Here is a 115,683-nt window from a genome sequence, read left to right on the forward strand (position 1 = left end):
AGGCGGGGGGGAGGATAGAGGCGGGGGGGGGGAGGATAGAGGGGGGGGAGGATAGAGGCGGGGGGGGGGCGGGTAGAGGCGGGGGGGGGGGAAGATAGAGGCGGGGGGGGGTGGATAGAGGTGGTGGGAGTATAGAGGCGGGGGAGGTTAGGGGGGGAGGATAGAGGCGGTGGACCTGTCCTGACGAGGTGGACAGGGAAGCCAGGGCAGGCTGTAGCCTGGCTGGGGCGGGGGCCTGAGAGACGTGAGGATGCCCTCAGCAGGGCCGGCACGGGAGAGTCAATTCACAGCAGAGCATGTCTGATCCTCCCTATCCCGCCCTACGAGGTGCCAGCGGAGCCTGAGCCCTCTCTCCTCGGCACCTGCCTCCCAGGGTAAGCGCTTGCCCAGGGCTTGGGCTTGCTGCCTGGCTGAGAGAGGTGGCGCCTTCCTGCCGGAAAGGCACCGAGTGGCAGGGAAAGGAGCCTGGGAGCGGAGGAGACCTTGCGGTGAGACCAGGCAGAGCGGGGCGGGAGGGCGTCTCCCAGTGGCAGAGGCTATGGGCAGGGGTCTCGCGGAGGTGGCACTGGCAGTGAAGGCCAGCAGGCAGGATGTCCCTCTCTGTGGCATCCCGTCTCTCCGCAGAGCCGGCAGGCCCCCTGCTCCTGGGCTCCTTGGGTGGGGAGGGAGCCAGGACAGCAGGCTCCTTGCTTGGTTTGGGTGGACAGGTTTCTCACTGCAGAGGGCAAAGGTGGCCAGCCCTGGGTGTGCCCCGGAGAGTGTGGCGGGGCTGGGGCCTGGGCCTGGGCCTGAGAGTGCAGGCAGGTGAGTGGGAGGCCTGCACCCCTCCACCCAGGCCCCGGGCAGGCCACGGACCCTGATGGCCAAAGAGAAGCTAAGAACACCTGCCCTGGCTAATGCCCAGACTTCAGAGCTTGATGAGATCAAAGGGCATCAGGTGTGTGAGGGCTTGGCAATGCCAGGTGTACGTGGGAGGCGTTGTTCCTATTGTCAGCAAGAGCACCGAGGACCCATTTAAATCCCCTCGCTCACACAGGGATTGTCCTACCGACAGGGCCCCACCTCTGGCCCCTGGCATCTCACTGACAGCCTCCTGAGAAGTTCCCTCCCCTGCCCCAGCCTCTTGCAACACCTTCCGTCCCCTGAACCAGTGTTTCCCAAAGTGTGGTACGCTACGCCCAGGGGCACGGGAAGAGTTTGGTGGGGGTGCGCGATGCACCGGAGTTTGGTGGGGATATGCACTGCACCGTGCTCAGCTGCGCCTATTTCTACGTTCTCATGAGCAGGAGGGGTACTCAGCGTTACGAAAATTATAGGAGGGGTACACATATGTCAAAAGTTTGGGAAACACTGTGGGGGCCTGAACCAACCAAATGTCCAGGTTTGCCTAGAAATGAGGGGTTTCTGGAGGCAGGACTTCCAATGCTAAAACGGGGTCAGTTCCAGGCAAACGGGGACAATAGGTCGCCCTCCTGCTTGCCCCACCCCCAGGCTGCTTCCTCTTCCCTGTGGTGAGGATGGTGCCCCGGGCATTTCAGCATTCTCTCTCTCCCTTCCTCCTTCCCTCTTTCTCCCTCTCTCTCCCTCCCTCTCTCTCCCTCTCTCTCCCTGGTTGACCTCTCCTGCCTTGAGTCCAGGGCACAGCACCCAGATGGGACACACCACCCCTGACCACTCCCTCTTGTGGGCCCGGCCAGCTCTCTACTCCTCAAAACTTGCCAGATCTTTTCCCTACGGATCCCTAGCGGATGGGGCTCCACCCACACCCCACTCCCATGAGAGGCCCCTGGCATGAGTGTCCAGGTGGAAGACAGCCTGCGTATCCCACACAACCCTCTCTCCGGCCCAGAGACGGAGCACCCTGGGCCCACACAGGCCAGCCGGTCTGCTCCACGCTTTCCGGGCCGCAGGCCTGAGCCCCTCCCTTCTCCGCTGTGCTCACCCCCAGCTGTGCTAATGCTCCCAGGCCTCCTGCTCACGCCCCCTGGACCCCCACTGCTCTGCCTGGCCCAGACCCCTCCCTCCCAGCTCTGGACACAGCTGCCTACTGTGTGCTTCCCCTGGCTGGGGGGACAAGGAAGCGAGCAGCTCTGAGAAAAACACTCTGAGTTACTTTGCAGCCACCAGGGAGAAGAGAGTCCCCTCCAGGGGAGACCCCAGGGGTTCGGCTCCCACTGCCAGGCCTAAAGCTGGGGAGCTCCAGAGGCCCCGCCCGGTGTGCCCTGGAGAGCAGAATGGAGGGGCGGGTCCCCAGACCAGCTTTCCTGCTGCTTCCGGACGGACGGACGCCTCTAAGGGCTCTGGCCCTGCCCTGCTCTGGCAGGTGTGTTCTTGGGGGAGGCGGGCCCAGACTTTGTCTCTGGCACCTGGAGCCCCCCCAGGACTGGTCCTTTTGGCCCCATGTCATGCACTCTCTCACCCAGAGCCAGGCCTGGCCGGGCCTGCAAGGCCTGCATACACACTAGTCCAGCGGTCGCCAACCTTTCGGACCTCACGGGCCAGCAGTGGTCTGCGGACCACCGGTTGGTGCCGGGAACCTGGAACCAGGAACCAGGAACAGGGAACCAAAACCTAGCATTGTCATTGGAGATAAAATGTAAAAAGAGCTATGCGACCTTGATGGCTCTGAATGGTCAGAGGCATTAACTCTTTGTATAGTTGAGATAGTGGTGCTTGAGGCAACTTTAATCTGTTAATCATATGTAAATGTAAGTTGATTTTCTGCTGTTGGAACTTCCTCCTTAAGAGATATCTTTGTTTCAGAATCTCAATAAAAGGAATGGTAAAAGGCCAAAGAGCGGTTAGTCTTCCCACTAGAGGTAGACTTCCCGCCTGGCCCCCATTTTCCCAAATTAACTCTTTTCCAGTCTCTCTCTTCATTTTAGTGTGCGGCCTTCTCCAGAAACCGGACCCTGAGTGGGCCCTGAACCACGCGGGTCGTGTTAAGGGATCCCACAGGTTGGCGACCCCTGCTCCAGTCAGCAGGACTTAGCGCAGCAGCTTCTTCAGCCAGGAAAGGGGGGAGTGGAGGAAGTGGGTTTGTGGGAAAGGAACACTGTGCTTTAAGCCACCTTCGTATCTCTCCTTATTCAGAGGGCTGCTCCCTAGTAACTGGGCTCTCGTGCAATCTGGCTTTGCTCATCCCCTTCCTCAATACTCACCCGCCCGCCCAGAGCTGTCTAGTGGCACCGGTGACCTCGAGGGGTCAGCCCCGGTCAAAGAGGATGGCTCCCAGGCACCGGGACATGAGCCCGGAGCTGGACCCGTAGGATCCGGAGGCAGGTGAGGTACAGGAACTGCTTCCAGGAGCTCCGATGCCGGCTGGAGATGGATGACAGCCAGAGCCTGGGCTTCAGAGGGAACGAGGCCGGGGGAGGGGAGCAGGCAGAGAAGACTCCTGGGGGGAGGGGGGGTGGGAGCCAGGCCTGGTGGGGTTTTCTGAGCAGGGAACAGCGTGAAGGGGGCACAGAAAGTTTGCTGAGATCGTGCCTCGGATCTCCTCCCCAGGCCACAAAGTTCTCCGTACACCACGCGCCCACAGTGTGTGCAGTCCTGCCTCCTTTTTTTTTTTTTTTTAAACATACTTTATTGATTTTTGTACAGAGAGGAAGGGAGAGAGATAGAGAGCTAGAAACATCGATGAGAGAGAGTCATCGACCAGCTGCCTCTTGCACACCCCTTACTGGGGATATACCCGCAACCAAGGTACATGCCCTTGACCGGAATCGAACCCGGGTCCCTTCAGTCCCCAAGCCGACGCTCTATCCATTGAGCCGAACCGGTTTTGGCCCACCTCCTTTGGGAGGCCTCCAGGAAAGCATCCAGAGGCGCCTCTCAAGGCTACCTGAGGCCAGAAGAAAACTATGGGGAGCTTCACCTCGTATAGACACATACGGAGGTTACTGTGCTTCTTCATTTCATCTGCCAATGGCTGGAAGTAGTTACACCTCATTGGAGAGATGAGGACCAGAGCCACGCAGCCAGTAAGGGGTGAAGTTAATCTGGAATCTACAAATTGCATTGCCTCGTTTAGGACGAGGTTGAGGACGGGCAAGGAGCGCTTGTATTTAACGATCACCCATCCTGGAAGCAGTGACCAGGGTCTGAGTCGTGCCGGCTCTCTGCCAGCTCTGAGCTCCCGTCTCAGCGAGTCATCCGGAGGGTCTCTCTTCCCCTGCAAGCTTTCCTCCTCTTTCCTGCCTCAACAAGAGTCTCCAGGCTTGCAGCACCTGCCCTCAGGGCTGGCTCTGGGTCTGTGGACCATAGACCCATCATACCTTCCAAAGGGAAGAGATGTGACCCAGACCTGAGAAGTAAAATATTGGGGCATCTGGTGGGGTTAAGATGGGGGGGGGGGGGGCGCGGAAGAGCGCTGGGCAAGGGAGGCAGGTGCCCCGCTGGTTTCTAGTAGTTGCATCCGGGCCTCACACTGGCTGTGCGGCCTAGGCAAATGGGGCTACCTTTCTGAGCTTCCTCATCTTCATTCTGGTGGAGTTGGGAGGTGGGGGTTACGAGACTTAAGGTTGGGGAGCTGGGGAGCAGGAGGCATGAAGGGGAAGGCCACGCCTCCCTAGCCCGGGCTTTTGTAACTCTGCTGCCCCCTAGTGGTGGCAGGGAGTAACAGGATCAGGGCCTCCTGGAACATCACGCTGTCACCTCCCTGCCTCCCCGACAGGGAAGGGGGATTCGCTCTTAGGGGCTCTACCTCAGGGCGGCCTGCGGGCTGGGTGGAAGGCGGGCACAGCCTGCCTGTGTATACGATACCCGCAGCTGCGCCCAGGACGGCGCGGGATATTCACTCATACATTCATTCTGCAAGTGGTGGTGGGGTCTGTCGTTTGCGAGGGCGCTGTGCCAGGCCCGTGGCACCCCGTTTCCGCTCCCAGAGAGCCTCTGTCCAGTGGGGGAGCACGCAGGCTCTGGAGGAAACAGGGGCGCGGGGGGCCGCTCTGAGGCGTAACGGTGTAACACGTGGGCAGCTCAGGACCGGAAGCTGGGGGGCTCTCACTGCTGGTGTGTCCTGGGCACGTGGGCCTCCAGCTGATGGGCTTTGGCCACCAGGTCAGTGGAGTCCCTCCTGGCAGGGTCACCCTCCCCTCGGGGCGGCTGGATTTCTCCCTGGGCCTCCTGTCCCCTGGCCGGGAACGGGACTCGGGGGGACAGCAGGTCTTGCCTCACCCCCTTGCAGCCTTTTCTATCCATACCCCTCCTCCTCCTCCACTGGTCTGGGAGTCTGGGTTCCAAACAGGGTAGAGAGCATAGGACCCCTCCCAGGCTGATGCTCTCTCTGCAGGCCTCCGGCTCCAACAACGGGGTGGGCAGTGGATGGGAAGCCTGCCTGCCATGCTCCAGGGCCTACACTGCCTCCCCCGCCCCCGCCCCGCCTTCAGAGGCTCTGCGGGAACTCAGCGGCTGTGGGGGGCAGCGCGTGGCGAAGGTGGGGATGGGGTGAGTATGCCTGGGAGAGGCCCAGGGCAAGGGGCCTGGGTGCATCCGTTGCTGGGAAAGCAGATGAGTCTGACTCCATGGGAACATGGGGCGGGAAAGGAAGAGAGAGCAGGGCCATCATTTCCAAGGGAACTCTGGGTCTGTGGAGATGGGTGAGGGTTAGGGCGCTGCGTGAGGGCCTGGCCAGGGAAGAGGCTAGCCGTGGAGGGGAGGGCCCCAGGAGGAGCAGAGGTGGGCCTCTGGCTGGGCTGGGGAGGACAGAGGGCAGCGGAGCTTTCTGCTCTGGAACCAGAAGGGCGCGAGCTATGGCGTGGGGTGAGGGAAACGGAGGCAGGGGGTGCCGGCACGCCGCTGCCCCTGCAGAGGGAGGGACAGCCTTAGCTGCACAGGGAGCCCACTGCCCCGGGCAGAGGGAGGGACAGCCTTAGCTGCACAGGGAGCCCACTGCCCCGGGCAGAGGGAGGGACAGCCTTAGCTGCACAGGGAGCCCACTGCCCCGGGCAGAGGGAGGGACAGCCTTAGCTGCACAGGGAGCCCACTGCCCCGGGCAGAGGGAGGGACAGCCTTAGCTGCACAGGGAGCGCACTGCCCCAGGCAGAGGGAGGGACAGCCTTAGCTGCACAGGGAGCCCACTGCCCCGGGCAGAGGGAGGGACAGCCTTAGCTGCACAGGGAGCGCGGAGCCAGAAACTTTCCCGAGAACGGCTGCCTCCTTTCTCCGGTCAGAGAGGCCAAGAGGGCCAGCCCTCGGGAGCCAGGGCCCCGCGATAGGAGCCTGAGGAGGGAGGTGGGGTGGCCGGCTGGGAGCTGTGGTAGCAAGGGCCCTCCACCCCGTTCCACAGAAAAAGTGCAGGAAAGATGGCGCTCAGCCTGGAGGAACGAGTGACTAATGGAGTTATTTTAGGTATGGGTAGTATTTGGGGGCAGAGACGAGGGCAGGTGAGCTTCTCGGTCGCTTCAGCTTATGTTCTCGGGCTGGGGCGGAGAGCGAGGGAGGCTCCTGGAGGCGCGGGGGCCCTCAGACCAGGTGGTAAGGGGCTGTGTCCCATGTCCCGTGGGCCTCTCTCCACCACCGGGAGGGCTCAGGGCCGCCCACCGGTCTGCAGGCGGGCCCGGTGGGGCCGTGCTGTGCCCAGGGCCGTGGGGAAAGCGGGGGGACCTGGGGCCGGTCCCTGTGTCGGCTCCACCTGCCAGGGAGACGTCCTGCCAGTCGGCCTGGGGGCAGGGGCAGGGGCAGGGCAGGGAGAGGCGCTGGGCAGGGCGGCTGGCTGCCGGCGGCTGGCCCGCGCCCTCGGAGAGTGGGTGGGTGGGGGCAGCGGCCAGGGCGTTCCTGGCCGGGAGCCCAGCTGAGTCTTTTGTAATCACAACATGATCTCGTGTGCTGGGCGGCGAAGCCGGCAGGGAGAGGCTGGCGGAGGCCTGGCCCCGGTGGCTCCCGCGGCCCTCCTGCTCCGGCTCCCCCGGGGCTGCTCTGGAATCCTCTCCGTGCCTGCGGCTGCCATGCACTCGGCTGTGAGTGGCACCTCGCCCCTGACGGAGGGCTCCTTGGGGCTGGGAGAGGGCTGAGACCGCAGGAGGCCGTGCTCCGGTGGCAGCTGGGGCAGCTGGGGCAGCTGGGCCCGGGGGCAGAAGGGCTGGGCCCCGGGCAGCAGCTCTTTCCCACAGGCCGGGCGCAGGCCTGGGGTCCGGGGCCTGGGACTTCAGGGCGAATCAGGGCCCTCTCTTTTCACCGTGGCTCTCAGCCTGGGAGCCAAACAGCTCGCTCCTCGGCCTCCCGGATCCCCTGGCAGCTTCCCAGTCACGGCAGGTTCCGCTGCCAGAGCCATTTATAACTCCCATTCCAGGCTGTGCTCGGCGGTGGCGCTCCCTGGAGAGCGGGGGGGGAGGGGCGGCCCACGGCTGGGAGCCTGGGGCCTGGGCAGGAGGCCTTGACCTGAGCCCCAGAATGCAGAGCGAAGGGCAGACAGGCCTCGTGGGGTGGGGGCCTGGGCCTGGGCCCCCTCTGTGCCGCTCCCCTTGTGCCCCTAGCTCGGGGCCTTGGGTGTGTGCCCCGGGGGGTGAGAAGCTGGCTGGTGGGAAGGTTGGGGCACCGGTGAGTGTGGGGCCCCCTGCCCTCCGCAGGGGCCTCCCGGGGCTGAGACCCCGATGCACAGGCAGGAAGAGAAGGACGCAGAGCTGGACCGGAGGATAGTTGCTCTGCGAAAGAAGAACCAGGCCCTGCTGCGCAGGTACCAGGTGCGTGGGCGGTGCGGGGGCCGGGGGCCCAGCGGGGTTGGCACGCCCTGTCTGACCCGCAGCCCCTGTGTGGGGTCTCTCCCTGAAGGCTCCGGTTGGGGGCGGGTAAGGGTGGGTGTGGTCCACCTCAGAGGCTCCGTAGGGTCTTGGGGACTCGGTGACGGGGTGCCTCTGCCTCCTGGTGTCCCGCCGGCGTCTGATCTCTGAGCTTCGGGGCCCGTGCTGACCCGGGTCCTCCCACAGGAGATCCAGGAGGACCGCCGGCAGGCGGAGCAGGGGGGCATGGCTCTGACCACGCCGGAGCTGCTGCCAGCCGACAGCCTCACCGTCACCATCAGCCAGGTTCCCGGGGTACGCCCCGCCCCAGCAGGGCAGGGTGGCCAGGAGGTGGAGGGCCAGCCCACATCGGAGGCGGACACCCAGTCCTGCCCCTCTGCTTCTCCCACATCCAGTCCCGGGCTGCTCTCCAGCTCCCAGCCCCATGCAGCCCAGGCCACTGCTGTCCCAGCCCCGAGGGCCACAGCTGAAAGGCCAACAAGTAGAAGCCTCCTCATCCCCTGTCCAGCCCCACAGCCCTGTCCACAGGCCTCAAAGCACTCCTAAACCCCAAGCCCCAGGGGCCAGGAAGCTGGGACTGGAGGCCAGGGACAGGGGCTGAGGGACAGAGCCCCATTGTCCGGCCGCTCTGGGCTTCCCGGCTCAGGGATGACCAGTCACTGTGGCATCTTGGGCCCCGGCATGTGAGCTCCTGTGGAGTCAGCTCCTGTGTGGGCATTCCGGGGAGGGCCAGGGGGGGAGCCCGGCCTGGGGAACCCCCGGAGGACCCAGCCCCAGCACTGCCCACAGGGCCGAGGGCAGAGCTCCTTGTTCTGCAGGGGAAGCGGGGGTCAGCCGGCACTGGGCGAGGAGCACCCTTGGGCCTGGAGCAGCCAACGAGTCGCTGGAGGATGAGGAGGTGGGGGACCTCGCTGACTCTTTCTGCCTGGGGGAGCGGGTGGAGCTGGCCGTGACCATGGAGAACAAAGCCGAGGTGAGCAGGGTGAGGGGGGCAGCCCGGTGGGCGGCCAGCCTGTCCTCCCCCCGCTCTGCCACACCGCCCGCCCTCCCCTCCCCCAGGCCAAGCGGATCGTGAGTGAGAAGCCCAGAGCACGGGACCAGGGGGCAGACGGGCCGCCCGGAGAGGGCCTGGGCCCGGGCCGGGGCTCCTTCGCGCACACGGCTGCCGGCGTGGATTCTGCACGGAGGGTATGTCCTCAGGAGGGGGTGGGGACGGGCATGTGGTGGTGCCCCTCTGCCAGGGGTCAGGAAGCTGCGTCACGTGTCCCCCTCTGAGGGGACATGGCCCGGCAGCTCCAGCGAGAGTTCCCACCCTTCCTCCCTCTCTCGGGCCGGTCCCTGTGCGGGGTGGACTTGCCGTGACAGCCAGGGTAAGCCAGACCTGTGATCCAGCCCTCACCCTACCCGGACCTCTGGGGGCCCGTGGGTGGGGCCAGGAGGGAGCCAGGGACTGGCCTCGGGTGAGGTTCGACCTCTAGGTGGCAGCAGCAGCTAGTCCTGGCTCTGGCTCCCAGCCGCTGGGTGCCCTCCCTCGGGGCCTGTGGGCAGGTGCTACGATCACACACACACACACACACACACACACACACACGCACGCACGCACCCGTTTCACAGATGAGGAAATGGGACACAGAGAGGTTAAGCAGCTGCCCCAAAGACGCAGCTGGCCGGCGGGTGGAAGCCATGCCTACCGCCAGCAGCACACTGGAGATGGAGCACATCCAATGCTCAGATGGGGACGGGGAACCCGGAGCGAGGAAGGAAGGGGTCAGGAGACGCTGGGTGTCCATTCCAAACTGAGGGCCGCCTGCTGCTTCTGCCCGGAGTGCTGAGTGCCTGTCCCCGGCAGGGCGCCCGGGAGCCCCGGAATGCAGGCCTGGGACGCCCGGCTCCCCGCAGGCCCGCGCGGGGGCCCCCGGACGGGGGCTGGGACTACGCGCAGTGGAAGCAGGAGCGGGAGGAGATCGACCTGGCCCGCCTCGCCCGGCACAGGGATGCACAGGGTGACTGGCGCCGCCCATGGGACCTGGACAAGGCCAAGCCCACGTGGGTGGCGGGCAGGGGGCCTGTGGGGCTGGGGCCAGGCTGGCTGTGGGTGCTGCTTGGGGAGCTGGTAGGGCCTCCCCAGGGGGGTGAGGGTCTGCCTGGGCCTTCCGGGCAGGGCTCTGTGCAGGCACTGGGCCCCCCATCTTCCTGCTGCCCTCAGGTCTGGGGCTCGGGTGGGGAGGTGGGGCAGGGGTGGGTCTTGCTGCAGCCTCTGTCCCCCCCGCACCAGCAGCCTGACGGCCTCTCTGTCTCCACAGCAAGCCTCGGGAGGAGGGCCCCAGCGGGACGGGCAGCACCAGGGGTGAGCTACACCCCACCTCACTGCCTGCCCCCTCTTCCCCTCTGTTCCCTGCTCCTTGGTTTGCCGCTTATTTCTAGAGCTGTCAGGAAGCATGGAGGAGCATCTTCCTTCCTCCCCCTTGCTATCGGAGGAGGTCACCATGACCCTGCTCCCCTCCAAGCCACAGCTCCTGCCCCGGGCTCCGGCCCGGAGGTCTGGGGAGAGCTGAGGGCTGTTGGCTCCTCGTGGGCGAGAGCCCGCGTTCCCTGCCCTTGGCCGGGCCTGGAACAGAGCTCTGCGGGGCCCGGGGCCCCTGTCTGACACCCGGGGAGGCTGGTGCAGGGGCGGCTGGGTTGCCATCGGGGCAGGAGTGGCCAAGTGAGCAAGGGGCCCTGCCCTCCGGGCTGCCAGACCAGGGCTCTGTGTGGGAGCCAGAAAACCACAGCCGAGCCGAGAGAATGAGCACCAGCTCCTGGTCCTGGGAGGACTGGTGTTTGGATCCTCTGTCACCCTCCCTTCGCCCATTTCCTTGGCCTCACTTAGGTCCCTGGAGCCACCGGAAGCCACAGCCCCCACCCCGGTCCCCTGACGGCAAAGGTGAGGGAGGGGAGAGGGAGGAGCAGGGTCCCCGGAGCTGGGGAGGGAGCCGTCTGCTCAGGCCTCTTCTCGCCCTGATCTGTGGGCCGTTTCTTGCAGGTGGTGCCGCCCGGGGCGGGCCATCTGGCAGGCCCTTGGTGGCCCTGGCCCTGCACAGCAAAGCCCGAGGGACGGAGAGGCTGACCGGCAGGGCCCGCAGGTAACGGACACACACACACACACACACACACACACACACACACACACAGACACACACAGAGACACACAGACACACACACACACACACACACACACACAGACACACACACAGACACACACACAGACACACAGACACAGACACACAGACACACAGATACACACACACACACACACAGAGACACACACACAGACACACACACACAGAGACACACACACACAGACACACACAGAGACACACACACACACACACAGACACACACACACAGACACACACACACAGAGACACACACACACACACACAGAGACACACAGACACACACACACACACACACAGACACACACACACAGAGACACACACACACACACATACACACACAGAGACACACACACACACACACACAGACACACACACACACACACACACACACACACACACACACACACACAGACACACAGACACAGACACACAGACACACAGAGACACACACACACACACACACACACAGAGACACACACACAGACACACACACACAGAGACACACACACACAGACACACACAGAGACACACAGACACACACACACACACAGACACACACACACAGAGACACACACACACACACACAGACACACACAGAGACACACACACACACACACAGACACACACACAGAGACACACACACACACACACACACACAGACACACACACACACACACACACACACACACAGACACAGACACACAGACACACAGAGACACACACACACACACACAGAGACACACACACAGACACACACACACACAGACACACACACACAGACACACACACACAGACACACACACAGACACACACAGACACATACACACAGACACAGACACACAGACACACAGACACACAGAGACACACAGAGACACACAGAGACACAGACACACACAGACACACACAGAGACACACACACAGACACACACACACAGACACACACACACAGACACACACACAGACACACAGACACACAGAGACACACACACATACACACATACATACACACACACAGACACATACACACACACACATACACACACACAGAGACACAGACACACACACACACACACACACACACGGGGGCGGGGGGGCAAAGTCAAGGGCAGCGTCTGAGCGCCCTGATGTCCTGGCTCCCTTCTGCCCTGGGAACTGAGGACCCACGCTGGTCCGGGCGGCAGTCCTGGTGGACTGCTGCCGGCGGCCGGCGGCCGGTTAATGAGGCGCAGGGGGAGGCCATGGGCCGAGGCGGCAGCCAGCGAGAGCCTGGCACCCGGGGAGCCGGTGGAAATTACAGCAGCCACCTTCCCCCGGAAGCCAGTGCCTTTCCCAGGCAGCGCGGGCGGGGCGGCCCGGAGTCTCCACGAACTCAGGGTGCTTCAGGCTGGGCCATGCTTATCGGGGGGCGCGCACACACACACACACACACACACACACACACACACGACGACACGGGGACAGGACCTGAGATGGGGCTAAGGAGGGCAGTGTTCAGAGGAAACTGAATGCGGGGAGCAAGGCGGGTTGGAAGGGAAGCATCCCGGAGCCTCTTCCTGGCTCGGAGGCTCCTGAGGCCCCGGAGCCGCTGACTCCAGCGCTGAGGACGCGAGGTGGGGTGGGTAAGGGGAGGGCCTGCCATGTGCGGTGTTTCTCCAGGTGGGAGACCAAGGAAGACCAGGAGGCGGTGGAGAGCCAGGAGGTGGGTACCTGGGCAGAGGGTGGGGCGGGCCAGGGACAGGAGCCCCGGTGTGCCAGCCAGCAGTGCCAATCCCTCGTTTCAGGGAGGTGAAAGCACCAGCCGGACTCTGAAGGAGGAGGAACAGGCACAGACCCAGGGCAGCACGGAGCAGGGCAGTGCCCGGAGCCCCCAGGCAGCCAGCCCCGCGCCGGCATCCCCCGAGGGGACCAAGGCGGAGCCAGAAGCTTCGGCAGCCAGTCCGGCCCCCGGCTCTCCACGGAATGCGGACCTGGCCCCCCTTGACCTCTCCCTCAGAGGCCCCGGGCCTGGGAAGGGCACGTGTCTGAGGCGGGGGCCCCGGGAGAGCCCTGTGTCCCCGGGGGAGGGCTCTGAGCGGCCTGTGTGTTCGGATGACCCCCAGGCTGAGCGGGAAGTCCAGGCTTGCTCTGAGCCACAAAGAGGAGCAGGGCCCCTTGAGCCCAGGAGAGACAGGCCTGGCAGGGCTGGGGCCCCGCGAAGCAGGCCCCCCCGAGGAGCAGGCCAACGAGCGAGGGGCACAGGAGGCGTGGGGAGTGGAAGAGGGGGCCCCGGCCCTGCGGGGAGATGCTGAGCAAAGCCCCGGGGAGCAGGGGCACCGGACTGGGAAGAGAAGGAACGGTCACAGTCAAGAGCTTCTCTGTGACGGGTGTCTGGTTGCTGTGGCTGGTGGCCGTGTGGCTCAGCGGTTTGGCAAACTCCCTGGCCCAGTGACGTGTGGGAGCCAGGAGCTGTCCTTCCTGCACCTCCTGTGCACATCCCTGGGCATGTGTGTTTCCCACACCCGGTCTCTGAGGCTGGTCAGCCCTGCCTTGGGTCTACTGCTGCCTGGGCCTCCAGCTTGCCCTGCCCTGCCCTGCCCTTCCCTGCCCCCCAGAGAGCAAGGCTGAGAAGCACTTAGCACCTGGCTTGTGTGGCCTCCCTCTCCAGCTGCCAGCTGCCAGCTCCTCGGTGCAGGCACCTCGGCAGCTGGCATGACCAGCCCAGGCCTGGGCCCTTTCCCTCGCCTCTGCCTTGCACCCAGACTCACAGGGCGGCCAATCCAGCGGCCAGAAGCCTTCGGCCTTTCTAGAAAAGCAGGCTGACGTCCAGAGAAAGGGAGGCCGCAGCTGGCAGAGGCTGAGCTGGGGCTGGGAGAGCAGAGCTCAGGTCTCCCCCGGGAAGACTTCCTCCCTGAAATGGAATGAGAGTGGGGAGGAGGGGACGGTGCAGCGGGAGACCTCACCATCAGGGACCACCCCCACACCAGTTCAGATGCAGAGTGCACCCTGCAGGGGGGGCCAGGGACCAGCCCTGCAGCCTGAGGCCATTGCCTGCCATCTCCTCCTTCCTCTCCCACCACCTCTCTGCACCAGTCAGGCAAAAGCAAGGACGCAGACAGGATCTCAGAGATCTCAGAGAAACAGCAACTCTCCCTAAGTACGACATCAGGGCTTGTTTTCCTACTGAAGTCTCCATTTCTGCCCCTCCTCTGAGGCCCACGTCTGGTGAATTATCCAGACTCCGCACAAGCTGTGGCTTCCTCTCAATTCAACAAACATTTCCTGAGCACACACTACCAGCAACGCAGCCTGTGGGCGACAGTGACTTTGCCAGCGAGGGGGAGGGAGGAAACCTAGTCATCCGGCTGAGCCAGGGCAGAGCCAGGCTGCACAGCGGGAGCCCGACAGGGGACAGGGCCTGGGATGGTGGGAGGAACCCTCCCTTTCTCAATGCGTGTACCCTTTGCCCCCCAGCCTTTGCCTGGATCTCCCCGAGGGCCCCCCTCTGCTCCCCTCCTCTCTGCTCCTGCCATGGCTGTTCCTCTCTGCTGGCCTCACCAGCTTCCCTAGGCTCTCTGCGGTCACCCAGATTGTCCCCGGGATGTCCATTGTCAAAGGGAGGCCTTGACCATGAGGTCGCGGCCTGGGCTTCCTCAGGGGCTCTCACTGCACCCTCCCCACCCATTCAGGAAGCGAGAGGAGGGGCTCATGCTGACAGCAGTGCTTCTCCCTCACTGAGGTGCAGAGCAATGCAGATGCTAATTCAGCAGGCGGGGGGCAGGCCGGGGACTTTCATGTCTGATGCATCGCCAGCTGGGGCCTATGCCGCTGATTCCTGGATCACACTTCAGCAGTCAGGGTTTGGACCAGCATCTGGGGGGCTGGGGGCAAAGACAGACTAGACTCCCACTGCCTGCTGCTGCCTGTGGAAGGCCGAGGAAGCGCTGCCCCTGTGCGGGGAGCTGCCTGGCTGCAGAGCTGCCCGTGTGGGAAGCTGAGGCAGCTGGGGAGAGGTGGAGAGGCCAGTGAGGGCTGCCAGCTTCGCGGGGTGAGAGTGGAAAAGCTGGGTGGGAAAGGGCTGAGGTGAAGGGGCTGGAAGAGGCTGGTGTGGGTTGGCCAAAGGGATTTTGAAAAGGCTTGGGAACATGCCTATGCGTATGGGAGGAAGACCCCAGGAAATGAATAGGCCAGAGTGAAGGAGTCCCAGCTCAGGCTTTCCTCTTGCCTCCCAGGCACACAGATAGGGCTTTGGAGCTTTGCCCTGGCCCTGGAACCCATGACTCCCAGAGGCTGGAGCTGGGGTAGGCAGAGCCCTTCAATGCAGGTGTCTCCAACAATAACTGTGACCAAGACTTTGAATTCTAAGGTTCACAAACTTCTCCCAACTCCAGTGCAGCCATCTGTACAGGAGTGTCTTCATTAGAGGGCGTGTTGACTGTGGGATGGGGATGTAGCATTTGGGCAGAGCGCTGGTTCAGTCCTCACAACAGGACATAAGCAAGAGAGAAAGAGGGGCAGGGGGCTACGGACAGATAGGGCTTCTCTCCCTGAGGGCCACGCCCGAAAGGATGTTAGCAGAAAGGGAGTCACGAGGGGCTGGATAGAAGACCGGCACAGGACAGTCTCCCTGGAGGAAGATTGTAGAGCAAGGCAAATATCACTGTAGTTTAATAACAAAGGGGAGCCCTGCCCTGCCCTGGCCAGTGTGGCTCAGTGAGCCACCGGCCCATGCACCAGAGGTTCGTGGGTTCGATTCCAGGTCAAGGGCACATACCTTGGTTTTTTTCCAGGCCCATTGTGTGGGAGGCAAGCAATCGATGTGTCTCTCTCACAGGAATATTTCTCTCTCTCTCCCCCCTCCCTCTCTTCCACTCTAAAAATCAATGGAAAAAACACCCTGGGGTGAGGAGTAACACCACCAAACAGAAGGGAGCCAGCCCTTCTTCAGGATAAAGGGAGCCAGCAGCTCTGAGGGCCGCCCTCCTGCCCTCAGAACCAGATGTGGAGCAGGAGGGGAACGTGGGTAGACACCCCTCCACAAAACTCGGGGTCCTGGAAGGCTGGCTTTCTCTCTTCCTGGACCCGTAAGGCCTGGTCCGGCGCCCTCCTCTTAGAATCCCTTCTCTGCTCCAACCAACAGGCAGGATTGCCCTTAAAAGTGGAGGTTCTTCGTGAGACACGGCTTTCAGGAGCCCCCGAGCCGGAGGAACTGAGAAAGGAGGGCGCGGAGGGTAACAGGAAGCCAGCAGGGAGATGACAGCTTTACCGAAGGCCTCCAAACAGGGGGCGCGGAAGAGGCAGTGCTGGGCCCATGTCCCTTCGCAGAGAGGAACAGCAGACCGAATTGTAAGGGAGGTTTGCGTTCTGTTTTGTTTTAATCAGGTTTCTTATTGGTGTTTAGAGAGGAAGGTTGAGGGCGAGAGAGAAACAATGACGTAACATCGATCAGCTGTCCCCTGCCCTTCCCCACCTGGGATGGAGCCTGCAACCTGGGCATGTGCCCTGACCAGGAACTGAACCGGCGCCCTTCCAGGGCATGGGACAAAGCCCAACCAACTGAGCCACACCGGCCCTTTTTTGATGATGGGACACACATGAGCTTTGGGATCCGACAGACTGAATCTGAATCCTGTTTGCCACCTGCCAGCTGGATGACCGTGGTCAATTTAGCTTCTAAAAGCCTGTGTTCTGATCTGCAACAGGGGGCTAGTAATATCTAGCTGAAAGGCTGTTCAAATAAAGATAAGAGTATGAAAAACATGCCTGGCACACAGTAGGCACTCTATTAACAGTAGCCTGGCTCCACAAGGCACTTGGTGAATACTGTTGAATAAATGAAGTAGTTATTTGGTGTGACCTGTCTACTTTGTTTCCCATCTTTTCTTTTACTTTCTCTTCTGGTCTCATCTTCACGGGGTCAGGACGCCTCAGGGAGACAAGGGGTGGTTCATAAAGCTGAGCAGCTCTCGCCCCGGGAAGTCCAGTTGAGTCACGGCCTCAGGAAGTGACCTTCTCTCACAGGGAGGGTCTTTGCCCCCACCCCCCAGTGCGCTTCTGCCGGCCTCTGCACACTGGCTCCCACAGTTCAGAGCGGTTTCTCTTTCCCTCTGTTCCCATCATCAGGAATCTCGTGAACTCCCACCAGTGTTTACTCCTTTCATATTTCCCCCGGAAACACACTCGACTTGTGGAGTTTGCTCCATGTCTCCCAGTGTTAAGTGTTGTCTCCCAAAGGAGCAGCATGACTATATGTTCTTATGGTCAAGGGGTGGGTAGTTGGGGATCCCTAGAAGCAGGGGCTCCCCAGCTCTCTTACTACCCAACAAGGCACAAGTTGGGAAGGTTTGACCACCAGTCAACTCCAATCCCAAGCCTGGCCTCGGAGACTGGAATAACAGGTAAAGATGGTACTAGCCCCCCAGAAGATCAAAGGGAACTGCCAAAAATCCCCCATACTTTCTTATTTTGGGGGTTAGTCAGAGGGGATCAAGGGCAAAGGAGAAAGTAAAGACACCAACCCCTTCACTCTGCCTCTTGAGTCATTTATCGGCACCAACAGACCCCGGCAGGCGTCTCGCTGAGCGAGGGTTATCAGGGCTTCTGAGGAAGGGCTGACACTGGCTAACCACAGCCTCACGGAGGGGGAAAAGGCAAGGCTGGGAAAGGCAATGAGAGGAGCCGGCAGGAGGCCCAGACTGTGGCTGCTTTTTCTCACTGAGGCTGCTGGCCCCCGTCACAGCCGCTCATTAAGCATCCACTTGACGCCAGGGACGTGAGATTGCGCAGACCTGGCACCAGAAGGAGCCGATGTGGCACCCACTGCTCCTTTTAAGGACTGGCTCTGGGAGCAGCAGGCTCCAGGAGGAGGTGAGGCAAACACATCGGTACCTTTGGCGGGAGGGAGAGAGGACTGTCTCCTTGGAGGAAGGGAGAGAGGGCTGCCTCCTTGTTAACATGCTCGCTCTCCGGGCGAGTTCTGTTGTAACTGTCACAAATGCTCAGCACCCTGTGCTTTTCCCCTTTACTCACCAACTCTGGGGACACAGCGTTTCCCTTCCCCCTGGCAGGGCAGCTGGCTTCAACCAAGAGAATCAAAAGTCCCCTTGATAATCATCTGTCAAAACAGAAATACCCTCAGCCCTGGCTGTATGGCTCAGTTGGTTGGGCATCATCCCGTACACCAAGAGGTGGCGGGTTTGAGTCCCAGTCACGGCATGTGCAGGAGGCAGCTGGTTGATGTTTTTCTCACATTGATGTTTCGCTCTCTCCCCCTTCCTCTCTCTGAAATCAAAATAAGTAACAGAAATACCCTCACCCGTTGCAGGTTCTGAAGGAAAGGCTGGACCAGTGGTTCTCAATTTTAGTATGCATCAGACTCACCTGGAAGGCTAGTTAAAACACAATGCTGGGCCCTAAGGGTTTGGCTCAGTGGATAGAGCATTGGCCTGGGGACTGAAAGGTCCCAGGTTCGATTCCAGTCAAGGGCATGTACCTTGGTTGCGGGCACATCCCCAGTGGGGGGTATGCAAGAGGCAGCTGATCGATGTTTCTCTCTCATCGATGTTTCTAGCTCTCTCTCTCTCTCTCTCTCTCTCTCCCTTCCTCTCTGTAAAAAAACAATAAAATATATATTAAACAAACAAACAAACAAACAAGCACAATGCTGGGCTCCATTCCTGGATTTCTCACTCAGTTGGTCTGAGATGGGGCCCAAGACATGACATTCCTAAAGTTCCCAGGGATGCTCAGGCTGATGGTCTGGGCCTGGTGGGGGGTTTCTACCTGTCCCTTTCCATTTCTTTCCATGCGTCGGTTTTTCCCAAAGGGACAGACATTCCCTTGAAAACATATTACCCCATGTGTGAACACGGTACTTTTATTCCCAAGATCTCCAAGCCTTGTCACCTCTATTGCCTCCATTTGCTCTCAAGGGCCATAACCAATGCCATCGAGTCCTCAAGTTGCCCATTCAGGAGTCCCCCCTAAGAGCATGCGGCCTCCCACCCGGGTCCCTGCGATCCTGTGAGCTGTCAGCGGACCAGACACTGGCTGCTGGGACACACCCTGCCCAGGCTGACCAGCAGGGCGCTGCGGGGACGAGTGGCCTCCAGAACACAGTTCGGGGAGACTCAACTCGTGACTCAGGATGCTACGGAGGTAGCCGAGAGGTATATTTAAAAGCAAATCCTTGGTAATCAACATAATTGCTTTTTTGGACAAGTTGGCTTTGGGATGTTTGAGGCTCACTTGTCACACTGTAGGCACTACATAAATAGTTCTTGAATTAATGGTAGTGGTTTATGGGAAGTAAGTTAGAATCTTACTGCTGTTTACCTGATAAGCTATTAGCCAAAACAGATAACTGAAGTTAAGAAAACAGGGCGATGACTACGGTAGACTCTTGCTGGCATGACTGTCAAGTCCTTGAGGGTGCGAACGGTATGGTAGCTGTCCGGTCGTGTAGAGTAGCACAGGGACCTGTGCTCCTCACCGACCAGGTGGCTCCCAAGCATCATGGGAGCATAGCTGTTTCTGTACTTAGGATGGAGAGCTGGGCTGTGCGATTAAAAAAAAGGTTTTGTTTTTGTATTCTTAAAATCAGATACTGGAGGGAACAAAGAGCAGAACGAGGAACATAGGTTTTCTGGCAGGAGAAACCCACAGGCTACGTCATCAGGTAAAACTGCTAATGGAGTAGGTGTTTTTATAGCTTAACATCCGGCATAAAGGGTCAGAACCAGGAGACAATGAGCGGGTCACACATTCCGTGTTGCCTCCATTCAGCACCTCATGGAATACAGCTGTGGCTCCTGGAGCCGGAAAGAACAGGCAGGCCCAGCCCACAGCCCACAAAGGCAGAAAACACGGCTGGCATGGCCAGCGCAGCTGTGATTGGGGGTGTGTGTGTGTGTGTGTGTATTCTCTTCCGTCATCAGTCCATTCCCCTGAAGCAGATTATGGGCTGTGGGTGTGGGTCCACAGTGAAATAGGACCTTGACACCACAATGACACGGGAACAAGGCTGTCCAACACAGTGATTGACCAGGTGAGCAACAAACTCAGCGCACCTACGACCAGGCCAGGGCCAGCTTAGCCTGTGTCTCAGCCCAGAGACCAAAACACAACACACACACACACACACACACACACACACACACAGCCCCTGTAACCCTTTTGTTAATGCAATTGCCATCCCAGAAATACCTCTTTTCTCTGCAAACAGGAAGGGAAGGACAATGATTCCCCCCTTTTAAGAAGCTGTGGTAGCCATACAGCTTAGGAGCTGACCTTTCAGTTCCCCGAAGAAGCATGTAGAAACAAGTAGATGCTCTCCCTCAGCATTTCAAAACAGGATATAAATACTCAACCGAAGAACACAGTATCTTAGCATTCCCCAGTGAAAACTGAAAGACAAGGTAGGCAGAAAATGGCCTCATACTGTGCAGAAACCTAGAGCTTAGGAAGAAAAACATTTCTTCTGCTTAAAACTTCGGAGAAACACTTTTCGTACCTCAGCATTCCCTGGGGGAGAGAAATGATACTCACTCCAACTCAGTGTAACTGGCTTAGCAAACTCCTGGCCCCTCACCCTCCAAAATTTCTTTCAAAAGCGGGTTATCTATCTCTTCCCACTCAGGCTGTCAGGGAATACGTGCACAGCAGTAACGTCAATACAAGCAAACACGGAGAAATTATCCTCGTGGTGCAGGTACAAAGCAGTTAGTTGAAGGAAAGGAACAGCCTCTGCACAAATCCCTCCTTTCTGATTCAACAGCTGTAGGACAATTTTGCAGATAATGTCTCACCCTCGAAAAGAGACCACTATTGAGACCACTGCCCCCACCAGCTGGGTTTGGTTCTGGTGGAATGGTGCCCATCCCGTCAGCTGGCAGGCCCCTGCCACACAGCCTGCTGCAGGGCCCACCGTGAGAAGCCGGTGCAGCAGCAAAAGCCACACGTCACCATCCACGGAGAGGGAGCCTGCCCAGAGCCACAAAACGCTCCCGCCCCCTTCGGCTCTGGCTCTGCCTTCCCGAGCCCCCTCACAGAAAGCCATTGTGTAGGCTGAAGAGGGGAATAAAAGGAGGGCGGACTTTCCCGGCTCCCCTGCAGACTACAAGGTGATGTAAAAGAACAGCAGCCACCCCCCAGCCGCTCTGCAGAAGTGCAGGCCCCAGGGGGCCCCACCAACACTGGCTTTTGGCTGTGTACTGGGCAGCGCCGTCCAATAATGAGCCGAGCTCAATTGCTTGCCATGTATTTTGCGGCATAACTAATCCCTTAGTTTTGTGCTTTTCACCCGCATGCCTCTTATTGTTTGCATTAGGGGGTGGAAAAGCCTCACCTTTGGAGCAATCTAAAGTTCTCTCAGCAGTTGACTCTCTCCCCTTCTCCATTTAGACAAAGCCCTGACCAGCGCTGCAGCCTCCTGGAGCAGTGTGTCTTTCCTGGTGTTAGCATTTCCTGAACTATCTAGGGGCCAACGGTTTGTTTAAAGCTGCGAAGAGTGGTGTTATCATGCGGATTATCCTCACCTCAGCTCTCAGCCAGCTCAATATTTGCAATAATTCTTAATATGCATGGTGGCTGATCCCTTAGCTTCTTCAGCGAGGCATCTGTTCAGAATCCTATAAAAGCAGAACCCCCCCCCCCCCGCCCCCCAACCTTTTAAAGTTAGATATCACTGTCCTGCCAACCCCATCACTGCTTCCCGACTAAGATGGATCTCGCCACCCTTGACTAATCAGTTCAGTCAAGCTATCCGGCAGAGAACATTAGGGCAATTGTTTTTGCCTCCGACAGCTATTTACCAGCGCCCATCCACCTCCTCTCAGACCATTTCCTCTTCCAACTTCTACTCCTTCCCCAAGAAATCCGAAAACAGAAACAACTTACACAGGCTTACGTAGTTCTTAGAATGTATTTTTGTTCACCTGAAAAATAAAACTTTTAAAAAATATACAAGACTTTTTTTGAGTACAGGTTTATCTTAAATGGCTGCATTATAAATAATGTCTCTGGTCATGTTCACAGCGAGGGCTGGAACTAATGTCCGGTTCCAGTGAAGGCTTTAGAGTCAGGAGGCCAGCAGCTGGGCCCGTGAGTGGTCTCTAGACTCTGATCCGTCCCAGGGTGGATCCGACAGCCCAGAACACAGGGGTCGGGATGGGGACAGGGAGGCTGGACACCCAGATGTTCTCCTGCAAGTTCAAAGAATTCTTGGGATAAGAGATCCATTTATAAATTATTAAAATAGAGGGCTAAAAATCCACACAATAAATATAAAGTACAGGCTATTATTGAAGTTATAAAGTGGCATTTTATGTTTCTCCCCCATAGGGCCCCACCAGAAATTTAAAAGGCCTCAGAGGCTTTCTAATGACTGAAGTCAAGTCAGCTGCTCAGAAATCTCTTCCAGCAAGACACCGAGGGGTGCTGCCAGCCCGCCCCAGGCTGACAGCTCAGCTGCAGTTTTCTTGCCCACAACAGGACATGGCTTAAAGCAAGGCTGCGCGTCCTTGGATCAGCGCTAACTAGAGTGCAGGCCAGAAAACTGGAGAGACAAACTGTTTCAGGGCTCAGGTGGCTATATTTGTCCTTTTTATAAAAAGGTGCCTCATTTCCCAAAAAAGGAAACATTAAGGGTTTTGGTATCTTGTCATACCCACACTCAATTGCCTAAAAGCAAGTGGCAGAAGGAGATGGAATCCTAATTGAGGATGCATAATTCTCGCTGCCCCAGAGCTCTGGCCCAGTGTCATTCCCCTTGATGTTTCTCATCTCAGAAAAAGCACAGGAGTCTATCAGGAGGGGTCATGACCTTGCCACCGCTCGTCTATTACCTGGCTACCAAAGCACAATCCCGAGCTGTAAATTCATCTTTTAAACCAGAGGACGTGTTCAAAGCTCTGATTTCACAACAAAGTTCATCCTAATTGCTGGGCTAACTTGTCACTACGAGCTCAGGACAGAGGGAAGGCTGGGATGACTACTGGACCAAGACAAGATTTTAAGGAGGTGGTGGTGGTGGTGGTGGTGAGGGGAATAAAACAAACACTCGTGAGTTACTCTACATACAAAAGCTTGCTCTTCCTAAAAAACTGTGAGAAGGCCAAAGACTGAGGCACGCAGGCATCGCTCTCTCCCTTTTCCCTGGCCCATCGCCAGATACTTAGGGTGCTGCCGGAAACCTCCCGGGTGGGGACACTAGGGTGGGAAGAGATCCGCACACTCCCCACCCTCCCTAAACGGCTTCTACTTCTCCTAAGGGTTCCCACTGTCCTTTCAGCAAGTCGAAGAGTGATTATACTCTTTGTGTGGCATAAACCTATTTCTGAAGTAAAGAGGGAAAGAGTGGGTGATGGAAAAAAAAAACAGTTTGTGCCCTGTGGCCGAGCTGCACTCCGGGGCCCAGCAAATAGCCCTTTTGCCTGACCCCATCAGCCACGCAGGGTGTGGGAGGACATATATCACACTATGCAATTACAACTCCTGGTGCATTTGTCCACAGCTATATACAGGGATCTATAAATTAAATGCATTCGTGGCCACTGCAACTAGGTTGACGTACCTGAGCTCCCCTGCTTTTTTGGTGCCCTCCCTCCTTCCGACAGCTTCAGCTGATTCAAGAGCCCGTGCGGCTCCCTCTTTCCCCTGAGTCTTGGGGGGGAGGGGGGAAAGCCCGGGTCACCCCTGCACGAAGGACACACCCCTGCCAGCGGCGCACAAGGGTTCGGTGCTGGGATCCCCCCGCTCCCCGCCTCCCTTTATGGCTCATAGACCCGGCGCCACCGCCGCCGCACAGTCCTGGGAAGACCGAACCCCCGAGTCCCAGACCGGCCGAGGTCCCTCCGCTGAAGACCGGGCTGCCGGCCGTCCGCCCCGCGGGTCGGCGCTGCTCGTCGGGGAAGGGGGCGTTCGCTGCGCGGGGGTCCGTCCCGCGGGCTCTCCGTCCGTCCGGCTGCCCAGTCCGGCGTCCCGGCTCCCCGCCGCCCAGGGGCGAGCGCGCGCCTCACCGGCTCCCGGGCGCCGCCGCTTCCTCCTCGTCCTCCTCGGGGCCTCGCGCCCGCGGCGGCGGCGGCCGGGCCAGGGGGCCGTCGGCCGGGGGCGCGGGCGGCGGGGCCCGGGCCGCCTGCAGCGGGGGCGCGGCGCGCGGCGCCTCGCGGCGGGACGGGCCGGTGGCGTTGGGCCCCGCGGCCGCCCCCGAGGTCCCGGACTGGCCGGTGGCGTTGGCGCCGCCGGGGGGCGGGCCGGCGGCTGCCCCCGAGGAGCCGGCGCCCACCGGCTGCCAGATGAGGCTGTAGTAGACGGCCAGCACGATGGCCGCCAGCGACACGGACAGCACGTAGGCGAACACGGTGGCGAGCCGGACCCACTTCTTGTTGGTCTTGGCCGCCATCTTCGCCTTCTTGTCCCCGGTGTAGGTGGCCGGCTTGCCCCGCTCGGACGGGGCCGCGTCGCGCTCCTTCATGGGGGAGCCCCGGCCTCGGGCGCGGCGCTCCACGGCCCCGGCGGGCGGGGGCCTGGCGGCCTGGAGGACGAGGGGGGCGGGGGCGCCCCGGTTCGCGGCCGCTCCGCCGCGCTCCTCACGCCGCCCGCCCGCAGCCTGCCAGCCGCGTCGCTGCCGCTGCCGCCGCCGCCGCCTGGGCCGGGGCCTGGGCCAGTCCCCGCCGCCAGCGCCGCCGCCGCCGCCGGCCCGTCAGCTGCTTCCCCGCCGCCGCCACAGCCACTGCCGCCGCAGCCGCCCGGCTCCGCGTCCCCATCCGCCGCCGCCGCCGTCTGCCTGGCCGCCGGCCGCTCGGTCTCCAGTGGCCGCGCCGACCGCGCTGCTCCAGCCCGGCTCCCCCGCCTGACGCGCCGGGCCCGGGGCGGGAGCGCCGCGGGGGGCTGCCCTTAAAGGGGCGACGCCGGGTCCGGAAGCGCCGCGGGAGGCGGGCTGCTGTCGGCGCCGCGAGCCAGCCGGGCGCCCGGGGGCGAGAGGGTTAAAGGAGGCTGGTCTTAAAGGGGCCGCAGACCCGCGCCCGCCGCCCGCGAGGGGGGGCTCCGGTGCTGCTTTAAAGGGGGACCTGCGTCCCGTAGGGAGGAGAGCGGACAGGAAAGGGGCGGGGAGGGGGGGCGGAGTGCGGAGCTGGCGACTCTCCTCCCGGCCGACGGTCCCGAGGAGGAACGGCAGCACCAGCGTGGGCCCCAGGCCTCGGTGCGCCCCGGAGTGGGGGGGGGGGGGGGGGCTGACAGCACGTGCGTGCTCCCGGCGCGCGCCCTGATCCACGTGGCAGTCCAGGCCCCTTTGCACCCGGCGGCTCCAGCCCCCGCCCCGCAGGCAGGCGAGGACCGGCCCCGCGCGCCCAGCTCCCGGCAGGTCGCGCCCCTCCCCCCCACCCCACCCCAGGCCTCACTCCCTTTCCCCTTCCCGTCCCGCCCGGGCTTCGGGGCTTCGCTGAAATCCGTCCGACTCCTTGTCCTCTTAGGGCCCCGGTCAGGGTGCCCAGAGCTCCCGGGCCAGTACCACGTGCTAGGCTCGCTCTCCAGGCTCGCCTCCCATCTTAGTGCCAAAGTTTGCAACAGGTGTCCTCCCGCTGTCGGGAGCTTCCGACCCCAGGCCGAGGGGCTGCATCGAGCCCGTGGCGCGGCTGCAAGAGCTTTTCCCATCTCGCATCCTCTCCCGGCCGCAGAGCATGGGCGTTTGTTCCCTCGCTCCCATCCCCACCCCATTCTCTTGTGAAGTTTGTCCTCTGGTCGATTCTGAGGATCCCTCTCCCAGCTCGGACTCTTCAGCAGACGCCTTTCCCTGAGTCTTCCCCCTCCTCTGCCCTCCCCGCTCCTGCCTTCTCTTCTTCCTATTCTCTCTTTATAAGACTTTCCAGAATTTCTAGGTCCCTCCTCCTTGAATTCTACTTCCTATGTTCCCAGAACCAGGTGTATGGACCACCTGGGTGTGGGAGACTGTACCCGTGTGGGGAGAGGACCGTGGTCCTGATGGGCTTCTGTGGGTGAACAGCTTCCTCCCAACTCCTGCCCCTGCAGATGCGAGCCTGACTTCGCTTCTGACTCTGGGGCAGGACCCTCTCTCCTTTCCCATTTCCCTCATCCTCCACGGGAGACCTATGGTTTCCAGACACAGGCCCTATGATGGGGAATCCCCTTCGCAACGCTGCTGTCCTGCCCGTGCTAGGATAGGCCTAGTGAGAGAAGTCAGAGAATCAAGGCAGGGTGGGGACCGAAAGGGCCCAAAAGACCATCTTTTGTAAATGCCCCATGGACCCTAGGACCTCCTGCACCAGGTCCTGTGGAGCTCTCTTCAGCTCCCGTAGACATTCTCTGTGACGGTGGACCCTGCCTGCTCCCCGAGGCAGCGTCTTAGCCGCTGAACAGTCCTGACCAATTACACACAGAAGTCAGGCGGCTACCGGAACAGAGTGTGCTGATGGCCGAGGGAGCCAAAGGCCTATAACCCCACCCCTCACTCCCATTCCTGAGGCCCAGCTGTGAGCCTGCCACTAACAGTGGCCAACTGGATGCTATTTCCAGAACAGCCTGCCTTTTCACTTTCTGAGGAATTTCAAGAACGTTGGCCGTTCGGAGTGTGTGTTGTCTTCTGCTGGGCCGATGGGGGAAAGACAACCACTCCTTCCCATCCTGCTCCCAGGTCAGCCACAGGGGGCTGCTGAGTTAAAATCCCTGAATTGCCTCTGAATGTTGTCCTCTCCTCTCCCCTGCTCTCTGGCTTTCCTGGCAGGACTGATCATACCAACCATACAAGGTAAATTATTCGGAAAGATTCCAGGTAAAGCCTCCTCCTGGAATTCACCCGGTATTTCTTCTGTTGCAAATTAAAACTTCTTTCTTCTTGCTTAGTTCTCAGTGGAGTGGAAAACAGCATGCAATTCTTTTCTATACTAAAGAATAAGCGTACTTGAGAAGCACTTATTCAAATCCTCTCAGCCTATTTTTCTCTAAACTAAACAGTGCCAGATTCTTTAACCTATCAATAAGCCCTATTTATTATCTGGATTTACATAGTGTCTTTTACCCCAGAACTCAAATAGCTTTCAGATATAATTGAGCCTGATCTCCCTGGTGCTTGAGCCATTAAGAAACCATTAGTGTATTCTTGCTGCAGGCAACTAAATGGCCCCCTAGTGGCCTGAAGGTGAATATGCTTCCTTAAGTGCCTCTCCCCCACTAAGGGAGGAGAGGGAGCGAAATCAGCATCAAGGCAGGGTGGGGACAGAAATGGCTCAGAAGGTCATTTAAAAAATATATATATATATTATTGATTTTTTTTACAGAGAGGAAAGGAGAGGGATAGTTAGAAACATCGATGAGAGAGAACCATCGATCAGCTGCCTCTTGCACGCCCCCCACTGAGGATGTGCCCGCAACCAAGGTACATGCCTTTGACCGGAATCGAACCCGGGACCTTTCAGTCCGCAGGCAGACGCTCTATCCACTGAGCCAAACCAGTTTCGGCCAGAAGGTTATTTTTTTGTAAATACTCCAATGGTCTCTAGAATGCCATCCTTATGGAGCATCAACTAAAAGACCCTCCATGATCGTGTATCACTGGTCAGCCTTGGAAAGCTCTGACCAGTGATAACAGCAGCACCATCCACGCCCTAATGTGCTCTAGGTACTTACTGTTCCTTGTCTCACAACAACCTATCAGGTGGGTACTCTGGAGGGGTTGGAGACCCATCTTGACTTGAATGGGCATACATTCTTGCTAAAGGTCTCAACCAGCACTACTCTCCAAGGGCTGAAAGAGTGTTTGGTTCTCACATAATGTTGCATCAGATCGAGAGTCCCACTTTCTAGCAAAAGAGTGGTCATATAATTGTCCGGGCACATCACATACTTTGCTGCCCACTGGTGAATAGAGCTGATAGAGCAAAAGAACCGCCTTTCAAAGGTGCAGCTGAAGCACCACTTGAGTACAATGTGCTCGGCATGAAGTATGCACTCCACCCAATAACTATCATCTGGGCTATGGCTCAATAGCTGACATACAGAGGTCTAGGAGGAGGAATGACCTCCCTCACCATCACTCCCAGTGACCCTTGGGGAAGGGGTGGGTTTTGTGGTTCCTGTTCCTGCAGTTCCAGGCTCTGTGGTTTAGAGAATCTGAGTCCCAGAGGCGGGGGACAGAACAAGGATCCCATAAATGTTCAGTGTGGCTGTTTTTCATCCTTCAGACCCCTTGTGCCAAGAGACCAGCAGGCAAAGAAAGGAGTCACTTCCTGGCAGGGATAGGTGACCCTGGTCCTTTAGAAAACACAGGGCTGCTGCTGCACAGCAGGGTTAGGAAAGACTATGTTTGGCACGCAGGTGATGCTCCTGAGTGTCTCTTGATACTCCCTGGCCCAACGTTTATAGTAAGCAGACAAATTCAGAAGCCTGGGTTGAGAAGGGGCTGGTGATTGGGCACCCAAATCCCTCAGGAACGCACCAGCAGAGGTGCAAACTGAAGTAAAGAGACTCTAAACTGGGTAACGGGGCAGGGAGAATGCTGAATATCAGTGACACCAAGCCGGGCTGCAGTAGCGGGGAGTCAGGATGGAGCAGATGAATGCATTGGTCAGTGATGCAGTCACAGCAAAGGACACCCCTACAGGGGTCTCTGGAGTTGGGATGACGCTTCAGACCTGGCCCACCTGAGGCAAGAGGGCTGGACCTTGGCGTCCCCACATTGGCCAGGCGGATGGTCCCCGCTCAGGAAGCTGGGCCAGGCAGCTCCCTTTGGAAGTGCTCAGGGCGCGATTGAGCTGTAAGCCCCCCGGGCCGGCCGCCAGCACTCCTGGCAATTTGGGGTTAAGTTTCTTGGTCACAGATACAGGACCTGGGTGATGTCCACAGCAACTGCAGCAGTGGCCCCTGGACATGGCTTAGCTTCGTATGGGAAGTTGACTTTGTGTGGAAACAGCCCCTCCAGAATTCCAGTGACTGTTTTCTCCGGGAATCTTACTGGACGGTGAGTAGGAGGAACTATTGCCCCTCCTCCAGGCGCTCTTCCTAGGGATAATCTGCACCCAGAGGCCCCTCGGAGGCGTCCCTTGTGTGACTGCATCACTGATCAATGTATTACTCTGCTCAGTCCTGACTCCTTCACTTCCTCAATGCCGTGTTGTTTCTGAGAGTGCCTCCCAATGAACTTTCTGCAAGAAAACCCTTTCCTCATAATGCTTCCTGAGATACCTGAGCTAAGACAGTCACCTACGTCACCTAAGATTCTAACCTTGGGGACCCAGGAGAACAAGTCTCATCCATCTGGAGGTGGACCTCCTGGCCACCTGAGTCTTCTGAGCCATGGTCCCTCCGCCAGTCCTCACGGAGTGTTGTGTGCATCCTATGTCCTGGCTGTCCTCCTCCAAATGCCCCCCTGCTGTTCGTTCCCCCACGATAAAGCAACCCAACGGAAGTCCCTGAGTACACGAGACAGGACAGGAACAAGAATGTGACTGCATCTTCCTTGGCTCTAGAGCTCTGACTGCACATTGGAACCAAGGTGAAACGTGGGAAATACAGATTCCTCACCTTCTTCCCCCTCTCCCATCCCAGGTCCCGATTCAGAGGGCCTGGGCACAGCAAGGACACACTGTGTTACCAGAGCTTCCCAGGTGATGCTGGTTGACAGCAAGATGGAGAGTCCCTGGGCTCGGTGTTCGACTTCAATTCAGCAGCCTCAGAGTCTGTCCGCTTTTCTGGCAGCCTTTTCCTTTGACTCATACGGAGCTGGCTGTCAGCAAAAACCCTCAGTTTTATTCACACTTGCTTCTGCTAAGCCACCACTTCCCCCACTGTCCTTGCACAGCCGGTGCCTTGGAGCCAAGCCCAGATCTCTCAGTGAAGCCATGTTCATCTCACCTTGACTCCAGCAGGTTAGGGGGGTGTTGTGATCCTGCGTGTGTCTCCCAACACATGCCCTGTTCTCACTGACGGCCTGTTATCCACAGCGTCTGAGGGGCTTGTTCCCGGTGGCTTTGCCCAGGTCCTGATAAAAAGATGGACGAGAGCAGGAATAAGGACAGAAACAGGCAGTCTTCCCAAGGGCCTTCCTTATGTGCAAGGCACCAGCCCGCCTGGAGAAGGACATCGTCTCACTTTCATCACACTTAGGACGATGGGTTCATTTCGCAGACGGAGAGGCAGAGGCAGGGAAGATGCGGACCGTGTCTGAGAGTACCTGCTGCGGGAGGGGCCGGTCCTCTCCTGCCATCTGCAGCTCCTATCTCTAGGTTTGGCACCTCCCAGAGGGAAGGTGGGAGATAAACGCGACAAGGATGACCCTTCTGATGGGAAAAAGAAAGATTTTTAGAGCTGGAAGGAATCTTAGGAACGATCAAAAGCTAACAGATTAGAGAGCTCAGGTAACTTGCCTAGGTCACACAGCAAAAATCTTTCCTCCGTTGGAGATTAAAATCTGGGTTTCTTGAGAATACTCCAGTATTCACTCAGCGCATCTCCAAGAAAGTTTGGTCCAAATGGCACTTCAAAGGAAACACACATGGGACCGGATCTTTTCCACCTCTCAGTCCCAGATGTTCCCTTCTGTGATTCTATAAGGGCTTGGTTTGGGAGGACAGGCAACATCTCCCTCCAGGACTTCTACAGAAATCTCTCGATTGTCTGTCCTCCCCTACATGAGGAATCAGAACCTCAGCACCTGCCATCCAGCCTTGTTCCTCCATTCCTACTCAACTCTCAGCCTGTGGAGGGTGGCTGGATTTGGAGCCACAGTTGGACATACAGACTGATGGACAGCTCCTGCTCTTGACTCTGCCTCATCAGCTGTGGGGGCTGTGGTGGTGGGAGGCTGGCACTCAGCTTCTTGAGTTCTGGCCATCTGGGGGACAGCCTGCTTCAGGTCTACAACCAGAAGCACCCCTAACTCGGCCTGCCCTGGGAAGGTGGGTGCAGCCCCTGACCCACACAAACTGCTGCGGGGGGGAGGGGGGAGGGAGGCACACAAAGAGCAAGTCAGTAGAAATATTTGTTATGGGAAGAATAGCATATATACTGAGGAGGACGTGATAAGAAATTGCATTGCTTCCGCCCATGGCGGCTGCTGCTACTACCACAATAAGCTCATGTGTAGGCATTGTATTAAGTACGTTATGATCATTATAGTATTTAGTCCTTACAACATCCCTTGAAACATAGTTATTTCCATTTCACAGGTCAGGATGTTGATGCACAGGAAGGTTAAGTATCATAAGGTAAACCAGCTAGTGAGTGATGGCGTTCATAGAGCAGAGAGTTTGGTTCGTGTGTCAGACTGAGAAAACAGACCCCAGAGGATGTACCAGCAGCCCTCCTCATTCCAAAACCAAGCTAGCCATTGGCCCAAGCTGCACAACAGGCCTCAGGGCTCCCGAACCCCAACTGCTTCGTCAGGGAAGCCATGGCATCAGCTAAGAAGCCCACCCAATCTGACTCTCTTGTTGGCTGGTCACCCGAAGATCTGAGTTCAACTTCCACCACTAAACTTCTCTGGTGAACAGACGGGGAGACCAAGGCACAGGGTCCCCACACAGGCCGCCAAGTGAGCCAGTGAACGCGGGTCCTGCCTCCGAGCTTGGGGCCACCACATCTCCCTGGGAGGCAGTGATGTGCTGACTGCACGTTTCCAGCGACTTGTATGGCCCGGAGCTCACACACGCCAGACGCTCCCGGCAGGTGTCTCACAGCTGACACAGACCCTCCGGCACCTTCACGGGGGATCTGTCTTCCCTTGATCCCCAGCCTTTCCCCAGGAGGCAGGAGCTTTTCACTGTGCCCAGCAGGGGGCATCGTCACCCTTCCACCTTCTGCCCTGGAAAGAGGGGTGGGGGAGGGATTGGCAGATTGCCTGGGGCCCTCTGCTCAGCTCAGGCGGGGAGCACATTTCCCAAACTGGATATTCGCGTGACCTCCTGCTTTCTCCATATCCATTCTACCGTCATTTATACGGTATTTTTCTTTGTCAATACACTTTTTTTTTTTTTAAACCTCAGTGTGTTTTTAAAAGAAAAAAAGCCCTTCGATGAAGGTTTTCCCAGCTTCCTTCACTGTGTGAGCCCCCTGCGTTCTGAGGGCTGCTCTGCAGGATGTGGGCAGGAGAATACAGGCCCCGTGGAAGCTACAGGGGGTTCTCAAGACCTTGCCCCGGGCAGTGCCATCAGTGGGTAAAGACGGGTGAGGATGTATTCTGTGGCTCCATAGTCTCACTCTTCAGAGCCAGAGAGTGGAAGGATTAGAATGAAACATCCTGAACTCCCTGTTTTCCTGTCACTCCCAGACCTGTCTCTCCCCGGCTCCCCCTCCCCCCACGCCCCAAGGGAGAGGGAAGGGTTGTCTTTCCAGGCCCAAAGTGAAGAGGGCTGATGGCTGCAGGGCAGATAGGGGGGGGGGGGGGGACAGTGCAGGGCCAGAGGTGGCTGCAGGTGACAGGTGCCCGGGCTTTGAGAAGGAACAGGGATTTCCCTTGCAAAGTCTATTCAAACAGGGAACCTGAGCCCAGGAGGGAACCAAAACTACAGGGACACCAGAGGGGCCTTGGCTAGAGGGATGGGAGAAAAGAGAAGGGGCCAACAGGATTTGGAAAGGGGGGGCGGGGGGAGGGATGAGGGCAAAGGGCAAAAAAGCTGGAGGATTCCCAAGCGGCTTCCTCAGGCTCAGCCAGGCCTTGCCTGCTCCAGGCTCCATCCCAAGGCTTAGAATTGCTCTCTGAGAGGTCATTCTAGTGCTGGGAGTCCCCTTGGCTCAGCCCCACTAACCCCCATCCCCCTGCCCTGGCCCAGACTGGCCAGCAGAGATGGTTTTAGAGCCTGAATGGGGATCCCAGTCATCAGGGGCTGGCACTAAGGCTCCTGGCAGAACCTGGGACAGCAAACCAGGCCCTGAGAGGGAAGGAAGCTCCCCTGGTTGAATTAGCAAGGGAGATAAGCAAATCAGATTAAGCAAAAGGAAGTGGGCTGGCTGAGCTGGGCCAGGACTGAGCTCCCCGGCTGGGCAGTGTAGAGGCCCTGCAGGCACCCAGAGCAAGTGACCGACGCCGAGGCCTCGGCGAGCAGCCTCCCGCCTCAAGCGTTCTCACCAGGCTCCGGGCACAGAGCAGAGGAGGGCCTGGTAGGAGAGCCTCTGAAGTCTCGTGGCCACCGGTTGCTCAACTGGCTGTGCGTGAGGCTGGCTGGTCTGTGGCGCTTCCAGGTGTCAGCCAGGCCTAGCGGCCCAAGAGGGGAGAGTCATGGGGGAGGTGTGTGATTGCCTCACTTGCACCTCATTTTCATGGGGAGGAAGCGTTGAGAAAGAGGAGCTGGGTATTCGGCAAACTTTGCTTATTCAAAAATGCTCCGTCCCAGCTGGGCCCTGCCTCACCCTCAACTCCCACTTCCAGGGGGGTCCCAGATCCTCGGGCTCTGGGAACCCCACCTCTGTGGAAGTCCCTTCCCTGGTCACCCCCTTGCTTGCTCCCCTCAGTCCTTGCCTGGACAGCTGGCCCCATAGTATTCCTCCTCTAGTCCCCCGGCCGCACCGAGGGGAGCAGGAGCACCTCTGGGACCCGGAGGCCCCAGCTCCAAGCAGACCAGGCCTCCTGACCTGCATCCTGAACGGCAGCGAGAAGGAAGCTGTGAGCAGGAAGTGCTGAGGCGCAGGGCGAGGGCGGGGGCTTCGAGGAGGGGAGCGGGCCTCCCGGGGCAGGCGCTGTGACCACAGCCCCCCACTGCAGGCAGGCAGGCAGGCAGGCAGGAGGAGGCTGGTTTAAAAGGCAGCGGGGGCCTCTGTCCGAAGCACTCAGCTCTGCGTCCAGCCACGGCCACCACCGTGGGCTGAAGGAGCACCCAGACTTCCGGACCAGCTCGGGGCGGGTGCCATGTGAGCCCAGCTCGGCTCTCCTCCGGCCCGCCCTCCTCCCGACGGCCTCGGCCTGTCCCGCTTCTGCAGAGAGGACCGCTTCGCACCATGTCTCTGCTCAACCCTGTCCTGCTGCCCCCGCAAGTGAAGGCCTATCTGAGCCACGGGGAGCGCTTCATCAAATGGGACGATGTGAGTGGGGCCGGGCGGCGGGCCGGGCTGCGAGGTGCTTTGCCAGGGTGGCGGGTAGGTTTATGTCTGTCAGGCCTCGGGCGCCCGTGTGGCTTGGCCAGGCAGCTGACACAACGGCCTGGATAAACAAACCTGGGGGTGAGGGTGTGCGCCCCAAACATATGCTCCTGGGCGGCGGGGGAAGGCTCTGTGTCTGGATGTGAGAAGCTGGTGGGCTGCCTGGGAGCACGTTTCTCGTTTCTCGGGGTCCGGGTGGGTCTTTCCGCATCGCCCCCCGGGGTGTGCTGCTCCCGGTCCCGGCTCAGTGGGAGGAAAGTGCCCCAGAGTTGAGGCAGGGCCAGAGGCAGCGGTGAACCAGGGCCTGCTCCCAGCACAGATGCCCCACTTTTGTCCATGAAGATTGTTCGCTCCTCCCCGCCCGTCCCTGCCCCTGTCCCTGTCTCTATCCTAAGGAAGCCCTGCTCTCCCCAAAGTGGCTGTTTAACCTGCACCCCAAGTCCCAGGGGCCCCGGAAGGAACGGATTCACTTCTGCTTTCACTGCCGCTCACCCGGCTCCCTGCCGCCTGCCTGTCTGCAGGGGAAGGGGGAAGACGCTGCTTTGCCCTGTAGGGTGTCTCCACACTGTCTGCTCCTCCCCCAGCCTGCTTCCAGCCTCTGGTCCTCCCAGACCCCAGGGGCCAGGGATGCTGGGGGGGGGGGTGTAGGTGAGGAGAGAGGCATGGGGGCCCTTCAGGGAGGGGTTACTGCTGGGCTGGCCCCGGGTGAGAGTCAGAGGGGCTGGTCCCCAGAAGGGAAGTGGAGGCTGGGGAAGGGGTGGGGGAGAGGGTGCTTGGGGCTGGCTGGTCCTCCTCGCAGGTGGGATGAGGGGGCTCTGCGTCTGTGAGTTAAGGTAGCCTGGGCTTGTCTTTCCAGGGCTGGGCTGGGCTGAGCCATCTGGTTGCCATGACTATGGGGAGGAGGCCATGGCAGGCGCTTTCTGCTTCCCCAGGGGTGTGTGGTCGATGTGGCATGGCGGAGGCATGTCCTGGGAGCCTGTGGAGTGAGGGAAGTGGCTCAGAGTGAAAAGTGAAGTGGCCTCTCTCAGTTCCTCTGGGGAGTGTGCGTACCCTGGCTGGGCAGAGGGTCATTGGGGGCGGGGGCGTGCTTTGTGGCCTTCTCTGCAAGCCAGCACCTGGGTGCTTGGCTGCTCCCCTTCCCTGCCCTCCCCAAGGCAGGGCACTGCGGGGCCCTCAGGCCCGATTTCCACAGCAGGAGCCGCCCCCGCCCAGCCACAGGGCACAGGCACCTATGAGCCAGGGCTCTGCTCTCAGACGTTCAGCCCAGGTGGCAGGTGACTCGGGTCTGAGGTGCCACGTTGAATAAGCACAATGTACAGGGTGTAACCAGCTCCCAACTGCACTTTGTCTTCCGAGCCCCTTATAATGCGTTTGCCGCGAGAAGCGCTCCTCGGCTGTGGAAGGACCCTCGGGCAGCCACACACAATCCATGTGCTCTCGGGGAACACAGCTCCACAGGCACTTTCCCTCACCAAGCCAGGTCTTACCTCAAAAGCAGTTATCCTGGAGAACTCCAACCTTCATGCAGAATGACGTCTTCCGCCCTCCTCCCGCTGGGATGGTTGTAGGTGGGCTGCAGGCCTCTGGCGGGGTTTCCTGCTCCTCATCCAAGTCCCCCTGGGCCAGGGTGCAGGGAGGGAGATGAGAAAGGGGTATCAAAGGGCTTCCCGGAACAGACATCATCATCATCATCATCAACTGGCTCGTGCTCTCTGAGCTTATGCTCTCGATGGTGCACATTTTTGAGGGTTCTGGGGAGACCTCTCCGCCCTGAACTGCGGTTCTCTTGCTCAGGGCCCTCCTGCTCTCTGTATTTCGGGCCACTTGGATGGCTTCTTCAGCCCCTCCGACAGTGACCGCCGTCAGCTTCCCATAGCTTTGGACTCGGCCCCTCTCTCCCTCAGGCCCACGCTGGACCCCAGCATGTGTGTACGTGTGCCCTGTCCCAACAGAGCCCGGGGTTTGGCTCATCTTCCACACCCGCCTCCCTGCCTCCAGCCACCAGGGGGTCTGCCACCAACTGCTTCCTGGGCAGGAGTCAGACCCCAGTCAGTGATGTTCCACCATAGCTGGGGCGACACAATCTCTCCAAGTGCAGTTACACCGCTCTCCGGGCTTAAAGTGAGGGGCCAGGCACCCCAATCCTCCCTTGAGGAAGGAAGGGAATGGAGCTCACAGCACAGCTCTCTCCAAAATTAGCCTCCTCACAGTGTTCTCTTTCTCCAGTCCATTAAGCACTCCAGATCTGAGAACCTTTTTTTTTTTTCCACTCTTCCCTTCGTAAATGCTGCACTTGACTTGCTTTGGTGTGCAGGAAGGACCGTGTTCTGAGGAAGCTTCCACTTTAATACCTTGTTATATATGCACACAAATCATTACACTCAAAGGCGGCCTGTGTGCTCCGGGAGCTGAACAGGCATTCGGAAGTGAGTTCGTTCATTGTTCAGTCGCTCTTCTGGCGAACCCGGGGCTCCGGGCTCATGGTCCGGTAAGGGCTTGTTTCCTGAGAGTCCGAGCCCCTGGGATTCCCCGGACGGTTCCTAGGCCTGAGGATCAGCCCCACGCAGGCTTTTCCGAAGACGTGAGGCTTCTGCTGGTCCGTATGGTGTTTCAGGCAGGGAGGGGTGGAGGTGAGGACGCACTTGGTATCAAGGGGGCCTGGCTGGCTGAATGGGAAAGCGGTTCATGGAGGGGAAGACGGAGCTTGTGGGAAGCTAGGTTTTGGCCGGACTGTGTAGGGCCTTGGATGCAGGTGTGGGAGGTGGGTTCTCAGCTCTCACTGTTGAGCGACCCTGGAGGTGGTTTGGACTCTCAGGGGAGATGTTCTACCCCTTTAACTGAGCTGTGGCCCTTACAGACAGGATGAGGTGGGGGCCCAGACCCTGTTTGGAGTCTAGAGGGAGGACCTCTCTTTGGGCTTATGGGGGAAACACTCTTTTCTCCCAAAAATACCACCTCCAATCCTCTATCCCTCCCCTCCCCTGAGGCCTATGCCCAGCCTTTAGCTCCACAGGACGAGGGAAATGCCCGCAGATTCCTGGGACAGCCGCCTCCTAGGGAGAGGGTGAGCTCGAACCCCTGGTGTGAGCCAGGGAAGCGTGGCCTGACGTCTCAGAGCAGGGCGCTGACTCTCTCTCTCCGCAGGAAACCACATTGGCCTCCCCGGTTATCCTTCGTGTGGACCCCAAGGGCTATTACTTGTACTGGACCTATCAGAGCAAGGTGAGGCAGCCCCTCCGAGCGTGGCCCTGAGCTCCCGCTATTCCACGGAGTCAGAGCAGCCTCATGGCAATGCGGGGCTGGAGGTGCATGCTGGGAGGTGCATGCTGGGAGGTTCATGCTGGGAGGTGCATGCTGGGAGTGTAGAATGACCTGGCCGGTGGCTCTGGGGGATCTCCTGTGAGCAGGGGCTACTTGCTTTGGGAGGGAGGGTGCAGTCACTCCAACCATGGCTGCCTTCAGCCTCGATGCTCAGCCTTAGGATGCAAAGAGAGAGAGAGAGAGAGAAGGGGGAAAAGCTGCTACAGAAGGCAGATTCTCTGCCTGTGGTCCCAGGTGAACATGAGGCCTCAGAGAGATCAGAGGAGGGCCTCAGCACCCGGCAGAAAGAAGGGAGGGGGGACCTGAGGAGAGTCCAGGGAGGCGGAGGAGAGACTGCGGGCTGCTAGTTCCTGAGTCACTGAGTGGCCAGGGAAGGAATGGACAGAAGGGCAGCCCCACAGTCTTAGCATCTCGAGAGGGCGGTTGGCTGGGATGTGAAGGGGTTGGGAGCTCCCTCCTCCCTCCTCTATGTCCACATCTCTTCTTCCCCCACTTGGCACCCCCCAGGAGATGGAGTTCCTGGACATCACCAGCATCCGGGACACCCGCTTTGGGAAGTTTGCCAAGATTCCCAAGGTAGGTGGGCCCAGGAGCAGCGCAGGCTCGGCAGGGCCACCAGCTCCGCGGGGCGGGGGCAGGAGCCCTGGGGAGTGGGGAGAGGTCCCGGGGCTGGGCAACCGGGCCTCCCCCTGAGCCGAGCACCGGGCGTGGCTGCTCCTGTCCCAAGGCCAGCCCTTGCCCCTCAGTCACCCAGGCCGTCTGGGAGGTGTGGCCCCACCCCCCAACTCCCTGACTGGCTTGCCTATATTTGCTTAATGCTCATAGAAGGATTGGAGGAAGGGACTGGGGGATTCCCTGAGACAGGGAGCTAAGGATCCAGATTCAAATGAAAAAAAAAAGTCAAACAGAACACTCAGGCCTCCCAGACCCCGGGGCCTGGGTTCATCTCTCTGGTGGGCTTCTCCCTCCCGGCCCAGGCCCTGCAGTCGGGATAGGAAGATGCTGAGGCCGTGGCTCCTAAGATGGGCATGGGATTCCACCCCAGCGGCTGCGGGGGAGCGACAGCAGCGCCACCGCGGGCAGGGGCCGCCCTAACCACGTCCCCTTTGCTGCAGAGCCAGAAGCTCCGGGAGGTCTTCAACCTGGACTTTCCTGACAACAACTTCCTGCTGAAGACACTCACCGTGGTGTCCGGCCCGGACATGGTGGACCTCACCTTCCACAACTTCGTCTCCTACAAGGAGAATGTGGGCAAGGTGCGCTGGCTCCCCCGCCTGGGGCGTGGCAGCCGGCACGGCCTGGGCACCTGGAGAGACAGGCCTGGGCGGGGGGTGGCGAGGACCCCTGTGCGGGCAGGGGCCTGACCGCTGTGCTCTGGGGCCCGGCAGGACTGGGCTGAGGACATCCTGGCTCTGGTGAAGCACCCGCTGACGGCCAACGCCCCCCGCACCACCTTCCTGGACAAGATGTAAGTGCCCGCCTGCCTGGCCCTGGAGTGTGGGACTGAGGGTGCCAGCCCGGGGCCTGACAGGCTGCTCTCTGCCCCCCAGCCTGGTGAAGCTCAAGATGCAGCTCAACCCTGAAGGGAAGATTCCTGTGAAGAAGTGAGTGTCCCCCCTCCTTCCCCACCCTTCCACCCAGCTCCCCACACTTTCCCTCTCCAGGCATGGCTCCTCTCTTCTCTCTCACGCCTTCCCCGGCCCCTTTAGTTTTTTCCAGATGTTTCCTGCTGACAGAAAGCGGGTGGAAGCTGCCCTCAGTGCCTGCCACCTCCCCAAAGGCAAAGTGAGTGGCTCCTCCTCCCCACCTCACTGTTCCCCTTGCCGCCTGATCTGGCTCTGACCAGCAGGCCGCTTGGCCAGGCCTGGTGGGGGTCGGAGAGGGTAAGATGGCAGCACAGTCCCTGCTAACAGCCCCAAAGCAGCTAACCCCAGAACCACTGGCTCTGATAGACAGAGACAGGACCAGGCCAGGGGGGCGAGGTGCTCCGGGTTCTCCTCCCCCTGGCGGCGGTGGGGCCAGGGGTGGGATGGAGAGGAGGTGAATGTTTCAGCTGGAGGAGCCAGAGAAGGTCAGCAGGGTCAGGAGGCGGACTGCGGGGATGTGAAAGGTGCAGGCAGGGACAGGTTCTGTGGGGGTGGGTGGGAGGAACACAGAATCAAGGGCGTAAGCTGTCAGGACACAGACTTTAGCTCAGCACAGAACAATGTTTTCCCCTTTCTTTTTAGTTAAGTAATTTCTAATTGCAAGTTGTATGCAGGTGTATTATGTAATACACCCATGAGGTATATAATGGGCAGATGCAGGGCTGAGCCAGGGTTCATGCCTGGCGGAGGGAGTGAGTCTCAGCACCCTCTCCCCGCTTGGCCATGCCTTTGCACAGGGCACCCCACGGAGTCTTTTCTCCTGCTAAGAATTTGGACCATTGTAACTAAACCAGGACCTCACTGATCACTTGTCCCCAGGAATCTCAGGGGGATTCTTCCCTCACCGTCACAGCTTTAGGGAGCTGGTGACCCCTGAGTGCAGTCAGCCCCAGGGCATGCAAGCTTGGGATGGGAGAGAGGGTGGAACTGGCTCCTGCTGAGGGACCTACCGCCAGCAGGGGGAGCTGCGGTCAGCACACACCCACTCTCTTCTCTTCCCGCCTCCTGAGCTCCTGCCTCGGCTAAGTCATGATTTGTCAGCTCTGTTTGTGTCCCAGGAGGGACCACTGACCCATCTTTGCGTGAAGCCAATGGGTCCAAGGTCCAATCTTGGGGAAATCTGTCCTAGCTCTCCCATTCCAAACAGATGTTGGCCTTCCAGTGAGATCCTGGAGGAGGGAGGACGGGTGTGTCTGGGATGGGATGCGAAGACACAGAATCCCTGGCGGGCACTAGTCTACTTTCTGTTTCTTTTTCTATAGATTTGCCCATTTTGGACATTTCGTGTAAAGGAAATCATACCATTGGTGACCTTTGATGTCAGGCTTTATTCACTTAGCATGTTTCCAAGGTTCATCCATGTTGTAGCATGTATCAATACTTCATTCCTCTCTGTGGCCGAATAACATTCCATCGTATGGATGTATCACATTTTGCTTATCGATGCATCAATTGATGAACTTTTGGATAGTTTCCACTTTTTGGCTATTATGAGCAAAGTTGCTATGAACACTTATGTGTACATGTTTGTTCAGATTTATGTTTGCAGTCCCACTAGCATTGTACGAGGGTTCCAATTTCTCCACATCCTCACCAACACCTATCTTCTTTTTTCTTTAATTTTAGTCATCCTAGTAGGAGTGAAATGATATCTCATTGTGGTTTTGATTTGCATTTCCCTGACTAATGGTATTTAGCATCTGCCCATGTGTTTATTGGTTGTTTGAATATCATCTTTGAAAAATTATCTATTCAAATCTATTGCCCATCTTTCAATTAGGTTATTTGCTTTTTTACCGCTGAGCTGTTGCTTCATGGATATCTGATTTGCAAGTACAGGGTGGGGCAAAAGTAGGTCACAGTTGTTCTTATGGAAAAGAATCAAATAATTAATAAATAAGAATATAAGACAGGGAAGGTAGGGGAGTGTGGGGGTAAGGGGGAGAGATCAACCAAAGGACTTATATGCATGCATATGAGCATAACCCATGGACACAGACAGAGAGGTGCGGGTGGGAGGGTTGAGGGCATGTGCTGGGGGGTGGGGACAGCCGGGGAGAGGTTAAGAGGAGGAAAAGGAAACTCAAGTAATACTTTAAACAACACAGAATTTAAGTTAGAAAAGAAAAAGGAAAAGTGGGGCTCAGCATGTCCTTAACGCCCCTCTGTCTGCCTGAGCCCGCCTTTGGATCAGGCCCCCAGGGCAGGGCCGGGCCTGGTGTGTGTCTCTCAGTGCGGAGAAGGGGGGGCAGAAGTGATCAGGTGGCTGTCTCCCCAGAATGACGCCATCAATCCTGAGGACTTCCCACAATCCGTCTACAAGAGTTTCCTCATGAACCTCTGCCCCCGGCCAGAAATTGACGAGATCTTTACTTCCCAGTGAGCTTCTTGGATCGGGCTGGGCAGGGGGAAGGGTGTGGCTACAAGTCCTACCTGCTCCGCTGACCAGCGGGAAGCTGTGGGGACAGAGGGCCGCCTGAGCTCCCCGCCCAGCGGATGGAGACCGTGCCCTCCTCTCTGGCCCGCAGCCACGCCAAGGCCAAGCCCTACATGACCAAGGAGCACCTGACCAAGTTCATCAACCAGAAGCAGAGGGACCCTCGCCTCAACACACTGCTGTTCCCGCCCGCGAGGCCCGACCAGGTGCAGGGCCTCATCGACAAGTACGAGCCCAGCGGCATCAACGTGCAGCGGGGTGAGGCCCGGTGCCAGCCCTCAGCCCTGGGGGCTTGTCCTGCTCTGACCCCGGGGCTGTGGCCCTGATGGTTCCCCCTGCTCCTCCCCAGGCCAGCTGTCACCCCAGGGCATGGTGTGGTTTCTCTGCGGGCCCGAGAACAGCGTGCTGGTCCAGGACAAGCTGCTGCTTCACCACGACATGACCCAGCCCCTCAACCATTACTTCATCAACTCCTCGCACAACACCTACCTGACAGGTGGGCCCTCGCCTCCTCCCTGCTGGCGTCTCCTTCGACGGGGGCCGCTCCCGCTCCCCGGATCCCCCGCTGGGCTGCCCACAGGACAGACCATGCCGGGGCGGGGCGGGGCGGGGCGGGGGAGAGCCCCGAGTGAGCCCCTGCCCCCTCGCTCCGCCTCAGCCGGCCAGTTCTCGGGCCTCTCCTCGGCGGAGATGTACCGCCAGGTGCTGCTGGCCGGCGGCCGCTGCGTGGAGCTGGACTGCTGGAAGGGGAAGCCCCCCGACGAGGAGCCCATCATCACCCACGGCTTCACCATGACCACCGACATCTACTTCAAGGTGAGCTCGGCGAGTGGGGCTGGTGGGCAGGCACTGGGGAAGGGCCCTGGTCCCCACGCTTTCTGGGTGTGTGTGTGTGTGGGGGGGAGGTATGAAGCGGGAGGAGTGGCCGGGGCCTCAGACCAGCATGGGGACTGGAGGAGATCAGAGGAGACAGGGGGCCTACAGGGGCCCTCCGGTTCTGTGTGTGTGTGTGTGTGTGTGTGTGTGTGTGAGAGAAAACGGGAGAGAGGGGAAGGGTGCTGCTGGGGGAGGGGAAGCCTGGAGCAGGGGCCTCGCTCCACAGAGTCCTCTCTCTTTCAGGAAGCAGTTGAGGCGATCGCAGAAAGTGCCTTCAAGACCTCCCCCTATCCCGTCATACTGTCGTTTGAAAACCATGTGGACTCGTGAGCGCCCAGGCCCATTCAGCTCCTTCTCTACTCTGTCCCCACCTCCCGCCTCTGCTGCCCTCCCCCAACCATCCCGGCCTCTGCCCATGCCCTCCACCCAGGCCCCTCCTGCCTGTGTCCCTCCTCCCCGGCCCCTGGTGCCTCCTGAGCTCCGGACGACCCAGACCAGGGCCCGGCAGGGGGCCAAGAGGAGGGTGGTGCTGCTGAACCCTCCCCACTTCTGCCCCCGCAGGCCCCGCCAGCAGGCCAAGATGGCCGAGTACTGCCGGGCGATGTTCGGTGACATGCTGCTCACCGAGCCCCTGGACAAGTTTCCGGCGAGTGGGCTTCTCTGTGGGACACCCGGGGCCGGGGTTGGGGCCGGGGCCGGGGCTGGGGCCGGGGCCGGGGCCGGGGAGCGGGGACATGGCGGGGGCCAGGTCAATCACGTGTCAGGCGCTGTGCTGGGCTTGGGGTGGATGGGTCTGTGTGCTAGTGGTAAAGGTGCAGTGCCAGCCCTCAGACGGCTCCCCGGCTGGCGGGGAGAAAGACGAGGGCCCTGGCCAGGACAGCAGGGGCTGCTCTGGGAGCACCCGGGCGTCCTGAACTGGCCTTGGGGACCAGGGAAGGCCTCCGGAGAAGGGGATGGCTAAGCTGAGACCTCGGAGTGAGGCTGGGTTTGTGTTGGTGGTGAGGAGTGCTGGGCAGACAGAATAGGTCTGAGGAGGGGGGAGAGTTGGGCCAGGCAGCAGGCTAGCCTGAGGGACCGTGGGGAGGGGCCCGGCTGCAGGAGGAGGCAGGGCAGGTGGAGCTGCGCTGGGCACTCGCTCGCTCTGTGTGAAGGACCTGAGGCTGCTCCCTGCAGGGGAGGAGAGGGTGCTGATACCCCCTCCTCTCCCACAGCTGAAACCAGGCAGCCCCCTGCCCAGCCCCGAGGATCTCCGTGGCAAGATCCTCATTAAGAACAAGAAGAACCAGTTTTCAGGCCCAGCGTCCCCCAGTGGGGAGGCTGAGGGCAGCTGCCCACCCAGCGCCCCTGTGGGTGGGGACGCAGGTGAGTCAGCCCGGAGGAGTGGGGGTGGCGGTGGGTGGGAGGGAGGATCTGGCAGAGGATCTGGGAGAGGGGCTGGCCCTGGAGGGAACGTGCTGGAGAGCCGGCCTGGTGTGGGGCCGCCCGCCCCCCCTTCCCCTCAGTGCTGATGGGGTTGTGTGTGGCAGTGCTGGCTGGCGAGGAAGGGGCTGAGTTGGAGGAGGAGGATGTGGGAGAGGAAGAGGAGGAGGAGTCGGGAAATCTGGATGAAGAAGAGATGAAGAAGATGCAGTCGGATGAGGTGTGTGGGGACAGCCCAGAGGCCCTTCTACCACCTCCGCTGGGGGGTCGCCCAGCGGGGCCAGTCCCCGGGCTCGGGGCTCCTCCTCTCCACCCTCCTCTCCTCCCAGGGCACGGCGGGCCTGGAGGTGACAGCGTACGAGGAGATGTCCAGCCTCGTCAACTACATCCAGCCCACCAAGTTCGTCTCCTTCGAGTTCTCCGCCCGTAAGCGCGCTCGGGGTGGCGGTGAGCTGGAGGCTCAGCGAGATTCAGGGAGCCCTCAGGAAGCGTGTCTGACACCAGGCACCGTAATGGGCGGTGGTGAGAGGCAGGGGTCCCCCCCGTCCTTGGACGCGGGCCCTGTCTATAAATATGCGTCAGAGGAGTCAGGCAAGGGCTTAAGTGCCAGTGGCTCCATTTCCCAGCACAGGCCTGGGGGCTGGCACCCAGCAGAGCGCTCTGCATGTGTCATCGGCAGGCCGGGCCTCTAGGACAGGCGGCCTCGGTGGGGCTGGCCTGGGGCTCCTGCGGCTTCCTGCAGGCTCTGTGGCCCCTAAGCCCAGAAAGCCCATCCCCAGGGCGTAAGAACTCGGGGGTGGGGGTGCTGGAAGGCAGAGCAGCCAGCCAGTGCACCCCACTCCTGGCAGCCTCTCCTTGGTGTGCACACCGTTATTTTCTTCCTCTCGCCTCCGTGCGTGTCCCCAACATCAGTGGTCGGCAAACTCATTAGTCAACAGAGCCAAATTTTTTAAACTTAAACTATATAGGGTAGGTCCATTGTTATTAACTTTTTTTAAAAAAAATAGACTTTATTGATTTTGTACAGAGAGGAAGGGAGAGAGATACAGAGTTAGAAACATCGATGAGAGAGAGTCATCAATCAGCTGCCTCTTGCACACCCCCCACTGGGGATATGCCCGCAACCAAGGTACATGCCCTTGACCGGAATCGAACCCGGGACCTTTCAGTCCCCAAGCCGACGCTCTATCCATTGAGCCAAACCGGTTCAGCCCATTGTTATTAACTTAATTAGGGTACTCCTAAGCTGGCCTTTGCTAAAAACTTGAGGGGCCGAAGAGCCGCATGTGGCCCGAGAGCCGCAGTTTGCCAACCACTGCCCAACATGATCACCTCTTTCCGTAGACACTTGTGCAAAGTGTGTACCTCTGTAACCTCGTTTCCTCACCCCTGAACCCACAGCCTGCACCCCTGCCGGTGCTCCCGTGGCATGTACCAGCCCTGGTGTGTACTTCTCACCCCCACACCCACCCTTTGTGTGTAGACCCTGCACATCACAGCCTGTTCCTGTCTGTCTGGGCTCATCCTGCCATGTTCCCCACATCCTCTGCACCCACCCAGGCACGCACCCCTCACCCTCCAGGACTGTGACACCCCCATCCCTGTACACACCCACCCCGCATGCCCTTTGCCCCCAGCACACAGTTACCCACGAAGATCTGCCCAACACCCCCTCCCTGAGCCCTCAAGCCTCGTGGGGACCAAGATGCATGTCTGTGCTGGAGGCAGCTGCACCGGAGCGGAGGGCAGGTTGGAGGGAGTACCTCAGCCCGACTCAGACCCTCCCTCTTCTTACTCCCGCCCTAGAGAAGAACCGAAGTTATGTCATCTCCTCCTTCACGGAGCTCAAGGCTTACGACTTGCTCTCCAAGGCCGCGGTGCAGTTTGTGGAGTATCCTTGAGGCCTCTGGAGCCAGGGTCCTGGTTGGGAGGAGGGACGGGGAAGGGCTGGAAGGGGGGCTGCTGGGTACTCCGGTGCAGCCTCGGGCGGCCTCCTAAACTCTGGAGCAGCTACAACAAGCGCCAGATGAGCCGCATTTACCCCAAGGGCACCCGCATGGACTCCTCCAATTACATGCCCCAGATGTTCTGGAATGCTGGCTGCCAGATGGTGGCCCTCAACTTCCAGACAATGGGTGAGGCACTCTCCGGCCCTTAAGCCCCTTCCCGCCTCCACTCCGTTCCTGGGGGGTGGTCCTTAGAACAGACCGGATGTTCAAGTATTTGCTAGGTCCCCGCCCTTTCGTGGCCTGGGGCCCTGTCTGTAAATGTGCACCAGAGGAGGCAGGCCTGGGCTATCGCAGGCCATCTCTGGGCAGCTCCGGTCAGAATGCAGGTGTGTGCATGTTCCGGGGCAGAAATGCGTGAGCTCATGCCTATGTGACTGTACATGTGCGTGTGTGTGTGCGTGTGCGTGTGCGTGTGTGTGTGTGTGGAGGGGGAGATGCTGGGAGCCGGCATGGGTGCTGAGCGGGTCTGTGGGAAACCCGCTCCACTGGCCTCCACCCCCGCTGTGGCTTTGGGCCTGATGAGTGCAGGGGGTGGCCCTTCCTGAGAGAGGAGACACCCCAAGAAATCCAGCTGACATGAAGAACGACCTCATGCCATGGTCACTCAGTCTCCCCATGCACAGGCTGGGAGAAGGCTGGGAACATGGACATAGAGGTCGGGCCTTCCTCACCAGTGCCCTGTCCCCCCAGATCTGCCCATGCAGCAGAACATGGCGCTGTTTGAGTTCAATGGGCAGAGCGGCTACATCCTCAAGCACGAGTTCATGCGTCGGCCAGACAAGCAGTTCAACCCCTTCTCGGTGGACGGCATTGATGTGGTGGTAGCCACCACCCTTTCCATTAAGGCAAGGCCGTGAGGTGGGCAGGTGGCCGGGCGGGCTGGCGTCTTGAGGAGAAAGACACAGGAGCCCCGCTCCTCCACTCCCAGCCCCCTCTCTGATATCCTGCAAACTTCAGCCCCAGCCAGCTCCTGCAGTTGCAAGTTGCCTTGGAAACTGCCTCCTCCTCAGCCCTGGAGGCTGCCTCTTGGTCCCCATGGAAACCAAAGGGGAAGGTCTGAGGCTGGGGTGGGGGAGGGGAGGAGAGTGGGCAAAGTGGGGTTGTAGGAGCCCAGGCCCTGGAAGAGAGCCCTATTCCTTCTTTGGCTGGGAGGAGAGGCGAGGAGGCCCACACCTCTCCCCGAACGCTGGAAACACCCTCGCCACCAGAGCTTAGCTGTGACCTTGAGCCACACGGCCTCTGGTCAGTGGCCAGAGCTGAGTGGCACTCTTCACAGTCCCTAAGAATGGATGGATGCTTCAGCCAGGGAAGCGAGGGGCCCAGGTGCTGGGGGATGGCCGGGCGGGGGAGCTGATGCTGGTCTCCCCCGGGCTCCCACCTCCAGGTGATCTCGGGGCAGTTCCTGTCGGAACGCAGTGTGCGCACCTACGTGGAAGTGGAGCTGTTCGGCCTTCCTGGGGACCCCAAGAGGCGCTATCGCACCAAGCTGTCCCCCACGGCCAACTCCATCAATCCCGTCTGGAATGAGGAGCCCTTTGTGTTTGAGAAGGTGGAGGGCTAGGGCAGGGCAGGGGCTGGGGGCTGGGTGGGGTAAGGGCTGTCCCTGATTCTTGGCCTCTACTTACGGGAAAGAGAAAATACATAGAGGGAGTTCCTCGATCCTCCTCCTCTCCCCACCCCTCACTTTGTGCACTCCTTAATTTTAAGAGTTCAAAGAGCAAGTTTACAGAAATACACGTGGTGCGCAGGTTGTGTGTGCATGTGTGTGTGTGTGTGTGTGTGTGTGTGTTCACATTAGGATCAGAGGCAGAAACATGAACTCCCAGACCAGGGTGCAAGGTCCCATGGGGTCGCAAGGGGGCCTTTCGCCCCCACTGGATACGCGTGACAAAGCCGTCACAGTAGTCTGCACCGGGAGCCCCAGAGCCGTGGCTGCACGTCCAGCCCCTCTCCCCTGAGTGGACTGGCCAGGACCGGAGCTGTGAGGATGTCTGTGTGCGTGGCCTAGAGTGTGCCCCCTGTTCTCACCAAACCTGGCCCCACCTGCTCTGTTCTCACACCGGCCCTGGCCTTCTGAAATTGGGAGGGGGGATTGGCCAGCCCCTCCTCCCCAGCGAGTCCTGTCCCGAACTCTCCCCAGATCTTGATGCCTGAGCTGGCCTCCCTCAGGGTGGCTGTGATGGAGGAAGGCAGCAAGTTCCTTGGACACCGCATCATCCCCATCAACGCCCTGAATTCTGGTAAGGGGGGGAGGGGACTTCTGCATGGTCCCCCCACTGGTCTGAGACCAAGGCCAGCGTCGGGAGCCTGTCCGGAGGGTGGGGCAGCTCAGGGAGGTGGCCCTGCACTGCACCTTAGCCCTCAGGCGAGGAGCAGGAAACGGACAGAGGTGGGGGGACTCCCGCCATCTAACAGAATGTCTGTCACTTTCTGAACCCACCGGGGCAATGTCCCAAGTGGCCGACATCTGCTGGGCACTTAAAATGCTGTAAGGGCTTCTATGTGCATGTACTCCTGTTAACCACAGGCGGCAGATACTGCAGACAGGAAAGGCTCAGGGATTTAAAGCAGCCTGCCCAAGGTCACACCGCCGGGACCTGGACCCTGGCCTCTCTGACTCTGAAACCGGAAGCCTGGGTGCTGGGCTGCCTGGGTGCTCTGCTCACCGCCCCTCTGTCTCGCCCGCAGGCTACCACCACCTGTGCCTGCGCAGTGAGAGCAACATGCCCCTCACCATGCCCGCACTCTTCATCCTCCTGGAGATGAAGGACTACGTGCCTGACACCTGGGCAGGTGAGGAGGCCCAGAGAGGGCTGGGAGCCAGGGCTGTCCATTTCCATTGCCCTTCCTCCCGTCAGCCTCCAGACAGAGGGGGCAGGACAGGGTGTCCTGGGGTAGGTGAGGGTTTGGGGGTGGGGGTGGGGGTGGGGGTGGGAGGGCGGGGCTTCCAGGTACTTCCCATGCCAGGCCCGTGATGCCCCTGTGCCCCCAGATCTCACTGTGGCCCTCGCCAACCCCATCAAGTTCTTCAATGCCCACGATAAGAAGTCTGTGAAGCTCAAGGAAGCCATGGGAGGTGTGCCTGAGGTCTGTGCGGCTGGGCCCGCAGCCCCTTCGCCCTCTGTGGGAAGGCGGGAGAGAGGCCTTTGGGGCCGGCCTCCTAACCTGCTCTCCCTACACAGAAGCCCTTCTTCCCTGGGAGCCCACTTGCCAGCCCGATGAACGGGGCCGCTGCCCCCACCAGCAACGGGTCCACAGGTAGGCACTGCAGGGCCCTCCCACCCACCGGCAGGGTCCTGGCTTCTCTGGCCGCATCTGCAGGCACCGCCCAGCGGGCGGCCGATCAGAGCAGAACCAAGACTTCACCGAGGGAAGGGAGCATGTGCCCGAAGCCTGGGCGCTGAGAAAGTGCACCGCGGGGGCCGCGCTGGCACCCCCAGGGGATGGGGAGGAGCAGAGCGGAGCCCGAGGACCCCAGGACACCTCGTCAGCCCGTCCTGTGGCTCCTGTAGAGGCTGGGGTGTGTGGGGAGGGGGCCTGGGGAGGGGCAGAGCAAGGCTGTGGCTCAGGCCTGCCGAGGGGCCTGCAGGCCCAGCCTGGGGGAGGTTCGGGTCTCCTGGGACAGGGGGCGCTCTGGGGCGGCGGCCGCCTCACCCGGCTCCCCGCAGAGCCGCGCACCGCCAGCCTGGAGGAGCTGCGGGAGCTGAAGGGCATCACGAAGCTGCAGCGGCGGCAGGAGAAGGAGCTGCGGGAGCTGGAGCGGCGCGGCGCGCGGCGCTGGGAGGAGGCGCTGCAGCGGGGCGGGGCGCAGCTGGCCGAGCTGGGGCCGCCGGGCGCGGGGGGCGGCGGGGCCCGCAGGCTGGGCCCGGGCAAGGGCTCCCGCAAGAAGAGGTAAGGGCAGGGGCGGCGGCGGCCTGCCCTCCGCACAAGGTGCGGGCGGCCGAGGGCTCAGGACCCGCCCCCCGCGGCCCCGCAGGACCCAGCCCGGGGAGGAGCCGGCCGGCACGGCGCCCGGAGAGGGCCCCGAGGGCGCGGACCCGCGCGTGCGGGAACTGCGGGAGCGGCTGGAGCAGGAGCTGCGGCAGCTGCGGGAGGAGCAGTGCGAATGCGTCCTGAAGCGCAAGGAGCAGCACTTGGCCGAGGTGCCCGGGCGGGGGAGGGGAGGGGATGGCGCTACAACCCACCAAACACATCCCCTCAGTTTGCTAACAGACCCCCCCCCCCCACTTCCATCCCTGCAGCAAATCGCCAAGATGATGGAGCTGGCCAGAGAGAAACAGGCCGCAGAGCTGAAGGCCCTCAAAGAGACCTCAGAGAGGTATGGCTGCCTCCCTCCCAAGCCTGACTCTCAACTCCCACAGAACATCTGGCTCAGCCCTCCCAGCATCTCCCTGACTCCTGTCTCTCTACAGTGACACCAAAGAGATGAAGAAGAAGCTGGAGGCCAAGCGGCTGGAGCGGATCCAGGCCATGATGAAGGTCACCGTGGACAAGATGGGCCAGGAGAGGTGAGCCCTGGAGGAGAGCCCCGGGCTCCAGGCCCAGCGCCGAGCAGGAGCCACTCCGGGGAAGGGGCCTCCCTAGCCAGGATCCTGACTGGCTTCCTAGCCCGTGCCTGTGGCCTGGCTCCGGAAAGTTAATCTTACGTCTGATCAGAGCGGCCTCCTTAGGCAAAACACAGATGCCAACACGGTTGGACCAGAGAGGAGAACTGAAGGGGAAATCAAGAGGGAGGTGAAACCTCGGGACAGCAGCTTCCCACCATGGTTTTCCTAGGCACACCTTAACAGGCAGTGCACGTTCCTTCAGAGGGTCCCCCGGGACTTTCAATGGATCCCTACGTCCCCCCTCTGGCTGCTTCCCGCCCCTACTGCATAGTCCTGGTTTGCTCTATGCCCTGAGGAGTCTGCCTCTCACCCAGCTCCTCCCCGGGCCTCCTGCCCTCTGTGAAACTCCCATCACCCCAACAGGTTGAAGAAAGAGATTAATAACTCCCACATCCAGGAGGTGGTACAGGTCATCAACCAGGTGTGTAACACTGTGCCCACACACACACACACACACACACACGCTCTCCCTGTGAGAGAAAATGGGGTCTTACTTTGCCCTTAGGAGATATACTGTCCAGAGTGGCCCATGCAGCGAGGGAAGGCAGGAGGCCGTGCAGGGGACGGGGACTCCTCCTCATGCCAGCCTGAGGCTCTGGTCTTTCTGTGGGGATTGGGGCTCCAGTCTAAAGGCTTCTGTCTCTGTCAGCCGCCCTGAATGGAAAGGAAATGAGCCAGCTAGCCAGGGAGGATGGCGTTGGGGTGAGTGGGTGAGCAGGAGCGAGGAGTGCTTTCTGAGGCTCCGAGGAGTCCGAAGAGAAAGGAAAGGCCTGCTGGGAATGGGCCGAAAGCTCCCCTGGGGATTAGCAGAAGTAGCAGAACTACCAGCTACCGAATCCTGGCCTTATGCCAGACACCAAACCGGGTGCGTCACGTGAGCCGTGTCATATAAACCTCATGATCCAGTGAGACGGGTACTGTTATCCTCATTTTACGCTTTAGAAAGCAGGGGACTTTACCCTGAGTGTTAGAGCGGGTTAGCTGGGGTTGCAGCTGGGTGCCAACCCGGATTGCCTGTCTGAGCTGCCCTGACGCCTGCCTCTCGCTCCCATCCAGATGACGGAGAGCCTGGAGAGGCAGCAGGAGAAGCTGGAGGAGAAGCAGGCGGCCTGCCTGGAGCAGATCCGGGAGATGGAGAAGCAGGTGACAGGAGCCGCCACCCTGGCCCCCACCAGAGCTGGCCCAGCTCCAGGGTGGAAAGGGCCCCTGCTCCCAGGAGCATCCAGTCAGAGTTCAGGAGGCAGGGACTCACCCATCCCCAGTGGGTCAGAGGCTCCGGTTCCATGAGGCAGCTCTGCAGGGCTCTTTGCTGGTTTGGCACCCCCTCTCCTGAGAGGCTCCCCGATGGGCTCCGTATGCCCACTTCCACCTCCACCTCTTGGGAGCTTTGCAAAGACTGGGCATCTCCTTGTTCCGTTGTCCACGGGAGGGAGCGTGGGCAGGAGGGCCCTCCTGAGCCGGGGGTGGTCCTTGCTGTCCCCACAGTTGCAGCAGGAGGTGCTGGCAGAGCATGAGGCCAGGATGAAGGGCCTGGAGACTGAGGTGAAGGAGTCGCTGAGGACCTGCTTCAGGACCTACTTCCCCTCCGAGGCTGAGGACAAGCCCGACAGGTCCTGCGAGGCATCCCGGGAGCTGTGCGAACAGGACTCTCCTACAGCCAACGCAGACACCCAGGAGAGCTGCCTCTGACGCCCCCATGCAGCTGGGACATGCTGCAGGACATTCCCTCTTCTGCCGGGCGGGGCTCCATCCCCCCAGGAGGAAAGGCCCCAGCAGCCCCAGTACTCTGAGGCTGGGGTTGCCTTCGACTCTGGAGCCGTCTGTCTCCTCAACAGCCGGGCTGGAGGGGGAGGCAGGGATCCCATCAGGGCAGGGGCTCATGGAGGCCTAGAGGTCCTCTCTAAGCTGACTTCCTCCTCCTCCTCCTCCTTCTCCTTGAATCAATATCATCTATTTGTTGAAGGCGAAAGAATATGGGCTGAGAGGCAGGGAAAGGGGCCCTGGCTCTCCCTGCGTTTCCTAGTGCTCACTCTGGAGTCAGTGTCCTCACCTGCAGGATTAGGCCTGGCCTCCCTCCTGCAACCTCCACGCAGCACCTGCAATTCAAGCAGGACCTGCTCCGCGTAAGGCTGGCGGCTTACCCAGGCCTCTCGTGGGCCTGCCCTGAATCGGCCTCATTGTCTGCTCCCTGACTCAGAGCCTGGCCCTGCCTCCAAGCTCCCTGAGGCCTGATGGCCCTAGGATTCCGGGCTGAGGTCCCTTCCCTGGCTTCCTGCCTGGGGGGAGGGGTGGGGATGTGGGCGGGGGAGGGGGGGGGAGGCTGACATGAAAAAGCTGCCTCAGCTGTCTGTCTCTCCGCCCCAGAGACCACTGGGGCCCTGGCTGGCAGTGAGGGGAGAAGGGGGGCCTTTTGGGCATGTTCCCATCCAGAGCCCGGCTCACCCCTTTTCCTAGGCTTAGGGGCTATTTCCTAACATGTACTCCAACCCAGGCTTCCTGACAGGGTCACGTTTGTTTTCTCTCCTAACTTTATGAGGTTTATTTATTTTTTTCCTTTTTGAGTCCTACAAAAGTACTCTGTCCCATTATTTCCCGCCTGAGCCTGGCCTCTGTTCTACTGCTGAGAATTGGGACGGGGTGGGGGTGGGGAGGTGTGTGTGTGTGGGGGGGAGTGGGGAGAAAGCCCTGAACTGAAGCAGGCTGGGAAAACCCTTGGGAGCAGAACCGGGGGAAAGTCCTCCAGAGCCCAGCAGAATGGCCCTGTCTTCAGGCTTGAAGAGAAGAATTCACTTCCCCTTCTGTCGGCCCTGCCACCCCAGCCACTGGAAAATGATATCACCCCTCTTCTCCATCCCCACCCAGGGGTGGCCCTTCCTTGTCTCCACCCTCAGGGTGAAGCAGAAGAGCCTAGCAGAGGTGCCCCCCACCCTCCTGCAAGTGGCCAACCTTCAGGCCACCTGACGGTGGTCAGCTTCTCAGGCCCCTGTGATCGTACGGCTCACCCAGCGCTTGTGGGCAGCCATTCACAGCATCCGTGGCCTGGCGCCAAAGCCAAATGGGAGGAGACACTGGTTTGGGAGCGGCAGGGTGGGGCTGGTGCTGGGAAGAGGTGGTTTTCCTATCGGAGGGCTCTAGCAGGTGCCCTTAGCTGGGAGCACCAGTGCCTTTGGGAAATGGACAGGACTCCCCCGGCCCCACCCCAGCCCCTCTGGGATCCCAGCTGTCCCTGGCCGCAGGGTGAGGCTAAGGGCCTGCTCATTGATATGCCAAGGGCAGTGCCCTGTCTTCAGTCCCCCAGCTGGGCACTCAGCTGCCCATCTGCCCTCAGCCCAGGGCAGCACCCAGACCTAGAGGAACTCATTGACTCAGGCATGGGGCAGAAGCCAGAGCCAGCACCAATGAGAGCCCACTTGGCATCACCCCCTTGTTGTGCCAATGACTGCGCAGGGGACTGAGGGGCTGTTTGCCTGCCGCTGAGCCAGGCCTGGCAGAGTCTCTGGGCCCTGGTGTGGAGCTGGGAAGCCCAGGGCTGGGGAAGGACCTGCAGTCCTGCCCCCCGGAGAGGCCTCTGCACACCACGCTGGAGGCTCCCAAGCCTAGTACCCCCCTCCCTGCCTCTGTGCTCTTAGAAAAGGGCAAGGCGCCCTGGGGAAATGCCAGGCTCTGGGCCTCGGGGATGAATCAATTTCTGGCGTCAGGGGATGTGCAGAGGAAGAGTTGCCCTCCCTTGGGCACCGGGCAGGTGAAGGGCACCTGGGTTCCATTCCTGATGTGTATCTGCGGGGCTGGGCAAGGTGCCCTGTCCACTTGCCATGCCTCAGTTTCACCCTTTGAAGGGTCCCTACCCACTGCCCAATCCCAATGCGGATGCAGTTGCCAGAGTCTCCTGTTGACTCACCAGCCCCCTGCACCCCCACAGCCCCCAAGCTCTCTAAATCTCCCAGCCGCGTGCCACCAGGCCCAACCCCGCTGAGCTGGTGCAACGTGACAGGGTGAGGGGGTTGGTGACACTTGAGGAAAGAAGCGGGCCTGGGGGGCGGGGCAGCGGCAGACAGCGACAGACTGCAGACCTGAGCCGCCTCTGCTGGGAAGTCCTTTTGCCAGCCTGGGGCCTGCACGGGGAGAGGGTGAGCAGGTGGGGGGGAGGGGAGTGTGGCGCGCCTGCCTGCCTGCCTGCCTGCCTGCCCCCTGCCTGCCTCGGCTCTAGCTCTTGTCAGCCTTCAGCTCCCTAAGCGATAGCTTCTAATTCGGGCTCTTGGTGCCTCTGTGCTCAGCAGCGAAGTCGCAGCCCCCTTTTTAAGCTTTGCTCTTTCTTTCCTGTTCAGAACATATTGAGCCCATAGGGAAGTCAGAGTAAAGGCTCCAGGCCAGAGACCTGGCACTGCACCACCCCCCCCCCTTGCCCGCCACACACACACACACACACACACACACACACACGTCAGGCCTGCTTGGCAAGGCCAGCTGGGAGAAATGGAGCCAAAGAGCGGCCAGCACGGGCTCTCTGACAGGCCAGGATGAGGCCCCGAAGGGGACCTGCCTCAGCTCCTGTTCTTCCATGGAGCTGTCCCCATCCTCCGCACTCCACAGGGACATGCATGGCACAGAGTTGTCTCAGGAGGCTCAGGGGAGAGGGGCCATGTCTCTTTAGGACCCAGTCCGTGTTCCTGCTGCTTCTCTCCTCCCTCTGGGGGGCAACACTGCCTGGGTGTAGGATGGTCTGCCACACACACATTCCAGAGGCACCCTCTCCCCTGACCCCGAAAACAGAGAAAGAATGGAAGCAAGCAATTTCCCTCCGGGGCGAGAAAGGGGAAACTGAGTCACAAAAGGAAGAAACGTGTTTCTCCTGCCATCTGAGTGAAGAGGGAGAGCATTCCCCATCCTTATGGGGGTGGGAGAGACTGCACCCGCCCTGGGTGACCGCCAGGAGGGGCTGGTCTGAGGGAGGCGCTGAGTTTTTGCATGCTGAGTGACTGTGCAGCTCTCTTCCCGACACCCTACAAGCAAGATCTTGAAGCAGGCAGGGTAGTGTCATCAACCTCATTTTGAAGGTGGGGATATGCAGGCCTGGAGCCACTCGGCTAGTAAACGCCTTCAAGCTGGGACTTAATTCTGATGTTGAACGCTGTGCCCTTTCTGGGACACCATGAGAGAAAGCTGGCAGAGCGCTGAGCAGAGGGATGGAAAATGCAGAAAGGAAAAGAGGGGCTTCACAGTGTGTGGGGGCATACATCACATTTCCCTCAGACAGAGTGATCGGCGAAGCCTGCTCGGTGTCTGGGCCCCATGTCAAGTGGGCATCCCGGGGGCGTGGGAGCTGGAGAGAGGCAAGAAGTTCAGGGTGCGGGGCCGTGCGCCCACTTGGCCACCCAACCACCGTCTTCTTCCTAGAGGAAAATCCTTTCCCCGGGCAACTCCTGCGGCAAAGCTTTTTGTCACTGCTCTGCCCACGCTAAGGACACTCTTATTCTCCCCTTCACTTCCTGTTTCTCATAGGGAGGGACCCTTCAAAACCGCCTCCATCACGGTCCCTCCTCCCTCCACGCCCTTGCTTCAGTAACGCCGTCTGGATGTCTTCTTCCTCGTTTCTCGGCAGCCAGATCCCACTCCACCCTTCCTTGAAGACCGCCTTGGAAGCGCTATCCCAAGGAGATCCAGAGCAACTCCGCCTTTTCCTCTAAGGCCCGCCTCCTTTGTCTTTGACAGATGCATTCCGCCCCCAGGCGATAACCTCCACTTTTTATGTCTCGGTCCTGTCTTCCCGCTTGAGAGGGGAGGTCTTTTCTATCCAGATCTGAACTTCTGGTTCTGTATTTCCCACAGCTGGAAACAGTTGGAAACCTGGCTCACTAAAAAGCTCAGTAAATTCTGTAGTTGGGACCTGATTCACTTCTTACTTTACAAAAATCTATTCCAATCCTACCCACCCGCCCACATCCCTTCAGCTCTGAGGCGCCCTGACTCCGCTCACCGGAGGCCTGCCCGCCCTGCTCTCCAAGGCCCCCTCCCCCAGAGCACCCACCAGAGGGAGACTGGATGCCATTGCCATAGAGACCCCCCTACTGACTTGAGCTCTCTCCTCTCCATTCATAGGGGTTAGGTAGTGGACAAGGTCAGAGCCTTGTGGTCTAGAGGTGGTTTTATGCTTAAGGGGGAGCTGGGGACTGGGGGAGCCTTGCGCGTGTCCCTTGCTCTTGGCTCTTTCGGGATGGCGCCTGTCCCGAAGCGGCGCGGAGGCGGCACCACCCGGGAGGTGCTCCCGGGGCTGCAGCGCTCCGGGCTCCTTAGCGCCCGCCCCGCCCGCTCCCCAGCCGCCGGGAGTGGCGGGCGGGCGGGCGCGCTGTAGGGGTTGGCGACGTCTGAGATTGGCGGGCACACTCTCCTCCCACCCCCGCTCCGAGCGAGCCTGTGCGGGAGGAACAATTGTGAGTGCGTGGTTGGCGACACTTGGAGTGGCAGTTCCCAGCCAGACTGAGGCCCCCCGCCCCGCGCACCGCGCAGCGACTCCCTCCCCCGTCACTCCCAGCCCGCCTCCCGCAGCCACCCCGGCTCGCTCATGGTCCGGTCCTGCTCTCATGGGGCACCATTCCCTCCCCCCAGACCGCTGCGGGCAGCTGGCGGTCTTCCCCGACGGCCCCGAGGTCCCACCCGTGTCTAGGGCGCCCAGGCCGCGGCTGGGGGCAGAGGGCGGGAGGAGTGACTGACTTTCGGATTGGTGCCTGTGGCCCACGGCGAGCGGCCCCCGCAGCCGCAGCTGCAGCCCCAGGGGAGCGCGGGGGAGGAGCCGCACCCCCACCTCGAGGCTCCCGGAGGTGCGGGTTTCAGGGGCCGCCCCCCCCGCCCAGTCCTTTTCTGCCTGGGTGGCTCAGCCCGCGTCCAGGGCAGCCATTTCCATAGAGACCTTCCCCCCCACTCCCACCCCAGGCTACAAAGACAGGTATCCAGGTGGGCGGCGGTTCCCGCGCTGCCGGGCCCCCCAAGAAAGGAGCCAGCGCCCCGGCGTGGCCCGGCCCCCGCGGGAGGGCGGAGGCGGAGGAGCGGCGCTGAGCGGGAGGAGCGGCGCCCGCCGGGGCGGGAGGCAGGCAGCGCGGAGGGCGGGCGCCGCCGTCTCAGCAGGGGCGCGGGGGCTGCCCGAGTGCGGCGAGTGGCGCGGCTCCCGGCCACGGGGGACCGAGGCTCACGGGGGACCGAGGCCCGCCGGACACGAGGAAAGCCGCGGGAGAGTCCGGAGGGGGCAGAGTCTCGGCTCCCATCACCTCGTGGCGGGCCGGGTGCGGAGCGTGGAGGAGCAGCCACCTACACCTGCGGGCGGGCGGGAAGCCCAGGAAAGAGCGGCGAGCGGCGCAGTTGCGGCCCGGCGGCGGGAGCAGCGGGAGCGGCGGGAGCACAGGAGCGGGAAGCCCGGGAGCCTCGGCCGCAGCCGCCCCCGCGAAGAGGGAGCCACGCCAGGGCCCCGCGGAGGCCGGAGGCCGGCGGGGCGCGGGGACAGGGGCGCCCCCGTGCGGAGCTGCCGGGCCGCCCCGGCGCGGCGGCGGGTGCCATGCTCAAGCCCAAGGACCTGTGCCCCCGAGCGGGCACGCGCACCTTCCTGGAGGCCATGCAGGCGGGCAAAGTGCACCTGGCCCGCTTCGTGCTGGACGCGCTGGACCGCAGCATCATCGACTGCCGCGCGGAGCAGGGCCGCACGCCGCTCATGGTGGCCGTGGGGCTGCCGGACCCCGCGCTGCGCTCGCGCTTCGTGCGGCTGCTGCTGGAGCAGGGCGCGGCCGTGAACCTGCGGGACGAGCGCGGCCGCACGGCGCTCAGCCTGGCGTGCGAGCGCGGCCACCTGGACGCCGTGCAGCTGCTGGTGCAGTTCAGCGGCGACCCCGAGGCGGCCGACTCTGCGGGCAACAGCCCGGTGATGTGGGCGGCGGCCTGCGGCCACGGGGCGGTGCTCGAGTTCCTGGTGCGCTCCTTCCGCCGCCTCGGCCTGCGCCTCGACCGCACCAACCGCGCGGGCCTCACAGCGCTGCAGCTGGCCGCCGCCCGCGGCCACGGGACCTGCGTGCAGGCCCTCACCGGCCCCTGGGGCCGCGCCGCCGCCGCCGCCGCCGCCCGGGGCTCCAGCTCCGACAGCCCGCCTGCTCGCCAGGCCCCCGCGCCGAGCCCGGAGCGGCGACGGCCGAGCCCCCGCCGCCTGCAGCGGCCTCTCCTGGCGCGCTTTGCGCGAGCGGCCGGCGGCCACGGCCACGGCGGCGAGGCCGGCTCCGGGGGCAAGAGCTCGGGCCGGCACCGCGCGCCGGGGAGCGAGCGGCCCGAGCTGGGCCGGAGCATGAGCCTGGCTCTGGGAGCGGTGACCGAGGAGGAGGCCGCTCGCCTGCGGGCGGGAGCCCTGATGGCCCGACCACACTCGCCCCAGTCCTCGGGGGCCGGGCGGTGGCGTTCGCACGACGGGCTGGAGGGAGCGCCGCCTCCGGCCTTGGCGCAAGCTCCCATCGGCCTGAGTCCCCACCCCGAGGGCGGCCCCGGCTCCGGCCGCCTGGGGTTGCGCCGGCGCTCCACGGCCCCCGACATCCCCAGCCTGGTCGGGGAGGCCCCGGGGCCCGAGGGCGGCCCGGAGGCAGAGGCCAATGCTGTGCCGCACTCGCACTCGACGCCCGGGCCCCAGCCCTGGCAGGCGGGCACGGAGGAGGCCGTGGTGTTGCATGATCAGCGGTAAAGAGCATAGAGGACGAGCCAACTTCCCTGCACCTGCCAGTCTCTGCTCCACTGGGATTTCTTGTTCTTCCAGGCCCTCTCTTCCCTGGCCATTTGCCTCCCACCTGACCCCACTGCCAAGATGAGTGGCCTTCTCTCGGAAAGGAACCCCTGCTATTTCTTTTTTGTGCTTGTTGGTAGTTTTGGTATTCCCTGCCCAAGTCTCACCCTTCCCTACAGCCTGCCTTTCTTGTCCTGGATAGGGAGGCGTAGAAGACTGGTTCCATGGGTTACAGCCTCCCAGGAAGATGGACCCCACCCCTCCCTCCACCCTAAGGCTCAGTCCCGAGTCTGTGGCTCCCGCCTGGTCTCCTTCCCATGGTCAGGTTTCCCCACACCCAGGCAGCCAGGCCGAAGACTGTACAAAGGCCTGCCCCCCCTCCCCCAGGGATGCTGACAGTAATGCCACACACGACCCACGTGTCCCATCCCCTTGAGTGTTGGAGGAGGGGAGCACTGGGTGGGCCTCAGAGACTTTCTGAACGAGGTCTGATTAGGAAAGAGTCAGGAGGTTAAGCTTTCCTGGAGAGAAACTCCGGCCCCAGGACAATGAAAGCCTATTTTGGAAGTGGCAGAGCCCAAGATGTTGGCTGCTTTTTGTCCCTTGAACCGGTTTCTGGGTAATTGCAGTTCCTCCTTCTCTTCCCCAGGCCCACCCAGAACCCAACTTCTGTGACACTGTGTGGCCATTGCCCCAGCCAGCGCCCACCCGCCCCAGCCCCAGGCTGGGCTATATTTGAGTTCCATCTTTGAGGTCCAGCCCATTTCCTCTCCCTCTCCGAGGCCTGAGATGCAAAGGACTGAAGCACTCCTCCCGCCCCCACCGCCGCCTGGCTCCCGCATCCCACACGCGGGTGCCCCTGCAGGGTAGAGCGGTTTTGCGAAGGTTTTGCTTAATTGTATTTGTTCCAATCCTCCAAGAGCTGGCGTTCTGAGCCTTTGTATAGGAAGCAGAAAGCAGCAGGTCTGATCCCGGGCTTAAGAACCTGACAATGTCTCTTTAAATAGAAGCTCCGCGAGGGGGATAATTGACTGAAGTGTTCGCCGCGCTAAACGGCGGCGCGCGGGGGTCGGCGGCCCACACGCGCCGCGGGCCCGGGCTGAAATCGCATCAAACTCCGGCGAGAGCCGGGAGGGGGCTGTGAAAAGGCCGAGCCTCTCGCTGGGCTGTTAATGGAGGGCAGGGCGGATGCTGGATGCTGCAAGTCGAGACCACGGACCCCTGCTTCTGCTCCAGCGCGTGGGACGCAGGCTCGGCCCCGCTGCTTTGCTGGGCAGATTAGTGAGTCAGCGGCGACCGCAGGGAGGAGGCCAAAAGCCCTTTCTCCACGGGCTGGACCTCGTTCCGTTCCCTTCCTCACCGCCGTGGGCGGGCCTGGCGAACCGCGTGCTCTAGGACCCTGCGGAAGCGCTAGCACTTGTATCTGCGCACCCGGCCCGTCAGGTAGAGGTGCGTGGGGGCTCTTTCTGTGAACCCCGAAGATTGAACGTGCACACACACACACCCCGCTTTTTTTTTTTTTTTTTTTTTTTTTTTTTTTACCAGCAGGGGGGTGTGTACAAGACGTCGATCTGCTCGTCTTTGCAGAACGGAAAGTTTCTCACCAGTAACTCTGAGAGAGTTAGGACCTGTGCTGAGAAGTTGGGCCTGGGGGTGAGGAGCGGGTCTTGTGGAGGAGGATGTCTGAGAACTCCCCAATCCTTCCACCTTTCCAGGCCCGTGAGGCCGCCAGCGCCCCTGCACTGGACTGATCTCTGGAGCCCCCTGGTGGCAGCGCTGCGCTCTCTTCGCTGCGCCCTCGCTCGGAGTTTGGACTTAGTTTTATTCGGGATCACCGCTGTCTACTTCTCCCTCCGTGCGCATTTACCCATGGAATCCTCAGACTCTTGTATCAAATCCTTATACTTGAAGTCATTTCACAGCAATGAAGTGAGAGACAATGCATTTGGAGTAGCAGGAACCCAGACCCGTCATGAAAGACCCCAAGATCTTCCAAGTTAAAATTCGGTGTCCTGAGCAGTCCTGCTGTCTTCTGAAAAACTGGAGCCCCCAAACCCTCCCTTACCACTGCTGAACCTTGGGACTTACTGATTATGCACTGTTGTTTTTTTCCTGACGAGCTTTGCTTTTGTTTGGGGGACATTTTGCCCTTTCCTCGCTTCTTTCCTCTCAAACATCTGCTGGGATCCCCTTAGTTCCATGGTCTGGGTGGTGGGTAAACAATACAGAAGCCCCTGAAAAGCTAGAGGGAGAGGATCTGGGGAGGGGTGGGGGTAATTGGACAGCCCACGTGCAAACTTCTTGTTTTTCTGATCCTTGCTTGCTCACTTATTCCAACTGTGTTTAATTTTCATGACATTTCTACTGGCGTAAGAATACAAGCATTTTGGCTTCAGAACGCTATGAGGCCTGCGTTGCACAATGTGTTGAGTGTGCTGTATCTTTCAAGGGTCACTTACGGGACTTTGGTTGAATGTCACCTTGCGCCCTCCTATCAGGTAAGCAACCCTGAGGGCTGCTCTTGTGGAGCTGCCCAGGGCGGGGTGGCAGAACGGGATGTTCCTGAAAAACCACAGCGGATTGTTCCAGTCTGAACTGAATGGTGTGTCTGACTGACTGGCTGTCTTGCAGGTTTACCAGGCCCAGCTCCGTGCAGAACTTAAACTTCCACTCACTGTCAGCCCCAAGGGCGTTGGGGCTGGGGTCCCCTCTTGCTCTCTCCACGTTTGAAGAGACTCTCTTAATCTTAAACATTTTGCTTTCCCAGTTCCCGTTGCTTTTGTCATTGTGAAGCATTACCCATGCCCCTGGAGTCTGGTCCTCTAAGGTCAAGCTCGGAACTGGTCTGTGTGAGGCTAACTGGTGTATGCACGTGCTTTTGGGGTGACACTGTGTGGTGGAAGCAGTATTAGAACTCAGAAGAATAAGTAATAAACTCAGTATTGTTCAGTTTCAAGAACTGGCCTCTTTCTGCCTTACCAACCATTCCTGACTGTGGGCTCCCTCCGGAGAGGTGGAAGGAAGGGTGGGTGGTACACTTGCCTCATCTCTGCTCCTCCTGGTATGGCTGCCTTTAGAATAGGGGTGTTGAACTCAATCAGAGAAGGGGCCAAAATCTAAAATCCAGCCTAAATCTCGGGCCGAATGGTTTACTGAACAGTCATAAACTGTCATTGTGATGGAAACGCAGCGGAGTGCAGTGATGACAGCGCGGTGCGGGCCACATTGCAAGGCCTGGCGGGACGGATTTGGCCCGCGGGCCTTGTGTTTGACACATGTGCTTTAGAAGGTAAGACTCCGGTGCTGCTTCCGGCTGAGCTGGTGGGACAGGGCAGCTATCTAGCTGGGAATGCTTCGGGGAGCAGGAGGTGGTCTGCGGGACTCCTTGCTTCTGGTTAGGATTCAGTGAGCCCTGAGTTAGGTGGTAGGATGCGTCCAGCTCTTAACTCTCAGGAAGTTGAGTACTGGGATCAGAGGTAGAAGTTTCAAGATAATTTCATCCACTCACCTCAATCCCAGGACTAGAGCTCGGGTTTCTTAATTTCCAGCCACTGCACTACCCACACTCCTCACTGTCTCCTCAAAACGGAGAGAGCTTTCTCACGGGGAGCAGTTCCAGGGACAGCTGGAGGACAGCAGCCTTTGGCTTTCCGGGGAGTGAGAGGCAGACGGGAAGGGAGACGCTGCTGCCTTGTGGTCACCCGCCCTGGTGGCTGCCCCAGAACCCCTGTAGGGCCAGAAGCCAGATGCTCGGCCCTGGCCCAGGCTGGGCTCCCCTCCCCTGGGCAGGAGTCTCTTTCCCCGCTCTTTCAGTCCCAAGGGTGTGTCACTTCCTGTTCCCCCTTTCTCTGCCCACACACCACCAGGGAGCTGGGATTTCTGTGGACCAGCGTGGCCACTGGAAAGCTCTCGCTGGGAGGCGGAGGGCCACACTGGACACCCACTGCCGAGGGTCCGTTCAAAGTAAGGCGACTAGACGTCCCGATTTTTAACAATTTGTCGCGCGTCCCGCAGCATTTAAAAAAAGTCCCGATTTTTGGAAAGGAGCTACGTTGTCTTTGAACTAAGGCGGGGACAGTCCCGATTTTTAACAATTTGTCCCACAATTTGTTAAAAATCGGGACTGTCCCCGCCTTAATTCAAAGACAACGTAGCTCCACACCTAGAGACAACAGGAGTCTGAGGTTTCGAACACTCAGTTTAATTTAAAACAGGCACAAGTGCAAACAATTCACAAAAGTTTCTAGGGAAGATGCTTTTGTTTTTAAAACTGACCTTTAAAAAAAGTCCATGTAATTCCCCCCCCCCCCCCCCCCCCCAAATCAGGCCACTAGGGAGCAGAGGACTCTAAAAATAGGATCTAGACTGGGTCCAGACACCTGGAGTTCTTCGCTGGGCTTCCCTGTCTCTCCATTGCCCTGAAGGTGGGGAAGGAAGGAGACAGGAGACAGGTGCCCGAGGAGGCGAGGGGGGGCAGATGGTTGGCACCAATGGGATGCCCAGTCTCTCGACATGATGGAACCCCGGGAGCTGGTTCACCTCCCCCAGACCAGGATTTTGAAAAGAAGGGTCCCTGATGTCCTGGTTATTGAGATGAAGCTAACAGGTGAAATGATGTTTCTTTCCTCATCCTTGCATACGTGGGCTCCGACCCCATCGAACAGGAGAAACTCAGAAAGCTGCCCAGCCTCCAGATGTGTCGGCCTCAATGCAAACCTCTTCACTGGTCAGGTGGGGACACGGGACTTAAGGGGAGGGAAGCCAGGCCAAGGAAGCAGGTCCCTGGGTCTCTTCAGAGCAGAACTTAGTGGGAAAGAGGATGAGGAAGCCTTACTGAAGGGGCCAGGCTGTCGGGGTGACCTTCTTACACACACACACACACACACACACACACACACACACGCACACACGCATGAGCACTTACGTCCTGTAAAGTGACACCACCTTGACCACCAACCCCATTGTTTCTCTTTCCCCCAGAAATGTCCCTCCTGCTCCCAGGGTCTGCAGGCAGGCTGTTCACAGTCGGAGCAGGCTGTGCATGGGAGTCGTATGTTGTCAGTGCAGGCGGGGCGGGAAGCAGGTGCAGGTGGGACTGTGCCTTCAGGAAGTCAGACACAGGGGAAGATGATAGATTCGGATAATAAAAACCTTCCCCGTGGCCCTCTGGAAACATCAGGGTCAGGAATGAGCGCTGAGAACAGCAGGTGTCCTGGTACAGACAGACACTCTGCCTTAAAAAAAACACGCGGCAGCCCTTTCTGCTGTGCTGGCTGTCGTGGCCAGAAGTGCTGGTCTCCGTGTTTCTTAGAAATATCCCTGTGCAAATAACAAAGGGTCATCCTGGAAAAGGGGTCTCCGTCATCCCAAAGGCAACTGGGGACTCGCTTGGGAGGGGGAGAGACGAAGGGGCAGGTCCGGCCTGGCCCTGCGGGCAGAGGGGCGGGAGGGGGGAGTTTCACATTCAATCTTTGGAGAGAATACTGAGAGAATGAGGCCCCGCAGCGAGGCCGCCGCCCGCGTCCCTGCCTGTGGGCAGGGGGGCAGGCGCGCTCGGTGGGCTCAGCAGGTGGAGGTCGGCTTGCGGTAGAGCTGGATCAGGGGCACCAGGCACTCGGGGAGCCCAGTCTGCAGCAGGAAGGGGTGGTCCAGGAGCTCCTGGGCTGTGGCTCTCTCCTGGGGGTCCCGCACCAGCATCCGTTCCAGGAAGTCCCGCAGCACTGGGGAAACCTGGGGGGACAAGGCCGTGAGATGAGGCTACAGTGTGCAGTCATTTCGGGGTGACCCATATGCTTGATCCCACCGTCATTTGAAAGTCTTAAGTTCTTTCTTTTTCTTACTTCCTGCTTCCTCCCAGGCTCAGCTTTTCTGGGATTATCAAGTAGGTAAAGAAAATCAGCATTAGTCCAGGAAAAGTGGCCAGATCACCTCCAGGGGGTGCTGCTGAGTTAATGGGATTAGGGCACCTGGAGTGCTGGGGGAGCTGGGCTCTCAATACAGACCATCCATCCCACACCCTGTTTCTTTGGGGTCTCCCGGCGACTGGGTTCCATGGATAGGGCCATGGGATTGGTATCAGTGATCCAGTTCTGGGTTTGTCTACAATCTCTGGCAAATGGCAATGTTCTCAAGGCCTCCGTTTTCTCATCTGCAAAATGGGCTAATGTCCTCGTTATGTCTGCAACATAGGACGTCAGTGAGGACAAAAGGGGTCAGGGATGAAGAAGTGTTTTTGTAAAACAGAAAAGAACAAGAAACTTTATTGCTCTAAGACTTAGAGTCTAAGTCTAAGTCTTATATTAGTTCTTTTTGAGCCAATATCTTGGGGAGAGGCTGAGTCTTGGTCTGTTACAGAAAGCTGCCTCCTCCGGGGAATTAGTCAACTAGAACTCTCCCCTATCTGCTGATCTTGTGCTCAGCAGTGGTCTCCAAGGACCAGCTGCCTCTGAGGTGTTCCCATCTGTCCTCCCATCTAGCTGTGCTGGGGCCACAGACCTTGCCATTTGGGGACAGGGCTTCAACCCTCTGGAATACTTCTCACTCTGGCCACTAGGTGGCAGAGTCATTTTGCAGCTTTGTGCAGACCTGGCCAGGGGTGGGGTGAAGTGGGGGTTGGGGGGGAGAGGGAGGACCGCCATGTAAGGCCTGCTGGTTTGGCTAGATTTGGTTGAGAAGGGTTACATACATACATACACACACACACACACACACACACACACAGTTTTTAAGGGAAAAACTAGCTCAGATGTGGTCAGAATGTGCAGTGATGGAAGACAAGCCAATTCACTGAGATAGACGGGGCGGGTGGGGGTGAGGAGGTGGTGGGGGGGAGAGACACTGCTGCCATGGTATGGCTCCCCTGACAGAAGGGGTTGAGGTGTTCCTGCTCGGCTTCTCTAGATTCTTCTCCGGAGCATCAGAGATTCCTGGACGCTTTGCTTTCCCTTCTCTTGGGCTCCTGCCAATCCCCTGCAGGTAGAAACTGGTCGGAGTGACCGTGGGAGTGTGTTTACAGATGTGGCTCCACACCGAGGCGCAGGTTTCACATGCAGGAAGAGGTAGCACTGCCAGGACCCCAGACCCTCTGGCTTCTGTGAAAGGGGAGGCTGGGCTGGAGCCCCGGCTCTGGTCCTCTGAGCCTCAGGAAGATTTGGTCTGTGGGGCCACATTTTGCACCGACTGACCTTGTGAGAATTTTTCAGCTTGGGTGGGGAGCTGTCCCGGAGCCTCTTCATAGCTTGCACCGGGGAGTCGCTGAAGTAGGGCGGCTCCCCGTCCACCATCTCAATCACCATGATGCCCAGAGACCAGATATCCACCTGCAGGAGGAGAGTGTCTGACTCCAGTGGCCGGAGTCTGGCCCCTCGGTCGCCGCAGGCTGCGGTCCGGGGAGGCCACAGCGGCTCTCAGTTCTCCTGAGCGCCTGGGCCTCCTTCCTGGCCACTGGCCCTGGGGGCAGTTACTTCCTGCATGAGTGGCCTTGACGAGGGGCACAGATGTCAGCCACGCTCTGAGGAAGGACATCACACGGGGGAGCCTGGCCCTTGGGCTGAGGACTAGCATTTTGGGGACCAGTTTGTGGCAGCGAAGCCACAGGCAAGAGCAGATGCCTCCAAGAAGGGACAGTGGGCCTGACCGGTTTGGCTCAGTGGATAGAGCATCGGCCTGCGGACTCAAGGGTCCCAGGTTGGATTCCGGTCAAGGGCATGTACCTTGGTTGCAGGCACATCCCCAGCGGGGCATGTGCAGGAGGCGGCTGATGGGTGTTTCTCTCTCATCGATGTTCCTAACCCTCTCCTTTCCTCTCTGTAAAAATCGATAAAATATATTAAAAAACAAAACAAAACAAAAACTGTTGCCTGTTTAAAAAAAAAAAAGAAGAAGAAGGAAGAAGGAAGAAGGAAGAAGAAGAAGAAGAAGAAGAAGAAGAAGAAGAAGAAGAAGAAGAAGAAGAAGAAGAAGAAGGGACAGTAGGCAGTGGGGCAGGGGGGTGACTAAGTGGGAACATGAGAAATGGCTATTTTTTTTAAAATATATTTTATTGATATTTTACAGAGAGGAAGGGAGAGAGATAGAGAGCTAGAAACGTCGATGAGAGAGAAACATCGACCAGCCGCCTCCTGCACACCCCCCACCGGGAATGTGCCCGCAACCAAGGCACATGCCTTGACCGGAATCGAACCCGGGACCCTTCAGTCCGCAGACCGACGCTCTACCACTGAGCCAAACCGGCTTCGGCAGAAACGGCTATTTTTGATGGGGGGGCCAAAGGTGTTGGAGCTGTGTCCCAGCCTCTCCCGGAGGCCTGGGGTGGAGGGCGGTTGGTTACCTCGGTGGCATACGGAGACCTGGAGATCACTTCAGGGGCCATCCAGTAGGGAGTGCCCACCAGGGACTTCCTCTTGGGGACGTCTTTGCTGATCTGAGCACAGAACCCGAAGTCTGACAGTTTCACCTGGGTGGGGGGGGCAGAGGGAGAGGGGAGGGGCGAGTGAGGAGGGGCGCTATGCTGGCAGCAGGGCAGTGGGGAGCAGGGCTGGGCCAGGGTGGGGAGGGTCTCACCCTGCCGTCGAGGGTCAGCAGGATGGAGTCGCTCTTGATGTCCCGGTGAATGACACCCTGGGCGTGCAGGTAGGCCAGGGCCTGCAGCACGGCCTCGCACACGGTGGCGATCTGCTCCTCGTTCAGCCTGGACGGGGGAGGCAGGGCCCCGTCGGGACAGAACGTCAGCTTCGGCTGGGCTGTGGGACAGACGGGCCGGGAGCCCCGGTCCCAGGCCCCGCCGCCCCTGGGCCTGGTGTGTGGGAGCCCGGGTAGGACAGAGCCCCTGGGGAAATGGGCCTGGGCCTGGGCCTGGGCTAGACCCCGCCTGCCCTCCCACTCCCTGAGCCCTTGGATCTATGAATCCAGAGACAGGTGAGCTCAGGACGATGGGATAGTTCCCCCAACTCCACTGGGTCCGAGGCTGCCTGGAACCCTCCAGGGCAATGGTGGGGGCAGCCAGCACGTGGGACCCGCCCTCCAGCCGCCCACCTGACTTGGGAGATGATGTCCGTGAGGGCGCCGCCCTGCAGGAACTCCATGAGCACCCACAGCTCCTCGCCCACCAGGTAGCTCTTGTACATCTCCACCACGTTGAGGTGCTGGTAGTCCCGCATGATCACCACCTGGGGGCGGGCGGGTGGGGGCGCCTGAGTGCAGGGAGGACCCACCGCCCTGCTTTCCCCTGCCCGGCCCGGCCCGGCCTGGCATTCGAGGCCCCTCCCCCACGCCCGCCGCCCCGCCCCCTCCTCCCACCTCATTGAAGAGCAGCTCCCGGCGCTGCTGCTTCCGCAGGTCCATCATCTTGACGGCCACCTGGCGGCCCGAGTGCTTCTCGCGGGCCAGGCAGACGATGCCGGTGGAGCCCTCGCCGATCTTCACGTAGCTGTCCAGCAGCAGCCGGGGGTCGCCCTGGTCCACCACCATCCTGAGCGCCGCCTTGAACTGCTCGTGCGTCACGATGCCCGCGCCCTCGCCGGCCAGGGCGCCCCTGGCCGCCGCGGGGTCCTGGGGCAGGTACAGGTTGCTGGTGCTGATCTGGGCGTGCCGGGTGCGGGGAGAGCCAGCCGGGGAGGACCGGCCCGGAGGAGGGCCGGCGGCCGGCGCTGTGCGGAGGGACTTCTGGGGGCTGCTGGTGTCGGAGGTGGTCAGAGGGCTGAAGGTCCCAGTGGGCTGGTCGGAGGGCAGGGACTGGGCCTTGGCCACTGGGCTTGCGGGGGAGTCTTTCTGCGGTGGCCGGAATGAGGGTTTGGGCTGTTGGGGGGGAAAAAAAGAAAGACACGGAAAGGGGTTTGGCTGTGGGAATGTTTGGAGCAAATGTCCCAGAGGCAGGGGGGCGGCTGCTGGGACCCCCAGACACGCAAACAGGAGCTCTCTGCATCCAATGGGCCTGCTCCTGGGAGGAAAAAAGGCAGAGTCCCCGGGGTGCCCTGTGCTGGGTGTTTCTGGAGAACTGACAGCCAGGCCCTGGGGAGGCTCCTGGGAGGCAGCCCCCGCTGTTGCGGGCTCCCTGGGGAATCCAGGTCAGAGGCAGCGGCTCCCACGGCTCCCCACCAAGGCCCACGCAGGCGGATGAAGCCCACAGATCCCCCGGCTGGGGACGTGGTTCCAGAGAAATGGGGATCGGGAGGGTAGGTCCAGCCAAACCCAATCCGTGGGGCAGGGGTCCCCGGAGGAGCCCCCCACTTGCTCCCACGTGTGAAACTCCTGCCTGAGGACCCCCACCAGGAGGCGGAGGCAGGCTGTCCTGCGGGGAGGAGGGGAGGTGGCTCGGGGTGGAGGCCGTGCCCACCCGAAAGCCTTCGGGCTCCTTGCCTTTCTGGATCCGAGCTCTCCCGCCGGCCCAGCAGGAGACGGCCCCTCCTGGGCTTCTCCCCAGGCAGCCGGCGTGTGCAACCTGACTAAGGATTTTGTGGGTTGTTTTTAAAAAATGTATTTGTATTGATTTCAGAGAGGAAGGGGGAGAGAGAGAGAGAAACATCAAGGAGAGAGGGTCACTGATCGGCTGCCTCCTGCACACCCTACACTAGGGGTGTCGAACTCAATCAGAGAAGGGGCCAAAATCTAAAATCCAGCCTAAATCGCGGGCCGAATGGTTTACTGAACAGTCATAAACTGTCATTGTGATGGAAACGCAGCGGAGTGCAGTGATGACAGCGCGGTGCGGGCCACATTGCAAGGCCTGGCGGGACGGATTTGGCCCGCGGGCCTTGTGTTTGACACATGTGCCCTACACTGAGGATCGAGCCCTCATCCTGGGCATGCGCCCTGACCAGGGCTTGAATTGTGACCTCCTGGTTCATAAGCTCAACCACTGAGCCACACCGGCCCAGTGAGGATTTTGTGCTTTTAACAGGGGCATGGGGCCCTAACAGGTTCGGTCCAGTGGATAGAGTGTCAGTCTGCAGACCGAAGGGTCCCGGGTTCGATTCTTTCTGGTCAAGGACATGTACCTTGGTTGCAAGCACATCCCTAGTGGGGGATGTGCAGGAGGCAGTTTCTCTCTCATCGATGTTTCTAACTCTCTATCCCTCTCCCTTATTCTCTGTAAAAAAAAAAAAAAAATTGATAAAATATATATATATTTTAAAAAGTGGGGGTGGTAGGAGGCATGGGGGAGAGGGCCCTCTGTAACCTAGGGGACCTTCAGGCGCTGCAGAAGCTTCTCAGAACGTCTCAGAACCCATCGCTTCTGGTTGTCTAGGTGCCCGGTGGATCCTGTCCTGATTCCCGGAGCTGAATTGGCTTCCAGGAAATCTCAGGTCAGTCCGCTCGGGCTCAGTTGCTTGGGCTGGGCCTCAGGCCCACCCGGCTCAGCCAGCACCTTTTCAAGCTCTGCAGCACCCGCCCCAGGCTTCTGGGCTTCCGCCCCCACCCCGGTCCTAGGCCTCGTCTGGGGCCAGGGCGTCCCTCCCTGCAGAGGCGAGAGCCCGCCCTGACGGGCCTGGGACAGGAACACGGGGCCACACGAGGTCTCCTTTTGCTCTTCAGCCAAAGTGAGTGCCCACGGACCACGCTGTCTGGGCTGAGTCCCCGAGCCCGAGGGCCACAGGCCTCCTGCAGCCACTCCGGGCACACAGGGCCTCTGCCGGCCTGGCCTCCGGCACCAGTGCTGCCGTGGGAGCTGCGGCGAGTGTCCAGAGCCAGCCCTGGCATATGCTGAGGGGCAGAGCGCTGGCTGCTGGCTTGGTAACCCGTCTGAGGTAATTTGTCTAAAGCTGCGGTTTTCACCTTGGGTGACTTTGCCCCCCAAGGGGCATCTGGCACTATCTGGAAGGATTGGTGGTTGTCCCATTGGTGGGGTGCTGCTCGCGTCTGCTGGGTAGAGACTGGGGATGCTACTAGACATCCTACTGTGCCCAGGACAGCCCCACGCCGAAGGACCGTCTGAGCCAATGGCAGCAGTGCTGCAGGCCTGGCTGGGGTTTTCCTCTGGGAACAGGTGCCCACGATGCTGAGAAGGAAGCACTCGGCTGGATCTGGCGCTGTGGCATCTCCAAGCCCAGGACAACCACCGCCTCCCTCACAGGCCTGCACACCCAGCAGTGGCCCCTGGGAGGCGCTCAGTAAGGTGGCACAGCCCTTGCCCTGCCATGGGCGCTGCTAGGAACCCGGAAACATTCATGTCTGTGCCCAGACACCCCCTCTCCAATCCCTGAAGCCCTCCCGAAGGACTCCCAAGAGTCCAGCGAGGGATCCCGTTCCCATTCTCCCTCCCAAGCGGTGAGCCCTGTGCGAGCGGCTCCCACCGTGGTTTTCTGGGGAACGTCTCCCCGGGGGCACAGCCTTCCAGACCCCTCAGCTCGCAGACACGGGCCTCGCATGGACAGGCACATCAAGCCACAACTCCTGTTTGCCCCCCAGACACCCGCCCCACAGGGATGCCAGCCCACTGACCCCGTCCCCGTGCAGGGCCGGAGGGCACAGGCCCAGCGCCTTCCCCGGGTGCCTGGGGCTGGTGCTGACTCAGACAGGCTGAGGGTCCGGGCCACTCTCCACACTCCCCAGCCACGTTCAGGCTGGACCAGACGGGCGCCATCCCTGAGCGGGAGGACCCAGGCTGGTCCTCCTGGGAGGGGAGCCGCCATCACTGAGCCACCCACGTTTCTCAGGTCTGACGTAGGAGCCTCCGGCGGCCGCCTCAGCTCTCTTCTGCCTGCCCCTCGGGGAGGAGCTGGGGAGCGGCGGCTGCCAAGACAGCGAAGCCCCGGAGCCAGGCCTCCGTGCCCGCCGTCCCCGAGCACTCCCACGCCTGGCTGCCTCACCCTCTCTGACTCAGGCTTCCGGCTGACGGAGTGGGAAGGGATGTTGCCACATGCAGGATGCCATGGGCCATGAGAGAAGCACACTGTTCTCTGCCTGCCCAGAAATGTCACCGCGGGCCCCCTGCGCCGTCTCCTTTCTTTAGGAAAAACACCCGCGTGTTAGGCTGTCACGCGGGCCCACGGCAGGCCTCCTGCTACCGCCGGACGCAGGAGGATCCAATCCTCTGGCTTTTCAAACGGCACACACACTTGAGGATAAGTCATTCCAGAAACGTTAGTGACAACACCACCACCGCTAAAGAAAGCGCGGGCGGGCCGAGCGGTCGCCGGGGAGAAGTGCAGGGGCCCCAACGGAGCCTCCGAGGGGGGGGTGGGTGAGGGAGGGAGGCGGGAAGATGGTCTGAGAAGAGGGAGGCAGGAGAGGCCTCCCCCCGGGGGCTGAAGCCCCTTCTCTGCTGCGGCCTGGGTGGGGGCTGCTGGGCCCTGGGCGCAGGGGAAGGTCTGGGCTTTTGTGGTTAAAAATACTGCTTTTCTTCTCCCCCTGCCGGCGTGGCTCAGTGGCTGAGCATCGACCTGTGAACCACAGTCCGATTCCAGGGCACATGTCCAGGTTTCTGGCTGGATCCCCAGTAGGGGGCGTGCAGGAGGCAGCCAATCGAAGATTTTCTCTCATCATTAATCTGTCTCTCTCTCTCTCCCTCCCTCCCTCTCTGAAATAAATTTAAAAAATATGTTTTTAAATGCTGCTCTTTCGGGGGGGTATCTGCCAACCACCCCCCAGGGGGCAGGCGTGAAAGCTGGGTGCACACAGCTCCTCTGAAGCCCCCAGGAAAACGCCCTGGCTCAGCCTGACTCTCACATGCTAAGCCTTTGGAGGGTGAGGACTCAGCTAATTCAGGGTAGGATCCTCAGTTGAGGCTGAGCTGGTTTCTTGATTATTTTGTTTCCCTAACTTAGGGGTGTCGAACTCAATCAGAGAAGGGGCCAAAATCTAAAATCCAGCCTAAATCGCGGGCCGAATGGTTTACTGAACAGTCATAAACTGTCATTGTGATGGAAACGCAGCGGAGTGCAGTGATGACAGCGCAGTGCGGGCCACATTGCAAGGCCTGGCGGGATGGATTTGGCCCGCGGGCCTTGTGTTTGACACATGTGCCCTAACTCAACCTCTGTAATGGGGAAGGCCAGGCAGGGCCTGTGCACCCGACATGCATTCCCCAGGGGACGCCTGCCCGCTCGACCCCCCCCCCCCCCCGCCTCGCGGAGGGTGCCCGGACGGCTGCCCACTGACCTACCTTGCTCGGTAGAGAGGGGCCTGGCCGGCTGCCGCTTGGTGGGGCGGCGGCGGGAGTGGACAGGAACATGCTCCGGAACAGCCTGTGCTTCAGGCTGCTCTCCTGAGTCTTGGGGCTGGGGCTGCCCTCCCCGCCCGGCCTGCCCACCAGGCAGGACTGCGGCCGGGCCTCCTCGGAGCCGTGCCTGACCGCTTTGGCTCCACGCCTCCCCGCGGCTGCAGGGGGCGAGGTGCTGGGCGGGGAGCTCTGCAGGCAGGCGCCCAGCTGCAGGCAGCGCTGCGTGGCGCCCTGGAACTCGGCGGGGCCCAGGGACTGCGCCTTGGTGGCCAGCCCGTTGGGCGGGACCCGCGGGCTCTGCGGTTCCGGCCAGGGCACCTGCCGGCGGCCGGCCGGGGCGCCCCCGTTGCAGCTGAGGTAGAGGTCGGCGCGCTCAGACTGGGGGCTCTGCAGGTACATGTCGGGGTCGGCGGGCCAGGGCTCCTCCCCCAGCAGCCCCAGCGACTGCGCCCGCCGCCGGTTGGTGGGGCTGTGCCCACGAAGGGTGTTGGAGCTGATGACCGACAGCTTCTGGATGTCGTTGAGCAGCCCCGAGATGTACCCGTCCGTGGGCACGGAGCTGCCCCGCACCACAGTCTGTGGGAGAGAGGAGTGCGCGGGTGAGCGGCCTGTCCACGGCAGGGAGGGCAGCCTGGCCAGCCCGGGGCCTCCCCGGGGGCCTTGGGGAGGGACATCTGAGGACCTTGCCTGTGTGTCTTCCCCCATTCCTTACATGTTCAGCCATTTACCAGGGCCTGTGGCAGGTCAGGCCTGGGCTGGTGCAGAGATACAGGGAAAAGGCCCATTCTCATGGGGCTCTCAGCCTAGCAGGGCACACAGGTGCGTAACCACAGGGTTCCAATCCAGAACCCCACATGGTGTGGCAGCTGAGCTTGGGGAGCCGAGGGGAACCATGGGGACGGGGCCACCCGGGGCCCCCTACCATTCTCCGGCTCTGCCTGTGGCCTTCTGGGAAAGGTGCAGAGCCCTCTGAGGAGGCCGGGGCCAGGCCAGGGCCCTCCTCCGCGCACACTGGCTGTGTGGCCTCTAAGTCCTGACCCCAGCCCCTCCCAGGTTCTTGGATCTACCCTTCTTGACCCACACAGCGAAATCCCCCAGCCCCACAGGGGCTGCAGGTCCAAATATTCCCGGGGCACGCTGAATACGGGACGGTTCTTTGTTGTTATCTGAAATTCCAACGTCATTGGGCAGCCTGTTCTGTTTGCTATGTTTGGCAGCCCTGCCACCCTTTGGAGGACTCCCCCGGGTTACCCAGGGAGACCCGGGCTGAGGAGCCGGGAATGAAAACAGCGGCTCATTGATAGCCGTAATGAGAAGACTCCTCCAGGTGCCTCTGTGGTTTGGCCGAGACCAGGGCATCCGTGGAGCGGGAGGGGCTGCGCGGGGCCCACCCGCCCGCCGCCCGCCGCCCGCCGCCCGCCGCCCGCCTCACCTTCATGGGCTGGAGCTGCACCCGCGTGATGCGCGACGGGTCCACCACGGGCTTGGGGCGCCGGAGCGTGTCCAGGATGTTCTGCCATTGAGGGGGGAGGCCCACAAACTTGCCTTCTTTAGGGTCGAAGGAGGTGTGGACGCGGTGCTGGAAGTTCTGTGGAGCTGAGATCTCCGGGCGTTTCTTCTTTTTCTTGCGGAACATGGTGCCTGCGTGGGAGGGGCGGGCTGAGCTCCTGCGGGGCCGCCGGAGCCTGGGCCCGGGGAGCAGGGGTGGCTGCGGGAGGGGCGGGGCACCAGGCTCTGGGCTCTCTCTCCCCCACCAGCACCTCTCCCTGTCTGGGCCCAGGGCTTCCCCTCATCCCTCACCTCCACCTCCTCAGGAAAGTGGCCAGCTCCCAGCAGAGGGTCCCACCAACAACAAAAGCACCGTATTGAAGGCAACACAGACTAAAGAAAACAGGTGTCTGGCTTCCTGTCTGCACATCCCTTGTGGAGCAGGCAGACTCCGGGGTGTGTTCTTATAAAACCCCAAGCCCGGTACCATTATCGTCCACTGTCCAAGAACTAAAAAGGGGGGAAGGGAGGAAAGCCCGTCAATCATTCTATGAAGTGAGCATGACCTTGCCTCTCCCACCAGACAAGACTGGCACAAGAAAAGGAAAATTTAAACCTACCTCACCCATGAACATAAATGCGAAAATCCTAAACAAAACCAGCAAGTGGGATCCAATAATTTGTGACAGTTTGCTTGTTTTTTGTCTTCTCACCGTCAACTAGGGTTGGTCCCAGGATGGGTCAATGACAGAAAACCTGTTCATGTGTTTATACACAGCGGTCATAAAAGCCAGCCCTCAGAGTCACAGGGACCCTCCTGTTACCGGGTGCTCCACCCTGATTCTGGAAAGCCCTGAGGGGGGCTGCCTCAGGGGAGAGCCCCTGACGGGCCCTGAAGGCTTCTGTGTCTGCAGCAGCTCACTGCGTGTTTCAAATTTTTCTTTATTGTGGTAAAATACACTCAGTGGGCTCTTAGGTTACCTGGAAAAGCCTTGAAACTTCTAGGTTTCAAGAAGCATGTCAGTTTCCTGAGTGCTTGGGTCAGTCATCTAGCCGTGGGTCTGGGGTATCTTCGGGTCCTGGGCATTCCTCTTGGCTGCTGCTCTGGACACAGCGTTTTCCTGGGCACGTGAGCAGGTGCCAGCGGAGGTCGCAGACTGGGAGGCACGTGGCGCTCACTCAGGAAGGCTGCCGGCTCCCGGCGAGCGTTCACCAGGTCTGACACAGTCTGAATCCCTGTCATACTCCTTGGATGCCAGCTACTTCTCAGGACCTTAAGGTTCAAGGGTCCACCAAGCACCCGCTACAGGCAAAGCCCCCTGTGCAGGACCCCCGAGGACCAAGGACCTCAGGGTGACACACGCCTGTCTTAGTTGAGGGTGAGCCGTAGGGAGCCACCCACTACCCTAAGTGATTTCAGCCTCAGTGGCCTTCCTCTATGAAGTGGGGTTAATAAAATATATCTCAAGGGTTTGGGAGTGTTACGTGAGCAGTTTCCCAGTGAATGGGGGCTGTTCCTGTTTCCGTGTTACTTCTGTGTATTCTTGTCCCTAAGCTCAGGGCCCTACAGGTGTGGGAATGTGAGCAGACACTGGCCTGGGAGAGATGTCAAACCCCGGCCTCAGATTCACCTGTGAGGTGGCGACTTCTGTGACCTCAGGCCCTCAGCAACTCTCCCCTATGTTGACTCTTGAAGCTTTGATAAAACCTGATCTCCTCTCCCTCAACCTTTGGCCACCGAAGGGTCTTCATCCCTCAGTCTGTCCTCACAGCATCTGACACAGACCCTCCATCCTGGGCTTATCCTGATGGTTTCACCCTATTTCCCAACTCTGTTGACTCCTCTGGAGAAGCGGGGACACATCCAAGAGTTAACGAAGAGCTGGCTAGGGCCCTGGCCGGGAGCTCAGTGGTTGGAGCATTGTCCTGATACTACAATGTTGTGGGTTCAATCCCCAGTCAGGGCACATACAAGAATCAACCAATGACGGCATAAATAAGTGGAACAACAGATCGATGTCTCTTTCTCCCTTCACCCCTTCCTCTATCTCTAGAAAGCAATAATAATAATAATAATAATTATTATTATTATTATTATAATAATTATAATAATAAAGAACAGAAAAGCTGGCTAATACTTCCTCCCCCCAATAACATCCCTCTTCCCAACTCCCTTGCCCAGCCCAAGGGCCCAGCTTTTGCAGGGGACAGGATCTTTAGCAAATCATCTAAATGACCCTAAGATCCCTGAAGCTACCACAACAACGATTCCAGAACATTCTCCACAGAGGCAGAAAGAAAGGCCTGAGAAAAGGACTCCACTGTTGAACACCCAGTCGGTAGCCACGCTGGAGAAATGGTCACAGGAAGAAAAGCACTTTCTCATTTGATGTCAGAAGTGTTATCAGGGGGAAAAACCTCAGATACCATTAAAAGTATCAAACACCAGGAATAATCTAATAAACAATGTGCAAATTTTCTACATTGAAAAGTATAAAATAATGAAAGATATTAAAGAATGTTCTTAAATTGAAAGACTCAATATTGTAAAGATGTAAATTATTCCCAATTAACCTACAGATTTTATTTCAATATCAATCAAAATCCCAGTGTATTTCTTTGGTGGAAATTGAGAAATTGATTCTAAAATGTACAGAGAAACATAAAGAACCAGGAATAGCCAAGATAATCTTTTTTAAAATGTTTTAATTGATTTTGGACTGGGGAGAGATAGATAGATAAATAGATAGATTAGCATGAGAGAGAATCATCGAGTGTTGACCTATCAACCAGGAAGATTAAACCCACAACCTGGGTATATGCCTGGTTGGGAATGGAGCCCGCCCCCTTTTGGTGTGCAGGATGACGCTCCAACCATCCGAGCCACACTGGCCAGAGGCAAGACAATCTTGAACCAAGTTGGAGGATTACGCTACTAGATATCAAGGTTTATTATAAAGCTACATTACTTAATATAGCGTGGAACTGGCACAAAGATTGATGACTGCACCAGTGGTCTAGAAGAGAGAATCCAGAAATAGACTCAGTCATACAAGGTCACTTAATTTATAACAAAGGTGACACTGCAGTATGGTGGAAACAGATGACCTTTTCCATAAATGTAGTGAAGCAATTAGCTATCCCTATGAAAATGAATTCATATCACCCCTCAAAATTTATGGGATCTAAACATGAAAGGTAAAATGACAAAGCTGGTGGGAGCGGTGGTGGGGACAGCAGAGGGGACACTCCATGTCTGGCCATCCCCTGCCCGGCACCCCTGTGAGTGACTACGTGGGGCCCCTACCAGGTTTTCTTTGTCCAAAGCAGAATTAAAAAAAAAAAAAAGTTAACAAGAGTTAATTTGAGCCAAATTGTGTATGTGCAAATGCTAGGGAGAATAACAGTTTTGCAGCTTCTCTTATGCATCTGCAAGTAAGGAGGAAACTTTAGGAGGGTCACGTGAAGGTGGCGTTGGGTTTCAGGACAGCTACGATGATGTGCTCTCAGGCTTTAAGGGAGGATCCGAAAAGGGCCATTTCAAAGAAGCACAGAAACTACGGGCAGGGCTTGCTTAAGGCAAAGATAAGCCTTTCACGAAGGGAGTTATAGGCCTGCCTGGCGTATGACTCCCACCAGGACCTGCCCAGTTAGGAATTTATAAGCAGATCACCCTGTACGGTTACTTTCCACAAAGCCCCTTTCTTCCACACCAAAGCTGAATTCTTAATGTTGAAGGTTAAGAGTTGGGCTTTTTTTCTAAAGATTTCACCTAGACCCTGGCCAGGTAGCTCAGCTGGTTAGAGTGTCATCCCAATACGCCAAGGTTGTAGGTTCCATTCCCAGGCAGGGCACATACAAGAACCAACCAATGAATGCCTAAATAAGTGGAACAACAAATCGATGTTTCTCTCTCACTCTCTTTTTCTCTCTCTCCCTTTTTCCTCTCTCTCTCTCTCTCTCTCTCTCTCTCTCTCTCTCAAATAAATAGATAAAAATAAAAATAAAAATTTCACCAAGATTAACTCGTAAATGTAGTATGTATGCAATGAATAGTTGAAAGAAATACAGCAAGATATTCATCGCTGTTGTGTTTGACTGGTGGGCTACAAGTGATTCTTCCTACCTCATCTTTCTACTCTTCTAAATTTTCCTTAAGGACGATAGACTGCTTTTCTAAAGAAAACACACACACACACACACACACACACACACACACGTTTTTTTTTTGTTTTTTTTTGTTTTTTTTTTTTAATATATTTGTATTGATTTCAGAGAGGAACGGAGAGGGAGAGAGGGATAGAAACATCAATGATGAGAGAGAATCATCGATCTGTTGCCTCCTGTATGCCCCCTGCTGGGGATCGAGGCCACAACTCAGCATGTGCTCTGACTGAGAATCGAACCATGACCTCCTGGTTCATAGGTCAACACTCAACTGCTGAGCCACACTGGCCAGGCCAAAAAATATATATATTTTAAAATATGCTTTTATTAATTTTAGATGGAGAAGGATAGAATCATCAATGATGAGAGAGAATCATTGATCAGCTGCCTCCTGCACGCCCCCTACTGGGGATCGAGCCTGCAACCCAGGCATGTGCCCTGACTGGGAATCAGGAATCAAACCAGCAAGCTTTTGGTGCACAGGACAATGCTCAACCAACTGAGCCAACTGGCCAGGGCAAAAGCAAACTGTTATTTTTTTAAAAAATATATTTTATTGATTTTTTACAGAGAGGAAGGGAGAGGGATAGAAAGTTAGAAACATCGATGAGAGAGTAACATCGATCAGCTGCCTCCTGCACACCCCCTACTGGGGGTGTGCCCGCAACCCAGGTACATGCCCTTGACCGGAATTGAACCCGGGACCCTTGAGTCCACAGGCAGACACTCTATCCATTGAGCCAAACCGGTTTCGGCAGCAAGCTGTTTTTTAAAGAAAGGAAAGGGCAACCCATGATGACTGAGCTCCAAAGAGACATTCACCCACTCAAGAACCTAATGTTGCCAAGTCATTGGATATGAAACCCTGAGCTACATTCTGCATCCTTCCAGCAGCAGAGCCCACGCCACAGGCACCCCGCTGCCCCGACAGGGGCCTCAAGTTGCCATTTCTTCTTCTTTTTTTTAATCTTTATTGTTGAAAGTATTACACATGTCCCCCTTTTTCTCCCATTGACCTCATATAGCTGCTCCCCCGCCACCCCCCCAGGCCTTCACCATCTTATTGTCTGTGTCCATGGGTTATGCATACATACATGCAGATAAGGTCTTTGGTTGATTTCTTCCCACCCAAGCCTTCCCTCTAAGATTTGCCTTTCCTCTGAGATTCGACAGTCAAGATGCCATTTCGAGTTCTCCATCTTCCACCCCAGGTTCCTACCTCAGAGCCAAGCCAAAGCCCCGGGCTGAGGGAGAGTGGCTGCTGCGTCAGCCCTGAGGGTGCAGTGTTAAACCAAACCTGGCTGTGCCGACCCTTAAAGTTGCTGCCCCAGTATCTAACCTCTTTGCATCCACACTCAGTGCATCTAGTGAGGAGCTTTCCTCAAAGATACCCCTGAAGGGGGTGACAGAGGAGGAGGGAAGGAGGAGGGAGGAAAGAGATAATTTTCCTTCAGAGAGCCAGTCCCTACCTTTCCGCCTGCGGAGCCTGAAGGAAGTGGTAAGGGCCTGAGACTCTGCAGTAGGAATGGACAGAGGCAGGGCCAGCTCAGACTCAGGGTGACCTCCCGTCTGCCTGACACCTCTCCCCATCACAGGGCAGGGGGTGCTCAGAATTCTCTCCCAGGCTGAGAGGCACTGTTGTGACAGGAATGCTTTGATCTTTGCTCTTCTGAATGTCTGCAGATAGTACTTTCAGGCTGGCTGGCCCATGACTGGACCACAGGAGGATGCCAGTGCTGGAGGGGAGAACCAGACCAAACCAGTTTGAGAAGGAGGCTGCTTCCTGGAGCCAGGGCCCGGCAGAGGAGGAGCCCGGCAGTTCCTGGAAGAGGCTTTCTGAGGAAGTGCTGCCCCACCCATAACCCCGAGGGCAGAGGTGGTGGCAGAGTTCAGGGAACTACAGGCTGGGGTCACTGAGGAGTGGGACTGTCATGTTAGAGGAGACTCGAGACAGAAAGGGAAGTTATTGTTCTTGAGCACCTACTATGTTCTAGGCCCTTCCAAGGATCAACTCGTTTACTCCTCACAACCACCCTGGTAGGTAGGGATTATTATTATTATTCACAAATCCAGATGAGGCTCAGAGAAGTAAAATAACTTGCTCACAGTCACAGGATGTGACTTGGTCGGGCCTGGGCCCTGGATATGATCCAAAGTCCCTGCTCCATCCACCATGCCCCCTCTGAGGGCCCTGGGCTGCTCTTAGCCTCCTTCCCTGAGTCTGTGAGCAGGAATGGGACTGAGCAGTCAGCAAACTAGTGGGAGTGTGTAGAAGGGGGGCGGGGACCAGGGCCAGCTTCCTCATCCAAGATTGCAAGGTTCTTTCCTGGGCTGATGGGTGAGTCAGAACCAGGGGAGCTGGGGCTGCCCTGACTTGCAGGCTGACCTTTACTTTGTTTGAAACCAGGTTTCCTTTTGCCTTGCAAAGGGTGGGCAAACTATTTCAGAAAGCTCACGCCGGTGGCCTTGCTGTGGGGCCCGGCACGTATGAAAAAGGCCACAAAGGCAGCGGGAGTGTATTCTCCCCAGCAAGGCCAGGTCCCCTCCAAGGCTCTCACTCAGCCTGAAGCTGGGCAACCCACAGGATTGGGTCGAAGAGTGGCAGGCAGAGCTTTGTGGGTGATGCTTCGGCTCCTTGGCCGTACGGGGTTTGGGTGGTGCCCTCAGAGCAGGGCACTGCGGCTTGGCTGGTCTTGAGTCCATCACAGAGTAAGCAGAGCAGCCATGGTGGGTGGGTCACCCTTTCAAACTGCTTCTCCTCTGCCATCATCTGCCAGGGCCTGGGCTGCCAGGGCCAAAGAGACAGCTACAGAGACATGAGTCTGCAGTTAAATCTCAGACGGGAGCTCAGACATTCAAATGGGCGCTGCCCTCTGAGGCAGAGCCTCGGGAGGGATCTGTTTTAAACATGCTCCAGGACTTCTGGAAATTCTCTCTGGAAAACTGGGCCCATCTTGAGCCAACACCAGCTGTCCTCCTAACCTGCCGCCTCTGCTTCCACCGGAAGTGGCGGCGTCTGACCTGGTTAGCTGCCTGGCCTTCCGGCCTGGCTTCGCGCGGGTCTCACTATCTCCACACGTCAGGTCCCTTTCCAGGCCGGGAAGGCGGCTTCCCGAGAGCAAGTCTGAAGGAGCAGGCGGCTCCTTGGAAGGAAGCGGGTGGGCGTGGCTGGGTAGGTGCTGGGATGGATGGTGGTTAACTGTCTGTCAGGAGTGAGGCCCGGGGAACAGAAGAGAGAGGCAGCTGCGCCCTAGGCCAGAGTTGGGGGCGCACCCCAGCTTCCTCTTCGGGAGGCTCATTGCTTCTAACCACTTCTGTCTGCCAGCCTGATCACCCGCTAACCAGTCCTCTGCCAGCCTGATTAATGCCTAACTGCTCCCCTGCCAGCCTGATTGCCCCTAACTGCCCTCCCTTTTAGGCCTGGGTCCCCCACAACTGCCCTTCCCTGCAGGCCCAGTTGCTCCCAACTTCCCTCCTCTGCAAGCCTGGTCATCCCTAACTGCCCTCCCTGTAGGTTTGATCACTCCCAACTGCCTTCCTGATTGCTTCTAACCACTTCTGTCTGCAGGCCTGGTCACCCCCTAACCACTCCCCTGCTAGCCTGGTTAATGCCTAACTGCTCCGGCTCAGTGTGGCCCCAGGGAATGGGGTCCTGGACTCTGGCTGGTGACCTTGGCCTACTCTCTCCTAGGTCTGAGCATTTCACGGGGAAGACTGGGGAAGCACAGTGAGAGGAGAGACTGCATCTGCTCTAGCTCCAGGGCCCATTTCTGGTGTTTTCAGTAACCACCACTCAGAGAATGCCTGGTGTGAGCACCAGCTGTGCGCTAAACAGTTTTTTAATTTTAAAAAAATATATATGTATTTTTATTGATTTCAGAGAGAAAGGGAAAGGGACAGAGAGAAACATCAATGATAAGAGAATCATCAACCAGCTGTCTCCTGTACGCCCCACACTGGGGATCAAGCCAGGCATGTGCCCTGTCCAGGAATTGAACCGTGGCCTCCTGGTTCATAGGTCGACACTCAAGCGCTGAGCCACACAGCCAGGCCGCGCGCTGTCTGTCACATACACAATCTCCTCTCCACAAGCCTGTGAGGTTAGACTGCTTATGGGCCCATTATGCAGATGAGGAAACTGATGTTCAGAGAGATTAATGATTTGCCCAAGCCAAGCAGCAAAGAAGGGGCAGAGCCACGTCTATCTGACCCAGATCCCGATGTGAACGTGGCTGCGGTCGGCTGTCACCTCCCACCACCCACCACCCACGCTGCGCAGTTCTCAGGCCCACCCAGGCGCTGCTTGGGGAAAGGAATTGTTCCAGAATCATGGCTCCCTGCCCCTGTCGTCATTCCGAGGCAGAGGGATGCCCTGAGTTCGACAGCCATCAGACAGGCACCCCTCCGGTCACCGAGTGACCACCGAGGACGTTGACCTCTGCAGTCGGGCTGCCAACCTCTTCTCACCTCCTTGGGAACTGGCGTCCCTCACAGCTTCCCGAGGAGCTGGGGCCTCGGCCCCTGGCTGAGAACAGTGTGGACTGAAGCCAGCTCTCATTAGAGCATTCTCATCAGTCAGAAGATTTTTTCTCAAATGTTATTTTCTGGGGTTTGTTTAAATATAAAATTATACTATTCATCCATTTATTCAAAAGTATTTTGAAACTGGTTGGCTCAATGGATAGAGCATCTCCTTGGGGACTGACGGGTCCCGGGTTCGATTCCGGTCAAGGGCACGTACCTTGGTTGCGGGCATATCCCCAGTGGGGGGTGTGCAAGAGGCAGCTGATCGATGACTCTCTCTCATCGATGTTTCTAACTCTGTATCTCTTTCCCTTCCTCTCTGTACAAAATCAATAAAATATATATTTTTTAAAAAAGTATTTGTTATGCATCTATTTACTCTGCCCCGGGGACCTTAGTGAACAAAACAAGATGGTTGCTCTTATGCAGTTTAGCTTGCTTTCCAGGTAGGTTTTAGACATCCTCCGGAGCTCACCGCCTGCCAGAGAGAGGGCGCTGCTCACCCAGAGACTCGTGCTGGCGTCTGTCCGGCCCAGACGGCATCCCTCGGTGGCATTCCCCACAGAAGCCTGTCCCTGAGCTCACACTGCTCAAAGGAGTCTGCTGATAGGAAGCTCCTTCCCGTTCCCGGAGCCCTGGCCTCTGTCCTCCTTCAGCTCCACCAGGGGTTCAGGACACCACGAGTGTCAGGAGAGGTGGCACCCCAGCACACTTTCCTGGCCCCCCAAAATATGCCAGGGAAAGGCCTGAACAGAATTTGATTTGCTTTTCTGCCCGGCGGTCACCTGCAGGGGGTGGGGCCCAGGCCCAGGCTTTGGCCCTCCCTGCCATTGCCTGGGGCTCCAGAAGGTCTGCCCAGGACCGCCAATGAGCCCACATGTCTGGGCTCCCTGCCCCTGTCATCATTCCCACACTGCAGGCCCCAGTGAATCCCCGGGGGAGAGATAATGGCGCTGCTGTTGAAAAGAATATGATAATAAAGCTCATTCAATCTCTTGTGTCAACACTCCAGTCGAATAAGAGGCCAAAGAGCCAGGCTGGCCAGCCGGGGAAGGTTAATATTGACTCAGGCTCCTCTCTCAGGCCCAGCTCCAGCCTGCACACGCAGAGCTGTGGTCCAGCGGCAGCAGCTCAAGCCACAGCTCTCTGACCTCTGCTCGCTGTCCTCGGAATTCTCACCCCTCCTGGGCCCACGCGCTCTGCTCTCCGGGGCGCGTGGTTATCTCCGAGGGAAGAGAGAAGAATGGCCCTCCTGGAGGGCTGCAGGCCAGGCCCCGCCTCACCAGCCCAGATTCCCAACAGCCTCCGCATGCAGAGGCCTGAATGCCACAGAGCTCTGAGTGCCTACAGGAACCTCTGGAGTCCCCTCCTCACAAAATTAGGTCCCCAATCTCTCTCTCTCTCCCTCCCTCCCTCCCTCCCTCTCTCTCTCTCTCTCTCTCTCACACACACACACACACACAGTTATATTTTTGCAGCCCTTAACTTTCTATATTTACTTAAGTTTTCCTCCTCTCTTTATATTCACAAAACCACTGTGACTTGGGCCAAACCTGCCTTACTGGGTGCATTTTAAAGATGACAGGAGCTGGGAGAGGAAGAAGGGGAGGAGAACGGGATACACACTGTACAGTCAGGCACTGAGCTGAGTGGGTGGTTTTACTAGTGCATTTAATGGTCCCGGCTCTACGAGGGAGACATTATAAACTGTTTCACACGTGAAGAAACCAAGGCTTGGAGAGAAGTAATTGTTTGGGATGGTTCCGTGTGGAGTTGGGATTCAAACTCAGATCTCTCCAGCTCCAAGCTCCAAGCTCCTCTCCTCCGTCACGCCGAGAGAAGTTAAATGACCTGTCTCAGATCACACAGCTACTCAGAGATAGGATCGAAAGCCTCACGCCAGAGGCTCCTCCGACCCCAGGCCACACCTGTGACCAGGGCCACCCAGGAACCTGTGATCACATGTGACATATATGGGTTCAAATCCAGATCCCCTTCCAGAAACAGCCCCTTCCCCAGGCCACCTCCCTACCTGCCCCACGGCCCCCGCCTTTACTGTGCTCCCGCTGCTTTGCTCTCACAGCCTCACAATGTCCTGCCACACAGTCAGACCTGCTCCTCGTTCTCCAAGCGAGGAGAGCTCAGGTGGCGCCAGCTTTTCTGATCCTAACAAGCGGAGGCGAGACATGCTCCCTTGCTAGGCTGTGCTCACATCTCGCTATGTCTCCTCACAACCAGCCCATGAGGAAAGCACGATCCTCCCCGAGGACATTCAAGTTGGGAGAGACATAAAGCAACTTGACTCAGTGATCGAAGGTTAAGTGGGGATTTGAACCCAGCCACTTCTGGTTCCAATGGGTGCTCGGCCACTGTGCCCAGCGTGAGCACTCCCAGCATCGCAGTGTATGCTGTGACTGCCACAGAAGACCTGAGCGCACACAGTCCCAACCACACTCACACACCTAGAGAAGCATGACAGAAGAGCCTAAGACAGTGGTCGGCAAACCGAGGCTCGACAGCCACAGGCGGCTCTTTGGCCCCTTGCGTGTGGCTCTTCCACAAAAAACCATGTGCGGGCGCCGATTGAAACTTCGTGGCCCATGTGCAGAAGTCGGTTTTCGGCCTGGAAGAAGTGGCGTTAGAACACTCAAGGGGCCAAAGAGCCGCATGTGGCTCTGGGCCTGTGGTTTGCCGACCACGGGCCTGAAGGGGCAGGATACAGGGAGCACCGTCCGTCCATGCCTTGGGTACATCCCGGGTTGGACACTGCACACCGGGCGCCAGAACACCTGGCGGGGTTTGAGCAGGCTGGAGATCCGGGACGCACTGCTCAGCAGGGCGCTGGGCCTGCTACTGCCCTTCCTGCTCCGGAGCCTCTTTCCCAAGCGGGAGTTCAGTGCGGGGCTTGGTGACACTGCCTTCCCCAGACAGGCATCAGACCGGGTGACAGGAGGGGCTGGGCCAGAGCTGGGCGGGGCGTTCGGAGCTGGTAGCCTGCTGCGGGCTGAGGCGATGGAAGTAACAACACGCATCCACTAAGGACTGAGAGAGGGCACCTCCGAGGGACCGCTGCGCCCTGGTTCCATTCTGGAAAGGGCATCTGCCCAAGTTGCAGGCTCAAACCCCCCCTCCCCCCCGCAGGGTGCCTGGGGGAGGCAACCGATCAATATCACTGTACCAAGAACGGGGTGGCCCAAGAAGATGTCACTGCCCCTCCACCCCACCCCTCACGCTGGCCTCCAAAAGGCTCCTGGACACCCTGCCAGGGCTGGCGGCCCTCACTCACCTCCGCGGGCTGCCTTCCTTGCTTCCTCTTCTTCCCGGCTCCTTACCGTCAGGGGGCAGAGCTCCAGGCACCAGGAGAGGGAAGACTAAGGGCCTTCCCGGCCGGTCCCGTGGGCCTGGGGGGAACAGATGAGACAGTCATTGTGACAAATGCGATACGTGTCCCCCTGTACCCACTGCGCGTGGCCGCCGTCCGGAGCGCTCACACCGCCCGCACGGCCTCCCCACCAGCCACGGGCTCAGGTGCAGGGGCGGCGGGATCTCCAGGCGCACGGGGCGGGGGGCGGTACGCACGGCGCCTGGGGTCCCCCTCCCGCCACACGGGGAGCCACAGCAGCCTCAGGGCCCCCTCGCGGCGCCGATGGGGCGGGGATCCTCAGCCCGCGGGGAGCGCGGGGCGCCCTCGGGGAGGACGTGCGGCCAGCGGAGCCCGGCCTCCCGCCCTGCGCTCCCCCGCGCCGCGGCCCGGCCTCCGGGGAGTGAGAACCGGGAAAGGGGGCCGCGCGCACCGGGAGGCCTGTCCGATCGCCCCGGCCCCGGCCCCGGCCCCGGCCCGGGAGGATCGCCATTCCCGGGGTTGGCGGGGGCACCCACCTGCGAGCAGAAAGCCTGGAGCCTCGGAGAGGCAGGAGCCGGCCCGCCCTCCGCAGGAGGGACCGGGGCGCTGGAACGCGAGGGGAGGCCGCGCTTACATGTCGGTGCAGCGCCGGCCTCACCTGGGCCGCGAGCTGGAGTTTAGGGTGTGGCTCCAGGGAGGGCTCGGCAGCGAGCAGAGCCCGGGGAAAAGCAGCCCCAGGACGTGGGGGTCCGAGGCCGTGGCCAGGAGCCTCTGTGCCCCAGGGGCGCTTCCACGCTCAACCCTTTCTAACCGTGGCTCCCGCTTCCCCAGGCCCTTGGCCTTGGACCCTGCCCCCAGCCCTGCCCCCGGTGACCTGCTGGTGGCTCGCTGTCCCTGGGGGTTCCTGGCTGCCTGGCCAAGGCCTGACCTGGCTACCCGCTGTGCCTCTCTCTGTGCAATTAGGCTCACTCATTTGCATTGCAGATGCTCCAGGCGGCCTCCTTCCAGACCCCTCGGAGAGCCCCAGCCGGAGTCCTGCCCCCTGCCACCTTGGCCTGTCAGTCTGTCTGTTCAAGGCCCTAAGACTGTCTGGGGCAGGAAAGCTGGAATTAAAGAGATGCCAATTTCCTTGTCAGACCCCGCTCGGTTCCGAGAACCCTCTGGTTTCAGGTGGGGGGCCTCTGGGGGAAAGACAGCTGTCAGGAGCCCTGCACCCAAACAGGGAGGGGCTCGGCTCACAGGAGCATCTGCCCGTGGCCATACCCAGCAGTGCCCTGGCCCAGGAGCAGGATGGCTGCCCTCTGCCCTGCGCCCTCTGGCTCGGAGGGTGGCTTCTCCCTTCTCCCGTGTATTAATGGTGTGGGGGAGGGGGAGGGACCGCCGGCCTGTCTCTTCCCCAGACAAGGAAGTGAGAAGACCCTTGCTGCCCCAGACTTGGGCCCCCAGAAAGGCCTGGGCCCGAATGAGTGTTGAGAGGATTCTGGCTTGGAAATCAGCACGTCTGCACTCAAAATGGCTCCCCAAGCAGGGGCTGGGTGGCTGTGAGTCACAGCCAGGGGACCCAGGACGCAGAGATTCTGTCATTGTGGGCACTTCACACTTCAGTTATTAATTGAGGTCTCTACTGTCATGGGTCATTTTTGTTCATTGATTCTTTAGATATATCAATGCAATTTGTGGATACAGCGTTTGCGTAGGGGCTCTGTTGCTTATGCACAGTTTACCCTAGACTCCTGCCAAACATAGCTAAGGTGGTGAGTGGGAATTCGCGGGCCCCAAACAGGCCCGCACCCTGCTGGCTGCACCGCAGCCCCGGTGCCCTCAGCCTCTGGAGATGCTGGCCTGGGAGCGGGGGCAGTGGCAGGCAGGTCTCCTCTCCTCTGTGTCTTTCCCAAGGGGATTCTTTTTCTTTCCTCAGGCCACCCCTTAGGCCCAACTCTGTTAGTCAACCTCTGACCTCCCCCTCCTCCACCCTCTCTCCACCCCCCACCAGGAAGCTGCCTGCGGAGCCAAAGACAGAGGGGCCTGTGATACAAACAGGGCTTTCCCCAAACTTAGTTACCCAGGGACACAGGACCTAAACTGCAATTTGCTGACTCACAGATGCACACAGGAATTCATTCTTTTTATACAAATACCTTATATATCAAAACAACACCTCCAAGCAGTACTTCTCAACTGTTGAACTATGATAAAGGGTGAACATTAGAATATTATCAAAAGTGAACTGGTATTTAACTTGGTTTGAATCCAGGCTTGGGTATCCCATAAAGGCTACTAGCCAAGTCCCATCCCATCCTGTAAGGAGTGAGTCTAGGTGACCCTAAGGTCCTCCTACCTTTGGGAACATCGATGGGGTTTGGGGAGAGTCAGAGACTCCCAAATAAGACTGACCATGGAGGTAGTGAATCCCTCATCACTGAAGCCCCCAGATAACTACCAGGCAGGTATGCTAGAGCAAAGGGTCCCCTATTGAACACTAGGCTAGACGAGAGGTCCTCCCAGCCCATCACAACCCCAGGTTTCTGCACTTCTGGCCGCATCTACAGGTGGGTCAGTGCCCCTGGGCTGGGTGACCTCTGCGAATTAGGAAGGTGGGTCCTGAGTGGTTAATTCCTGTGAGTGACTCCCCGCCTCTCTATCCTCCTCTGTTTCACAGCCAACGCAGCCCTGTCCAGGATGAGAGGGCAGGACAGGAATGCAGGAAGAGGCAGGAACAGCCTGGAGGACAGCGTCTCCTCCAGCAGCCATGCGCCTCCCTCTGGCCCGTTCCCATGGCGCTGTGCTGGGCACCGGGAAAGGGACCAGGCACACCCTCCTCTGCAGAGCCCTGGCAGCTGGCAGAGGCATGCAGGTTGAGGGAGTTGTCCATATGCTGCCATTCTGCAAACTGGGCAGGAGCTCTAGACGGGGACACGGAGAACTGACATTTCGCCATGGCCGGTGGCTCTTGGAGCCCCACCAGCGCTGGGGCCTGGGCCAACCCCAACTGTCTGGGAAGGCACGCGGGGCGGGGCGGGGCGGGCAGGCACTTCCTGGCTCCTTCTTCGCCTGTGGCTGTTGGGGCCTGCTGCCCCGTCTGAGCACCTTCAGCCAGGGCTGGGAGGCTGGGTTCGGACCAAAGGGAAAAGATACGGATCGACTTGTGGTTTAGAAACACAAACACATTATCCTTTCCCTGCACTTTCTGCTGCAGGACTTGAAAAGCTGCCTGGGGATCAGGAAGACTGCTGACAAGCTCACTCTCTCCCTGGCTCCTTTCTCTGGAGGACGCTGCCTCCTCCAGTAATTATCATACGCTTCCGGTGGGCCAGGCCCCGTGCTAAGCTATTCATTCACACACATGACCTCACTCCAGTCTTTGCCACAACCTTGGCACAGGAGAATGATATCATTGCTCTCATTTTACAGACAAGGAAACTGAGGCTCAGAGTGGTTAAGGAACCAGCTCAGGGTCTTGTGGTGAGTGAGTGGTGGAGCCAGAATTTCAGACCAAGTGTATCCCCCCCAAAACTGTTTTAACACCATCCTGCTCAGAGGCCCTGGTGCCAAGGACTGTCTGACATGACTTGACCAGGTCGGGTTAAGTTCCTGGGAACAGTTGCAGGATGGGTAAGTCATGTGACACCGAGAGGTGTGTGTGGGGGTAACCCTCCCTCATTTCTGATGAGGGCATAGGAGTGGGGTTCCCTCAGCCTGGCCTGCACCCTCTCACAATCCGGGACCCCTCGGGGGATGACCAACTGCCTGTTTAGGCATGATCCCACTGTGGGATTGGGCCTAAACCAGCAGGTGGGCATCCCTCTCGCAATCTGGGACTGCTGGCTCTTAACCACTGACCCACCTGCCTGATTGCCCCTAACCACTCGCCTTCCTGCCTGATTGTCCCAATTGCCTCTGCCTGCCTGCCTGATCGCCCCTAACCACTCATCTGCCTGCCTGATTTCCCTTAACCACCTCTGCCTCAGCCCCTGCCACTGCAGCTCGGTCCAGAAGAACATCCAGAATGACATCCAGAAGGTCACTCATTTGTCCAGTCTAATTAGCATAGTATGCTTTTATTATTATAGATTCCTTCATTTCCCTCTCCTCCAGGCTGCCCTTCCTATTCTTGGGGTAGCCCGAGCAATGTCCCTCCCCCTGATAGTACCACATCTCTCTCTGCTGATGAGGCCGAGAGGCAGGTGACCAGCTCTGAGGGCCTGGGAGCCTGAGTTGAGGGAGTTAGCATTGCCTAGCCCGTGGGGTCCTGAGGCAGGGCGGGGGCGGGAGGGGGGTTTGGGGGTGTGAGAAACTAGCTGCAGAGAACCTGGCTTCCTGCACACTTGGAGCCCTTCTGTCTCTCTAGCCTGCCAGCACGTCTCAGCCTCAGCTTCTTGATGTGTATAACGGGCCGACCTCTGTTCAGAAGGGGGGGGGAATGATGGGATCTAGGACATCACTTGGGTCCCGGAGGATCAGCCCCCCAAACGGGGTGAAAGGTTCTTGACCCTCGGCCCTCACACTGCTGCCGGGCCATGCACCCTGTAGCTGCCACGGGGAGCCCGGAGCCCCGTTTGGACGGCCCAGGGGCAGGATGCCAGGGTGCCTCCAGGAGGGCTTGCCAAGAAGTCCGTTCTATAGGTCTAGTCCCTCCAGATCCTGAGAGAGAACCCAGCCCAAGGGCAGCACTCTCCGGGCCCAGTTAGGCATTTGGGGAACGTCCATGGGGCTCCCCTGCCTGGCTGCTGCCTGAACCTCAGGAGAGGGAAGCGCCCACATCAGGAAGCCTCTAGCCTCTCTCCACCTTTTCCTCAAGCTCTGCACCGTGATAGGCTCCCTATGACACAGGCCAGTCCTCCCCAAACGCAAACTGTCCCTGGGTCCAAACTTGCTGGACTGTCGCAAAGGGGCCTGGTGACCTGGACAAGCCACTCAGGTGCAGGGGCCGCTGTCCACCTACCTCAAGGGGCTGGAGCAGGGGCAGCGCAGGCTGGGGCACCCTTCCCAGGTGCGAGGGCCGATAAGCCTCCCCCCACCCCCCACCCCCCGGGGGAGGGCTGGGGAAAGAGAGAGTCACTCTGTGCTGAGAACACCCGTTTTCAGCGACATGATAAATTCATTTAATAGCTTCTTGCTATGATCGCTTTGCAGGTTCTGCTCTTAATGGGCTCCAGAGTTCCATCCAAATGTCCGCTGCTGGCAGTCTCGCTCTCTGGCTGGCATTTTTGCTGGCAGAGCGAACAGCTGGAAGCCTCCTTGAATGGGAGCCATTCATTGTCCTTCCTCTCCCTCCTGAGCATCTGGTGGCTGCCCCATCAGGAGGGGGTGCCCGGGACCTGACTTTAAGGAAGGACGGTGAGGGGGGGGGGGGGAGTAGGAGGCTGTGACTGGGGAAGGGCTCAGGCCAGGAGAAGGAACGAGTCTGAGGAAGCACAACATTGGCTGTCCACGCCCCATGCACAGCCCTCTGGCTGGAAAGCCTTCACTCTAAATGCGCAGGTTCACAGGCTGTGGGCTGTGTGGCCATGCGGGAGCACTGACCATCTGGCCGTAGAGCTCGCTGGACTCTGCCTTCCGTGTCTGCCCTGCGCTGTGCTGTGCTTAAGAGGGTCCTGGAGGGGTGCAGGCAATTGTGCCCTCCCTTCTCAGGGTCATTCCTCTCTTAGTCTCAGGCCCACGCCTTGACTACCCTGCAGTAGCAACCTTCAGGACCTTCCAGTGAGGGCTGCCACACCCTCACTGGTGGCTGGCCCTGGCAGCTCCTCCTCCTGTCCTCCCCTCCCCTCCTCCACAGGAGCCTGCACCCTGGTGCTCTCCTGGCCTCGCAGTTGTTCTCCCGGCCTTGGCTCCCTCCCCCGAGGGCCTGAGACCTCCATGGTTCTCCACTGTTCCTGTTCCTGGACACACCCTCTCCGGTAAGACCCACTACAGTGGGACACAGACGTCTTCTTGTCCAGCTTGGGCCTGGCGATAGGGTGACCGATGACAGGCCTCCTGCTTCTGAGACCCAATATCTGATGATGCCATGGGCCATGTATCCTCCTGCCTGGGGTCAGAGTATAGACCAGAAAAGTCTGCCTTGGGGAAGGGCTCCTGTGTGCCTCCCCTAACCGCTGCCCACATCTCCCTTTCGTTCCTAGATGCGCTCATCATTTCCTCCTTCTCTGGCTCAAGACGACGACAGCCTGATAGCTAACATGTAAAACGCTTCCTGGAGCAAGTACACTTGAGTCAGCCCATTTACACTCAGAGAGTGGCCAGGGGGTACGTGTGTGGGGGGGGCAGAGCCTCTTCTTGAGGGCTCTGCTGACCGAGCAGGAGCAGAGCTGGGGCTCCATGTGGAGCCAGATGGGAGCAGGGGTGGGGGTGGGGGCAGGACCAGGACCAGGACCCCGTTAGGTGGGGCAGGAGGCACAGAGGGGTGCTGGGACCTGTCCAGCCTCCCACTTTGTCAGGTCAGGCCACTTCTCTCAAGCCATCAGGTGTCTCATGTCTGTCCCCACTCGGGGTGCCTTTGATGCTGCTGCCTATGGAAAGGTGGTCTGGGTGGGGAGACCCCCAGGTCTGAAACGGGCCCTGTTGCAGGTAGTGATAGACCCCCCTTCCCCCAACTGATGGCCGGAGAATGACGTAAACTCCATCTGCAGTCCGAACATTCCTGAGCACCTAACCAGGCACCTTATATGGACTGTACATTGAACCACCAATCAGCACCTGCCAAATACCCTAAGGCCCCGATTCCTAAGTCCCTAAGAGCTGAATCATGTGCCTCATAAGAAACCACCAATCAGCACGTGCCGAGGACCCTGAGCCCCAGCCCTTCCCTTTCCTCCCCTCAGAAGGCGTCTTCACCCCAGCACCTGTGCTCTCTCCCTTTGCCAGGCAGCGGCAGGGTCCTTCTCCTCCAATAAAGCCTGTGTCCTGGCTTTCGGCTCCCTGTCTCATCTGCGCTCCCAGGACCCACTTTCCTTCTCTGGGGCTCTTCTGCCCTCTGAAGGCGGCCGGATCACACACTCTTAGGGACATCCATTGGCTTGCATGTGTTACAGCAATTCAAGGCCAGCTCCTTTCTGGAACAGCCCTTTCCACCTCTGTGCTTCTACCCCCTGACCTGGGACAGTGGCATAAAGGGTCTCGGGGCTCCCTACACGCCCTGGGCCTTTTTGCATAACTCCACTTAAAGCCTCATTTGAAGCCGAAAGAGAGAAAATGGAGGCTGGAGGCTCTAGGCCAGGAAGCTGAACCAGAGAACCAGTCCTTCCAGTTTTAACCCTGCCGCTGCTGCAGCCTTCAGGAGCTGGGCACGGTGACTGGTTCGTTGCTATTTGCCTGGAGGGCAGCTGCCGCACTGGGACCAGAAACCAGAACCACGCAGCAGCTGACCTGAGCTTTCTGGACTTTCTTTTCTGAGCATCCACAGGCCCCTGCTCCAGGCCTGGGGCAGCCTGAGTGTGCAGGTCAGAGCCCTGCCCCACCCCCTCAGTCAGAGGCTCAGGGGCCTGAGTGCTTTGAGGGTTGGGCAAGGAAGGTGCCAGCATTTGCTGACGACGCAGCACTCCGAGGGGGCACAGCGAACCCATAGGTGTACAAAAAAGTCATCCTCGTCTTTCTATAAAGACTTGGGTCTTTGTACTGCCTGATTTGTCATCATGAGATTTTATAGAAAATGCTGGCCAGTGTGGGTGTCCCTTTGCTGGGGCTGATTAGGCCACATGTAATTATAAGGGAACTCATTTTTTTGTTTGTTTGTCTCTTTGTTTGTATGCTAATTCTCCAGGATAGGAAAGTCTGTCATGTTCTGGGTTTGCCTTGTTCTAGGTCAGTGTTTCCCAAAGTCTGGTACGCGCGTACCCCCAGGGGCAGGGGAAGAGTTTGGTGGGGGTACGCGTTGCACCGGAGTTTGGTGGGGATATGCACTGCACCCGGCTTAGCTGCGCCTAATTCTACGTTCTCATGAGTACGAGGGGTACTCAGCATTACAAAAATTATAGAAGGGGTACATATGTCAAAAGTTTGGGGAACAGGCCGAAACCGGTTTGGCTCAGTGGTAGAGCGTCAGTCTTCAGACCGAAAGGTCCTGGGTTCGATTCCGGTCAAGGGCATGTACCTTGGTTTCGGGCACATCCCCGGTAGGGGGTGCCTCTTCACACCCTCGATGTTACTCTCTCATCGACGTTTCTAGCTCTCTATCTCTCTCCCTTTCTCTCTGTTAAAAATCAATAAAATATATTTTAAAAAAAAAGTTTGGGAAACACTGTTCTAGGTAAACAGGAACCTGGAATTATCTTTCTTAAATTCATAGAATAACCCTTTGGCAGGCCAGGAAAAATGCCTCGGAGTCTGAACCTTATGATTCTTGGGCATTTCTAAGTCACGTCATGGTAGTCAAGGAGATCGCTGTGGTCCCCAGGCTGGCCCTTCTGCAGGAAGCACCTCCACGCGTGCGTTAGACGGGGCTCGTTAGCACACAGTTCTTCCGGAAAGCAGGCCACCCCGTGACAAGACTGCAGGCCCAAGGAAGGGTGTGACCAGAGTCAGACTTCTGATTCCTTCACTATGTCAAGTTCTCAGTACTTCAAACTTTAGAACCCCCCAAGAGAAGGAAACTCTTACTAGGCTCCAATCGTTCCTTAGAGAACTTCCGTGGATAAACAATTTGCTATTTGGGAAAGAACAGATCTGGTATTGCTTTCCTTCCCAGCATCATTGGGCATGGTTCGATCAGCAATCTGAAAACTAGCTTTCCTTCAGGGCAGGGTCTTCCAAAGCCTCCTCCTCCATGAAGCCTCTTCTGATTGCCCTGAAGTCCCCAGTGTGGTCTCTCCCTGCTGGCACTTTGTTCCTCTAACACTAATCGTCATCACAATGATAACATTATCTTGGCTGAGCATTTATGTGCCAGCCATGCTGCTAAGGGTATTTGCATACAGCCTTACTTAATCTTCCCAACCTCCCGAACTCATCGAACTCATCGGTGCTATAATTACCTCCCTTGGACAGGAAAGGAAATGGAGGCCTAGTGAGATGAGGTAACTCCTCTGAGGTCACCCAGGCAGGAAGAGGCAGCCCCAGGCCTGACACTCACCTGCTGTTACCCATCCACTATCCTGCCTCTTCCTATATATCGCTCTGAGAATCTGTCTTCTGCCCATAACAGTAGAAGCTGTTTCTTCCTTTGTGTTTTCATTCTTGGCTAATCCTTTTTTATTCATCTTTATAAAGTTCTATGTTAAGAACCATCTCCTGGTATTGGTCTAAATTTATAAATGATCTGGACTGACTGGGTCATGGCCAGCAATTTCAGTGATTGCTGGCCATGACCCAGAGTGAACAAAGGGCAACCACACACACACACACACACACACACACACACAAGATTGCCGATCCTGGCTCTCAGCAGCTTGGCTGGTTTCAGGTGGGATTGGCCCCATGCTCAGCTCTCCTTTCCCTCCTCTGCTGAAGGGCTGTGCACTCCCCAGGGCGAGGGCTCCATCCTGGTCATTTCACGGCACTTCCTCCCTCCCTCTGCTCCTGCCGCCAGTGCTCTGTCCTTAGGAGGCAATCCCTGTTCTCCGCCTACAAGCCAGTGAGCCAAACAAGGGGCCACCTGCCATCTCCACAGGCTGCCTGGAGCACAAGAGAAGACACATTCCCCTTCACCTCTCACCTTAGCCCTTAAGGGGCCCCAGGGCTGCGCTCCGAAGAGGGAGGGGGCTTCCAGTCAGCTTGCTCTCCCAAGCAGGAGGCCTCGCTGGGGCCAGGAGGCTGAGAGTTCTCTCTGCCTCCGAAGCTGTCATCTTTCCATGCCCCATCCAGCCCGTCAGCTAGCCCACTTCTTTCCACCAAGGCCGGGTCACAGAGACGAACCTTCTCAAAGCCCGCACAGGGGCCGCTGCGGGATGCCTGTGGGGGAGCTGCTCCTGAGGCCTGGGCCTCCACACGTGGGGCAGAGGGCATCCTGCGAGAAGGGCCCTGCTTCAGGCCGCAGGACAGCTCCCCACGTGTCCTTCGGGCCTTCTCCACCCAGGACGGAGTGTGCCGGAGGGGTCTGCGGGCCGTCTGGGGGAGGATGCCGTCTCTCTGTGTCTCTGCTGGCTCCCTACCGGCTCCCTGCCGGGCTGTCCCACAGAGGGGGGCAGGCATGAGAAAATCAGTGTCCAGGGGCTCCCTCAGCCATCTACACTCCAGGCATGCTTTCCCCCTACAGCCCCCCAAACCCTGGCCTCTCCCTTCTGCTCCCTCCTGGCTCCATCAGCTGCCACCCTGCTAGCCTGCTGTTTGCCTGGCACTCCACAGCCTCTGCCACTCTGAGTCCAGTTGGGCACCAGCTGCTGGGCACCAGTGCTGCTTAGCTCTGCACACACGGGGGACTCCCCCCGCCCCCAGGCTTGGAGTCACCTTATGCAGTGGGAGGGGAGCAGGATTTCCTCACCCTGGAGGCAGATGTGGGCACATGTGCTGCTCCTGCCCGCACCTTCCCGACGCCTGGCACGTCCTGGGAACTCCGCGCACAAGGGTCAGTCTGTCCTTGGGACCCATGCAGCCCCCACACCCCCACCTTGTGGCTACCACAGGGGCACACGCTTCCCGCCCAAATCAAGTGCTTCCAGAACAGAAGCCTAGCTGCTGGCGCTCACCACTCCTGACGACGCACGGAGGTTCCCGGCAGCCACTCCCCATCTGCAGAGGGACCCCTGGCTCGGCCCAAAGGCCTGATTCCCAGCTCCATGAGCTTTCATGGGACCCAAGGGCCCACCGCCCAGAGCTTCTCTTCAACTCTCAGAACCCCGTTCCTGGCGCAGGGAAAGGCCTCGGGGTGCGACGCCAGGGAAAGCACAGACCGCTGTGCTAGCCTTGCCTCTTGGTGGGGCCCCAGCCCTTGAACACCCAGCTCACTGGGCCTGACACCTGGAGCAGGCCAGGACGCTGCCACCTGCCGCAGAGGTGAGGAGCCCAAGGCCTTCCCGGCTCCGCCGGGCGCCCTGGACCCGGCCCCCACCGAGTCAGAGGCAGAGTCTGTGCCCGGGCAGGCTCTGCATAGGGGCAGGACTTGGAGCTTGGGCCCAAAGACGCTCCACAAATATTGGTGGGATGAATACCAGAGGGGAGTGTCCTGGAGGTGGTAGCTTAAGAGGCCATCCTGGTGGCGCAGGCTCGGCCCGGTGGGGAGGAGGGGAGGGACAGGAACGAGGAGGGGAGGGAGGGATCCCACACAGGCGGGAACAGCAGAAATAAGTATTTCTCACCAAAACCGGTTTGGCTCAGTGGATAGAGCGTCAGCCTGCGGACTGAAAGGTCCGGGTTTGATTCCGGTCAAGGGCATGTACCTTGGTTGTGGGCACATCCCCAGTAGGGGGTGTGCAAGAGGCAGCTGACAAGTGATTCTCATCGATGTTTCTAACTCTCTATCCCTCTCCCTTCCTCTCTGTAAAAGATCAATAAAATATATTTAAGAAAAGTTAAAAAAAAAGAAATAAGCATTTCTCTCTCTCACCGGGAAGCCAGAGGCCGGCTTGGCCTGGGATGTTTAAAAATCGATCTGGAAAGGGAGTGGCAGGGAGGATGGGGCCCACAGGAACCCACAGCTGCTGTCCCTGTCCCAGATGGCCCGTAGCCCGGGCACCTCCACATCCCCACCCCTGCCCGGCGGCCGAGCCCAGGTAGGTGGCCGGGACCTTACCGCACGGCTCCTCCGGGCAGCCCGGCCTGGAGCTCCCCACGCAGGCTGGCGCTTGTCTGTAGCCCAGGAAGTGCCACTCCCTTCAGGCAAAAAGGGGGGGAAGAAGAGAAAAAGAAAACCTCAGTGCTTTTCTCACCCAGCTGCTTCTCCCAGGGGCTCCTGGTCGGTGTCGTCCTGCCTCTGTGGGCACACCGCCTCCTCCCTCGGCAGCTTACTCTCCGGTGTGCCCTTGAGGCTGCCAGCTGTGTGGGGGAGTGGGGGCCCACGCACTGGAGCATGCCAGGGGGCGGGGGCCAGGCTGAGCCGTGGCCCCTGGCTGGGCCCTGAGCAGGGGGGAGCTGTGCCCCGGCCAGCCTTCTTCTCAGGAAACACACCCCTGTGAGCGTGGAAGAGAACACACACGGATGCTGACGGGCACTGCCTGGGCGAGGGACAGAATTCCTCGGTGGGAAGCTGTCTCCTTAGTGCCCAGGGCTGTCAGAAGAGGGAGCAGCGATGTGCCATCCCCACGGCGGGCGGGCTGGCTTCCGTCCTCGGCCTGCCCCTCGGACCGCTCCCTGCCTCGGCAGAATGCCGCGTGTCTGAGCTGCGGACGGAGAGGGCCTGGGCTTGTCTGAGCGGGCGCCACTCTCACCCTGTCAGGCCGGGTACCTGTGCCCCCTTTTCCTCAGCACCCACCTCAGGGCCTGGCTGGCCCAGCGGCAGTGAAATCCTGCACTCTCAGCTCTCTGTGGCCCCCCTGCTGTCCTCAGCCCTGGGACAACACACACCCTCTCACACACACACACACACACACACACACACACACACACACACACGTGGGGCCACACCCCGCACGGAGCTACCTACCTGCCCAGGTCGGCCCAAAGCCAATCCAGCCTCGCTCTCCAAACGCCACTCTGGCCCTAGAAGCCACTCATTTACAGAAACAGCTCGCGGGAGGTGAGTTCAAAGCCAGCCCGGGAGGAATCCCGCCGGCACGGGCCAGGCGCCCCTCCTCTCCCGGCACCTCTGGAGGACGAGGCGGCCTGATCACCATATCTGCTATTGCACTGGGGTGGCTGGCGGCGCTCCCAGGGCACTTCCGGCCCCCACCGCGTCTGCTGTCACCGTAGGAGGGAGTGGCAGGGTCTCGGCAGGTCGGCAGGTCCCATCTTCCTCGGAGCCCAAGGTAGGGAGGAGGGGAGGCTGGAAGGGGCGGGACTCGGATGCAGCTCCAAGTTCCCGGCTCCCAAAATAATCGGATGAAAAAGCGAAGAAAGGAAGCACCCTCCGGGCCAGCAGGTGACTCAGAGCCAGCGGGCCAGCTTAGTCACCTGGATGGCAGCTCCGGCTCCCGGCAAGGCAGGCCCCGGGCAGCCCCTCCCCGCCGTCCGCGGCTGGACCGGGCGCGGCTGGGACCACCGGGCGCCGCTAGGACCGGGTGCGAGCGGCGGGCGCAGGGCGGCCGGGCGGGCGGCGCGGGCGGCGGGCTCCGGCCTCCTCCCCCGGGCGCCCCGGCTCACTTTGGGATTTCTCCATTAAACCCTCGAGCAGCAACCTGCTCCAACGTTGCTTGGCAATTCTGATATCGTCGAGCGTTGCCATGGGGAGGAGAGTGATGTCATTGGCGCACACACACACACACACACACACACACACACACACAAAACCAACACCCACTTAATTTACAAATCAGCTGGGGCTGGAGCTATTTATAAAAGCGTCTTCTTCCCCTGCCTTCCTTCACTGAGCGGGAGGGAGAGGAAGAGCGGCCTGCGGGAACCAGCGGGCGCCTCCCCCAGCCCCCCCACCCCCCGGCCTCCCAGCCAGACCCGCAGGCTCCCGCCCCCGCCGCGCTGCGAAGCTCAGAGCCCGCGGGCCTGACCACAGCTGGCTGAGCTCCCTCCCCGGGGCTCAGCTGGTTCTGCTGTGAATGGCACACCGGGGGTGCTGGGCAGCGTGAAGGCTGGTGATCTGGGTTTGCAGGGACCAGTGAAGCCAGCCACTCCACCGCCCCATCGAATCGTGCCCCCTCCCCCGCATCAGAAACCTGGGCGTGTGCAGGTGAGTCGCTTGAGCTCTTCTGCGCATGCGCCTATCGCCCACCTGTCAGCTACCCTGAGCGCGCCCAGGTGCCCTCTCTCTCCCCCGGCCTCCTGCCTCCTTTCCTTCTCCGGGTATCCAGCTGTGGGTGCCCAAGCTCCAGTTTTGACTCCCTAACCCTCTCTCCCCACTTACCACACTGGGGGGGGAGGGGGGGCGCACTGTCCTCTCTGTGGCTGTGACTGTCAACCTGGAAAAGCTTACCACGGAGCCCAGCACCCTGCCGCTTCGCTGCAGGTGCCACCCTGACCCCTGCCCGGCCAGCTCCTGCTGACCAGTGGGAACCTGGCCCTTATTTCCCCAGGTGGCAGTAGGCTGCTCATATTATTTTTGAAAACGCATACATTTTCTTCCATAGTAAAGCAACTTGGTGTTTGGTTAAAAGCCCAGGCTATGAGTTTTCACTGAACTGACTTCAAGTCCCAGCTCTGCTATCCATCAACCAAGTGGCCTTGGCATGTTATTCAACCAACTAAACTCAATGTCCTTATCCATAAAATGGGGGTGATTAAATGAACAAAGCTCCTGAGAACTCAACAAACACGAATTTTCTTCTTCGCTGTCATGACTGTGCTGCTCGTTGCTCATTCTTATCCACCCACCAACTGGTGGCAGATTAATCTCCCAAAACCGTGACCTCAGTCACCCCCTGTACAAAGGTCTCAAGCTGAACACATAGACATTTTGATTGAACTGCACAGTATTGGAGCACATGGCATTAATCACAAAAACTTCAATTAGTCAGGTCCTCCAACTAACAGCCATGGAGTCCACCTTAACTCCATTTTGAGCAAGAAAGATTTTTTTTTATAGCCATCAGGTAACTAATTCCTAGCACCGATGAGAAGTCTGGAGCATCAAGTTAGGACAGAAGCCAGGGCAGCCCCAAGGACTCAAGGCATCAGGACTGACATGGACGGAAGTGCTCCCACCACACACTCTGCCTAGTGCATCTCCACACCTGGTCCCAGAGCAGGTGCATCTGGTTGGCTGCCTCAGGTCAGGTAGCCACTTTTGGTGGTGGGGAGGGTAGCCTGGGCACAGTGCTTCTGTCACAAGACACAATGTGGTGAAGATTTAGGGTACTGATTCTTTTTAAAAAATATATATTTTATTGATTTTTTACAGAGAGGAAGGGAGAGGGATAGAGAGCTAGAAACATCGATGAGAGAGAAATATCGACCAACTGCCTCCTGCACACCCCCTACTGTGGATGTGCCCACAACCAAGGTACATGCCCTTGACCGGAATCGAACCTGGGACCTTTCAGTCCCCAGATCGATGCTCTATCCACTGAGCCAAACCGGTTTCGGCTAGGGTGCTGTTTCTAAAGGAAAGGGTGCTGAGGGCCCCAAACCAGCCAAAGGTCACCACAGCATCTTTGGCACCTTTTCTAATAATTTTAAGTTTCTGAGTGTCCTAATCTGTCATTGTGGATTCCTATGTTCTTGTCTTCATGGACTGCAGGAAGCCACCACCTACCAATACTGTCACCAAGGAATGTGGAAGGCCGAGGGACCTTGGGTGTCAGCACTAAGGACCAATTGCTCCGTTGAGATGGAGGTGGCTCAAGGCAATTCCCTAACCTGACAATCCTTACCAAACTTTACCTTTAATATGCCTCTATTCATTGCTAAAAGGTATTCAAGTAAATGAATAGTGGACCAGGCCAGAAGTCTCTTCAAGAAAGAGGCTCCACCTGGTTCCCAATCCCTTGTGCATTATTTCTTGTGCATTTTCATTTGTGTGTTGGCTCCTCCTTCAGATCCCGAACCCAGCCCTGCTGGGCGCGGCAATGGACTTCTGAAAACGGATGGCCTGCACAGTCTCATTCCTCTGCTCTATAATGTTGCATGACTTCTTGATTTGGTGGAAAATACCTGCAAACTGAGATCCATTTCTTTCCCAGGTTGTGGAAAGGGGAGTGTGCGATCTGCCAGCCTTTGGAGAAAACCCTGAGGAGCTTGACTGCCAGTTGCTCCTGGGCCAGTGGTGTGCCCTGTGCCTTTATCCCAGTGGACACCCCTCTGCTCATCCCAGTGGGCCGTGAGCGCTCTAGGGCAGGACTCCCACATGGTGCTTGGCACATAGGAGATGCTCATGCAAATGAGCATCTTTGTTGAATGAATGAATGAACATCTGAAGAGGTTCTGTGCTCTGGCCACCCCTACTTGGAATATGGTGAATTACGGTGCTGAGAGGGATTCTAGGATCATCAGCCCCACCCCTCTTTCCAGGTGAGAAAACTGCAGGCCAGAGATTAGGTGACTCAGCAAAGCCATATTGGACACAGGAGGCAGAGCAGGACTGGCACTTTGTTTTCCCTCCTACGGCCTGTTGTTCCCTTTGCTGTCCGCGCAGGTAATTTAGTCAAGGCAGCAGTGGCGGTGCCGCCACAGGCATTTCTGCCTTTGAATCTTGGCTCTCTAGGTTGCAACAATGCAAATCAGCCAGATGATGTCCTTATATTATAATTTCTTTCTTCCTTTTTTTCTTCCTTATTTTTATTTTTCAATCCTCACCCAAGGGTATTTCTTCATTGATTTTTAAAAAATATATTTTATTGATTTTTCACAGAGAGAAAGAGAGAGGGATAGAGAATTAGAAACATCGATGAGAGAGAATCATCGATCAGCTGCCTCTTGCACACCCTCCACCGGGGATGTGCCCGCAACCAAGGTACATGCCCTTGCCTGGAATTGAACCTGGGACCTTTCAGTCCGCAGGCCGACGCTCTATCCACTGAGCCAAACTGGTCCCAGCTCTTCATTGATTTTTTAGAGAGAGTGGAAGAGAGGGAAAGACAGAGAGAAACATCAATGTGAGAGAAACACACTGAGGTACGTGCCCTTGCCTGAAATTGAAACCGGGACCCTTCGAGCCATAGGCTGGTGCTCTATCCACTGAGCCAAACCGGCTAGGGCAACAATTTAATATATATATATAAATATATATATATATATATATATATATATATATATATATATATATATATATTATTGATTTTTTTACAGAGAGGAGGAGAGAGGGATAGAGAGCTAAAAACATCAATGAGAAACATCGACCAGCTGCCTCTTGCACCCCCCCCCACCAGAGATGTGCCCGCAACCAAGGTACATGCCCTTGACTGGAATCGAACCTGGGACCTTTCAGTCCGCAGACTGACGCTCTACCACTGAGCCAAACCGGTTTCGGCAACAATTTCTTAATAAAGGCTTTCACTTGAAGCTCTTTTGTTTTTGAAAATGGATATATACTCACAGCCTCAAAAACAACTTGCCTCATCTGCCCGTTTCGGTGAGTCAGGTTCAGCTGGGATGATTGCCCACATTAACGATGTCTTACTGCATGGTTTTAAAAGAATCATCTGGAGATATGTTTAGAAAGGCCATGTGACAATGAAGCCCTAAAATTTTCCTGAACTAATGCTTCATAGATTTTCCCAAAGAATGAAGGTTCAGAACCAAGTCTAGGGTTCTAGCTTGTGGGAAAAATTCCCTTTCACTGCCACACTTTTCCAGATCTTTAGATCCTTCTACACACTCCCCACCTTCTGTGCTGCACGGAGAGAGGGTGCCTTACACAGGTCTCCTGCTGGCGGAGTGGGCCTGCCTCCACCTGCCTGCACTCGTCAGCTCCGCAGGGCCGGGAAGGGAGGAAGATTCTATTTGCCTTCACCTCCTGTCAGCCACGCCTGGGCAGGCTCCAGAGAGAAAGCCTGGATTATCCAGCAGGTGTTGTCACTGGAGGCGCGTCCTGCACTCCAAGGCGGCTGCTTCCTCAGAGGCGTCCCTCCGCCCGGGCCTCCAGGAGAGCCAGGCCGGAGGCAGGCGCCTCATCTCCAAGAGATTTTCCCAAAAGGCTTCCTGCATGGCAGGCGAGGTGCCTGGGGAGCAGATGCCTCCAGGGTACCCACCCAGCCTCCAGCCTCCGAGGTGTTGGCAGCAAAAGGGGGGGCGACCAGGTCAAGTCTGGAGGTCCCGTAGGAAGGATGCTTACAGGCCTAGTCAGAGAGGGACACTCTGGGCACCTCTGTGTCCGCTCCTCTGACCCCATTCCCCCTTCCATCCAGTTGAGCGTGCACATGCGTGGAAGAGCCAGGGTAATGAAGTGCCCTGGGGGCAGGGCCAGCTGTGTGGGGGAGGGCTGGCAGGGGGCTTCTCTCATGCTCCATGGAATAGGAGTGCCTACTGGGCTGCAGGTTGGGGGGTTTCTCCAGGAACTCATTCCTTTAGAGCACACAGGAAAAGCCTGGGAGGAGTCACACCCAACAGCTGGGACTGGCCTGGCTGCTGCCACTCTGGCCTTGATCCGAAGGCCCATGGCTGGCCCTCTGCCTAAAAGCCAAGAGGGAACGTGGAGGCATTCCAATAGCCAGTCTCGGCTGCAGAACCTGCGTGGACCAAGGGGCAGGGCAGGGGGAGGAGGCGAAGGACCATAGCGCTGACAGAAAACAGGGCTTATGTCCCGAAAAGCTGGTTCAGCGTCCCCATGCCTCTGGGGCACCTGCAGGAAGCCAGAAGAGAGTGTGGCAGTGGCATGGTCGTGGGGAGACACCCAGAGAAGGGAAGGGAGGGTCAGAGTGGTCTTGCCATGTTGCCCAGTCCATCACAGTGCTATAGGGGGCAGGAGAGAGGGGAGCCCAGACCAGAATCTCACCAGCATTAGGGGTGACCCCGGCTAGGGACTCTGCTGATGACTTCCAGAGTTTCCCCTCAGGAGAAACAGTATGCTTCGAGTAATGGGATCCTTTTCCAGGGTGAATGGCAGTGTGAAAATACTTGGTTTTTTGAGGTGGGATGGGATGGCAGCAGCTGAAAACACTTTTATGAACTACTAGAGGCCGGTGCATGAAATTCGTGCATGGTGGAGGTGCAGGGGTGTGTGTCCCTCACCCGGACCTTCCTTCCGCGCAGCCTCTGGGAAGATGCTTGTCCTGGAGCCTCCACCAGCCCACAAGGCCCAGCAGCTCGGGTACTCAGGGGCTTGTTTACAAAATATTTGGCATGTGCCAGCATAGTGTGACTAGGATCTTTCCGCCTGTTAGTTCATTGAACCCTCAGAACACCAAAGGTCAATGTGATGATCCCCATTTGTACAGATGAGGAGTCAGGCTCAGAGTATTGCCCTGGCTCTCCGTCACCCCTGTGGCTAGGCAGGCACTCCTGGGGCAGCTCTGACCCGACTGTGGGTGGGTGACACTGCACAGATGCCTGAAGGGGCCACGCAGTTGGGGTCTGACCACACCTGCTCTGACGGGCCGAGTGCTGCAGAAAGGGAAAAGGAGCGTGCTTAAGGTGACCAGACGTCCCGATTTTTAACAATCTGTCCCGCGTCCCACGGCGTTTTAAAAAAGTCCCGGTTTTTGGAAAGAAAATCGGGACTTTTTTAAAACGCCGTGGAACGCGGGACAAATTGTTAAAAATCGGGACTGTCCCGCCAAAAACAGGATGTCTGGTGACCTTAGGTGTGCCGCCTCCGATGGCGTTCGTCTCTGTGGGACTGTGCAGGCCCTTAGACTGCAGGAGGGGGCCAGCACTCACTCCCCAGTCCGGTGGCTGGGAGCAGGCCTTTCCTAGGGAGCAGCCTCTGTGGGCGAGCTGACCATCTCTGTCGGAGCCGGGGAAAGGTGGGCTGGCTGGGCTGTCGCTGAGACGGGATGAAAAAGACCCTGAGGCATTAATAGCGATGTGAGGGGCGGCTCAGAAACTGGTCAGAGCAGTGACACACTGCAGAGTCCCAGGGGCTGGATCACAAGTGAGTCCTCTCCTCAGCAGGGGACGTGAGGGGTCTCTGCCATCCCAGCCCTTGTCTGCCAGGAGCAGTCTCAACACGCCCCAGTGCGCATGAGCAAGGACTAGTGATAGGTCTGGCAGCGCAGGCGTTAAAAGCAGCAAATGGACACAGGTGGAGGGCTCCCGATGTCTCTAAATGGCTAAAAGCTGACTTTCTTGAACACATAGGCTATGTACTGTGCTAAGCCCTTATCATACATTAACTCATTAAATCCTCAACTAACACAATGAATGAATTCATTCGCTAAATGGATTGGAATTGAGTACTTTCTAGGCACAAAGCTCAAGTCCCTGTCCTCATATAAGCTACCATCTAGGTAGGGACTTACTATCCCAATTCAGAATGAGGAAACTAAGGCTTCCTGAAGTTAACTGACTTGCTCAGGTCACTAACAGGACAGGGGTTTAGAATCTGTTTCAGAGTCCAGGATGCTATTCTTCTGTTGATGTTAATCCTCATCAGAGGATATATTTTTAATTGATTCCAGAGAGAATGGGAGAGAGACAGAGAGAAAAAATGATGTGAGACACACGATGGCTTGCCTCCCGCATGCACCTCGACTGGGATGGGATCGAGCCTGCAACTGAGGTAAGCGATGGAATCCGTGACCCTTCAGTCCAGGGGCCAGTGCTCCAATCACTGAGCCAAACCGGCTAGGGCCAGGATGCTGTGTTGCTGCCAAATCCTTTTTCATTCCCAAACCACCCCTGCAGCAGACACTACTGGTTACCTCTCTAAAGCAATCTCACCTCCCTTCTTTCTTGCTGGAAGAAACCCAATGTACTAGGATGTACATTCTTCCCTTCCTATGTACTCAGGGAAGGGCCCCCAACACCAGTCCCAGGGGTGAATCTTAACTAGTTTGGACCAATTTTGGTAATTCCCTTCCTTTTGACATGTGACAATATGGCCAAGAAATGAGGGGAAATTGGCTGGCGATTTTGGAGAGTTTTTTTGTGCTACTTCAAGTGGTTGAGCTTGGAACTGTGGTTCCCTAAGAGGGGACCCAGCCTGAAGACAAACCGAATGCTGAGCCGGCAGGACAGACAGGTGGAAACAACTGGGTTCTCCCTGAGCTGCTGCATGCCAGGCTCGTTTTTACATGGGACAGCAGAGGTTCTTACCCCTTACTGTACTTTAGATTTTGATTTTTTGTGTGCAGGTGAAGACAACCTAATATAAACCACCTCCAATCCCTGTCACATCGCGATGGCTTCCAGGACACCCCAACCCAAATGGCCCTCAATTCCGCTGAGTGTCCTGACACACCTGCTCCTCTCCTTTGGCTCCCGCTCATGGCTTCCTTTGAGATGTCCTTTGACCTACTTCTCTTTATTGTCTTGGCCTTTAACCTGCATATCCTGTTTCTCTAACTAAATTATAAACTTCCTGAAGGGAGTAAGCATGCCTTATATTTCTCTACATTCTCACTGGAGCCCCAGTAGAGCTTACTAAATATTTATTGGCTAACCTTCTTTGACACATTTAGAGATATTTTCTGCCCTGGAAGGGGGTAAAATGGACATGTTAAATGAAGGCATCAACGGGTAGTAGCTGGAGGCCCGACTAAATAACAACGTTAGGCATTTCAATCGTGATTTAGATTTCACCATGGATTCCACCAGTTCCACCTGCCTCTCATGTGTCCAGATCTGGGCTGGCTGCTGAGGAGACAGACAGGACTCTGCTCCTTGCTATGAGGCAGGAGACTTTCATGTTTGGCAACCCTATTATGTTTTTTTGTGTGTGTATTAATCCTCACCTGAGAATATATTTTTTTCACTGATTTTTAGTGGAAGGGGGGGGGCAGATATATATATATATACATCTGTACTAATAGAAGGACACTATGCTAATTAGACCAGACGTCTTCGGGACATCCTTCGGGACAAAGCCAAAGGTGGTGGTGGGGGGGGGCCAAGCCAGAGGTGGTTAGGGGTGATCAGGCTGGTAGAAAAGAGCAGTTAGGGGCTGTGGAGAGCCGCTACAGTGTTTGGACAGATTATGGTCCAAACCTGTGGTCCCGCATGGCTGAGTGATATGAGCTGTGGGAGGTGCACCAAGTAAACAAAGCTTGATCAGGTGCATGTAACTGAGTAGATTCAGAACTCACGAGAACGTTGTAACCATGCCCTTACTTTGCCTCGTGGGATCTAGCTATAAAATAGACTTGGCTTGCAGGCTATTGCTGACTCTCCATCAGGGAGAGCAGCGTCCCACCCAGCCCCAGCTTTCTTCTTTTGTCTGTCTGTCTTTTCTTTTTTCTTTTTTTTTAATAAAAATATATTTTATTGATTTTGTACAGAGAGGAAGGGAGAGAGATAGAGAGCTAGAAACATTGATGAGAGAGTCATCGATCAGCTGCCTCTTGCACACCCCCTACTGGGGATATGCCCGCAACCAAGGTACATGCCCTTGACTGGAATCAAACCCGGGACCTTTCAGTCCCCAAGCTGACGCTCTATCCATTGAGCCAAACCGGTTTCGGCTGTCTTTTCTTAATCCTTCACCTCTCAGGCTCACTGAACCTGGCTGTGCTAGTGCAGCACAAGGGGCCATAAGGCCGGCAGGGGAGAGCAGTTATGGGCGATCAGGCTGGCAGGGGGACTGGTTAGGCGTGATCAGGCAGGCAGATGAATGGTTAGGAGCCAGTGGTCCTGTATTGTGAGAGGGATGTTCAATTGCTGACCATCCCCCAAGGGATCCCAGATTGGGTGCTGGCCATGCTGAGAGACCACCCCCCTGCCTCCCCATGCACACATCTCCTACCCAATGAAAGAGTAATATGCAAATTAACCACCATTCCACCACCCACAAGCCACACCCACCAGCCAATCAGGAGTGAATATGCAAATAAACCCAACCAAGATGGCTACAGCCACAGAGAGCAGGAGGAATGCTTGGGTTTTCCAGGCAAGAAGCCAAGCTTTTCATCTGCCTTTGCCAGCCTAGGCTTCCACTCAAGGCTATAAAGTTTCAATTATAGAAGGTAAACAAATCCAAACAGAAATGGTGGCAGCCACGGAGCTGGAAAGAGCGGGAAGCTAGGGTTGCCCCTGGCATCTGGGATTCACTTATTTTCTAGAAATGAAACTTTGTAGCCTTGAGCGGAGCCAAGCCTCCTGTTGGCTCTGTGGCTGCAGCCATTTTTGTTGGGCTAAAATAATAATAATAATAATAATTATATATATATATGATTTTTTTTACAGAGAGGAAGGGGGAGGGATAGGAAGCTAGAAACATCTGAGAGAAACATCAATCAGCTGTCTCCTGCCCACCACCCCCATGTGCCCACAACCTATGTACATGCCCTTGACCAGAATTGAACCTGGATCTTTCAGTCCATAGGCCAACGCTCTATCCACTGAGCCAAACCAGCTTTGGCTTGTTGGGATTTATTTATCTTCTATAACTGAAACTTTTAGTGCAGGCCAAGGCAGGCCAGAATGTGGGGAAAGCTTGGCTTCCTCCATTGCTGGGGAAACCCAAGCCTCCTTGCTTGCTCTGTGGCCGCAGCCATCTTGGTTGGGTTAATTTGCATACTCGTTCCTGATTGGCTGGTGGATGTGGCTTGTGGGTGTAGCAGATGGTTAATTTGCATATATATGTATATGTGTGTGTGTGTGTGTATATATATATATGTGTGTATATATATATATATATATATATATATATATAGAGAGAGAGAGAGAGAGAGAGAGAGAGAGAGAGGGAGAGAGAGAGAGAGAGAGAGGGAGAGAAATAGTTCCTGCATGCACCAGGGCTGGGGCTCGAACCTGGATACCCTGACAGGAATCAAATCCATGACCCTTTGGTGCATAGATTGACACTCTTAACTACTTACCTACACTGGCCAAGGCACCATATGATGTTTTTAATTCTCACAACCTTTTGGGGCAGGAATCATCAGTGCTGGTTTAAACATGGCAGACTGACCTGCCCAGATCAAGCAGCAGTAAGGAGCAGATGGAGGGCATGAGTTTTTCCTGTTCCTGAACCACGTCCATAGGGCTTCCTGTGCCTCCTCTTACCTATTACGCAGTCGTCACCCTTATCCATTGGCTCAGGGCAGGGATGTAGCAGAGCAGAAAGTAGAAATAGATCCAAGCTCTGCAAGGAAGTCTCAGGAAGAGACTAAATATCTTGGCTTGAGTAGGGCCCTGCTCCCCAAGCCAGAAATTTGTTCCCTTGATATGGGAAGAGAGAGGAGTAAGAGTGTAAGTGGCTAGAGAAGGGACCTGCAGCCTGCTTCTCACCAATGTGAACAGCAAGACTCAGCCTGATCCATCAGAGCAACCAGGACCAGGGCAGTCTTTTCAAGGTTCCTGTGCTCTGAACATGGCACAGAAGCAGCAGAGGCTGTAAGCCAGAGACTCTTTGGGTTGAGATGACATTGAGACTAAAGGTTGGGGACCAGATGGACCTTTCTGATAGCTTGGTACTTGCCTGATCTCGAGACTGTCCTGGGACTATACAAATATTTGGTTCCCTGAAGGTAACTCCCAACAGAAACACATAGTTTTGCCTTATCCTTAAAGTTACAGAATACATTTCTCTCATTTATCTTCATTATGCTAACAGATTTAGCTATTCTCTGTACTGTAAATTAATCCAAGACAGTGAGGCTCCAATCAACTAACGGGATCCCAATGTGCTTGAGAGGTTTCCAGAGAACTTTAGACCATTTAAACATCAGAACTAAATCAGCACAAGCATCTACAAGTATCTGTACTAGAAACTTTAGTTCTTCATACTCTGTAAAATAGGCACTCAGGTTCCTTTTATACAGGAAGATTGGCACAGAGAGGAGGTAACTTGTTCAATGCCACACAGCCAGGATTCACACCCAGGCATTCTGGTTTCTAGAGAGCATTTGTAACCACTATGCTAGTGTTTGGTTTGATACTATAGTCTGGGAGCCACCTCAATACGAAGGAGATCCTAGAAGGTCCTAGGCCTGTGAGGTTGATGTCCTATTAATGTGAGCATTACATGCAAGTATAACTAGGTAGAAAAAGACACAGATCTTCTCCCAAAGAGCTCATCTGAGTTAGAGGTAAGGCATGTACATGTACCTTTCCTAGGCAACTAATAATGTAGTAGGGGAATCGTAAAGGTAGGCGCTATGGGCTGCCCTCAGTGGTCAATACACCATGGAACCTCGACCACTGGTCCACATGGTGGGATGTGCCCGACTGGGTGAGTCCTGAGCAAATGGCCTTTTTATCTGTTCAATGATAGCATGCAGCTGGCCTGGAGTCTCTCCTAGCAATGCTAGTTAACTTTTGTCTACTCTGCCTAGCTCACGTTTCTGCCCACCTGACCCTGGATTCACGGGGACTCCCTCACTGTACCACACACACACTCATCCTCCGCTATCCATTTCCTTAAATGATCCACTCTTCATGTGTCATCCTTTTCAATATTTGTATTACTTTATTCTAGTATTACCAAATTTCTTTTACAATTTTGTTTAAAAAATCAAACAAGTAAATGGGAAGAGGGTACGGGGGATAAATGGTGATGGAAAAAAAATAAAGAAAAACACACAAGTACATGTATACTCATCTTTTTGTTCACAGATTTTAATGGGTATCCGATTTATGAAATGCTATCCTCACTTTGCTAATTACAGGACTGAAACAATTAGATAAAATGCACTACATGACCAGGCCAGTAAGATTAAACCACTTGGAAACTGCAGCATACACTGATTCATATAATGGTTTCAAATAAATGTGAGGCTAAATTAAACATACGTGGGAAATAAAGTACACATTTTGATGGAATAAGTAAATCTGTGAAAATAATTCTGAAAAGAGTAAACAGGACAATGAAGTGTAGCACGGCATCAGGTCAGCGGCCAATGACAAGTGAAGGTTACGGAAGCACACGTGAAGTGACCCAGAGGTAGGAGAGTGAGCCTCGGCAGGTTTGGAGCCTAGGACAGATTCCGCCCCGCCGTCCCCAAGGCTCTAAAACACATTTTTAAAAACTCACTGCTGCACGTTTCCAACATTTAAATTCACTCCTTATTTTTGAGAACTATGTGCTAATTTCTGGGAGTATATAAAGTTAAGCAGTCCTTTGCTCACAGGGGGTTTGAAAACTAGCAGTTTGATTGGGCAACCAGTATTTCCGGTGGAGAGAAATCTGAACTTATGGGACAACAATGTTTAGCAGCCAAAAGTTTGCCACAGGAGCCTGTACGAGAGCAAGATTACTTGAAGCAGTACGCTCCGGTGGGAAAAAGTATGGTTATAGAAGCTTTGCCTAAGTTCATCACTGTTTGTTCCTTTCTTAATCATACAATGTCAAGTTTTTATATGAAAGCTAAAAAATATATGTTTTGAAAAAAAGTTGAGCTTTATATATAATTCAATCCCTTCATAGACATAGGAAGTTGTAATAGTAGGAAGATGGTAATTTTACAAAGTATATCTTGAATAGAAACATTACAAAACATTTGATCACATATGAATTTTTAGCATACTAAAAAGTTTAGCTATATCATCTTCAATGATTTAAAATTATTTTCAGTTTCTCATTTTAATTCCAAATTAATCTTGCTTTTATATTTGGATAATAAAGAGTCTCACATTTCCCATTAAAAAAAAAACCACACACACAAAACATTCACTAGGCTTTTATTTTTTAAATGCAAATAAGGGAAAAGATGATAAAACCATGGCCCATAATTTCGTAGCCTGTGCAGGAATGTACAAATTGAAAAGTGAAAGCTTCCATTCTTTCCTTCTCCACCCCTGTACGTTAGGTTTGACGGAGCAATTGAGTTGACACCACCCCCCCACCCCCCGGACTGGCTTTTCAGGTCACCTCACTATGGACAGTCCCTGTGCTGAAGACCTCCTTTCACTTGCGGTGACCACAGTCCATTCTCTCTCCTCTGGGCGCATAACCAAGTCTCCGCCCAGGAAACTCCCGCCAATAGTCCTGTAAAAGCCCATGACTCCCTCACTGGGTGCTGGAGCCATCCAGGCTCAGCCACCTGTTATGTGGATGATGGAGTAAATTCACAATCCTCACCACTCTGGCCTCGTGTTTCTCCTTCGGCGACCTAATAATGCACTCTCCCTAAAGGCAATGCTTCCTCCTCAGCGTTGTTTTAAACATGAGCTGAAAATGCCTGCAACGCACCTTTCAAAGCCTGACTCACGCTCTGCCAGCTCTATGGGCTCAATGCCAAATTGGAGACTGACCTCCAGGAGCAATGCCAAGGCACCCCCAATCTACAACCCCCCCCCCCCACCCCAAAAAAATGGTCTGGCATCATTTCTGTATTAGTTTCAGGACTCCTATTTTCCTAGGATCTGTCATATTAATTATCCTTTTGGGAATAATGAGCCTTAGAACCAGGGAGGACAATGATTACAAATAGTGCTTTATCTTTGACCACCGGTGCTAAGGTTTAAGATAAATATTAGGAAACTTTACCAATGGAAGGAAATATTTAAATTTAATAAAACTAGACAAATCACCCAATAATGTATTAAATTTGTTCTCCTCATCCTCAAACACAATTTTCAACTATTTACTATGCGAATGATGAAAATTTTCAGGTTTATGTTGCATTTTTACAGGAAACAAAATTCCTGCCCTTAGGAGCTTAAATTCTAGTGCAGTGGAACCTCGTTTCTCGAGCTTAATTCGTTCTAGAAGGCTGAGAAACAATTTGTTATAAGACAAAATCATTAGAAATAATGTAAATTGAATTAATCCATCCCAGACCCCAAACTGATTCTATTTCAAACTTAAAAAAAAAAAATATTTTATTGACTTCTTACAGAGAAGAAGAGAGAGGGATAGAGAGTTAGAAACATCGATGAGAGAGAAACATCGATCAGCTGCCTCTTGCACACCCCCTACTGGGGATGTGCCCGCAACCAAGGTACATGCCCTTGACCGGAATCGAACCCGGACCTTTCAGTCCGCAGGTCGACGCTCTATCCACTGAGCCAAACCAGTTCGGCCAAACCTTTCTTTTAAAAAAAAATATTTTATTGATTTTTTTTATAAAGAGGAAGAGAGAAGGATAGAGAGTTAGAAACATTGATGAGAGAGAATCATCGATCAGCTGCCTCTTGCATACTCCCTACTGGGGATGTGCCTGCAACCAAGGTACATGCGTCTTTCAGTCTGAAGGCTGATGCTCTATCCACTGAGCCAAACTGGTTTTGGTTCAAACCTTTCTTATATATAGTATATGTCTTTTCTTAAAAACTTCTTTTCTTGAATTTATAAAACCATTCCCTACTAGCCTTAAAGGAATTTTTCATATATTACAGCCTGCAAAATGCTATGACTGGCTAAAAGCTTTTCCTTTATCCAATCAACAAGCTTTTCTACCTATTCAATTGCCTGTGGTTGCGGTTTTGTGAGCACTTTCACACCCTTAGCAATATTAGCACTCTTGATGGCCTCTTTATGTTCTAAAATAGTGCTAATCACTCACAACAAAAGCACTCTCTCCAAAAAGCTTACTGCTTTTTGTCATGTTGAGATCTCAGCATGAAAGGGTTGTCGGGTTGAAAACTGAAGTTTTGGCCGACGATCAAGACATTTTGACTGTTAACTTGGTCGAGAACCGAATTGTTCAAGATGGGAGACATTTAAGAAATGAGATTTGACTATAGTGGCATATAGGAAGAGAAATATGTACTGGCATGGAGAGTAAAGAAGGATAGAAGGTGACAGCAGTGTCTGTGGATGCTGTTTTGTACGGAATGGCCAGGGAAGATCTCTGCTCTGATAAAACGGATATCTGAGAAAACACATGAAGGGAAATAAGAGAGTAATTAATGTGAAAACCCAGGAGAAGACATTCCAGGCAAGAGAAATGGCAAAGCAAACAGGCCATAAAGAGATAAACTAGTTGGCATGTTAGAAGAGCAGCAAGCAGGTGGGCAGACTGGAGTGAACAAGAAAAACAGGAGTCAGGAGCGGTCAGGAAACAGCGGTCAGGTCTGGTAGGGCGTTGTCAGGGAGATGGTTGTGCGAGAGGGGAAGCAACTGGAGGGTTCCTATATGACCGGAGGTAGGTGAGGGAAATACTGAGACAGTTAAGAGAACTTGAGACAATCCAAGTGAGATGATGCATGTATATGCTTTAAGTAATTTCTCCTGCTTTGAATTTATGGCGTGTTTTTCTTGTTTTTGAGGGGAGAGGTCAGTGGCCATGTTAGATTTTGTTTATCTACTAAAGTAACACAGCAATCTTGTTTATATCTTACTTTTATGTTATACAGACAAGATTATGAAGTCATCTAGTATTTTATATTTTCATTTTTTATATTAACATTTTTGATTTATCTAAAATTGTTTTGTGGTGAGCAGTAAAATAGGCAAAGGCCAGAGTCCACAGCTATGGAACTCACTGCACAAGGCACCGGGCTGAGCGACAGTCACCTCGGCCTTGTGCGGATACCGCAC

General features: G+C 57.7%; 5 protein-coding genes and 1 long non-coding RNA gene across 10 annotated transcripts; 4 read left to right on the plus strand and 2 right to left on the minus strand.

The window, feature by feature from the left end:
* The first annotated feature begins 6,665 nt into the window (after positions 1 to 6,665).
* On the plus strand, positions 6,666 to 16,737 carry CCDC9B (coiled-coil domain containing 9B). Of its 2 annotated transcripts, none has more exons than XM_045583667.1 (11): positions 6,666 to 6,959; positions 7,601 to 7,682; positions 7,926 to 8,033; positions 8,558 to 8,712; positions 8,799 to 8,927; positions 9,589 to 9,785; positions 10,043 to 10,086; positions 10,609 to 10,662; positions 10,762 to 10,861; positions 12,554 to 12,596; positions 12,679 to 16,737. In XM_045583667.1, the coding sequence occupies exons 1-11, from the start codon at positions 6,816 to 6,818 to the stop codon at positions 13,183 to 13,185; spliced, it is 1,563 nt and encodes a 520-aa protein (XP_045439623.1). In that variant the 5' UTR covers positions 6,666 to 6,815; the 3' UTR covers positions 13,186 to 16,737. The 2 variants fall into 2 exon arrangements, with proteins under 2 accessions (XP_045439623.1, XP_045439624.1); XM_045583668.1 differs by having other exon boundaries at positions 6,802 to 6,959; positions 7,569 to 7,682; positions 7,926 to 8,037; positions 9,589 to 9,786; positions 10,035 to 10,086.
* A 5,044-nt stretch (positions 16,738 to 21,781) lies between these two features.
* On the minus strand, positions 21,782 to 24,991 carry INAFM2 (InaF motif containing 2). Its single transcript, XM_036446165.2, has 2 exons — positions 23,445 to 24,991; positions 21,782 to 22,074 (listed from the first exon to the last, which is right to left on the minus strand). The coding sequence occupies exon 1, from the start codon at positions 24,342 to 24,344 to the stop codon at positions 23,886 to 23,888; it is 459 nt and encodes a 152-aa protein (XP_036302058.1). The 5' UTR covers positions 24,345 to 24,991; the 3' UTR covers positions 21,782 to 22,074; positions 23,445 to 23,885.
* Positions 24,992 to 32,960: 7,969 nt separating this feature from the next.
* On the plus strand, positions 32,961 to 52,852 carry PLCB2 (phospholipase C beta 2). 2 transcript variants are annotated; one of them, XM_036446176.2, is made up of 31 exons: positions 33,330 to 33,895; positions 37,097 to 37,174; positions 37,781 to 37,849; positions 38,389 to 38,529; positions 38,662 to 38,741; positions 38,824 to 38,877; positions 38,983 to 39,058; positions 41,198 to 41,298; positions 41,448 to 41,614; positions 41,706 to 41,852; positions 42,015 to 42,172; positions 42,476 to 42,558; positions 42,794 to 42,878; positions 43,444 to 43,594; positions 43,759 to 43,871; positions 43,981 to 44,077; positions 45,458 to 45,542; positions 45,662 to 45,786; positions 46,351 to 46,505; positions 47,045 to 47,209; positions 47,801 to 47,900; positions 48,349 to 48,453; positions 48,653 to 48,747; positions 48,843 to 48,918; positions 49,329 to 49,551; positions 49,637 to 49,802; positions 49,902 to 49,978; positions 50,073 to 50,168; positions 50,631 to 50,688; positions 51,324 to 51,410; positions 51,753 to 52,852. In XM_036446176.2, exons 1-31 carry the CDS (start codon positions 33,812 to 33,814, stop codon positions 51,954 to 51,956), a joined length of 3,501 nt encoding a protein of 1,166 aa, XP_036302069.1. In that variant the 5' UTR covers positions 33,330 to 33,811; the 3' UTR covers positions 51,957 to 52,852. The 2 variants fall into 2 exon arrangements, 1 of the variants encoding a protein (XP_036302069.1); XR_006742044.1 differs by lacking the exon at positions 50,631 to 50,688 and having other exon boundaries at positions 32,961 to 33,895; positions 51,753 to 51,801.
* A 3,761-nt stretch (positions 52,853 to 56,613) lies between these two features.
* ANKRD63 (ankyrin repeat domain 63) lies at positions 56,614 to 60,503 on the plus strand. The gene has a single exon (XM_036446261.2). The coding sequence runs from the start codon at positions 57,811 to 57,813 to the stop codon at positions 58,969 to 58,971; it is 1,161 nt and encodes a 386-aa protein (XP_036302154.1). The 5' UTR covers positions 56,614 to 57,810; the 3' UTR covers positions 58,972 to 60,503.
* A 2,696-nt stretch (positions 60,504 to 63,199) lies between these two features.
* On the minus strand, positions 63,200 to 99,699 carry PAK6 (p21 (RAC1) activated kinase 6). 3 transcript variants are annotated; one of them, XM_045583695.1, is made up of 11 exons: positions 99,202 to 99,699; positions 98,353 to 98,432; positions 86,634 to 86,748; positions 74,601 to 74,809; positions 73,112 to 73,744; positions 68,308 to 68,805; positions 68,044 to 68,177; positions 67,573 to 67,699; positions 67,340 to 67,465; positions 66,195 to 66,329; positions 63,200 to 64,740 (listed from the first exon to the last, which is right to left on the minus strand). In XM_045583695.1, exons 4-11 carry the CDS (start codon positions 74,802 to 74,804, stop codon positions 64,573 to 64,575), a joined length of 2,025 nt encoding a protein of 674 aa, XP_045439651.1. In that variant the 5' UTR covers positions 74,805 to 74,809; positions 86,634 to 86,748; positions 98,353 to 98,432; positions 99,202 to 99,699; the 3' UTR covers positions 63,200 to 64,572. The 3 variants fall into 3 exon arrangements, with proteins under 3 accessions (XP_045439651.1, XP_045439657.1, XP_036302132.1); XM_045583701.1 differs by lacking the exons at positions 86,634 to 86,748; positions 98,353 to 98,432; positions 99,202 to 99,699 and adding an exon at positions 86,526 to 86,555; XM_036446239.2 differs by lacking the exons at positions 66,195 to 66,329; positions 86,634 to 86,748; positions 98,353 to 98,432; positions 99,202 to 99,699 and having other exon boundaries at positions 74,601 to 74,804.
* A 459-nt stretch (positions 99,700 to 100,158) lies between these two features.
* LOC118723684 lies at positions 100,159 to 107,703 on the plus strand. The gene is made up of 3 exons (XR_004989344.2): positions 100,159 to 100,398; positions 102,347 to 102,674; positions 107,396 to 107,703. It is a non-coding gene; the product is annotated as an uncharacterized LOC118723684 (long non-coding RNA).
* Positions 107,704 to 115,683: the final 7,980 nt, after the last annotated feature.

The sequence above is a fragment of the Pipistrellus kuhlii genome, unplaced genomic scaffold (assembly GCF_014108245.1).
Source record: "Pipistrellus kuhlii isolate mPipKuh1 unplaced genomic scaffold, mPipKuh1.p scaffold_m20_p_1, whole genome shotgun sequence".
Classification (NCBI taxonomy): domain Eukaryota; kingdom Metazoa; phylum Chordata; class Mammalia; order Chiroptera; family Vespertilionidae; genus Pipistrellus; species Pipistrellus kuhlii.

Excerpts from the sequence above, each read along its gene's own strand:
- ANKRD63 (XM_036446261.2), top strand. The coding sequence starts at position 57,811 with ATGCTCAAGCCCAAGGACCTGTGCCCCCGAGCGGGCACGCGCACCTTC.
- CCDC9B (XM_045583668.1), top strand. The coding sequence starts at position 6,816 with ATGATCTCGTGTGCTGGGCGGCGAAGCCGGCAGGGAGAGGCTGGCGGA. Across the intron at positions 8,928-9,588 it reads GCGTGGATTCTGCACGGAGG|GGCGCCCGGGAGCCCCGGAA; the intron begins GTATGTCCTCAG and ends TGTCCCCGGCAG. Across the intron at positions 10,663-10,761 it reads CCGGTCCCCTGACGGCAAAG|GTGGTGCCGCCCGGGGCGGG; the intron begins GTGAGGGAGGGG and ends CGTTTCTTGCAG.
- PLCB2 (XM_036446176.2), top strand. The coding sequence starts at position 33,812 with ATGTCTCTGCTCAACCCTGTCCTGCTGCCCCCGCAAGTGAAGGCCTAT. Across the intron at positions 37,175-37,780 it reads ACTGGACCTATCAGAGCAAG|GAGATGGAGTTCCTGGACAT; the intron begins GTGAGGCAGCCC and ends GGCACCCCCCAG. Across the intron at positions 48,748-48,842 it reads CCATGGGAGGTGTGCCTGAG|AAGCCCTTCTTCCCTGGGAG; the intron begins GTCTGTGCGGCT and ends CTCCCTACACAG.
- INAFM2 (XM_036446165.2), bottom strand. The coding sequence starts at position 24,344 with ATGAAGGAGCGCGACGCGGCCCCGTCCGAGCGGGGCAAGCCGGCCACC.
- PAK6 (XM_045583695.1), bottom strand. The coding sequence starts at position 74,804 with ATGTTCCGCAAGAAAAAGAAGAAACGCCCGGAGATCTCAGCTCCACAG. Across the intron at positions 68,806-73,111 it reads GCCCCTCTCTACCGAGCAAG|CCCAAACCCTCATTCCGGCC; the intron begins GTAGGTCAGTGG and ends CCCCCCCAACAG. Across the intron at positions 68,178-68,307 it reads GGGAGCTGCTCTTCAATGAG|GTGGTGATCATGCGGGACTA; the intron begins GTGGGAGGAGGG and ends GCCCGCCCCCAG.